Genomic DNA, 141426 nt, shown 5'->3' with positions numbered 1-141426 from the left:
CACTTTACCTTGCCTCCATCCTTTACCTGTGCATTGTAGCAATTAGCACTACCTTACATGTAGATATGCCGCGTACAACTTAAGTGCCAACATCTGGGCAGACAGACTGCAGTAATTGTTCCCGAAATGTTTATAGCAATAGCTGGGACACGTGAGGGTTACTGGAAGCGTTTTGTTTAGTTTAACCGTGACTCACTGATCTCTGTTTACCAACCATGACTTCATCCCGATCTGCTGAAGAAATTACCTCTGATTACATAAGGAGGACTGCGGCGCGACACTCTATCTACCGGACCTTTGTCGCGCTAACCATCAACCCTTCAATAATGGATGTGGGGGTCAGCGTGTGGGTGATGGTGTGTGTCTCTGAGAGGTGTGTGAAAAAGACACTGGGCATGCTGTCATTGTGTCAGTGTCAGCCCCACCGCCTCCCTCCCTCCCAGCACCTTTGTTTTGTCTTCATTCATCAGGCAACAAGTGACAAATTAAAATCGCCTTAGCAGAAAGTGTCATAGTCGAGTGTTGAGCTGCCATGAGCTGCCGGTACAGTTTAGATGGTAGCGATGAAGCAGAGACTGACGTCAAGGGAAAAGTAATAATACAATAATGTCCCAATGCATTATTAAGGGGTGTACACAGAGGAAGGGAGTAGCAGTGATGTGGCGACAAGACACCATAGAGTGTCAAAAAGTAGTGACGCAAAGTTTGCAGGTACCAAGTTGAATTAATGCATGTGATTGACGTATGACACAAGCATAGAGTTCCCCAAATGTTTACTGTGAGGAAATACCATTCACAGCTTTTGTCCCTACTGCCATGCTGACAGGGAGCTTGGAGCATTGTCTGAACCTTGATGGAGCAGCAGCTGCATTTCCTTTTCAAATATAGAGTGGTGATGTCAAAAAGAGTTAGCTCTCACCACACACTAACAATATTTTTGTGTTACGCTTCTTTCACTCAAATATTTGAGGTGGTAAACATATAAGAGGGCTACACAGGTAATCAGAGTCTAGAAGAAAAACTTCTAACTTTTCATCGTGAGTCTAACAATGGTAAAGGTGTGATACAACTGGTTTAGCTATGTTTTTTTTTTTTTTTTTTTTTTTGTGCCACGTGAATTAGATTCAAACATCCAGGTAGACTCCATCTGCTGATAATGATTCACATGATGTTGCCGAAAGCCCCAGAGCAGCTAGTAATCACAGCCTGGGTCAAGGTTACTTGGCTCAGATATGTTTCATGATTAAAAATTTGGAATGAAAATTGTTTCATTCCTAGACTGAGTACATCCATCTGCGGGTTTTGTTGGGGAGCCGTGCAGGAACTTTTTATGCTCGGATCCGGAACAAGATGAGTACCCTCGTCGCGAACATCTTCACTGTGTTAAGGAAAAAAAGATTATTATTCGATCTGAAGTTATTTTACAATATGAAAACGGTTAACAAGTGCAAAAAAGAAATCGAATTAATAAAAATAAATAATAAATGAATGTATTAACAAAACTCAAGTGTCTTAACAAGAAGTACAAGATTGTTTTAAAGTCTAAACCTGGCACCAAAGTCAAAGTCAGAACACTTCAACATCTTTTCTTCATTTTTCTTGGATGTGAACAAAAATGGCAAACAAAGTGGGAAAATTTGGCCAGTGATGCAGATCAGATTTTTATCTTATTCACTATGATCTCATGGCCGTGATATAGTCCAGGGATAGTACTTGAATATCAGATTGATACACTTTTCTTAAATTAACTTCTAAGTCATTTAAACATTACAAACTGTGTCGTATAAAGATTATTTTTCTGGGAAAACCAGAACTTGGGAAAAACAGAACACCGCTCTCAGGCGACCTTTGAACATTTTCTCAATTACATTTTTCAAGGAGAGTTGGCAGTTTCTTTTTCTGTTCTGTTCTCTGTAAATTCCCATCCTTACACATGTCTCCTGCAATGACAAGCACAAATTTCTCTTCTCTTGGTTTTCTCTCCCTCTGCACTTGTACTCCCATTTCTCTCCCTATCTCCCATAAACCTCCCCCAACTGCCCTAAACCACAAGGGGTTAATTAAAACTGATTAGGTCCACGGAGACCACACCTGCCTCTGACAGGTAAGGTATCAGGCTCACATGAGCAGTGTGTATGTGTGCATGTGTGTGACTCTGTGCGGATATGTGCTTAGCACATCAGTCTGTTATTCATCCCATTAGAACACGGTGATGGCTATCAGCGTGTGTGTGCTTTATACATATACATTTGTGTGTGGCTGTCAGTATCTAACTCTGCATTTGCATTTGGCGTTGATGGGTACATTTCATTTGGGTGAGTCCCGTCTTTGGAGAGCCACTCAAGAATCTCATGCTTGATGGCTGATTAGACTCTGCTCGCTGGAACCAATCGCTGCTTTGCTTTAACTTCACACCTGTCCATCACGTAGAGAGACACTGGAGGGGTATGCACAGTTTAGTCCTCATATCATCATCTTTACCATCGCTGAAGCTGCATACACAACACAAAGTATCATCAGTTCAAGCACCATTCCTGTTCACATGAATGCTGATGGAGCAAAAGCCTGCACACCTCAATGTTTGCAGTCAATGCATGAATGAAACAGTGACAAAGGCTGTCATCTCATGTGCATGTGCGTGTTTGAATGCGTGCATATTTGCTGGCAAGCGGCGTGTTTGTGTGTAGAGGCGAGAACTAGTGTTGTATAACAGCAGCTGGCAAGGGAGAAGTGCAACATGCATACACACACCCACGCACACACACACACACATACACACAGAGAACTCCCGCTGCTAAGTTGGCAAGTAGAACAGTCAAATTAGCCACTGGAGAACAAGACGAACCAAGACCTCCGCTGGGAAAAGGTAAAGGGGGAAAAAAAAGGCATAGAAGCTGGAGAAAGCGAGAGGGAGACTGACACAGAGATGAAGGGAGAGGAGAAAGAACAGCGGGTACATGATGGAGAGGACGGAGATGAGAGGCAGCAGCGCAGGGTGAAGGCACGACTGAGAGTTGTAAATGAGTTGAAGAAAATAAGAGGAAGACGAAAAAAGGGAGTGATAGTGTCGAGACCGATGCTGGATGGAAAATGTGTGTGAGAGTAAGGAAAATAAAGGGCTAGGGATGGTTGCTGTTTTAGAAGGTGATCTGTACACATAAAACTGTGAAGAGAAAAAGACACTTAGTCTTGGAAATACGATGTGGATAAATTTAAGAAATCTGTGGTTATGAGGCAAAAAATGAGATGAAAATATACTCAAGTAATTCCACACTTATGTAATGATTTGTGTGTATCACAGATTTAAGAGAATATCCACAGCTACCATCAGTGACAGCAGCATATTTTGCGACTAAACACAGGGTGAGAGCAAACAGTTTGTCCCTCATGGTCTAGTGTGCCCTTCATGGCCAATTAGTAGGCTAACCAAATGTAATCTTAATGTGACCTGCAATGCACCCTTGGGTCAGTCACTCTACTTTTAAATATGCAGCAGTGAATTGCATTACTCGTCCAAATGTCATCCAAATTGAGAATGACTTTGCATGACAAATCAATAAAAGGATCTCACAAGAATCTCAAGCACAACAACAATAAACCAGTGTTAAACAGTAGCATGCTAACTTTAGCCTAACTTCAGCTGGCCAGCAAGCTAGTTTGCTCAGCTAACGTCGCCTAAGCAAATGTAACGACTCATTTCTCACAACAATGTGACAAATTTCTGTTACAAACACAGAAATTAGTTGTTTATGCTTGTCTGGCTAATGTTAGCTGACCAACAGCTCGCTAGCTAGCTGTACTGTTGCCATTTAGAAGCCACCATGGCTAATGTTTAGCAAGCTAATGAGCGGAAATGCAAAAAATGCAAAGACATAACAAAAGAATGAGGCTGTTGGGAATATCAGCCTTTGTTCAGACAAATATTATTAACACTATCATGTTAAAAATTACAATACATTAACTTATCATTCACCTCCACCATTTCTTCAATAGCAGTGAATATGTCGCAACTGGTTCTGTAATTTTGACTTGTGAGGATGTGAATACCGTATATATCGTGGGTTTCTTTTGAACATTTCTCATTCCTGGGAAGTGTGTAGATACCGCACAGTGTCCCCCTTCTTCTTGTGAGTGACTTTGACATCTCAATACAAAATAATGTATTTAACAAATGACATGACTTTGAAAGGAAAAGTGATTGCTGTACTGGCAGACTTTATGTCTTCCTGAAACATATACAACTACCATCTCTGAACCAAATGAAAACAGTAGTGTGACTGACTACTGCTTTGTATAGTGAAAGTGTGCATTTGAAGTAAGTTAATGTGAGAGGCTAACACAAGCATCAGATGTATACACATAATTAGTATTTTTTATTTATCATATACTTTGTATCTGAGGTATATGAGGTGATTTTTGATTCATTTATTATTGTGAATCCAAAGGAAATTTCCATTTAGGACATTTTAGTATCTTCAGAATACACAGAGTTTCTTGTGCTCTTGATTTTGTAAAGAGTAAAACCAACTTTTTTTTTATCACTCCTTGTGCAACCAAACGCACATTGCTTCAGCATATCAAAGCTCAACAGACCCGACATTATTAGAGTCCTGAATTGACTGACAGTCACACAACTTCATATACAACGAGGCCCCACATAACACACACATTTCAAACATCAGATTTCTTTTTGTGTTCCAGTGAAAATACTGTCAGTTCAAATGGGTTTTGACTTACCCACAACGCATTAACTGGCTTATCTGGTTTTCACTGGCTCTATTGTCTTTTACGCTAACGCAAACTTGGCTGACCTAGACCTGTGACCATCTAGTTGTGTTAAATTGTCTAACACTTTCTCCAAACATTGCTGCCATGACCTACATATGATTCAGACCTAGGTTGAAAGACTGAGTCATAGGGCGAGATCTGTAAAAGGATGCTCGGGACAGTCTTGATGTGCTCTGTCTTTGATCCCAGAGAAACTAGGTTGTGTCTTTTCATCATTTGAATCCACACACTCACCCCATATAGGCCATGAGAGCATAGAGAAGCAAAGGAGGAGGCAGAACAGACAGGAATATTCTGTGTAATGAGTCGGGTTGAGCCTGAGCCAGATCTGGAGCAGACCCACGGCAGCTTTGTCCAGCTAATTATGCAGGGCTGCAGACAGCTCTGGCAGACAGAGGAGGAAGGCAAAAGAAGAGGAGACGGAATGAAAGAAGCGGAGAGAAACGAATGGAGAGAAGATAGAGATGGAGTAAGTGACACGTTTAGAGAACGCAGATGAAAGACGGGTGTGGGAGAAACAGAGAAGGTAGCAATGAGGGGGAGATGAGCACAAAGAGATGATGAGAGGGAGTGGGGGAGGGACGGAGCAGAGGGGGTGAGTTTTGTCCTTTGGCCGATGGTCAATTAGTGGTGGCGAGAGTAAAAGGCCACGGCGATCTGTGTCTGCGGCTGCAGAGAGCTCTCAGCTTGTTTACTCTTCTACTGAAGGAGACAGCTGGGGCACCTCCAACACCGAGGCTGGAGAACATCATTAAAGGAAAGATTAATGGGGAAAATATGAGATGAAATGTTTCTTGTATTTCGTTGGAATAAACTAAGAATTTTACACCTTTAGATATCTAGTGCTAAAAAGATCTACAGATGGTAGATCTACAGTTTTCTGAATCTACAGAAGATTCAGAAAACTATATTTGTCCCCGGGGGGCAATTTACGGCACAAGTGAGCAGCATGACGTGAAAGTACAAAACACTTTTAAGGAACAAAAAACAGAAAATTGAACAATACAAAGTATATACAAAAAAAGAAAAAATTATGCCATAAATGCATCAACTGTCCATGGAGGGTGTAAACATGACTATAAGAGTAAAGTGAATGAAGTGCAAATGTAAACAGGAATTACAAGGATTATATATCTACATGTTATTGCAGAGGTAGTATGGGTAATGAATATAATAAAAATTTTAAATAAATAAAAAATAAAAATAATTTTATTTGTGGCACCGTTGCAAAAGATACTTCAAACTAATGCTGCATTCAAGTGTTTCTCTCATGTGCCTGTTGACCGTGTCTGTGACGTAATCCCTTTACACGTTAACTGGTGAAACAAACACATTTGATTGGTTGACGCATCAGTGGGGCTACGTAAATACTCAGCTTTGATATGTAGCACATTACCCCCATCATGAAGCGATAGGTGTTGGGTGTTTTACGGGTCACATCGCCAGCTTCCACAGACAGTAAATTCTTGAATCCGTAAATCTGGTTGCCAGTGTGAATTGTGTTTAACTGCATAACAGCTTCTGGCATAGACAACACCTTCCGTCGGCAACGTCATTTGTTATCCATTTACCGTTAATCAAAGCTGATGTCTGCTGGAAAAGAGTCACAAAAGTTTTCTAAACTTTCAGTTTCTGGCTGTCCAAACCAAAGCACAATCTGGGAATTTTCTGACTAAATCAGATGCAACCCAGAGTTACTGAAAAACTGTTTTGAAGCTCAGTGTGGCGGCTCTGGCTGTCGCCATCTTGGCAGGGCCTGATTCTGCCTGAGCTGAAAAAGTTGGCCAAGAGGTGGATTTTGAGTGGAGCACATCAGTCTGTTACAGTTGACGTAATTGTGGAAATTACACGTAGAAAACAAAACCATGTTTGTGTTGTTGTTTGTTTGTATTTTGTACCGGACTGTGAGCATGTATAATTCTCCAGTAAAGTTTGGCATTTTGACACAGAGGTCTATGAGGTTTGACCCACTATTGAAGCCAGCCTCAAGTGGCCACTCAAGGAACTGTAGTTAGCAGTTAGCTAATTGTCATAAATGTCACGTACTGGAGTGGACGTAGCCTCCGAGACGTACATGTGTTATTATAGCAGCACTCTGGAGGAAAACTGATTACAGTAATCCTAGTTTCAGCAACTTTTTTAAGGGTTTAGATTTTTAAATCTGTTATTAATTAGTGTATGTTAAAACGAGGAGGATTAGGGAGAAAGCTTTTCAAGACCTAATGTTCCCCTAATTTACAAACACATTGTAAACGTGTGTAAAATGTAAGTAGATGATAAAGCGTGGGTTAAGTGTCAAGCGCTTGTCCACATTCCAGTTTTTTTTATTTCACTTTAGAGTCACACAATGAAAGAAAAGAAGAAGAGAAGCCCCCTTTTACTATTTTACTCTTGCGAGGGCCAGTTTACGCGTTCCTGGCCAATCTCTATTGAGGGACGCCTGATGTGGGCAGACGTACGGTTTGCAACGTCCCCTCTCCAAAATTCCTCCATTTGTCTGCGCCTCCAATAAGGACATGTAGTCTGGCCATTCTGTGTTTGTGTGTCTGGCTGGCGGGGTTGGCAAGCCGGCTGGCATGGGCTGGGCAAAAAGGGGTGTGGGTGTGTGGGCAGAATGCTAACTCGGTTTGATTGTTCAGCAGTGTCAATGGCATGTGAAAGCATCTGTGCATGTGTGTAGAAGGTGTTTTTGAGGACACCAAGGTGAAAATCTTCCAAGTAATATTCCAAGAAAGAAATCGCATTAAATTGATGTAAAAAGCACGCCCATGCACCTGCTGTAGACTTTGCAGCAAATGCAGCCCCAGTGTGCCGGTCTCATCTGCGGTTTTCTTGGAAGCTCGTCTACATTTAGTGGATGAAAGAAGCGAACACAAATGAGGTAATGACAAATAAACCTTCTCAAGCCTTTTCGGGAAGAGATGAAAGGATGATGTCAGTAGTCTGTGCGAGAGAATCTGTCCGGAAAAAGCAAAGGAAAAAGCAGACAAACACGTGATTGTGGATGGTGGAGTAAAAAAAGAAACCATCACATGGGAGTTTTTTGGGAAAAGGAGCGCATCTCATTAATCTGTACTTCATAAGTGTGTAAATATATCTAGATAAAACTTGAATGATGGCACGGCAGACCCGAACAGTTTATTTTTTTATCTTCGGCAAAGTGTGTGAATGTGTGTTCTAAGTTTATCCCAGCGATCAATTCTATGATCAGCTTGTTAGAGATACAGAACCCTCCTTCTATTCGGCGGCACAGCACACCTTCCATTTTCTCGATTTCCTGTCAGCAAACAAAGGGGAGACCTCCTTTGTCGGAGCTCCAGCTCCTCCGCGGCACCCCCTCCGTGCTTCCCTGTGATTAGGCTCAGAGCACATCGCACGGGGGGTGGGGGGCGTGAAATCATTTGTGGTTGTAATTATGGTCTCCCCTCTCCAGAGTAATCATGAGCTATTAAAAACCACCCTCAGCTCAGACCCCCAACAATGCCAGTTAACATCGACGGCCCTCCGGGAGCCTGTGGGGAAGAGGCTAACTACCTGCGTGTGTCAGTGCGTGGAAACACGATGAAAACACACGCTTTCAAATGAAACGCAAATGTTGGCAGGTACAAAAGTGTATTTAAATCAAAACAAACGGAGGCTCAGACAATAGATGCGTACAGGTAGATTCAACACACTTGAGAGGTTTCTGTGCTGGACAGTTAAGTCACACAGTATTAAGTTAAAATGGATTTTTAGGTCAAGGTATATATAGATCAGCCACAACATTAAAACCACTGACAGGAGAAGTAAATATCACTGACCATCTTGTGAAAATTCAATGTTCTCTTGGGAAACTTTTGGATCCGGCATTCATGTGGATGTTACTTAGACATGTAGCACCCACCCCATAGCAATGACACTCCTTGATGGCAGCAGCCATCCCCAGTAGGATGCAGCCTGACACAGGCACACACACAAAAACTGTTTAGGAACAACTCAAAAAACATGAAGAACAGCACAAGGTGTTGACCTGGCCTCCAAATTCACTAGATCCCAAACTGATCAAGTATCTGTGGGATGATCCACAGAGGCCCCTCCCCTCAACCCATAGGACCCAAAGGCCCCTACTAACAACATCCTGTAGCCAGACACTACAGGACACCCTCAGAAGGCCCATGTCCATTCTCTGATGAGTCACAACTGTTTTGGAGGCACAAGGGAGACCTACACAATATTAGGAAGGTGGTCATAATGTTATGCCTGATTGGTGTGATTGGTATAATGTTATTTCTGTCTACAACATATGAAGCATTTTTTTTCTTCGAGCTAGTATCCTGCATTACTACCAAACAGCAAAAAAAGAACTGGAGCACATTGCTGTTTGTTAAACGTCTACATTTCTCGCTTAAATACTGATTATGCGATATGAACCATCGCAGGAGACAGGGTCAGTTGCTCCCTCTCCTCCCCTCACTCCCCCGCCTCTCGCTGACAGTTTCATGGGCTTTGCGCGTCCCCTCGCAGCACCCTGGTTGGATGAACACAATCCCATTATCAGTGACAGTCAATTAAACATCTAAATGCCAAATTTTGAATACTTGATGCTGCGACACAGAGGGCAATTGAAGATCGTTGGCCGGAGACTGATTGCTCTGAGTGTGTTTGGAGGGGAAATATCAAAGTCGTCCACTGGCTGCAAAACCGGAGACACACAGGTGGCGAGCGAGACACAATCTGCTGTTGCTTCCGCTCCTGCTAGTTCAATCATGACAGTGTAATGTGCTGGAATGACTCAGGCAAAGGTCTCCCCGTCTGTGCATTTCTTTAAAATTACACCTCTTGTCATGGTTTGCCACCGCAGCTCAAGGAAAAAACGTATTCATTTTTGTTTGTGTCGCAAACAAGGAGTGGAAAAGGCAGAGAAAGGCAGAGAAGATATCAGCCACCCTTGGGTCTAGATGTGTGTTTGCATTGCTGAGAGAGAGAGCTCTAGTGAAAATGTCTGTCACATTTTACTGACACAGCAGGGAGAGAGAGAAAGGAGAAGAGGAACAGTGAGAGAGGAGGAGTGTTTATTCTCCCTCTCTTCCCTCCTCTACTCAGCCTTTTCCCTCCCTTTTTGTCCATTCGCCGGTGTGTTTGTGTGTGTGTGTGTGTGTTGGGGACACAGTCTCTGGCACACTTGAATCTTTTACTGATTACCTCACACACGTCACGTCTTTCTGGAGGGCTTTTAGCGGCGGAGGATTATCAGGCAGCCGGCTGCTTTTTAACCCTTTCCCTGCCCTCCGTGCTCCGGCCAGGCAGCTGATAAATGCCTCCATTATGTCTCCGTCCAAAAACGGCAATGTTTGTTTTTAGCTCGATAACAAATAAATGCAAGGCTATCGGGAGACATGAGACCTCTGTCTGTATGGATAGGCCACTGGATGCAGCTAGGGGAAACATGTTGTGTGTTTTACATTCATTATCTGTCTAAAACGATCAGCCACAACATTAAAACCACTGGCAGGAGAAGTAAATAACATTGGCCATCTTGTGACAATACAAAGTTCTGCTGGGAAACTTTTGGACCTGGTATTCATGTGGATGTTACTTAGACATGTACCACCCACCCAGACCAGACCAGGCACCCCCACCCCATAGACACTCCTTGATGGCAGCAGCCATCCCCAGCAGGATGCAGCCTGACACAGGCACACACACAAAAACGGTTTAGGAACAACTAAAAAAAAACATGAAGAACAGCACAAGGTGTTGACCTGGCCTCCAAATTCACTAGATCCCAAACTGATCAAGTATCGGTGGGATGATCCACAGAGGCCCCTCCCCCCAATCCATAGGACGCAAAGGTTGCCAGACACCACAGGACAATGCCCATTCTCTGATGAGCCACAACTGTTCCAAGGAGACCTACACAATATTAGGAAGGTGGTCATAATGTCGAGGCTGGTCAATGTATCTACAAAGTCGGAGAAAATGTACATAGTTAATATTTAATGTCATGTCCTTCATGCTGATTGTCAGTCAGTTTCTAGCCTTCATTTATAGAATAAAAGAATAAAAAATGACGGTCTATCATTCGACAGTGTCAGGCCTTTGGAGCTTGTCGACCCTTGTTTGTGGGGGGATGTTGAGCGTCCCGCACCGCTGCCTCAAGTCGCACCCCCAATGGAGCCTTTTTGGCTGTTGAAACAGCGGAGGAAGCAGTCAGTGAGATGGTGCACTTTGATCAGCCGATCAGCTTACTGAACTAATGCATGAGAAGGGGTGTGACAAAGAGGACAGCACAACCTGCGCTTCTCCTTTTTCATCTATGTCCAACCTGAGCATTCAAATACACGCAAGGACATGAACATCCAGAACGAATGAACTGATGACCAACTAACTGGCATCAGCAAGGAGAGGCCAGATTTGTACGAAGGTTTATCGCTCTTCCTAGCCTCCTAGCTAAAAGCGTCACCCCTTCTGATTGCCGATTACAGCCTACTGCCACCTGCTGGCATAAAGAGTTATTTAACGTGAAGTAAGTGCCAGCTGGCCATGTTCAAGTGCAACTTTTAGGTCCAGACACGGGAGATGTGTCGGGCCTTTGTAGCTCCTGTTCCTTTAAATATCTCTTTGAACAGACTATGTGGCCTTGCTTGGCTCAGTGTTTTATGTCATCGAGTTCAGATGACATTCGGTTTTTCTTTTCTTTCAGTTTGTGTGTGTTTGAAGATATTTTGGCAAAACCAGTGCCAGTTTTGGTGACCACAGCTCTTTGGAAGAACAGTGAAAGGACTGATAGATGTTTCTGTTAGGAACAGTGGCAGTGTAGTGGTAAGAATGGGAGAGTATGGAGCATTGTGTGGCTGGATTAATTAGAGGCAGGAGCACAGGGCCTCTCTTCTAGCTCACATGTGTGCCATCTCTAAGGTGGTCGTGTGTTTGTCTCCTCTCCCTCTCATGTTTTCCTCTGTTTTATGTGTGTGTCCTGCCCATCCTCTTCCATTCAAGCGCCCGTTTACCATGACAATAGCTGCCTGCCGAGACCCTCTCCCATGTATAGCCCGACCACCGCTGGCTACTGGCAGGGTCCCATTCACTGCCGCAACCAAACCCAGGCCATAAAGAGCCTGGCAGGGCCGACAAGGCCCCCCTGTAAACGGTCAACACCACACTTGTTGTGTCTGCCCGCTATACTACCTCGGGGAGGAGGCAGGGTGGTGGAGCTGTTGGGTTTATGTACTTGGTTTTGTCAGGGGGCGAGAGAGGAGGGGTTTGGTTTTATGTACCCAACAGTATAGAGCTGCCGTCTGAATGGACAGGAAAACTGTTAAGAACAAATTGTTCTGCATTTAACTTGAGAGGAGGAATAAAGGAAATAGAGGATGACCAGACTGTTTTAAGATCAGACAAGGTACCCTGTGTAACATATAGAGTGCTTAGGTTACAGGGCAACTCGTTGTGAATTTTGACAATGTGGCCATCTGGAATCATGCAAGAAAGTCGGCTAAAGTTAGCTAGTCCCTGCTCTGGTAGACAGTTTAACACAAACACAACACTCCTTTCACTGCCTTAAGCCATGTCTGCACTGAATTAGTGTTACATGTTGTGTGTGTGTCAAAGATAATAGTGCATGCTTTAACACACTGCATTTATTGATCTTAAATCAACACCACCTTTACTGATGTGATGAACACATCAATTCATCAATGAATAGAATCCAATACATCAAAATATGCCGGCGTTCATGTCATCGATATCATCACCCTTTGAGATTTTGCTCTTCTGATGGCTTTGAGTTAAGTTTTTCTGTGGATGTGTCTCCATGCTGTGTAAGGACTTCCTTGTCGAGCAAGAGAGGGACAGAAAAGACACAAAACTTCTTGAAAATGATTAAAAGCATAACCAAAATGATAAATTTGCACAGGACATCTCCAATCACAGCGCCTTTGTGTATGGAGAACTATGTAATTTTTACTCGTAAATTACAGACACGGCTGATTTGCACAGACAAATTCCACAATTATTACAAATTATTTAAGCTCCCCAGGTAACACTAGTCCAGTGACTTTACACAGTTGTATGACAAACTGAGACTTTTTTTTGACTTGTAATGTTGTAATGTTTTTTATTTAACAGCATATTATGTGTAAGTCATGGCAACTCTTGAGCTTGTGATCAGGACATAGCAAGTTGCCAACACAAAATGCTTGCCGTTCAAGCGGTAACATCAGCTGCAAGTTCTGAGAACACCGCTGCTAGGGACTGTCTAAAAGCTATCAAGACTAACAGTTCGGAAAGCTACAACAAATTTCCCAGCACAGAAGACAGGAAAACTCAAGACAACTAAATGTGCGTCATTTAACACTGACAATGTAAGTAAACCTGTCATAATTTCAGAACTCAGGAGGTGGATGTAAATATGAACATGGTAAACGTAACCTCATTTGAAGCTAGAAATATATTTAATTAAATAAGGTCCTGCATGAGAAGGGACAGTACTTCATTGGACAAGAATATTCTCTATTAGGATTTCAATCATCACCTGTCATGGGTAAGGCCTGAACCATAGGGTTGTTTTTACAAATGCACTCTTAAATGCTTTACGCTCTGAACAATAGAAAACTCTAAATCTATCCTGAGTGATATGAAATGCGCAATTTCATAACTGCAGTGATGACTACACGGCCAGCCATTTCCACTGATTCTGGAGGCGGTTCTGTCTTGTGCAGATGATTGCCAAATTATTAAAAAAAGCGCTGCCACAAAATGTTGCCCCCCTCTCCTTGACGATGCCTGGAGGTCAGATGGGTTAGCCGGCGACTCTAGCCTCTTTAAGCAGAAGCAACCCATGATTGGCCTCGTCTGAAGAGCTGTGTTCTCTCCAAAATCAGTAATTTAGTTGTGGGGCATTCACGACGTCTCCATTTGATTGGAGAAGTTGTGTTTTGTGTGTGTGTGTGTGAGTATGAATATGTGTATGGGTGTGTGTGTGTGTGTGTGTGTGCATGCCTCAGACCTTGGGAGGGCTGGCTGTGCAAGCCCCAACTTGCCCCGGCGATGCCACAAAGCCTGTCAGAAATGAAAGATGACGGCGGCACACAGCCAGGAAGCAAAGGAGGACGTTCACCAGTAATTCTTACGAGAACAAATACACACCCAACCGTAACACAAAACCTGTGATATATGATACGCTTGTTGTTATTTAGTTACAAAATTGGTGCTTTATCGCTCTAGTGCACAGAGAGGGCCACAAGGATTCAAAGAGCATGGCACCTATCTTACAGAAGAGCTGCATCCAACTGTTATTGACGCAGGTGACCCACAGTAAATAGATTGTAGGGGTAAATAAAACAGCTGGCACGACCCGGCTGTGTGTGTAGCAGAGTCTCTCCACCACACACAGGCAGAGCTAAAAAGAAACACGATAAAGCAAGAAAGCAAAGCAGAGTTTGCAGATGTCTACAGAGAAGAAATGAGAGGAAAGAGTTTGCTGTTGATTTAACCTTAATCTCTTTAAACGTATTGACAGAAGCCGTTGCCGTGATCTATTGGAGGCACGGGGTCGGAGTCTGGAATTTTCCACTGCGTTCTTTCACCCAGCAAACACAAGACCTTTCCTCCAATTCAGACACTTGACAGTAATTTCCTTCAGCTAGCGGAGGACGGTTAGTTGATTACAGAAGTCCGAGATCAATTTTAAACTCTTGATGACAAGGCGTTCACGCAAAGGAAGAAAACCAATCAATACTGTAGCCCATCAACAGCAGAATTTTCCGGCAAGTTTCTAAAATAGAAGGTAAGCGAGCAAATTGCACTCTCTGTGCAGCTTTGAAGATTTTGGTAATAAGGCTGATGATAGCGTTTCATCTGAGCTCATCTTATGGCATGCCGCGGCTTCCAAAAATATTCATGAGACGCTGATTTGGTTGTCAGACTGTATCTTGGATAGGGGAGGTTCTGATTTGTGCGCTGGAGAACTAATGATGACGAGACAGACGGGATGCTGAGACATTTCAAGAGCTAAAATTGGGATTGAGGTCGATTTGCATTGCGATCAGACAGGATGGATGCTAAGTCTTTGCATGAATATATTATATATATATATAACAGAGGCAAGCCTGCAGTATCTGATTCTACGTCATGGTTGTCTTTTTACAAGGAACACTGATGACAGCCATGCTTGGGTAAGTGGAACACCACGTTCCATTGAGATATGGTGATCAAAAAAGCTTGTGACTAGCATAAATTAGTGTTGAGATGGAGGTCGTTCTAAAGAAGTGTGCAAAAGTCCATGGTAAATATTGAAGCACATTGGCACCATGCTCAGAATGTACAAGGGATAACTGCGCACATTTTTAGACCTTAAGCAACTCTCACTGTTTCAATGGGTTGCACAAAAGTGTCACATCGTGCCTCCTTTCACCTTCACACAGCTACATGATCACAGCATGAGGTGAGTGCAAATGTCACATTGTCGGTTTCCGAAAGTTACACCAGGGAGTCTGTGGTTGACACTGTTGACACTGTTATCCAATGCCGGAAATGTGACGAGGAGGAGACCGAGTACCTCCAAGGCTATCCCTCCATCTGACATGCATTTTTCTTGGGACATACTGTAGATCCCCTTAGCAAACATGGTGTGTTAGCATGCTAACAATCACTAGTTAGCACTGAACATAAACAGAAGCTAAGTACCTAGTCACGAAGACCTGATGATGGCTCTAGAGATAAATTCAGGGCATGGTCAAAGTTGCTGGAATCCAGCATTTTGGGACCTGACATGCGGGCAACACATTTCATAATGTTCAATCTTGTAATTGTTGGGATACCTCTGTTTGGACCACAGAGGCAGACCAATGTTTTCCATTGGTATAGACAATAGCTAATGTCATATACCAGTGGAAGATATATATCCTCTCACTGTCTAAATCTCACTGCTGAACAGGTTGAGGTCCAGTAAATTACACAGGAGCCCATGTTACTTGTATTAAGTTAGAGATTCCACAAACAACAATGTTCTGTCTGGACCAAAGTAAACCAACTGCCCAGTGCACCTTTACCGTATCTGCACATCCTTCCCATCCAGCTATGCTGAGTCATAATGGCCCATTACACCTTCGCAACTGACTGGTAACAGCCAGCGGCCCCTCTTTGGCCCGGGCAGGCCCAGACTTGCCTTGTACAATGATTAGTCCTGCTTGTCTTACACGGGACACAATGGCCTCTTCCTCTCAGCTATGCATTGCTGTTGACCCATCGCTAACCGATTGGAACAAAATGAAACGAGGAGGGGGACCTAGACCGTTTTGTTAAGAACAATAAGACAAGTGCAATGTGGGAGAGCCACATTCCACTAATGACTATAATGACTGTGTACAACACTGGATATGTGACAGACTGTACTATTCTCTTTCATTTTACAATAAAAAAATAAAAAATAAAAAGTGTTTGCTTTAAAACTGGATATCTAGCTACTACTAAGTACTATAACTACTTAGCAATTGGTTTCCACTTAAAATGATAGTGTAGTATTATTTACTACATATAAGGAACTTAAAGACTGCTGTAAGTTTAATTTCTATATATTGCACTTTCTATTTCTATCTATAAGTTAACTGAGAAATAAAAAACTATTCACGGCATTATTTCATCGTCAACATATCCTCACTTTTGCATCCTACACAACACCAGCCAGACAATGCAGATACAGTTAAAGTATTACAACATGTTTCAAAGTGCAAATATAAAAATCTTTCTTGAAAGAAGACTGAGCCTGGTCTGCTCTATTATCATCAAGGATAGTAACACAAATTCTTGAAGATGGGACTGGCACACAGTGCATGAGAATGAAAAAAATGTATGAAAGGTTTTCTGGATTCACAGTGGGCCAAATGCCTTAATTTTGTTGTACCACAATGACAAATAAAGACATTCTACCCTGTGCAAAGTCCTTGGGCTCAATGACTGTCAGAAGTGCCTTTGCCTTGTTTGAGTGGTGTAAGCCTGGGAGAGTTAGTGTGAGGGTTAGGGTTAAGGGTAAGGGGTAAAGGGGTAAAGGGTTAGAGTTATAGTTGCTGTATCTGTTTGAACTGGCTTTTAATTGATCAGTTTCCTGTCATGTTGAGTTTATGGAAAAACATACCTTTTGTTTTGTCAATATTCAAACTGAGACATAACTAATCAAGCTAATCAAAGCTAATTGTTCTGGAAGCTTCATACATGCTAACTCTGCTGTGTTTACACAAGTGTATACCAATCTTGTCTCCTTAAAATTATGCTTTTATACAGTTTGTAACAACTACTAGTTTTCCCAGTAATGTTCAGATTCCATATAATAGCTGCTTAACGTTACAAATGGTTTGAAAAGATGGTTGTTTTTGATCAAAATGAAAATACATGTATATTTACATGTAGAATCATTATGAACTTTAACAGTTTGCATTGAGAGCAAACAATCTGTTGCTTTTTAGTTTTGAAAATAACTTTGGGGAGACAAGGCTGGTATAGAGTGTCAACAGTGTCGTAAGCAAATAATCTCACAACACTGTTGTGTAATCATTACAATGTAAAGTAAGTGCTCGGGGACCTAACACCGATCCTTGAGGTACACCATCTATATATTTCATGGCACTGGACAGTACATCGTTAACTCTTTTCGGTTTTGTGTTTGATATTCCCATCTTTTCTTCTTCTTTTTTTCTTCGGGGTCCCATGTGTGCTGCGTGAATATCAGATAACCCTTCCATGAAAATGAATCCGGTCAGACATAACCCACACAGAGGGGAGGGGAGGCGAGTAGGGGGATGGTCTCGTGCACTTACATACACAGAGCGTGCCAGAGAAAGAGAGAATTACTAACCATCAGAGAGATTCTGAGGGGGCACTGAGGGAAGGAGCATTGTTAGAGTGATCGCTAATGAGGTGTGTGCGTGTAGGTGCACCTGCGTGTGTGTGTGTGTGTAATTAGTGACTGTGAGCCAATGAGTGGAGGATAAGAGCAAGTCTTCAGGACGGCTGGAGGACACATGGTAGGAAAGAGGAGGATTGTCCTCTGGAGATGACAGTGAAATGTGTGTGTGTGTGCGCGCGTGTGTGTGTGTCTGTATGTGTGTGTGTGTCATTAGGGAGGGAGGAGGGTACTCAGGAAGTAAGTTATATTACTGTACTATATAAGATCCGGCTATTTCCCAAGGCCATCCCCTGTCTGATGCACAATCACCAAAGAGATGAGTGAAACACAATGATGCAAACTCCATAACAGCAAATTCAAAGAAAAGATCTTTGTTCAAAACTTGTGTGTTTCTAAGGATGACGTCTCCTAGCCACTTTTGAAAAGATTATAGTACATATAGTTTCTTTCACGGTGTCTAATTGGTCGCTGATTGTTCCAAGGTATAGGAAATGCAAATTTTCTGCAACTAAAGTGACAATAACCTGGAAGTTTAAGGTTTTGCTGCTCTACAGGATTTTAAAAAATCAATTCAAACATTTAGCGCACACATCTACTTGTTCCACACCTATTTACAATAACTAAAGTGTGAATGAAACATAATGCATCCACTAACCCTTTGGTCAGGTTTTGGACACCCATGTGATTTAGCAGCTTCCCATGTGGCTGCTAGAAAGTAAAGAAAACAAGCTACAACACAGTAATGGAGTATCTGATTGATTTACGCTAAACACAGTGAAAACACACACACACTCTGACAGGTGGAGGTTTTTTTCAGCGTCAGCCCAGGTGGTGTATAGGACCAAGTAAGGGTGAGGTGGAGGGGTGCTATAACATTACTCTTCATCAACTCTGCCATAGGTGGGATCATCAGACAGGTGTGTGCTAGGCCTGCCTCCCCATCCCCCACTTTTACTCTCTCTCACACACGTAAATACAACCACCCCCACCCACTTGGTTGGCCTCCTTCACCTGATGGCCAGGTTGCTGAGGAGTGTGTCTGTGTGTGGGTGTGTGTGTGTGTGTGTGTGTCTTGGCTGTTCCACGCACAATGAGGAGAGAGGGTCTGTCAGTGGCCACCTGTTGGCCAGCTGTCAGGGTCCCATTTCAGGGTCGCCTTTCCATGCAGACACAACAGCAGCTACATCTATCTGACTATCCATATATCCGACCATCTATCTATCTATCCATCTGATTACTTCTGTCTACAGTAAAAAACAGCCAGTGAAAGCCTGGGTTTAATTTACCCAAAACGACTAACCATTTAAAATGGTGGTGAGGAGCAGGAGGAGGAGGAGGAGGAGGAGGAGGAGGAGAGGAGCGGGGGTCTCGGGAGAATCTAAGTGTGTCTCGTTTGATGCTGATCAAATGCTCGTAGATACCATCCTCTTCATGTCACATTAGCATCTCTATAGGAGTCTTGATGAAGAGCTGAGGGGGTGCAGCAGTGGAGGAGAAAAAACAAATGATGAATGAGTGATGGAAATAAGGAGGCATGAAATGGACAGGAGGAGGTGGACGTGACAGGATAGAGTCGGATTGGAGACGGGATAAGTGTGGAGGTGTAGGGGGAGCGGAGGGCGGGGAGAGATGGGAGAGATAATTTCCTATAAGGAGTCTGCAGGGTATGGGGGTTGCAGTGAATGGGGTGGTGGAGGGTGGAGGGGGTGTTTAATGGCTTTGGTGCTGCCTCTATTAGGCCAAGCAGACACTAGATGACAAAATAAGATGAGTGCTGAACTGATTTTTTTTTTTTTTTTTGTCAGAATTTGTATGTTGGCAAGGTCATTAATTTGTCACTATTAGCTGCTCCATCGGCTCATAACATGAGAACAAAGAGGAGGAGGACAGATCATATTTGAATATGTAGTTTATCTGTGCTCTTAGGTATGAAACAAGTAATTTTAAGTCATCATCAGTGGCATTTGCATTATTTTTTAAGCTGATATAATCGATATTTGTCGCTTAAGGGTCAGTCATGATGGAAGACACACATAATTATTACCTCACGATAGAGTTCCTCTTCAAATCCAGCGAGCTATAGCTTCTTTCAGCTTCATCTTTATACTCTTACTGTTTTGATTGACTCCAACAGTTCTCATCGGGTCATTTCCAGCCGTTTTCCACAAACAAATCACGATAAAGATGATGACAGTACAAAATAAGTGAACACGTGACAACAAACCAAAGGATAGATTTGAAGCCCTGAGCTTGGCATCTTGGCAGCCACCATCTTGTTTTTTTCAAACCTATCCAGGTGATAGTGCTTCGTCAAACACAAGCTGCAGTAGCCATGCTCTAAATGAACATTATGCTGTACTGAAGAAGACTTTCAGCTACTAATTGAGATCATACACTCATCAGTCAAGAGAGAAGCAGGAATGTTTTCAAATAGTTTTCTTAACAATTAAACAGTTTTAACCAGTAGTGTCGCCCCCTGCTGGCCATTTGGAAGATGACGTTAATGGCTCTTTCGGCTTCTTTTTTCAGACTGGCCTCCACTAACCTCTACTTAACTGTTCAAACAAGAGACAGAAAAGGCTAGCAACCACTCCAACCACTTAGGCATTTCCCTAAGTGGTTGGAGAATTATCGGAATCATATCTTCTAACCAAAAATTCTTGTTTTTAACCCCCGAGGTGGAACAACTTCACTTTGATTCTGACCTTGTGAAATACCCTCAAATGAAACGGCCACTGTCGGTATTTACAACCTCTTAAGTAGAAGTTTTTGGCACTGTCCAAATTCACAAGTTGTTTAGTTCATGACTGAGACAAATGTTGATAGCCTCATTCTTTCGTTATACATTAGCATTTCCTACGTCAAGTTGCCTGGTCGTAGCCTTAGTGGCCTCTAGATGCCAACAGTTGCCTAGCAGTGTTGTTCTCAACACTTAAGGCTGATGTTACCACCTGAACACCAAGCATTTTGTGTACGTGACTTTCCATAACGTTGACAGTCAGCTTTTTGCTTGTGGTTTCTGGAAAGAGCAACGTAGGGGCACTCGTCCATCAGTGATATCATATTATGTCCAAAAAGATCATGGTGATGACAGAACCCCAAGGAATTACTGGACCCATAAATCTAAATTTACTTTAGATCATTTTTTTTTAATATTATTCAAAGTAACCCAGACTTTGTGCTAAGCTAAACTTCTGATTAATATTTACAGTGCAGACATAACAGTGGTAACAACAGCATCAGTGGTGTTTAAATCTCGCCAAGGGAGTCGATCATATTTTGCCAAATGAACCCAGGAATTTTCCCTTCGTCCCTCCTCTTGCTCTGCCGCCTCAGTCGGTACCCTTCCTGCAGCCTAGTCTTTTTAGGCCGTTCAGCTCACACATGAATGACAAAACCTCGAAAGGTCACTACAAACTTTTGGCGAATAATTCCTGACGTAAACCGGTGTGCAAAATGTCAAATTGTTTGATATTCAATAACATCAACTAGCCGCAGAAAAGGTCTCCATCATTCGCTCACTGTCTGCTTCAGTGAGTGTGAGGAGAAATTTGCCGTAACTGAACTTGGAAATGAACCTTCTCAGTTATACAGGCCTTTGAATTTTATAAGAATTAGATATATTATTATACAATCGTTATGTCCTTGGACATGTACTGTAACTCATTGTACTGCGTTATAAAATGGAAGGCCACAAATGATTATTACTAAATCACCTTCATGTATAAAAAGATTTTCTGCCGTATTGTGTAGGTAGATCAGTGTCGTGTGTGTTTGTGCTGTTTGGCCTCTCAGCTCCTCTCTAACATAAGTACACACTTATTTAGACTCAATTACAGACAAGACTTAATGAATGCCAGAGCAGTCACGTGCATGTCACGGGTTTGTGTGTGTGGCTGCAAATGTCACTGTGTGTGTGTGTGTGTGTGTGCTCAAAGTGAGAGGGAGGGACTCACTAGAATGAACAAACCCACCGGTTCAACACACAGAGAGCATCAGAGGCACCGGTAAGAGTTCTGCACACTAATAAACCTTCTGCTTGAATTAATGACATTCAAATCCCAAAGATCACCACAACAATGTCGCTGTAATTCAAGCTCAACACCTCCAGCATCAATCACACTGTTCAACAAGGTAGATATTGGTCTTGGGTTGCCATCTAGAGGCCCTTCCCAGAAACACAACAAACAGTCTCATTTGTGCTGAACTGTTCAACTTAAAGGCTCTTTTAGAGTACTGCGGGACATAGATGCCGTACCCTACGCACGTAGCCAACGCTGGTGTGAGCCATTTATACATGTGCCCTTGTCAGTCTGGCTCGCTCTGTAACAACGCCACCCAAACGCTAGTCGTCGCTGTGTCTTTTTTGCCGGTGGGGTTAATTTTTGTTTCCACTTCCTGCTTCACTTTCAACAACGACTGAAACTTTCACCGAAATTTCGCCGAAGACGAGTCATACAAATGTTTGCATCTCTCAGCCTCCTCAGTTAACCTTAAAGTGAACATGCTATACAGTAGTAGCACAGAATTGCATGACTAATAAGAGAGAAGAAATCAGAGGACAGGAGCTCGGTGCCTGAGAAAAGAAATGAGAGGATAGGAGCTCGGTGCGAGACGCGGTCTTCACTGCCATGGTGCGTAGTTACACTTCTGGGGAGGTGCATGTTAGCTACGACGCTAGGGGTCTGCGCAGGATCTGCACATGCTCGGCGCTGTCGCCGTAGCTTCTGCATCAATTTTAAAAGTCTAAACTGCCAATAACCTCTGCTTAACTGTCCAGTTACACCACAACAATTTTCAGTGTAAATCATGTGAAAATAAAGGCCAGTATACTGAGCAGGTAGTGAAAATTAACCACAAAAACAGACATCACCGTTAACACTTTTTTGTGTGGAAATGTTTCAGTGGCCGTCTAGTAGATTTGCATTTCAATAAATATCGTCTGATCCATCCAAAAACGAGGTGACAAAATTGTGATTGAGCCTCTAATTCGCACCCAAGAGTGAAATTCAAAAACACAGCTGCAGTTACCACTTATTGCCACAAGGGCTGCTAAAGAGAACAAAACGAAAATCTTATTGCTGGTTTAAAGGTGAGGTAGCTGTTTTTAAAAATAAATAAATAACACACATGCACACCATTTCTTAAATCAAACAGAGAATGGCTTTGTGGTCTATGCCATCTTTTGGTGAACTTCGGTCTCGTATACTCGATAGTTCAGACATTTTCAGACTAAGTTCTGAAGTGACTCTGAAGTACAGACAGGAGGACGAAGGACTGTAATTGAAACAGCAGTCCAGTGCATCCTCAATAAACATGTTAGGTAAGAACACATCCTGGCATTTGGCCGTGTGCATGCTGTGAACTGGAAGTACCCTTGCCGCTGTCCACACCACACAGCTGCTCCGAATGGCAGTGGAACGAGGCTTTGAAATAGCACTCCTGATGAGGACAGCAGTCTGATTGGTGGCACCGGGCCAATGGATGGAGATGGAAGGCGGGTCAAGGTAGGAACCAGGAAGTCGAGAACCAGACTTGATCACGAAGTTGTCCAAACTCAAAAGACTTAAAAACAGGCAAACTCCACATATGCAAAAATGCTCTTGGCCGTATCAATCGGTCTGTTAGCTAACAGGTGAGCTGCAATGTGCATACAGAGAGCAAGAAGAAAATAGGCAATTACTTACCAAAAATATCTGCATATAAAAATCCTTTAGCCTGCATTGTTGCCACTTAGGTCTAAGACTGATTTTAAACCAGCGCTACCTGAATCAGAATAATTAAAGATATTTTAAACTTGGAGGGGAACATTTTCATTGTAAATGTAATGATTTAATACCATAGACTTGTTTCAGGCAGAGATTTAGTCAATGTACAATCTAGTTTTAGGGTAAGTTCATGCTTCTGATTTAGAGATGGGTTAAATTTCTGACTTGTGGACAAATATTTATGAGGAATGATTCACAGTCACTGCTCTAGCCTGTATACGTGTTACTGTGAATGTATCCGTGGGTCAGCGGGTGTAGGGGCAAATGTCCCCTACGAGCAACAAGCAGGAAAAATGTATGCCTTGTGTTCACTGTCAGGTAGCTAAAACGCTACCGCCTTTAATAATATATATAAAAAAACACACACAAATTATGTAACAGCAATTCACAACGGAGCAGGTTAACAAATAGTTTTATGTACAGACATAACACACGGTGATCGTATAAAACAATCGATTTGTGCCTGAAGCGCTTTAAAGGCTGGGAGAGCCGCCGCGCACTGATGTAAAAACAAATCTGATCTGTGATTTGTCAGGTTGTGAAAAGCAGCTTGTTAAGGTCAGAGGCTGCTGACACATACATGGCACCAACGGACGAGATGTGTGTGGTTGTAAGTATCAATAAGGCACATTTAAGGATTTTAGTGCCTCATTTCTTGGCGAGTTTTAACTCGAAGGACATCCAGTAAAGGGACAAAAACGTTTTGAACATCAGTAGAAAAGTAAAAAAAAACAGAAGTCCTCTACTCCAGCACTGCGGCTGTGTCAGGTTGTAACTGTCCTTTTGGCCACTAGGTGGTGCTGTTCAGTCAGTTTTCCAAAAGAAGAGAGGTACAGTAAATCAGTTGACATCTCTTTGTAACCGTCTTCCGGTGTGACTGGTCATTGATTAGCCCAGCTAGAGATCAGTCACACGTAAATCAGTGATTTTCATTGTCTCTTTTGTTCTCATGCATGTGGATTATTTTAGTCAAATACATAATAGCATTTATTCATACTGCAGTCTCTTTACGTACCTGTCCAAAGAATATAAAATCCTAAAATGCTGCTTATTGTTCAGTCTCATTTTTTGACTTTGACTCCTTCAACGACCAGTTCAGAAACAGTCCAGCTGACGCTCCGAAGACTTAAGCTCAGGAGATGTGTGCGTTTAGGTCGTACTTCTCGCAGAACTTGTCCGTGATCGGGATGCAGGTGAGGTACTCGCACCACTCGCACTTCACGGGGTAGACGTAGAAGAGAACGGCCAGGGCGGCGAGCAGACCCAGGAAGACCAGCAGGAAGACACAGATCTGGACTCGCTTCCGGTACATGTCAGAACGCCCGAAGCTGGAGGAGGAAAACGCAACACTCGTGTTAATCACTTTATTAAGGAGGACTTTTTTAGCTCCGGAAAAACAGACATGTTGGAGGTGCAAGTTAACAGTGTTTTGATTCAATAAGCACATGTTAGTAGCTCCCAGACAGGGGTTACCTCAGTATCAACACACTGACAAATTGGAACCACTCCTTTAGTTCTACCTATCCAATGACAGAAACTCGTGGTTGCGATCTCTCCGTAAGCTGATCTAAGAGCACCGAAGATCTGAGAGGATCCGTTTTCTTCACCCACCTGATGTATGGCAGGAAGGCAAAGGACAAGAAGAATCCAGACACAAAACCACAGATGTGGGCAAAGTTGTCGATCCAGGGGAGCAGGCCAAAGGAGAATAAGAAGACTGAGATGGCCAGCAGCTTTGCGAACGCCCGCCACGGTCGCTCCAGGATCTGCCAGCTCTGAAACAGCTCCACGAACAGACAGGCCAGGATGCCAAACTGGCTGCCGGCAGGACCCACCTGAGAGGTAGATGAAAAAAAAAAGGGGACTGAACGTTGGTTCACACAGAGATAACAAAACTTGTAAAGAGCTGGCTTGTACCTCTGCTCTGTAAGGAAGGAAGATGGCGGAGGCCAAGTTGCCTGTGATGCCGCTCAGTATGTAGATGATGGAGATTCTCAGCCAGCCGGCCAGCTTCTCAATGTCTCTCAGCACCGTCATCTGGAACAGCACTGACACCAGGCAGTGTAGGATCCTGCAGACGCACGACACAGGGTCAGCAAAGTGCTTGAGGGCTGCTGTATATACTCAAGTCTTTTCTGAGATGGACACAAATTTACGTTACCCAGCATGAAGAAAGAGAGACAACCACAGCCTGGAAAACTGATCGGGGACCTCTGGGTTGAGGAAAGGCAGCAAACCACACACATCGTCCATGCAAGCCACCTGAAACAGAGTCGGGAGAATAAACAAGTCAGTGAAGATCCGCTGCCACCCTGTGGATGAACCGCAACAGTGCTTGTATTCAGTCCAAAGTGCTTTCACATCACGCTCCACAACGGGCTCCAGTGGCGCAATCGGTCAGCGCGCGGTACTTATAAGACAGTAACCTGCAGAGCAATGCCGAGGTTGTGAGTTCGAGCCTCACCTGGAGCAGTAATGTTTTAAAGGAGAGGAAAAGCAGAAGATTTGAGGACGCCTTACCTGTGAGCAGAGAGTAGCTTCCTCGTGGAAGTAGCCATGCATGAAGTTGCAGTATTCTCTGGAAGTGATTTCACATCTACAAGGCAACATGATTTATTGTCAGCAACTCCTTCAGGTGCTGATAAAGATTAAATTGAACGTATTTTGACTACATTAAGACAGTCAATGGCTCATTTATGAATAAAGATAGAGTAATACTACTGGTAACAGTTTCAGAAAAATCTAAACTAGCTAGTATAAAGGTTAACCAGTCTTCTCTCAGTGACATCGGTCCTCACCGTCCTTTGGTTCCGATGCAGCAGGGCCGGCCGGTGATGGTGCAGTCTATGTGAGGAAGGTTGGTGTGATTCCCAGAGTTGTACCGTGTACACACCTGCAGGGAAACCACAGGGAGAGTATTCCTTTAGTGAAAAACAAGGAGGTGGCTGTGCGCCTGAACTTCACCTGAAGAAAATTCCTCAACTTTACTACAATCTTCTCCTCAGCAGCCTGATTTTAGAAACACAGCCTTTACTATAACAGCACCCAGCAATCCTGCAGCGCTGGATTCTACAATACCGAGCAATAAATCACGCATTACTTTTCAGCTCATCAGTTCGAAGACTCACTGGAGGACTTAATGAGCATGCATGATACTTTGTCTTCTCATTCAGCCTCTAGATACACAGCTACTGAAAAGTAATCAATCATCCTATTCATTCTGTCAACACTGTCTCACATTTTATCTCATTTGTGGTAATCTAGGTCTGATAATTTCATCAGCAAAACTGTTAACATGTAAATGCACTTACTGGCCACTGGGTGATGTCGTCCGGCCACTCGTGAGGTGAAACTGAAGCTGGCTCCAGACAAATTCTGGTAGAATGTAGAAAAACTGACTGAGACTGAGCGACTGAGGCCCAACAATGCAGTCCACACTTGGAGAAACATTATGTCTGTTAACTATTTACAGGACTGGAGGGTACAGTAGACAACACTTGGGCGTTACCTCGGGTCCTGATGGCAGACTGAACCATACTGCCGCAGTTCACCATTCAAATGTGGAGCACTGGGGTGCTGAGGCCACTTCACCCACACTGCCAGGGTGCTCTGCAGCAGACGACAGACAGATTATTGTACATCCATTTTGATCGAGCAGTGACGGCTGAGACTGGTGATCCAGAAAAAATGCCTCAACATGCTCAATGTTACATTTCTACTCGTATCTACTACTATCAAGTTTACTAATTTCCCATTAGAGAAATTATGACATATTTTTGGAATTATAGCACAATTTGTTGAGAAACACCTTCAGCTAAGGCTCTATAAAGAATAATGTGTCTGAGGTCTATAAAATCGACACTGACCGAGCACTCCTCTTGCAAAGTCTGCAGGCAGCCGGAGCGATCGTTCCTCACACAGCAGCCCGATTCTCTCTCCTTCTCTCTCTTCTCCTGGATCAGTTTGTGGACCTCTTCGTCTTGACGCATGCAGGGGGAAAACTTGGCTCCTAGGTGAATCAGTGCTTCCTGCAGGACAGCAGTGACGGCATTAATACTTGGTGAAAAGAGCATGGGTGATTTTATTGTTGGTAGTCACCCCATAGCACAGACAGACGCTCACATAACCCGATCAGTGACACCAAACATTACTCTATAAGTCTGTTTGAAAAGAAATGGGATCTTTCAACCATTTATTCAATATTAAAAGACACTGGTTGAGGGGAAGTTGGGAGGAAACCCAATCAGGAGAACCCAGAATTCTCAACTAGTCTGCAACACCTCAAGAGGAACTAGGGCAGTCTGGAATAACATGACAGCCTGTTGACCCCGAGCCCCACCTCAGATAGGTGAAAATGGATTAGCATTCATTCTTTCAGCAAACATTCTCCTGCTCTTGGCGTATGAGTTTATACAGACATGTAGCAACATGGTTTCGAGGTACTAAACGCTCATTACTACCGATTAACACCCATTCATTCCCATTCACTCCAACTGGCACGTGTAAGAGCTGAACAAAGCAGCAGCACTAGATGGAAGATTAAAGATACTCACAGAGCTTGGGCCCACCCAGAAGTTCTGTTGTTGTACAAACTTGACATTTTCATAGACTCCCTTGTTCCTCAGCACCTCAATAAACAGGGGGAAAAAACATTATTCCAGAACTTGCTCACATCAAAGAAGCAGGCTGGCCATTATAAACCATTATAAAGAGTCAACAGTATACTTACAGAGTCTACAGTTTCATGCTGTGTGAAGCCCACAGGGGCAATACCATAGATAGTGACAGCCAGAATGGTAATGAGCAAATGGACAAATGTGATCCAGTAGGTAAAGAAAGGCCTGGAGAGGAGAGGAAGACAGTTTTATATTTAATTCATTGGGACATTTCATAAATGCTACGCATGCTTTTACGTCAGATGACCAGCTGCCTAACCTGTGATCGTCCATGTCTTCAATCTGCCTCTTGACGTAGCTGTCGATGCGCTTGCGGTACGTGCGGTTTGTGAGACGTCCGACTATGCCCAGCCCGTACGGCCTCTTCTCCCGGGCGAACAGCTTCTTAACGGGAACCACGATTCTTTGCCCCCGCTGTTGTTGGCTGCTGACACTCACTACTTCCTGTTTCAGGCGCACTTTTGGCTGCACCAGAGAGCCGTCTTTTGCCTTCCTCCATCCTCGCTCTAAAGGCCTGAATTGAGGCCAAGGGGGGGAAAGAAAGGCAATAAAAGAATGTGAGAGAATGATACACAACATTACGATTCAGCAAATAGTAACTAGAAAAAGTATTTGCAGTGATACACATGTTAATCTCCTTTCACATGTGCATATACACAACATAGTGCAAATATGAACCCACAGCATGAGATGGCTCCTCTCCAGTTCGTTCTTATCCAGCGCACTTCCTGGGAGCTCACTCTCATCCAGCTCTTCGAGGGCGGCCTCCGATGGTGTCTCAAAAACCTCGTCAGCGTAGGTCGACATCTCATCCTGCAGGCCGTCCTGCAAAGATGAAGTTAGAAGGAACGTGTGCAAATAAATAAACATCAAATATATGAATAGCGCACGCTCAGACCTCAAGAATAAACACCTCAGCTTACTGGACCTGGCTGTTTGGATCTGTTGGTTTCCTTTGCTTACCGGAAAATGTGTGTGGTTAAGCGAAATGGTTACCGTGAGCGACACGCTCTATCAGTCAAGTTGTGACGTTTTCTAAATATTTAACACGTTTCTGTATTTGTGCTTTTTGACACAAACAAACCCGTAAAAAAAAAAAGAAGCGGAAGGATTTATTTAACATTTATACACCGTGCATGAATTTAATGTTGTCACAGTGACTGAAAGGTATTCTTGAAAGCGGAACAGGTGCTCACTCTGGTGAAAAAGGAAGTGTCTAGATCATCGGGAAAATCCATGGTGTCGTCTTCAAAGAAGCTAGGAGGCATGAAACTCCGTCTGTGAGGTCGCCCGGCCGTGCTATCACCTAACGTCCGGCCCTAAAAAAACAATTACACATAAATGATTAATATTATTAGTAGTAGTATCATCAACAGCAGCCATAAAGGACAGAAGAGCAGGTATTTAAACTATAAAATGTGTCTTTATTCTGTTATTATTTCACTATTAATATTAATCAGCCTCTGCTTCATTGTTTACGTAGCATCAGTGCTGCGTGTGTGTGTTACTGGATTAGCTCTGCTCTTCTGGAATATTCTGACTGCAATCCTGCAGATAGCAGAGCATTCACTGTTTATTATCAAGGACCATCTGCTGGTGAAACTCCACCCAACGCACAAAAACAGATAATCTCACACTGAACAACTACACGTTACTCTAAATATGCTCGCAGCAAGTGGGCCACGCACAGGGAGTCCTCTGCACGCTAGTGTAAAATACTTGGCCCGAGTTTAATCCCCAGTATGATGAGCTCATCTCGTGTTTCACAAACATCACTGCGCACGTAAATGCACAGACGAACTCAGAACATGAAAAGTATAAGACATGGAGACTTCACAATATATTAAATGTACTTCTTCTTTGTCTATTAAAACACATTAATACAGTTAATGAGGAACGGTTTTCACATTATGTAGACATAAAAAGTAAATTATAGCTTAAAAACTACATAGGTGGCTGTGTTGCACATTCTGAGTTTGCAAGGCATTTGTATGTTTGTGTGTTTTTTAACTAAACACCTTCATTAGCGCTGCCGCAGCCTTGAGACTCATGACCGCCACAGACTCCCGCTTGCGTCGCCGCGGCAGCCGGTTGAGGGCGGAGCGGGAGCTGGAAAATGAGCAGAGGGACGCGGTGCCGGGTGTCATGGGAGTCTGCGGGACACTCAAGCCGTCCACCTCTTCCACCACACGGAAGGCGCGACCCCGGGCCAGGGGGTCTACGATCTGCACACAAACACACACACACACACAGCATGTACATGTCGGTTCGCCGCAGCAGCTTTTTGGGGTGCTCAGTCGTCAACAAGCAGGAGGGATGCACAAGAACTGAAACTAGGGTTAGATTGATGCAGGTATGAGTGGTAGAAATCTGCTGAACTACTAGTGTCACAACGGGAACCTGTCCAATAATCATCATGTGGGGCTTTATGCAAAAGTCAATGTAAATGTATTCTGACATTGTTTTAGTATTTTAGATCAAACTGAAAACTTTCATGAATTTGCATGCTACAGCTAAAACAGCTGCATATGTACGAAGACGAGCATTTAAGGGTGTGTGCTAACATGCAAAGAGTTCACAGGAAAAAAAGGCTCCTGACAAATCCATTTCAGATTTAGCAGTGAAAAGTCACTCATATTTTGAGATAATCTGGATTTCATTATAGGGCGTTGTGGCTTTGCTAGAGAGCTTTGTTTTAGAGAAACAATTTTGAAGACACACTTGTCATAAACTGGTGAGAAATGGAACACTGCATGCCTCAAACAACAAAGAGGTAAAAGCAAGCACCGAAGATCTGATGTTAAAAAGGACAAGAGCGGACAAATGAGGGAAATACTAAGAGAGGGAAAAGGTGCAAAACTGTCCCATCTACTTCTTTGTCCCTCTAACGTGCCCCTGGCGCTGGCCTACCCTCTGCATGCCATAGTGGCGGTGACTGGGGTGGAGGGGAGGGAGGTAGAGGGGAGGAGGGGTCTCAGTGCTGGCCAGGGAGAGATTGTCTTGGCTGTGTAGCTCCATCTCCCTCATCACCTGCGCCTTCAGACCCCCGTACAGATGGCTGCAGTGCTGCAGGCTCTTCCTCCTCCATCGCTGGGTGCTGTCGCTGTCCTTGCTCACCCCGAACCAGTCGGCCGTACCCCTGGAGAGAAGGCAGACTCTGGTTAGTGAAAAGGTCGCGTTCTGCCTGTCCGACTTAGGAGCGGTTCAATCAAGACACAGCAGGAAAAGCTCTGACGTAATCGATTAATCAATCGATTACGTCAGCCACCACAGCATTCTTGTTTGTTTCTGGGGAATGTGATGACACTGAGCAGTGATTACTGTGCTTTGACGAGTCCACAGTGAAATAGGTCATTATTTGACAGGATGAAGTGTGTATCCCTCTTTATTAACTCAACAGTATGCTCATCAGTTTATTGATAATTGCTGGTTGTTGGGGATTTCTGTTAACTGGGTCATTTCTTTACTGATGAAGTGTAAATAGAGGCTTTCAGCTTAGAAAACTTTACTAATTGTTGCCACCTTAAATATTGAACAGGTAGCCAAAGTCTATTGAGTATCTTTCAGAAGGTTAATAATCTGGATAGTACATCATTATCTACAAGGGACTGAACAAAGTCATCCTCACAAACGTCTGATTCATTTCTGGTATGTTTATTCGTCTCTGAAGTCTGTTTTCATGGACACTGATAAGTCAGCTTGTTGGCCTCGTCTCTGTCGAGAGAAAAGAAGCAGATGTAGTCTCATATTCCCGCAGCAGATGACCTGACACGGCAGTGTGTGCATTACATTTAAACTAATGTGTATCCAGGCCCTCCTTTCCAAGAAACAGTGCCTGCATGCCAGGCTGTGTGTTAACCGATCAGGAGAGGGAGGCCACACTCAGGAAACTGTTTACAGAGCGGAGTAATAAACACTAATCATCAAGAAAAACACCAGCTGGGGAAGCCTTTTAAGGCTGCGCAGGGGCAAGGTGGGGGGTGGCGCAGCCCCGATTGTTGTCCCTCCAGAAGGGAATGGCTTACAAGAGAACACCGGTTTAAGAAAACAGAAAAAAGACTGGATTCAGACCAGGAGATGTAAACAGATAGGAAAAGAAGGCGGAGAGGAGGACCTAATTTGGAATTATAAAATTGTACGCTTCCTTAAATACTGACAATGATCAAGCCCGCCACAACATCCACACTACCGAAAGTAAACATCGATTCAAACACTGGGCCGCGTTGCGAACACAGGCCAATTTCAAGCTGGATGACATTTGTTTGTTTAGATCAATGTGTATTTGTCTGTTTGTGCTCATGCACCAGCAACCATGCATGTCATATTCACCCACACAAAACTTAAATAAAACATTCAGGGCTGCCTCATGACAGCACAAAACAATCACACGCACCACAGACTAAAGCAGCGTGCGGCCACATGAAGCAGCTTCCCTATCCTGCAGGTAAGGCTGGTACGCATGAAGCAGCTGTCTGCTTTAAGGTAATTATGGGCGTACACCGCATTCTTGTCATCAGGGCGATGGGGCCGAGGGGCAAAGCATTGCACAATCTAAACAAATGCTGAACAAACAGAGAGGAGGACGAATTGACAAGAAGCGCCGCATGTATAGGACAGAGGTGGGACATAACAAAGCACATTCAGTCAAAAACTGTTCTTTAATACATTTTTTGCTTCACATAGACGCAGATTTACATTTAAACTTCGCTACATTATATAAAGCAAACATATTCTGTAACTCATACATACATTCATACATGTATAATAATATAAATAATATATACAGAAACTATTATTTTATAATTGAACTAAAGTAATTACTCAACATTTTGCTGCTGGCACCAGTATTTAATTATAAATGTAAGGAAATTTTACTTTTTAGGGAGATTTTTAACTTATTTTTACTGAAAGCAACGTTTCCGAGAGTTAAAAGTTAACACTGACACCATCTGCATATCTGTTATATTAATCTAGCCACAGTTTAGCTTAGCGCAAAGAATGGAAATTGCTAGCCTGGCTCTGTCTTAAGGGAAAAAAGCAGCTTTATGCACCTATAAATCTCATAAATACATCTTGTTAGTTTAATCTGGATTAATCTGGATTCAAACCAGCATCAAACCACTTCCAAACCCCAGTTTACTATCCTGCGTAATAAGATCAGTGTCGATATTCTCATTTAATTCTCATTCTCATCCCTGATTGGAAGCTAATAAGAAAGTTTTCCTTAAAAGAGCTGGCGGTCATATAAAGTGTAGTAAAACAGGACATATTCCACTATGTAAAACCTGCTCAACTAAATGCTATATTTTATCTACCAAAAGAATTTCCCTCCACCATCCAGAGTCCCTCAAGCTGGATCAGATGTTTTTACTCTGCACACTCACCTGTCCAGAGTGCTCCAGGAGGGGTTCAGGGTCAGGGTCATACCTGATTGGAACTACAGAGCTGAGTCGCCTCCATCACCAGCATCGCTGTCCCTGCTTACCCCCTGACTCGTAATAAACCCTGATCCGCCGGCTGCAAACTGATCCTCTGCGAATCACACATACAATGTTCCATAAGGGGATTTCCTGATATCCAGGCCAGCAGTGCCTCGCTGTTACGCAAAGAGAAGAGGATCAACACATGTCCAGACTCTGTTGATCAACCCCCCCCCCCCTCCCTCCCCCACGTCCCCTTCCCGCTCAGCGAGCTCCAGGTTAATCAAAGGTTGGAGGGAGGCAAGCTGGCGCTGATCCCCTCAGTGGGACAGCAATCTGATCTCTACGGTGAGCATCCTGATGTAAATAAAAAAAACAAACATCCGCAAACAACTTCCAGCTTTCTTCTAGCTAGACGTGCCCTCTGATCACACAAGAGAGTGGGAGGCAAATTTTTTTTTCCCCGAACTTGTGTCACCAGCACACAGTGGATGCGTGAGACAGTGCGTGACTGTGTCAGTGGCTCCAAGTATCCGTCCTCGCGAGTTCACATGAAAGGATGTGACCCACTAGTTAAAGAAGACAGCGGCTCTGGTCCTTGTCAAGCTGAACATCCCCCGTCTCTAGAAGCCAAACGATCACTATCAATGAGATTCTTCTCGCCGCTCTGTCCCGCTGCCTCGTTTTTGCAGGAGTGTGTGTAAACACCTTGTAACTCCCTCTAACACGCCAGCAATCCACAGGAAATGGGAGATTAGAAGGAGGACAGATCATCGTACACATTAGGAGTGAGGAGAGATGGAGGGAGGGCACTGGGACATGTCTGAACTTGACCCGCACATATGTACACACAAACATAGTGAAGTACCACAAAAGGTTTAGAGCGTAGTCAGAACCCCACCTTGCTTTGCAGTTGAGTTATTTGTGTCAGCAGCTGAAAGAAGCTTAACTGAGCGTGTGAACTTTTTAAACAACTGTTATCATGAGCCATCAGACAGACAAAATGGTAAATTATTACCCGTTTGACTCTGAGGCTCGATCTGTCACAATGAACAGCTCCTTAGCGTGAAAAATGACTCGTAAAGAGCATTCCTTTTGTCCTCCAGATCAACAAACATCAGGCCCGTCCTCCCAGACGCACCGCGAGCCAGCAACTCACAGCAAATCATATGCACCGACACAGGCTTTGTTTGAATAGTAAAGATTTATCCTGGATTTACGCTCTCTTTTTAGGAGGAAGAACCTCGGCTAACCTCCACGAGTCACAAACGCACACGAACTCAGTCAATCCCATAAAATCTCTCACAAACATCAAGCGCATGGATTCTGTTCCTCCACCGCAAACACACGTACAAAGCTAATAAACCATGGCAGGATAAAGTTAACACCTTAGGTTCTTCGAAGAGAGTGTCTTCTAGCCTCGGCTTCGTGTTCAAACACTGACGTGCAATGTAAAGCTGTTCGACGAGCTGCTTTGATGCGGGCTGACGCGCACAGATAGCCTGCGATGAGTAATTGCGTTACTTTGTCTGCCTCGAAGCATGTGAGTGAAACCGATACACCGCTCATACGCTTTCTTCGTGTGTCACAGACGAAGCGTCACAGCTGTGGCACAAAAGAGACTTAAAGGAGTCATGTGGTTTGTGCTAAAACTCAATACAGGCACCAGCGGGGGAAAGATGTGGTTAAATTTGTTATTTATCATCAGTCCTGTATGTGTCATGATGTGCACCTCGGGCAAAATACACTGTGTCATTAAATGTATTCACTTTTCCTCAACCTGTCTTGTGTATTTTTACTCCTGGTCATATCAAAGACTGGTTCTGTCTTGGATCTCGTCTTGATGCAGTAAACCCATTTTCTGCATCATCATTATGTTGACGTCTGCATCATGGCCATCTGGGAGTAGTAGTGAAAATAATACATTTAAGGGTACTGACACACCAAGCTGACGACAGCTAATCCTAAATCTTTTGTGTTTTAAATGACGAATAGAGACTACTGTCACCCACTGCTATGAAGAACTTATGCAGGTTTCTCACCATAATGCAACAACTTCCATTGTAAGACACTTTCAAACCAACTGCTGTCATCACCTCCCCCTCCTCTGCCTCTCCTGTACCTGATGATCTGTTTGGGTATAGACGAGCGCCGTCTGCTCAGTATTTTGGGCACGCAGGACCGCCTTCGGATGGTCGACACTCTCCTGGGGGCCCTCTGGCCCTTCGGGGGAACCGTGTTGACGCGCTCAAAGCGCACCCTTTTCTCGCTACGCACACATCAGCGTGAGAGGTCGGCGGAGGAGCGGTGAGGAAGAGCAGACGGTGAAAAGAGGCAAAGGCAAAGAAAAGGGAGGACAAGAGAGAGGAAGAAACAGTAAGATTAATTTGTGTTTAATCAGAAAGGAGGCTGCAGCTTTAATTAGTTTTGTTAGGGATTTATTAGCGCAGAGGAGCTAAAGTAGACAGTAGAAAAGAATTAGAAAGCATACGTGCAGAGGTTCATGGATTAGCAGCTGGAAAAAATCAGCAGGAGGGAACTTTTCATAAATGTGTCTCACACTATATGTGTGCGTGTCTAACCTCTTGATGGTCTGGGTGATGGAGGGCAGTCTATCCTGAGGAGGTCTGAGGTAGTTGTTGGAAGTTTCCAAGGCAGCCATGCAGGCCTGTGGGTTTTCCCCTGGCATGCTGACACTGCGCAGGCGTTTCACAGGCTGCAACACACACAAACACACAAACAGATGATACAGTAGACAAGTCAGAACTCTGCGAAGGATCACCGCCTTCCTCAGCAGATGGCGTGGCAGTTCAGCCGTCGTCATGCGATACAAGTTGTGTTTTTACCTGAGTGAGTGCTGGCCCGTCGTCTGGCGTCAGCTGGATGGTTGGGATGTCCAGTTTGAGCCATGGCGGCTTCTTCCTCTGGAGGCTGCTGTTCCTGATGCCCGGCTCATCCATGCTTGTTACCTCCCCCTATGCCTGCCAGCTGGACCGCACAAACAACAAGGAAATGGGTTGGTGGGACATTTCCAGATAGTCAAAAACCAGAAACTGAACAGCTTTGTTGAACGATTACAAGCACTGACAGCATGTGCATATAATTGACAGTAATCCATGTCTACTAACAAATGGCTTAGTCTACTAGTCTGCCAACAACCAAACCTGTCATACAAAATCTGTATATTGCATCCTATTGGCCCTCCAGTCCATTTGTCAATGCATACATGTTGGATAACTGTACATAATGTAAGTGTGTTGTGTTTAATCACCACTGAACTAACAGGACAGCAAAATTGCTTCCTAAATTTACCAATAATTGCACTTCAAGCAGGGCTCCACTGTTTTATAAATCTAATTTAATGTAGTCAGGAGGTAGATAATCCATCTTCATTTAACCTCAACTTCAGTGGAATCAATATGTGTAAAAAGCAAAAGTGCACTGCTGTCGGTTCGGTCTTCTACAACAACCCAACGTCAACCCCAAAAAATACTAATTCCAACTTGACTGATTACAGTGACGCTAAATACGACAATCTGATTAGATAAATGTATTCACATGCCTCAAAACATCAGTCAGACTAGATATTTTTGACATGCCCAAGTGAAGCGGCCAGTCTGCCAGAAATATAACAGAAGAAGATTTTTTTTGCCCCCAGACAACACTGAATTAATTCAGCAGAAGACGACGACCAAGATGGTTTTAAACTACGCTGCCCATATTGACTGTGGTTTTGCACATACTTCGACAACTCTCTCTGTTTCTGTCGCATCACCGTGTGGTGCAATCATGCATAGAAATATTGCATTTGTTCCAGTAAGGTCAACGTTTAGATCAGGGGCGTCTAACTCATTTTAGTTCAGGGGTGACGTACAACCCAGTTTGATCTCAAGACGCCAGACCAGTAACACAACAGCGTAATAACCTGGAAATAACAACAACACAATTTGTTTTAGTGCAAAGAAGAACCAGTAAATTAGGAGAATGTTTAAAAACAATGAAATTTCTTGAGAAAAATAAGTGCAATTTGAGCACATTGCTGTCTAGTACTGGGTCTCAGTGTTGTGTTCTGTCCACTTCTCTTACTAAAACAATGGAGAAATTAGGAATAGCAGTTATTTTCATTGAAAGATTGCCGTCTTCTATGTAATTTTCTCACTTTGCAAATTGATGCTGAGGTGCAGATTAGAGCATGAGGCAACCCTCTGACGTTTAGATGGTTCTTAGGTGGTAATATAACACCCAATCAAGCTGCTTGAAAATCCCTTATTGTGATTATTAGTGGAACACCTGTGTGAGTCAGTCTAATCAGACTGACTTAAACATTTAAAATCACCGTGCTCCAGGTGAGGCTCGAACTCACAACCTCGGCATCGCTCTGCTGGTCACTGTCTTATAAGTACCGCGCGCTGACCGATTGCGCCACTGGAGCTTCGGCAGCAGAAATGATGCTGTAGTATTTTGCAAGGGAATCAGTGCAGCTGGGCTGCAATACCACAAGATGGCAGCAGGCCTTTCAAAGGAGATGCTCTCACTCAGAGGGACACACATATGGTATACTATCCATGAACAGAAACAGGGTCGCTATTAGTCGATGCCGAGTGTGCTCCAGTTCTTTAGTTTAAGCGGTCTGAGTGCAGCAAGCCCACCACTAACAGAGAGAGCTTAATACACTGAACAACAGCTGAATGGAAAGTCTCCGCTCACAGTCTAGTTTAAGGGTTAACGAGATTTAAGTCATTTTGAGAGAGAAAGAGGCTTCCCTGTTTAATAGCGTCAGAGGAAGTGGTTTGGGAATAAATGAGACATCTCCTAATGTCTAGCCAGTGTTTTAAATATAGCCAGCAGCCGGTAGGGCATTTAGCTGCAGCAACAAAACAAACAGCCATCATTTCTTTTCACACAGACTTACGCACCTTAAGGATGCTGAGCTTCTCGGGTGAAGCTGCAACGCAAGGCATCTCTCTGCTGCTTAGTGTGTCACCGCTGTAACAACAGCACCTTATGCTTAGACTGACCAGTCTCCTCATGCTCGTGCAGAACGTGCAGCTTCCTATGGAATCGCTAATAAATCATAGCAATTCATCAAATCAGTGGGTCACTGATTTTAACCAGACAATTACTGAGGAAATAGCCTCTATATTTGGACTCTGCTGGCTGAAATAACAGTGGCCGCTGGCAACTAATTAAGCTTAAACTTCAGCTCCATTGTTTTGTTGAGAATGCCGCTTGAAAATTCTGCTTCCAATTAACCCTGCAAAAGAGACTCAAATACGCTCATACGCAGTGGTGTGCAGTCAGGTGAGGCAGGGTAGGCAGTGCCTCACCTAGGCTAATGAGAAAAAAGAAAAAGAAATAAAAATAATATTTTAAAATAAAAAAAAAAACTATAATTTTGTTTTGATTGTTGATTTATTGTTTTAAAATTAAAAAATGAAAACGTGAAATGTGTTGTTTTAACGGTATAAGGAATGCCACTACTCAGGAGAGCTTGTCTTCTAAGCTGGCCTATGTGAATACAGGAGGCTGAGGCAGACTCAACCTCTGCCTCTCTGCCCTGTGTGAAATGAACGCAAACAGTTTAGGAGGTTCGCGCATGCGTAGTCTGTTCTCACGCTGTCTTCAATGGGCTCCATTGAGGCACAACGCTTCTCTGCCTCCACAGTCCGAGTCGGCACATGTCGGGAATCTCGGCGGGAATCCCGACATGTGCCGAACCCCCCCAAGGTCTCGCGATGCTGTTGTCACCGCTGTGCAGTGTTTTCGGCTAGCGAAGGTGAGAAAATTTTCAACCTTGACTTTTGAGGGAAAAAAATTTTTTTTTAATGGGAAACCAACCCCTGAACTAAAGGATTTAATCCAGAGGAAGGGACATATAAATTTTGAGGACTTTCCAAACAGACTGGTATAAATTTTGTGCGCGCTATAATCCGCTGGTGTCAGTAATTAGCTACGTTTCTGACAGCGGCATTTGACTGACTTTGCAGTGGTTTTAATATTGACTTCTACATAATATATATTTTTGTATGCGATTTAAGCTCTGACTGATTCTGCCTACCCAGCCATGGACCTCACTGCACGTTACTGCTCATACGTCATGCTGACTCTTAATCTAAGATTGCACAATCGCTGTAGGAGGGAGGGGGTTTATGCAACAATCAGTTGCCTTTCGTTTATTACATCAAGATTTAAAATACGATCGGTGAATACATGCGTAAAGCTGGTCTATGTTAAAGACGTTTGACACACGTTTATTCCCAACATTAGTATTCCCTTTGTCATGTTATAGTTTGAGCCAAGTGGAAATCATTGTGCACAAGTGCAGGGACTATTACCGGATAATAGGACATCTGCATGCGGCTCTGCTGAGAAGTAATGAGCGACCACCAAAGAGGAGCTTCTGCAGCTCTCAGCTGTGAATCATTGTGTGATTCACGGCTGCGAGTGAAATTACAGCCTCTCATGCCATAAAGCCATTAGCCCAACAATAATGCCTTCCATCATACGGGGCGCCTGATTCCAAAACTTCTGGCCAAGCCTAACGAGCTGAAAGATAGTCAACGCCGGCAGCTGGAGGCCTTCTGTGTAACACTGACACAGACAGGAACCCCAGGAGTTGCCACACACACACAAACACACACACACACAGTTGCAGAACAATCATTTATCAAGTACAATCAGTTTGTGTTTGTTTTGCGCTACAGTTTAATCGTTCGGCCTTCTAGTTTATCCACTCAGAAAGGATTATTTTGATTGTGATCTTGAAAATTGATGCCACACAGCAGTGGCTACAGAGCAGGTGTGAGCTTGTGGCTCTCAGAAAAAGATGAGTGTTTGACCAAATGAAGCGTGAAATGACTCAGAGGAGTACGTGATTCCGTGTAGTTCAAAAACGCTTTAGGGCAGAAACGACACTCTGATTTCATTCCGGATAACTTTGTTCACATGATATTTATAGAACTAGCTACAAAAGGTTGGTCTAGCTAGCTCAGCACATTTTACCCTACAGACATATTGCATTTATATGTTTATTTATGCAGGCTGAACCCCTGAAAGGGTGAATCAGTGGTTTGAAAAGAGTGGTTTTAATTTTGTCCACAACCCGGAAGATAACATTTAATTCACAAAAACGTTGACAAAATTTTGACAAAACACTGATGTCCCTCTATTCGGCTTATAGCCTTGGCCACATGGAAGTTATTGTGCACAAATGAATAGACTATCACCGGAGAATGGGACATCTTAATGCCAGCTAACACTAGTCTGAGTATACAGTTGTGAAGGTTTGCAAGCTTTTATGTGGAGGCACTGATCTAAATGCTGAAGCCAGCAGTGTTTATGAGAAATGTTCGCTTAGTTTACCATAAATACTTAAGCGGCAAATAAACAGGAAGTCCAGCTGAGGCTAAGAATGTCTTTACTTTTAGAGCTGGGTCGTCGTAAATCGAAGAAGAGGCACATTTCTTTCTTTACGACGCCGGAGGTAAAGGAAAAGTCAGAGGATCAAGACAGGTCATTCATCCAAACGTTAACCCTTTCCACCCTGGAGGTTCCCTGCAGCAGGTAACATCTGTTAATCAAACACAACTATCTGTCCTGACAGTAACGAAGCTTTTACATGGAGGAGGTTTTTCAAGTGAACATATGAGAGAATATCCTAGAGGAGGTAAAGGGTTCATGTACAGCTCATGTGGTAAGCAGCTTTCAAACTTTACTCTCCCCAAGGGGAAACATGAATAAATACGTGTGCAGGTATGCAAATATAGATTCTTCAAAGCTACTCACAGAAAAATACGTACGTCAGTGACTGCTCAACATGAGACCACGAGGACCGCAGCAGATCAAAGTTCGCAGTCGGCAAAATGGCGTGGTTCCCAAAAGATGAAATCTAGTTCCCGCCACAACAATTGAAGAACTCATCGTCCTCAGATTTACTCTGCGTTTAGCACTAATAGTCAGATATTTATGTGCTAACACCCTGAACTAAGATTCTGATTTTAGCATTTAGCCTGAAGACTAGACAGCAGAAAGGTGCGACGATGTAACGAGATGCAACTAGTAGTGAGAATGCTGAATTTCAATCTGCATTTTGAGGACACATATGTGGACACAGCGTGCATAAACTTAACACACTCTTGGACCAGCGTCATGTTTTGGTATACGGCAAAACGTAAAACTAGAGATGATTTAAACAGCCTCGTCTTTGATTCCTTTTGCCTCTCAGCTGCCCGTGTCAGTGTTTTGGTCTCCTTGTGGTCACATGTGGAAGCCCGTGCGTTCTCTTACGGTCAGCGAGGATAAACACACCCCTGCAAATAGTAACCTTCTCTAGAACAATCCATAACCACATCCTTTGCTTATTCTGTAGCGGTGATACTCACTACTATGTGTTTGTGTGCACGGTGACACACACTCTCTGATGAACTCATGTAATATTAAGAATGAATACGCACGGCGAGCCCACGTACGCACAGAACGTAAACACTCACATGAAAGGCCCCACTTCAGCCTCCCACGTCAGAGTTTAGCGTGTGGCTAAAGATGACGTGATGTCCAAAATGAATCTCCTCTTTTTTCATCTTGCTTTCGACATGCAGCATCATTATCTCTCTCTCTCTTTTTTTTTTTTTTTCTCTAGTTGGGTTTTCATGACAGCAAGATTAGGGGCTGTAATCCCCGTGCTGCTGAATGCCACAGGACACTGCCCTGCTGTTCGGCCCCAGAGGCTCATACGATCCCTTGATTGGTCGGGGATGTTGCAGCGACGGTGTCATCAGCACCCAGCAGGAAGTGGTGTCACCGATATCGTGATATTCAATCTTAAAGAAGAAGAATATAATCCTTATATGAGTAGTCCAGCATGGAGCCTTCACATTTAAATGTCCTTTTTGATTTATCAGACAAAGATTAATTAGAAAATTTGAAAATTGCCCTGCTCATGTTCAAAGATCTCAGTTAGCCTTCTTCCTCTGGAGGCAGTAACACGCCATCTATGAAACTAATAATGTCAAAATAATAGCTACCTCAAAGGAAATATGACCTTCTGTGCAGCTTGTTGTGCCCATAGGGGACGGCAGCAGAACGCTGGTGTAATTGGATTCTCTTTACGTAGGGTGACATTTCCTGACGTGCCGAGACAGAATTAAACAAAGGCACCAACGCAAGACTTGTCCTGACATCGCTCCCTGATTCTAGTCTTTGAGGCCGAGGGGACCAGCCATTGTGGCATGGAATCTCACTGTAACTGCATGTCAGTAAGCTCTAATATTCAATGGATCTTCAATCTAAAGCAGCCCAAAACCTCATCTCTGCTCTGTCTCCTTCTATTCTCTAAATCCCCTTCCCCTCCCCCGCTCGTTCTTCTTATTCTTCTTTCTCTTTTCAATTTCTGCTTCACAATATGTGCCTTGTTTCTGTAAACACAAACAGAAGACTTTCATTTACTCAGCTATGTAACATTTAATACAGTTAGAATAATGGCTGGGGTTTTTGCATAGACAGTATCAGTATGTTTGGATGAAAGCTGCTATATAATTGTATTATTTTGCGTTGACAACATTAATCCTCAAAAGTCGATGTAAATCCCTGCAACTGCTCCAGGTGGCACAGGTAATTTCATCCTTGTTTGTATAATATTTGACCCCTGAAACGTGATGATGTGAACCACTAAAGTGCCAGACACGCTAGCAATAGTCATTCACAATATAGCTCAGCCTCTTTTCTGCTCTTACTTAACCAATCCATTTAGTCCTCCTGTCATTTTGCTCATCATTGTACACCATTTCATTCACTGAAGAGTTCCCGAAGAGGGGGTTACAGTTACAGTAAATGAGTGCAGTGTATAATCCAACATTTCTGTGTAACTGGTGGAGGTAGAGTAGAGCGCAGTATTAATCAAACAAAAACGCAAGGGAGTCTGGTGGGAAGTGTGGACAGGGCCAATGGAAGGAAGTGGGGGCGTGTCGTCCATATTTAGATACAGTCTATGGAGGACACCAGTACTACAACTTTCTGGGAAAGTATTCCCCACTTCAGTTGATAGGTTTAGTTGATTTTTTAATTGTCGAGCTTACACAGTGCACCTCTAAGCTCATATATGGGAGATACAGTACAGTATGTGCACCAACAACCCCTTTCTCACACTCTGTCTCATCACCCCTCTTTGTTGCGGAGCAATTTTTAATCAGACATGCTGAGTGAATGTTTCATTTTAAACTCTTCAGCCTGCTGTTCCCTCAAAAATCAACACTGCCAAGATGGCTTGTTAAATTTGCCAGTAGGACCAATTCTGAGCTTGATACATAAACAGCTTAGCTTCTACACACATTGAATCGTAGAAAACCTAAAGCTAAATCAGACCAGCACACTGCCACTGAACAACAGGAGCTGGACCACTATCAGCCAGGGTCAGTCCATAAAGCCTCAAACATACTGAAATTAATTTCCAAACACATTTACTTTTATTTGGACAATAAACAATATATTGACCTAAGAGTCCTGCTCTTTTCTTTCACTCTTCAAGTGGAAGGTGCTGTAAAACTGACAATTATCAGTGCGCTTCCAAGTTAATTGGTTGGGGACTCGGCTGCAGATTAATACTCAAACAGTCAGGTGGGTTTAGACTTTATTGTGGCAGCACTGCTCTGCTCTAATAGGCACTACTACCTTACCAACAGCACCGCTGGGCCCCTTTTAACTTTAGTGTTAATGCATTTTTTTTCAGGACATCGCTGTTTGAAATTATGCACTTGGGTATTGAACAACTGCTGCTTCAAGACCGAAAGTCTGCTAACTGTGGAGGCTGTAGTCTTGAACTAGTATTCATAAGCTCACTGCCTCGATGGATTCCCTGCAACGCTGCCTTTTAAAGCTTACTAATGATGGAATATCAATACAAATATAAAGCCTCTAAAAGGACTGTGTGTCCTATATATTCGCTGATGTAACAAAGCACGAGTAGGTCACAAAGATTAATTTTCATGCTATGGCCTTTAACCCCAACTTCCCCACACACACGAACACATGCGCATACACACGCGCGGGGCTTGCGTATGCTCCGAGCTCTCATCTGTGCCAGATGTTACAGTCACAACAACACAGTAGGTCATTTCCTTTCTGTTTGTAAAGTCCGGCCGATCTCTGCGCGTCTATTGCTGTAAGCTGCTGCTACCTGAACAAACAAACACTAATAACTGATGAAACATCTGCTGCAACAAAAGCAGCTTCTCAGTGAGTTAAACATTATCGGCCTTTTTCTCGCCTCGCCTTGGTCATCTTGAGTCCCATGCAGATAAACTCAATACCACATTAAATATTTTATCCTACTGACCACACCGGAAAGGGAGGATTTGCGAGAGTTAAGGGGCACGGCTGAAGTTTATCTCTACAGCGGCACATTATTGCTTCACTTCTACCTAAAGATTTATTTTTGCTTTTGTACTCTTCTGTTAGAGAGGAATATGTTCCTTTGAAACAGCAGTAGAAGGTGGGCAATTATGACTCAAACTATGGTGTGATGGACTTCAAGCAACCCAGAAAGCAAACTTTGTCGGCAGTTTTAAAATGCTTTTAACGGGGCTACCCTGATGCACCAAAGTCAAATAGGTAAATACGCCAATTTGCATGGAATGTGTTCTTCGCAATATTCGCATTCATCCCAAATGACGCTGGTTCCCGCTGCTAGGCATGCTGAAAATCCAAAAAAGACTGACTGCTAGCTTCAAACATGTGGGAAACTAATAAAAAATTGTAAAAATGAAACAGCTTTTCACGGCATGACAACCGCTGTGCTTGAGTATCTCAACCCAGAAACATCCGCTGTCTTTTCAACCTCAAAAACGCTGAGACGGCGGCAACAGTATTTGAACTATTTCAGTGAATTTTGTCTGATTCTTGGTTGATGGACAGTACACAGGAGCGGCAGTTGCATCATCTGTTGCTTTTAAAACAGGAACTCTTTGACTCTCTAGAGCAGATGCTAATGGGGAAGTAGAGCAAAACTACTTTCAGGTGCACACATACAGAACCTGTGCATACTGACCTAAACAAAACAACATTTACGTTACACTTTAAGTGAGTGTAGGCCGATAAAATAACCCAAATGCATAAAAACGTCTTCCAAAAGTCCTACAGGCCTTTAAACGTTACAGCAACACAGCCAGTGACTGTATGACACAACATTGTTTCAGTGCTAACGTCAATGTGTAGTGTCTGATTATGCTCCCGAGCTCACTGACCGACTCACAGCGGGGGTCTTAATGACTTGAAACCGTCTAAACACCGCTTTGAATGTCTGGCAGTGTCATCCTTTCATTTTGTTACCACAGGTCACACAAGAATGAGCAATTCCTTACTCATTCAGCCACTGCACTGCTTCACCTCGGCTCACATCAGCGTACATGGGCGTTGGCACGCGGCCACAGACTTTAAGACACAAACAAAACCGCACACGGAACCTAGACACACAGGAAGCTGCTACTTAAATCTACCATGTGTATATACGTTACTATGCCACCGTCAAATGTGGTACCTTGGAAAAATAACTACAAAATAAAAGAGACAAGCGGATTTACTTTGGAGATACATGCACAGTATATTTGTTGCTGTTTGTGTTCCCCAAAATAAAGACCACATTTACCACTGAACCCTTTTACCTCCTGTCTCAAAAAGGCCTTTGAGGCATAGAGTTTCCTTCCCACTCCCTAGCGATGCTTAGTTTTCTCATTGGAATGAAAGAAGTGAACGTTTTGAAAGTAATTTTTCCGTTTGCCTTTTCAATCTGAACGCCATCTGCCATCGGAGGAAATCTCAAGAGCTTCAAATCCATTTTAGTAGAAAACCAGTGCCCTCACCCTGATCTGTAAGGCAACCTCCCTCTGCGCCATAAAACAGCCCAGCAAACTCAAACACGATCCGGTGGCACACCCTGTAAAATGAATTACAGAAGCCACAAGTCTTTTCATGACATAGCAAAAGCTGCAGGCTACAGTAAGAATAAAATGCCATTTGGTATCATGCCATAATGGGTCAATGTGTGATATTTAGGTTGAGGCCAGACCTCATGTTGAGGGCACTGGTGCAGGCATAAACAAATAGTCAGCAACTCTTCACGATGATCAGGAAACTGCAGTCTTCTACGCTTCCATATCATTTTACTATAATTAGAAAGAACAAAGATAAGTGCTGCATCCAACCTGCCTCACAGCTCCTCTGTAGACTAGGAAATGCCTCACATTCTTGGAGGGAGAAGCACCCTGCAGCTCGTTTCACCCTATTCCGTTTTGCCTGCTACAGCATGACAAGCATGAGAACCGTGTCTGATTGGCATCAGTTGTGATATCCTCATCCTTGGTGGTTGTCATATCCTCAACCACAACACAGCAAATGCACCTGTCTCGAAATTTCTTTTTACTTTCTTAGTAACACAATTTCTAGGATAAGTGTCAATAATATAAACACTTTTCAAGTGACTGGCTTATGTTCCTGTGTCACCAATAGTGTTACTAAGGTAGTTTATTTAGTCATACAGTAGCATCAACATATGGGGATCCTTTGCAAAGCAATGAATGATGGACAATGAAAAGTACTACATACAGTATGAGATATTTACTACCGTACATGCTGTGCAAGTCTAAAATGTGATTAAATAATACTGTCTACATGTTAATATTTTGCAAAGAGCTGCCTAAAAAATACATACCTTCACAATGGAATATGAGTTCACTACTAGGGCATTAGGGTTAGTAAAAATGCCTAAATTTACAGCAGAAATAAAAATGTTTAGCAATATATATCCTCAGGTTCCCATTCAAATCCATTCCTTACACCTCACTTCTTCACTTCTGGCTCATATCTAAGATGGTGACAGCCAACTGCCAAGCTCAAGGCTTTAAAACAATAAATAATGTGAGAGACTGGTAAGCTTAAAACTAAAGCCGCTATGTCCATAACTAGATTAAAATCTTTTGAAATTTAATCTTTCAAGCAAAAATGAATATCTTTGGATAGTTGGTTGGACAATCCATAACATCCCCTTATCGGGCTACGGGAAATAAAGAAAGGAGGTTTCTTCTTATTATTATGATATTTTTTAAACCAAACAATATCGAAATATAGTAGAAGATCTATATATGTGCTTATTAAAATGCTTGTGAACTGAATGCAAAGCTTAAAGATGGTTTTCTTCCGTCTTCCTCCCTTAATAAACACAGTACAGCATAAAATCTCCTTAACTTCACAAAGATAAACAGAAGTACAGACGATCAGAGCAGGTCAGAGGTCAGTCTGAATGCTTCGTCTGCCTCTGAGCACTATCAGCTCCTTCTATACTCAGCAGCCCAAGGAGGAGAGATTTAATTGGCAACTCAAAACCAGAGCCCGAGCAGAGAGTTAAAATCCACAGCTACACTCCATGCACTCCTGGCTTTGCATAATCCACAAGTCTCAGATCTTCCTCGCTGTAAAAAAATGTCTCCTGTGAAAGTCATTAACAGATTAAAGGATTGGCATAGGCTACTGCTGTCAAGTGTTTCCTACTGTAGATTGACATGTGGCCCATGGGGAGGCAGCGTTTGAGTCTCGCAAGCCGGAACGGCACCTACACTGACATATTCAAACCTCAACCCAGTGCACATCACACCCACACGTTTCTTATAAAGCAGCCTGCACAGGAAGACAGCAAGACGTGTAGAGCAAAAAGGGAGCTGGCTGTCGTACAAAGTTAGCGTTGCTTATCGCACGTGGTGACATTAAAAACCATCCTCTGCGTGCATTCATTATGGTTAGGAAAGGTCTGCAAGGGCGTTTACGTGATAAAGCTGTGGCCACAAGCCACACAAACTTTCTCCTGTCTGAAGACGACCTGGTGTGTATCAAGGCAGAAAGAAGAACACAACAACAGATGGAAGGAGATAGGAAAAGGCAGAAAGGGAACTTTATGTCATGTTGGGAGAAGATGAAAGGACCAAAGAGAAAGAGGAGCCAAAAGAAAAACAGAAGGAAACTGCAGCAGGAGAGAGTAAACAGAGCGATAGTGTGCATGAGGAACAAACAGACTTCTACCTCACACATACACTGATGACATTTATGCGATTTGCATAATAGACTGGTGTTTCTGCTTGTTAAGCCATACTTCTGTTCATGTGGTGAGTGTGTGAGCTCCACGTACACACGTCTGTGTGGTACGCCAAACATCTGCATCGGTTTACCTGTTTCTGCCTCTGACTCATTGGGTAAGTTTAGTTTTGGTGCGTGAAAGTGAACAGAATCTTGCATTTCAGTCTTCTGTGCAGCTCTGGGAACGAACGTTCAGCTGTCTATAACCTGCATTCCACTGAGTTTTGGCCACTGGAGGTGCAACAAAAACAAGCAGTAAACACGTGAATTATCACCCTTTGCGTCGAAGCTTGTTAGGAAAGGGAGGGTTATGTACACACACAAACACAACATACTCTCTTTTTGGCCTTTTCAGTCTTACCGAAACAATGCTGAAGGACATGGAAATGCCCAATAGAACTGAAAAGGAACTGCAGGGTAAACTGCCAATTGCAATGGATTTGTCCTTCCACTTAACAGTCATTAGAGCCGTAGTTTGATTATAACGGCTTTAGGTTTTATGGCCCTGTTCAATAAGGACATTATATGAGTAAATAAATTCTGATTCATAACATTAAGCTATTAAGTTTAAACAGCCAACAACAAAAATGACCCGATGGCAAGTGGCAGGGACAAGCAAGAGTCGATTATGCCAGCGCTGCCATCCGTCCCAATGAAATGTTCCAACACCTCATGGCATATTCAGCTGCCAAAAAATGCCACTGCACAGAGAAGAACTGTTTTTCGGCTCCAGTGCCGGGTACAGAGGATTGTAGAGAGTTGTTTCAGCAGAAAGAACGTCTGGTTCTCATCTCAAACTCGGGTCTGTTATGAGGCGGGAGCTGGTGACAGGAGAAGCGTAAGACTGCAGGGTGATGTGAGAGAATATGATGAGGGGGGAAAGAAGACAGAAACGAAGAGAATCAGAAATCAAGAGTAGAAGGGACGGGAGATAAAGCAGAGAAGCACGGATTAATTGGCAGTAGCCTGAGTGTGGCCTTGTGTTCTATTTCACATCGCTTTACAGCCAGTGATCAGACACTCAACAGCAGATGGAAGGCATGAAACTCTTTACTTACACACCCAAGCACAGATTCTTCAGTAAGGCTTTGAGTCAAATCAGATTTTCCCTAACCAGGATGCTGATGTGAACAGCTTTTCCAGCCTTTAAAAACATAATTCTAGTAACTACAACGTGCTATGATTGTAGCAGTAGCGTTACTTAAGCTATTTACAACTTAAATTGAGCTGAAGAAGAATTTATATGAAGGTAGTGATGGTTAATTTAGAAACAGAAGCCACATTCAGGTTAGCTTAGCATAAAGAAGCCCCTTTTTGGCTTGCTAATGAGCTAAGATGCTGCGAGACAGAGCTAGAGTAGATGCTGGAGGTGTCAGCAACGACAAAACCTCCACAGGAAACTCAACTCCTTTGGAGTCAGCAAAGACATTCTACAGACTTTTTATTACAGTTTCATTGACAGCATCATTACTTCACTCACGTTAGCAGGTACGATCACCAAAGACCCCTCACACGTCCTCCACTCAACATTTGAGTGTCTCCCCTCCGGACGGCGGCTCCACTGCCCCGCCTGCAGAACTCAGAGGAGGACGCTGGTGCGAGCCATTTATACTTGTGCGTTCGTCAGTCTGGCTCGCTCTGTAACATCGCCACCCAAGCGTTAGTCGGTGCTGTGTCTTTTTTGCCAGTCTGGTTAATTTTTGTTTCTACTTCCTGCTTCACTCTCCACTTCCGGCTTCACTTTCAAAAATGGTGACTGAAACTTTCGGTGAAATTTCAGCAAAATTCGGCCGAGATTTCGCCGAACACAAGTCATACAAACGTCAGTATCTCCAAACCTTCTCAGTTAACCTTACCGATTCTTTATTGATCCAAAAGAATCAATTCAAAAAGCGCAATGTTTGAAAAAATTCAATCACATCAATCCACACCATCAATCACAGCTCTTGCGGTCTGCGTCGCCGCGCCGTGTAGTTACATTTCTGGGGAGGTGCAAGTCGGCTACGGCGCTAGGGTCTGCGAAGGCTTTGCATAGGTGCATTGTCACCGTAGCCTCTGCGTCAACTTAACGCAGAAGTATAAACCGCCTATTTCTCTCTCTCTCTCTCTCTGACTCTAGCACACACACACAAACATAGCACATTCACACCTCTAACCACACAAACAACAGACTCTTAGTTGAAAACTAACAACTAGCAGCCCAAAGACACTCCTCCACTGCGCAGTTCTATTTTTTGGTCCTTAAAAGTGTCTTGTACTTGCACGTCATGCTGCTAACTTGTGCCTTAACTTGCCCCCTGGGAGCAAATGAAGTTTTCTGAATCTGAATCTAACATTGCTAACATTACTAATTGAAAAAGAGGGATTATCAGCAGAAACGTTTTCCCATTAAACCAAAAATCAAGTGCCCTCTTTTGAGACAGATGAATAATAATATAACTATTATCACCTATTCTCAGTGCTAACATTGAGCACATCCCAAAATGGAGGCCATGTGTGCACCATACTTTGTTTTATTCGTTTCACTTTTAGTTGCTGCCAGATGAACACTAATCCGTACCAATAAAAGTGATATAGAAGAATAAAAGCAAGTTTACACATGTTTTTACTTCAGTTTTCTCTAGTCATTGGTACTGGCTCAAACAGGAATGAAGGTAATTAAAATTAAAACTTTGCCGCCACAGCTTCATTTGGATTTCATTCTTTACTCTCAGCATCAAGTAATTGAGGCCAAAGTGCCATTAAGTTACCGACGTCCTGAGAGGATTTAAGAGGAATTTTAATTTATGTTAGAGCTGCTAACAGATAAGACTCGAGAGTTTTGTCTGTATAATAATTACAGAGGCTTTACTTCACAAAGTAAGAACACTTCAACGGATGGGATGTTTGAACAGCCCGGTTAGTCATACAAGGGGATAGACGCAGCGCTCGAAAATAGGAGTGTGTCATTGCTGGAGTTCATGTTCAACCGTCTGGCTGGCTGCTCTAACAAACATTACTAATCTACTGTTCCAAGTACCATGTTTTACACAGGTCCTTCACCAGCGTAGCAATCGAATCAAAAGTGATCACAGTCCAAAGAATATGATGTGAATGTGTCAATGTGATATGTATTTACTACCGCACACTGAAAATAAAGCTAGCAATAAAATTCTGGAGAATGGATAACTGTGGGTCATCCACATGTTGACCACATCTGTAGCACTGGGAACACGATGGTCCAATGAGTCATGGGGAAACAATGTTCTAAACACCCTGGTGTTGAGCTGAGAACTCAGCATTAGTACTGTTACTATTATTATATCCAAAAAAAAGATGCAAAAAGGACAGAGTAAATGCTCCCTCATCCTAGAAAACACTAATTTGAAGCAGCAAATATAAGTGAGATAGAAATAACGTCACCATCAATATAATGAGGACACTTATGGAATATCTATGAGGACTGACCACATATTTTAATCGTTATTTTTCCTTTAGTATTCCAGCAAAGTATACCGTACATTGTAAAAACTAAAACATTATTCTGGTTTTTGCAGTTCATTTTTAGACAATGGCATATTCAGCAGACAATGATCAACGTTTCCACTAATTTGAAGATGTAATTCTGTCCCCTTCATGAATTTAATATGAATTTGCACTCTCTTTTCGGACTTAAGCCTAACCAAATCAATGCTGTTATTAAAAGGTCCCATAGAGCTGCAAGGGACAGCATAGTACAGACAGAGAACGGACACAGTAGGCAACTGGCTTTGATGAATGTAGTGAGGCATTTAGTAGCAGGAGAGTCGTACATTTCCTTCAGGAGTTGATGAAGGCCAAAGCAGAGGTAAAAGGGGAGTGAATGTTAGGCTTGCATTCATTTCCTGGATTGTAAAACAACACCAAACCGATCAGTAAAACAACTCAGACCTCATTAACTTAATAGCTGCCAGGGGAAGGGTAACCAACTCACTGTTATAAGATGTGCTGTTGATGTGAGACCAATCTGAGCATCGTACATTTGCCAATGTCAACAGCAGGATGCTGTTTATCATGACTGCTCAGTATTAATTATATATTAGATGGCTGGAAATACTTTATAATTAACTCTAAGGTTTTCAACCGTGTCAAGCTGTTATGCCAAAGCAGTGGTTTTTAGTGTAAATCCTGTCACTTGTGTATTGTTGTGCTAAACACTGGCATTAATGTAATGTAAGTCATCAAACCCCAATCTGCTGAAACTGTCACTGTCTGATAAATAACACAATGAAGAATAACAGACATGGAAAGAGACGGTTTGACGGGCAATACAAAAGACAAAGCAAGCAACTCAGCTGACCCTCATATGAAGCTGTTTTGTGTTAGCTGCCTGGTGACAGGAAGGTCACCGTCACAATAAGTGTCTCGTCAAGTGTGGGCTCGCCTGGAGACATGAATAGTCCTCCTCAGCAGCCATCCATCCCTCCCGCCAACCCTCCTTCCTGCCGTCCCTCCACACAGCCAGCAGATCCATGCTGCGAGCGCCAACACAACAGCTTCCTCTGTTGGCTGGCCTTGTATGAAAAGTTAATGGTAATTGCCCACAGATGCCACATTAGGGTAAGATAGCGGGGGGACAGAGAATTGGCTCTGAAAAGAATATTTAGAGGGGGGAAAAAACGGAGGTCCTAATTGTGGTTTCAAAGAAACAGAGAGGAGTTATTCAGGATCTTCACAGAGCAGTCTGAAGTCTCTCAGGAGAACTCTGGCCGGGGGACAGCGCTGTCATCAAACGGACACTGAAGAAGCGTTTGGAGTCCAGAATATGCCACAGAACAGGCAGATTAAAATTCCTTTTTGACAGAGTTTTGTATTCATCCGAGCTTTTTTTTTTTTACAAGTTGAAGATAAAGACGATCTGTTCCCACTGAGGGTTTTTTTTTTTTTTAACGCACAGTGAAAGAAATGTATACAGACATTATTTCTTCAATGCATGAGGTTGGAGTTATTCAATCATTTCCAAATTAACAGGGCTAAGTTTACATGGACAATCTTACCCTTAGGAGATTGAAATTTAATGGTTTACATTGATCTGATTAGATAAGCGTGTTTACACCCCCCAACGTATCCATCAGAATATAATCTAAACACGGTGGAACACTGAATATGGAAAGGAAGAGAAAAGAAGAAGTGTCAACTTTAGAGACAACGTTTTATCTACTGAGTAGAGGATGGACCAACGTTTTCAATGCCCACATCGATTCTGGCTTTTCAGACATGGACCACTCGTTGTCTTGCTACTTCCCCGTTTCTGTTCTTCCTGGAAAACTCCTAATTTCACCTGATGTTTACCCCACGTAGGGCAAACGTGCATAGAAATAATGCAGCCATTCCACCCATGGAGAAACAACCAAATCAAATCAAGGTTACACCCCCTCTCTGTATCTGACTGAAAATTCCTTGGGCCGTTCTTTGGTTCTGAGGTGGTTAAATGAGGCATTTTTATTCAGATTGGGCAGAATGATTAACTAATCTGAATAAACGAGTGCCATAGCTTGGGGCTATTTTTAATTGTGGGTCAACAGTTTGCGAATAAACACGGGACAGTTAGCTCAAGGTAAGGATTATAGGCTTGAAACTAGGTAGGTACATAAATACATGGTTAATCTACTGTTAAATGGGTTGGGTGAATAGATGAAATATCTAAGCAAAGTTAACCAGTACTAACATGGCAGATGTAAAGGTAATAATACTGTAGACTTCTATATAATGAAAAGTACTAAACAACACCCATCTGACATTTGCACATATATCTGCTGAACAGGAACAACCTGCTTTTTCCCATCTATACGTTGTCCATGGCGATTACACTGTTTCAGCTATTCACTCTGGAATATTTAATCGTGAACGCCTCTAGTATCAGCTGACGTGGTCAGAAGCAGCAAGCAGCTCTTCAAAGACCCGTCAGGAAATCTTTTCAGACAGCCTTTAAGGCAGCCAAATGTTTCACTGCATGACAGTACATCTGCCCATCATCCATCACCAACATCCATCCTGTGTTACTGTAATCCACTCCTGAACTTTCCATGACCCATGTGTCCATATTGTATTGCCAATGTACAGTCACTGATCCGTCCATTTAGCCCTCCGTAATCTATCAGATGTGCAGTGATTCTTTTAATTTATTTTATGCACCCACAATCCCAACAGCTGTCCACTTGGAAACAATGGAAAAACACGATATTAATGATGTATAACAAATCAAACTGGGTGTTGCGAAGCGGCTGAGTAGCTAGAAATGTAGATTTATGTCACGCTGGAGAGCAGTTATCGAGACAGGTATTGTTACTGTGCATTTGGCATGCATGAGCGATTTGGCAGAACAGGTGAATCTGATAAGCCCGTTCTGGTTTTGATTCAGCTTGTGTGGGAAAATGAGAGAGAAAAAAATTACAATACCGAGCATGACGCAGAGACAAAAAAGATTTGAGGAGACGCGGACATGGAGAAAGGATTAGAGAAATCCCTGTCCAGATCGCTGGGGATCAGCTCAAATTTTTATTATTTGGTTTTTCGGGTTGACATAGAGTAAAGCTGCAACTCCACAAGCGCAAAAGCCAGTGACCTCAGTTAGAAAGACAAACCTGCAACTCTGTGCAGACAGACCTGACACTCCCAATGTAGCTGCTGAAAGTCTGAATATCTCGCACTGACGGACATGTGAAGGCAGACGTCTGCAAAATCCACATAATAGGAGTCACTTATTGTTTCATAGCTGATGCTGCGTTCACGCAACGAGCAACTAAAGTTACAAAAAGGCTAATTCTTACACTGACACGTGTTCAAATGTTGCTCATTGACGCTGTTGGACACGGTCATTTTTAAAGTTATGAAAACAGCCCATGTGATTGGATGACACATCAGCACGTCATTGGAGCATTGTAAAAACCTAAATCTAGATTAACTTTAATATGTGTCACGCCCATCACAGTGACAAGTGTTTGGCTTCAGCCTGTTGTTCTTTCGCCGGTAGTGTGAACACAGCACGACAGCCGGTTGCTAGTGGAAGTTCAAGGTTCTGATTTTCTGGGTAAACCTCTTAAAGGGGAACTACCCACTATAATGTTCCATATAGTGGGAGTGACTGGGGCACCGAAACGCAGCCTCTAAATAACGCATTATCTGCCGCGAAACTCGTTCATTTCACCAATATTTTCTTATCGCATGCTAGTCCTATTCCCCGTTGAGTCTGGAGTTACCTGTTATCATCATCCGGGGTCTGTAGATTGACCTACAGACCCCGGATGATGTCCTCTGACCTGGAGGATGTCATCTCTGAGCGCCGCGGGCGTGGACGCCGTGTTCTTGTGGTGAACGTTTTGGGCCACTCTTTGCTTGCATCTTATGCCAATCGACTGCATCAGCCACTCCCATTGGTTGTTGCCTCAAAGTTGAGATTACTTCCTTTTGGTGCCCGCCCACTTCTGCTTTTTCCCTTATCATTGCTGCAACTTGCCGAATTTCAAAAACATTCCATGGTGACTTGTTGCCACATTGCTGCTAGTCCTGCGTGTACGCCCCTTAACTGTAGTAAAGGTGAGGCCAAAATCCCACACAGCATTGACATTCTTTAATTTTTGATGACTGTGTAAATACCTCAACAAGGATAAAGAAAAAAAGAAGCTATTCAAAAGCCTAAATGCTGTCAGGAGTACAATGGTCATGTGGCCCCAGTGCCAATAATGCTGGTGAAAAGGCATTATTTGAGTATGAATTATATGTATTGTTTCCTGTTTAAAGCAAAGGGCTTCAATAAGATTCCAGTACATTTTTTGACTTGCATATACTGCATGAAAGAACCAGTTGTCCGGTGGTAACAAGTAGTGGCATAAAACAAGGGAAAGATAAACAGCACAGCTTGTAGGCACTAGACAAGATCCACTTACGGGAAAACTGCCATGAAAAATGCATTGTGAAAATGCTGGAGGGCTGCTGTAAAAGCAAACCAGTTTTCCACCCCGGTGCACCCGGCGGAGGGCTCCGCATAAACATGAAGGTGCGTTTCACTACTGAGATCAGCGGCCCAGAAATAAACCTCCTATTGTCACCGCCGTTTCTCCGTCCAGCCTGTTCAAACACGCTCAGCGCCGCCGACCTCTGTGCGCCAGGCGAGATACTAAGAGATAGAAAAACACCTGTAAAATGCCACTGCGGTATCCAGCGCCTGCCATGCTAAGATGTGTAGGCGAGGTGACAGCTCACATCATATGAAACGCCTTCCAGGATGTTGTCAGCTTCCTGTTTAGAGCTGAGAGAATGTATTCAGATTGAAACTTGAAAGATTAATTTCTGGCACATGTAGATGTGGTTAATGGCTCATTTCACTTTTTTCAGTTATATTTTTAGGAACTAAAATGTTTTTTAATTAATTATTGGAGGCCTTTGTTTACATGCACAGTGGTGGCATTCATTTAATGATAGAGAATAGTTTTTGGCTATTATCAACACATGAGGAAATGCCACCCCTAGCTTATTACTGTTACAAACAATACATCAATTAATGTTTTTTTTTTTTTTTAATTCAGGGATATGGACAGACTAAAGTAAAGTAAAGCTAAACTGTAGTGCTGTAAATTTATTTCGCAGATGTGAAAAACAGTCTGAAAAGATCCCCGCTGCTCCAAAGAGAGAGGTGCATGCGTGCAAAAGAGAGAGCTGAGATATGCATCTTCCCTGATTTCTTTTTGCCACACTCCATTAACCATCTTGTCTTCGTGTTCTCTTGGGTCACAGGTTCAAACCCTGGCCACTAATCCGGTCTCCCTGACTAGGAAGTCTGCACTGCTGTTCCAGGTGTGTGTGTGTGCTCCTGCCATCTGGCCCAGAAGTCTGCTTCCTACCATCCCTCCAAACAGGAAGGCAAAACAAATCCTTGATGACACGGGTCAGTAGTTTAATTGTGTCTGTGGGATTTCTGGGCGGCCAGCGACTCAAACGGTCTCCCCTTCATCTCAACGGCAGCAGAGCCTGCAGCGCTTTGGAATCGATTTATCACTCCTGAAACCTGGGAGAGCGCTAGTGTGTGTATATATGTGTGTGTGTGCAACTTTGACTTGATTTACTTCAGCATTTTAGATTGTAACTCAGGCTCTTCTTCGTTGTCTCACATACCTCATTAGATGCATAATGATGAAGATCACCATATTTTGGCCTTTAAGTAACAGCAAGGTGAAGAAGTCTATCCTTATGCTTGTTTTTGTGAGGGTGTAACACAGTCAAAGAGTATTGCCTCACTTTTTCCTTCCAGTACATCTGTTTGACTCCTAAACCAGCAAGAGGAAACTAGAACACTTTAAGGCTTTGAAGACAGCCCAGATGTGTAAAGCTGCACCACCACCAGCGTGACCTTACACTGTCACCCGTGGGTCTGAGCTACGAGCTCGGGGAGACCCCACCCAGAGACCCCCGTGTGCTGCTGTCGAAAACCCCGCACCGTGCGAGAGACGCCGGTAGCCCCGTTCAAACGGCGAGGCGTCTACTCTCTGACAGCCGGAGTGACAAGCCGCCACGTCCGCCGCGACACGCAGCGTCTCCCCGCTTACCTTCAACCTGAAGTCCTGCGGCCCCGCACGGCACCGACGGCTCCACCGGTGAAACGCCACCGCCGGTCACTTCATTCAAGTTATCACCGCCTCATCGCGAGGGCACGAGGGAGAGTAGTTTCACCGTCAGGCGCGAGCTCCAGATGTTAGCGAGGGCGGTGCTCGCGTGCCATGCAGTTTTTTTTTTTTCAAACACCTGCCGGTTGAGAGCTCCGTTTTGAATCGAGCGCACCGGCTTCTCGCGTGGGCTCCGCTGCACACAGAGTTTCGGTTTAAGTCTCTCGCCCGGTCCGCCCACCCTGCAGCTGCTGCCGCCGCTGGATGACAGGACGCCGAGCGAGCCGACACACTGCTTGAGCGCCGGGCGACCCCACAGCGCCGCCCCGCGGGGATATCGAGCAACTACAGGCAGTGAGGACAACCTGTTATCTACTACAAGCTGCTGTAATTATCAGGTTTTACGTAACGGAGTTGCAGGCTGGTCAGACTGTTATGTAAGCTGTCATGTTCAGCATTAAACACTGATTATCAATTAAACAAGGCAATCTAATTGGGACAACTACAAATTAAAGTCACAGTTTAGTATTTAAGAGCATTTATATACTATAACTATACACTGACTCGCCTACGTGTCAGTATCTGAGCCAGCATAGACAAATGATGTACAGAAAGTGACATCAGCCAGGGCTCAGGCCTTTTGAATAAATTAACCAACTTATTTGATCGGTTACATGAGAATAAAACGAGACAAGTGCAGATTTCACTGTGTCCTCAGTTCATTCGTTTTACCTTTTACCTTTACCAGACGACAGTCATCCAGTACATCACTTGCCCCACCAGAGACAATAAAACCGTGGACCTGCTTTTTGCCAACAGCAAGGATGCGCTACCTGAAACTGTAAAAGATGTAAAGATGCCCAAACAATTACACAAGGCTAAAAAGAGCAATAAATGCCCATCACAGTTACCATTATTTATTCTGGCATATTCAGCATGTGTAAAACATGTTAGGATTTACACATAGTACTGAAACATATCTCAGAGCCTCAGGAGTGGTAATCTACTTTTAAGCTGCCCACACCTGCTTGCATTAAGAAGGGCAAACATGTCTAGGACCATTGGTCAGGGACAAACATGCTGACGACAACAAATCACTCGATTTCCTTAGAAATACGTGCGTTTTGCTTCATGTTAGCTCACTACTTTTACTGTGTCTGAATTAGTTGACACTAACCAGCAGCACATGAGCACACACTGCGGCATGAAAGTTTTTCTCAAGCATTACTCTAGACTAGGGTTAAAAAATAAGGTAAAGATATAAAATGTTAGGTCAGTTTGAATAAAATTAATTAAATAAATGCAAATCTATAAACATGCTCACGTTTTCTCACATTTGCTTAAAAAATTAGTTTATTCCACTCATTTCAGTTGCATTTTCTTTTTTTTAAAAAAAAGTCTTGCCATATGTGTCTGAGGGCAAAGGATCATTCTCAGTTCTGCTGATTTATTGCGACAGTCCCTGCAGGGCCGGCGTCCTGGATCTTCTTACCGTCCTCGCCCACCACAAAGCCCATCTGCGCGGTTTAATCTGACCACCATCTCTCATCACCGCCGCCACCGCGACATTCAGTCACTGCAACAATGCGGCCGTCATATTTGAAATGATGCTACGTGCACGTTTCAGCTCAGTGTGGTCCATGCAAGCCCGGCCAGGTGTTACTGGGTGCTGGAAGGATGCAGTCTCTCTTTTAGTGTCTTTTGGTTGTGGCTAAAAAGAAAGAAAAAAAGATAGATGGTATCAGTAATAGAAATGCTAAAATTCATGTTGCATGTAAGCTTCTGTTTGTGCTTGGATTTATACAAAAATGAGGGGGTAAGTCATAACACAAATACACAAATGAACTCTGGAGCACTTAGTTGGGAACCATTAATATTTACTTTTGGGAATGAGTAAAAAAAGGACACTCAATGCACTCATTTTGGCAGAACTGTGTTGTTTATCTGAGGAAGGATGCTGCCAAAATGGCTGCAAATAAAAACGCAATGCAATGTGTGCATACATACTTCGTGGTTTCATATTAGAATGTGTCACAATGAGAAAATGTACATTAAGCAGTGTTTGTTCAGGGTGCAGGGCTAGACTTGAGTTCTATATAGAGAAAAAAAAGAAAAGGAAAGCAGATTATTATTGAGCATTTCATCATATCACACGATGTGTTTCTCTCTCTGTGTGAGCAATTGTTGCTTCTGGAAAGCGTCTGGCTTTTGTGGACTGACCCTTCCACTGGCACTCACACAGATTTGTTTGCGCAAAGGCTGCCTTTTAAAATCTTGCTGATGCTTAAGAGCTGAACTTGAAACCAAATGAACTCATTACTGCTGTTTAATGCAGATGGTTCCATTTATATAATAGCATGCTTGAAAACTGGGGTCTCAGTGGGAGATTTCACCATCCTACATGCAGAGAGTACACAAGCCGTGAGATAACCGGATGAGCCATCGGCCAGGGAAGAATCTGACAAGTAAAGGTGCCCTCTAGAGGAGGAAGTGATAATTGGTGTTATTGTGAGCCCATCTCACAAGCATCCATTACATTCGGACCCTTACAAAAAAATAAATTAATATATTATATTATGGCATGGATCAGAAATCATCATTGGCTTATTTTGTAGTTTCTAATAGAGCAAATGCAAACTATTACATTATTTTTGCAAAGACTGGGCCATTTTTTTTCACTGTCCAACATTAGCTGTCACCGTGTACTGCATTAGAACATAAACTATATTAAAGTTAAATGTAACATAGGTGGTTCATTCATATCTCCTTTTCAAAGAAGGTGTTCCTTATATTGCTGGCAGTTCCTTTTGAGGACCGTATGGAACGAGACAAATGCGATGAAATTGTTTAAGTGCCGGGAGGTGGTGGATCGGCGCCAGAACAGAGGCAGGAAGGCCCATTGAAGTGGAGCGTAGACGCTTTGTTGGACGCTAACAGTGCAAGGTCTACTCCGCTTGGAAAAAACTGGAGCTGCAAAAAGGAAAGCCAACAAGTCCACAACGGAGGCTGCACAAGGGCTTCCAGATGGCCTTGGATCAGGGGGAGGGATCCGTGGGCCAGTGCTGCCGGGACACAAGGCAGGGTCTGATCAGCAATGGCTGGGTCGCCCCAGTGAGGGTATATGACGTGGAAACATCCATATAATATATGCTTAAGATAGCTGAACATTAACATAATAAATCTACCAACAATAATGATAGTGCTCATTTAGCAGGCCTTGTCTCAGAAATACACACAATTAGTTATATTAATCATATTTGTCACAAGTCATATTACGCTGCTTGACATAAAGCATCTCTCTCCACCCTAATTATATTCATTCAGCCCCTTGCTAATGAGTTAATCACTGTCTAAAACTTTAAATAAAATAACCAGTGAATGCACACACTACTGGTGTATTGACACTCGGAAATCCACATGTTTTATACCACGTTTTATACCGCTGATGTTTCAGTGACACTGACAAGAAGATGTAGCTCCATGGTCTTGGAGGAGCGTCCCCTCATCTCACTATGTACTGCACCTGCTATATATGGTTGAAATGACAATAAAAGCCTTTTTGACCTTTGACCTTTAAATAATGAATATCTGAAAATGCATGTCTTTCAGTAAGTGCAGGGGTGTCAAACTCATTTTAGTTCAGGGGCCACATACAGCCCAATTGAATCCCAAGTGAGCCGGACCAATAGCATAATAATAACCTGTAAATAATGACAACTCCTTGTTTTCCCCTTGTTTTAGTACAAAGAAGTACATCATTCATAATGTTTACATTTAATGGAGTATCCTTTTACAGAACATTTTATGAACAACCTGAAATTTCTTAAGAAAAATAAGTTCCATTTTGGCGATCCGCTATTTAGTGCTGTGCATTTAGGAAAAGGTGCCCATTTTATTGAAAAATTGCAGTTAATGTCTTTTGTGTAAGTTCATCCTGCGGGCCAGATTGGACCCTCTGGTGGGCCTGATTTTGGCCCACGTGCCCTATGTTTGACACCCCTGAGTTAGTGAGTGGACCAGCAGCTCAGCTTAGCCTGAAGACAAATTTTGTTCTAAAAATTTTATTGAAAAAAGAGAATTACGTGGAAAAGTGGAAAGTGATACCTCACTGCCTAATTTAATAAATGCATACCAATATTCTGTTGGAGAATTACACATTAAACATGTGTTGAAACGCTCCCTAAACCACTGGTGGGAGTGTTAAATCATGCACGTGGAGCAGGTGCACCAAACTGTCGGTGTGAGGACTTTAAAGGCGGCCTCCCCCCAGCTGGAGGCCTGCTAAAGAAATGTGCTGGCAAGTTTTCTGACAAATGGGCCTGAGCGGAGGGGACCGTCTCTGAGCTAGTGTGTTACTCCTAAAGAAAAGGAGTGGTGTGCTTGCGCTAAGATTCATTCATTCGTTGGTTTTAAATCATTCCATGTTGTTTCAGTATGGCTGGGGTCAAGACAAATTTGCAGGTACAGACATTTTTTAGGTTTATGAATGAAGGCAAAAATCTGTTTGCACGTCCTGTTTCTATTACTCTACGGTCAGACTGTGCAACTTCCGCTCATTTTGTCATGCTGTCAAAATCACATTTCAGCATCAATCCTCTGTCCAAGATCTGTTTGCCCTTGTTCCAATCCCTTGAGCCAATCATTTACCAATCCTTAAATTCATTACACTTTACCACCAGATTTTAGACTCAAGCTCACTTCTCATTTGTATCTAACCACCAAAATGCAAACTATTACGTCGATTCAACAGTTACTATTGCTATTTATTCTAATATTCTACATATCCTTTTAAATTATTCCACTTTCATCTCTCTTTGTACACTACTTTCGTTGCAGGCGTATGTGATTTCCACTCTTGACTTTAACTCGCTGTGCTGCTGCTGTGTCAAAATGAATTTTCCCTCCGGGGGGGATCAATGAAGGTGCACCTCGTCTTATCTCAGAAGCACACAAACATCTGCTCACATGCACCCTAAGGCAATTGTCTAAATTCTGTTAACTGCAACGGTCCTTGCTCTTTGTTGTGTCGCACGCCAAGTGGGAGTCGCATTACGTGCAGGACATACAGAGAGTTGCTTTGCTTTTGTAGAAACTGATTACAATGCATAGCTGCGTGAAAAAAAAAAAGCTTTCAGGGTAATCAGCTGGGGCAGGAAACAGAAAAGACATAACAATGTTCGTTGGGGACTTTAGGAGGTCTGCAGTCAGCTTCACTATAATGTTGATATATGATAATATGATTAATTTGGATTTTGTTTGGAAAGAATAGTAGCAGCTTACATGTTGAGTGGCCAGAGGAAAAATCATCAACATTTTGACTACACCTGTAGTTACTGCTAGTAAGAGAAAATCTGGTTTAATTCAAAAGGTCACAAATTTCTGAGGTTAGCAAAACAGACTATTGTCGTTTAAAAATGAAGTTAGATGGCAATTGGCATTTTTACATCGTTGGTTGGTTATTTTGCTGTGTGGATTGCAGCTTTCACGGATCACTGTGGTCGCTACTTTTTGTCCCAGTACTGCCTGTACAAACTGAAACTAAAAAATGAGTGTTTTAAGTCTGTTGCGGTATACACCAATCAGTCACAACAGAAGTAAATAACACTGACCATCTTGTGACAATACAATGTTCTGCTAGGAAACTTCGGACCTGGCATTCAGGTGGATGTTACTTTGACATGTACCACCCACCTAGACCAGACCAGGCACCCCCACCCCATAGCAATGACGCTCCTTGATGGTAGCATCCATCCCCAGCAGGATGCAGACTGACACAAGCACACACACAAAAACAGTTTAGGAACAACTGAAAAAAACATGAAGAACAGCACAAGGTGTTGACCTGGCCTCCAAATTCACTAGATCCCAAACTGATCAAGTATCTGTGGGATGATCCACAGAGGGCCTTCCCCTCAACCCACAGGACCCGAAGGCCCCCCACTAACAACATTCTGTTGTCAGACACCACAGGGCACCCTCAGAAGGCCCATGTCCATTCTCTGATCAGCCACAACAGCCTGATCAGTGTATATCATCAGCCAGAATTGTTTTAGAGGCACAAGGGAGACCTACACAATATTAGGAAGGTGGTCATAATGTTATGTCTGATTGGTGTGTACGTTCTGTAAGATTCTGGTGTTCTTCCAGGGCCTGCGTCTGGGTAGATAGCTGAAAGGAGTGAACAATGTGACCTCCAGTTGATAAGACGCATAAAACAGATCTACACTGTGTATTCTTTGCTCATTTGCCCCTCTCAGTGCTTGGTGCATTGTTTGTGCTGTGAGCGAGGCCATCCGCTGATGCTGAATTACATTAACAGTAATTCTGAACAGCACTATCCCAGATCAGCTTAATACTTGACTGTAAACATAGTGAGCGGCCGTCAAATCTTACGACGTATAGGCTATGCAGTCACTACTGATCATCTCCCGAGCTCGCCACAGCTCCTTGACCGGCAGCAACGTATGGAGCTGCAGATAGCAGCAGCTGAGACGCTTTATCTGCAAAAGCATCCTGCGTGTTCTGAATGTTGTTATTCATTTATCGTATTCATATACGTATTCATTGTATATGAACTTGGACTGGGAAGCCCTTGTGCAGGTACTGCACCTAAAGTGGACTATGCATAGCCAATCCATGTGTAATAAAGTGGCCATGGTCGGAAACCCCCCCACATAGGCTGCGCTGTGAGGTCGGCCACATTGATGACATGGGTAGAAATATTTAGTGTGACGCAAGTAAAGTAGCAGATAGTGCGGTGGCAGGGAGCCCCCACCCTGCCCTGGCTGCTGTCTGATAACCCAGAGGAGGGAAACAACACAACCGCTGAGACCTGAGCCGCTACACCACGTTTTCTCTGGAACAGCAGGAATTATTCTTTCATCTCTTTCTACTCTTCACTCCTTTCAGCATTGACGGCGTCGACGTGGGGGTAAAATGGTTGACTAAGTCACATCTTTATCGCCCGTGGTGAAGCTCTGACTCTGGATATTCAGCTGACTCTGCTATTCGGTCTGAAAGGCTGCAATGCTGTCAAAGGGGGAGAAAGAGCTAATTAATGAAATATGGGACAGGCTGACTCCTGTGGCCGAAGACATTGGGTCAGATGCGCTTAATAGGTAGGTTCATGCTCATACTGTGTAGCCTAGATTGTTGCACTGTCTTTGTAATAAACTGTCTCTCTGGACAATGTGTCTGTCACTTAAAACTGATGATGAGTGAATAGGAATTACTACTGGGTTGAATCCACTCAAGCATGGCTTAATGAAGTCTGGTGTGTGTCCATTAATGTTCATGAATGAAGATCTAGGCTCCAGCTGACCACCTAACTCTTAAAAACCTAACTCATTGACGAGTCCATTGATTAGTCCTTTAATCAAGAAGTTAATCTCAGTTTCAAATTTGATAGCTATAAAGTTTTGATACATGGTGGCACAATGGAAAGCATGTTGGTTCATCAAAGTGCTCAGTGTAGCCAAAGGTTCGGATGTGAGGATGAGGAGGATGAGAATTTCGTTGTACAGTGTTGTATAATGACAAATAAAGCACTTTACCTTCAGTATAACACACGTGCATCAATGGGACAGCAACCCGGATTTGTTCAAATTTCCCTCGTTTCCCTTCCCCTGCAGGATGTTCGCTTCTTATCCCGGCACCAAGACGTACTTTTCCCATCTAGACATCAGTCCTGGCTCCCCGCACCTGCTCTCTCATGGGAAGAAGATTGTCCTGGCCATTGTGGAGGGAGCCAAGGACATCAGCCAACTGACCGTCACCCTCGCCCCTCTGCAAACTTTTCACGCCTACCAGCTCCGGATAGACCCAGGGAACTTCAAGGTACCTGTACTAAACTAAAAACATGCAGTACATGTTTTCCATGCAGTATTCATATTCATTAGCACATATCTAAATTGTACAAAAGAAAGATTGCTTTCTTGTACTGCTTTTCATACTGTTTTCCTTAGTTTCCTTGTTTAGAGATGAACACATTTAGCGTTTTTCAAAAACTATTTCTCTTGTTCTGGTAATTTTTTACAGTCCAGATCAAATGGCCAGCTGAGTGTTTTTTGCTTCCACTGTAAAAACAGAGTTAGGGAGGCAGCCAATCAGAGCCCACTATGCTCTGATTGGTCAGGCTTCTCGCCTGATGACAGCTGGGATAGACTCCAGCCCCCCCGCGACCCTTCACAGGACAAGCTGTTACAGAAGATGAATGAATGAATGAATGAATGAATGAAGTTACACTGTACAAAAGTCAGTCTGAACGTATGGACGGACCCAAACGGTATCGAAGCACTACTAGCAACGAAGGCCGACTGTGACATGACCTGTGTCTGAACCAAAACATTGCAGACCACAAAGACTACAGCCAATATGAGACATGCACCAATTAGGCATAACATTATGACCACCTTCCTAATATTGTGTAGGTCTCCCTTGTGCCTCCAAAATGGTTGTGACTCATCAGAGAATGGACATGGGTCTTCTGAGGGTGTCCTGTGGTGTCTGGCAACAGAATGTTGTTAGTGGGGGTATTTGGGTCCTATAGGTTGAGGGGAGTGGCCTCTGTGGATCATCTTACAGATACTTGATCAGTTTGGGATCCAGCGAATTTGGAGGTCAGGTCAACACAATGTTTTGTGAGTTGTTCCTAAACCTTTTTTGTGTGTGTGCCTGTGCCTGTGGCTGTGGCTGCTGCCATCAAGGAGTGTCATTGCTATGGGGTGGGGGTGCCTGGTCTGGTCTAGGTGGGTGCTTTCTGTCTAAGTAACATCCACATGAATGCCAGGTCCAAAAGTTTCTCAGCAGAACATTGTATTGTCACAAGATGGTCAGTGTTATTCACTTCACCTGTCAGTGGTTTTAATGTTGGCTGATCGGTGTAATTCTTCGTACCAGCAGGTGGCAGCAGACGTTGGTATGTGTCATCCAAAAGAGGAAACAAGAAATGATTTTTGACATCTTTGTAACAAACATGACAATGACACATGTAAGAACACAGACACTGTATAACTTTGATCGACCTTGTATATTCCTGTCTGATAACACCAGACTGGTTTGTTTTAAGGAGTCAAAATCATTGTGTCTTTTTTTTCATGATTTTCAGTAAACATTTTCATTCTCTATTCTCATATTTCTTTGCCAATAACTTCTTTCTTTTTTTTCTTCCCCTGCAGCTGTTCTCACACTGTATGCTTGTCACCCTGGCCTGTTACTTGGGCGAAGACTTCACACCAGTCGCACACGCCGCAATGGACAAGTACCTGTCAGCGTTTGCAGCTGTGCTCGCCGAGAAATACAGATGAGACTCTGAGCCATGGTTTCCGGGAAGTACATGGAACATTTATGGCGCTGTGATTATGTTAATCTATATTTATATATATTTATATATATTTATGTATCCCCGTGACCCTTAACAGGAATAAGCGGGTACAGAAGATTAATGACTGAATGAATATATTTATGTATGTGAAATTGTTGTTATGATGTAATGGTTTGTAATAATAAAAAACGTGCAATTAGCATGTTCCCTTTTTGTGCTGTTTTGTTGCCGGATGACATCTTAAGGGACCAAACCCCAAAGTGATTTTGCATGTGTTATCCCACTGACTGCAAATATGTGCTAAAACAGATTATTTTCATATGTGAGACTGACATTTTAAACTATTAGTTAGACATTCGTCTCTTACCAGCTATAAAACTCCATAATATTGATAAATTTTAATAAAATCCGTGCATTTTGTGTGTCTGTATTACATAAAGTTAAACAAACATTAGAAGAAATGACTCATAATTTAACACTATTGAGTAGGAAGCTTTAGGGAGTGTTACAACTTGATGCCAAAATACATTTAAAATGAATTTTCTGATGATTGTGGGGTTGAAATAATCGTGGATTTTTGTGCCGATTTAAAAAAAAAAAAAAAGTTCTTAAGAGCTTAGACATAAAAAATCACTTGGATGTTCAAGAGGGTTAAGTTTGTTGTTCTAGAGCAGAATCTACCCTGCTGGACAGCACCAGAATAACAGCAAACCAGCCTGGGTGATATATGTGCAACAACAGCACCACCGTTTGGTAAGACGGTGGAATTGCAACAAGGTTTAAATTCTGTTTCCTACAAAGAATTATTTTATAATGTTTACATGTAAAATTAAACTCAGCGACAATGAGCTGTTCAAAATGTTTAGTTAATACATTGGCCTTGACGTGAGCCTGCTTTCTCAGCTGTTTCCGAGTCAAGATGATATGAAATCATAGAAATCTTTAGAAGAAGTTTGCGGTGAAAACATTTTCTCCAGTGCTGTTGCGGCTTAACGATTCATTTTGAACCCCTATTATTAGATACTGAACAGATATTACATTACATATATACTGTAGGCTAAACAACGGCACCCTGATGAAATCCTTGGACCCACTGTCAGAGCTAACTGGTGCAGCGGATCCTGGGTTCCTCCCGGTCTGGCCTCATGTGGCATGAGTATGCAGGCAGTTCCTGGAGGACGAAGGAACTGATGCCATTGACTGTCCCCTACGCATGCCTGACCTAAATCCAGTAGAACACATCTGGGACATTATGTTTCAGTCCATCTGACACCACCATGTTGCACCATCAGACGTCTCATTAGGAGCATGTCCCATGTTGTCGGGCATGCATACAAGCACGTGGGGGCCATACAGACTACTGAGTAGCATTTTGAGTTGATGCAATGAAATTCCAGGACCATGGACTAGTCTATTTCACTCTGATTATCTGTGTGTCTTTGAATTTAGCCCTCTGTAGGTTGATATATTGTATTTCCATTAAACAATTTGGCATCCTGTTGTTGCTGCATCGTATGGAGGCTATCTGTACCTTCCCGGGCTATCAGAGCACTATGAAGCAGCTGTCAGCCCCAGCCATAGCCTGGACAGACTTTCTGCTGGCTGCTGGTCCTCGTCCTGGAGGAGGGCTTCCGGTTGTCCTCGTCCTCCACTTCAACCAGAGAACTTCGGCAACTGCTCTGAGGTTCAGGTGTCCTGCAGCTTCACCTGAGGTAAATGAAACATGATAAAAAAAAAGAAAGGAAAGAAAGAAAGAAAAAAGAAAGCAGTTTATTTAGCAGCCTTTTATGATTTTTACAGCTTTAAACCAAAATGAACCAAAAACCAAAGGATGTAACTTAAATGTTAATCTAAATGGCATGAAATAGTTGTACTTCTGTGTATTTTAACTTTTTTTTTTTCAAAATTTTGGGACTTAAATGCAGCTTGTAACCACAGACTTTATACAAAGCTAATTCAAAAGCAAGACGTTTTATACAGATATAGTGTAGATTTGTTATACATTCATCTTGATTTACTCTAGAAGTTTATTTTGTTTGGTATTTAGATGCATTACCTGCATCTTCCTGTTGTCCTCCTGCTGTTTTAGTTTTTGCTTCTTGTGTTCTTTAGTTTCACCTGTCTCCTTTCCTGAATTGTACTCCTATGACTCTCACGACTCATGACATTCAATGCATGTAAACAGGAAACCACTCAATAGAAATAAAGGTGGGAGGATCCACTGCATCTTTTTATACACATATTTATTGATATTTACTTGTAATTCAAACTGTACTGTTTTTATCCTTGATGCTTTTTAGATTGTTCAGATATTATTGTTATTTTTTAGATTTATTATATGTTGAGTTTATTTTCCAATTTAGGTATAGTTTCTATTTTAAAGCAAGTAAATCTGTAAACTGGTGAATATGGAAGACGAATATGGATTTTTCCCTGTGCCTAAGTAATAGATTTCTATCTTTCTGATGAATAGCACTGAAATTAAAAGTGAATATGTTTGAAGTTTGGGGATCTTTTTCTCATTTCCTGCTAATTTACTGGTTCCAAACCATAGTTTGCTTATATTCCTCAGAGTTATCACAAAGCAATCAAATATAAGCTTTAGCTGAGCTACATACATAAGTGAGAAACTCAACTATTTCACGCTGCCAAGATTGGCGTTTCTTTACACCTACAATTTCACAACAGTTTGTGTTAATTTACCAAACCATATTCAAAGTATAATCGACAATAAATTTAAATAGATTCTGAGATATTCCTTCCTTCCAGCTTGCACATGTTTAAGCTAGGTTTAAATATAAGCCACTAAGAATAATAAATTAGAGAAAATACCTTCGAAGTTCTGCGAAGGCATCGAAATATTGCCACCTGCTGGATGTAACGAGTAGTTGCAGTTCCTCGGCAGTAACTGGTCTGGGTGTGATGATGACTGTGAAGAAGTAATCTCAAGCAGAATCAACCGGTTGGCCAGGGCGGGAACAAAAAGTCCTTAAAAAAGTGCGTTTCCTTTGCACTTGTAAGTAAAAGTTTGGATGCAACTTGTTTAAAACTTTGTTTGTTTGTTTTTTCTCTATCTTTTTGGCAGAACAATATGAGCAACGAATGAAAATATGAAAATAAATATTAAAGCTTAATTACACGAGGCCATGTAAACATTTCAGTGCATCTAAAGTATGAATTATTACTCAATTCTATATGTGTTATTTTACAGTCTGGATGTCTTCAGTTTGATTGGTTCATCAAATTATGACATTAAACATTGCAGAGAATATTATGTGTCTGAGAGTTCGTCATGTTTTTTTGTTGTTGTTGTTGTTTTTTGGGGGGTTTTTTTGTTTTTTTTTTTCATTTGGTCTGAATTAGGTCAGGGTTTTTGTTGTTCTCTCTAGTCTCAGCCGTTTTTTTTTTTTTTTTTGGTTTTTGGTTTTTAGGTCCGAGTTCTTATCTGTGTTTGAGCTGCAGCTCCAGATGGTCTGAAGTTGGGTGGTGGGTTCAAGCGTCAGTCGGAAAAACAAAACCTCGAGAGTTAAATCCGCTTTTCTTCCTGAGCTGACACCACATCACAATGAAATCATCAATAAGTATTATACAAATTGTTACTCCTCGGCCATAACCAAACCTCAGCCAGTGCATGGCTGTGCGTAAATACGCACGAATAAAACAAAACAAAACAAACAAACAAAAAAAACCAGCAGAAGATAAACAGAATTAAATAGCAAACTTTGCTTCAGTGGGCTTTTATTTCTTTATTGGGGAGACACGTTACACATGTTAACAGATCTCCTTCTGGCGTGGAGGCTGCACGGTTTAGTGGTACTGCCTTCCCAGGGCGGACACCACCACGGCCAGGAACTTCTGCCAGGCGGCCTGAGTGTCTGCGTTGAAAGAGTTACCCATCTTGGCGGCAATGACGATGGTCAGGCAGTCAGCCAGCAGCTGTAGGGTGAACAAAAGGAACAAACGTTACCTTTAATGTTATACAGTAACACCAGTGGTGCATTTGCCATCGCTGCTTTAAGGGTGTTTGCCTGTTTTCTGTTCTGCTGCATGTTTCCACTGTCTGATTTCGAGTTAAAGAAAAACGTGCAAACTTTACCCTGAAGTTGTCGGGGTCGACGTGCAGCTTCTCGGAGTGCAGGACGCTCAACTCGGAGTAAGTGGCCTTGATGTCGTCCATGTTCTTGACAGCCCTGTCCAGACCGTGCAGGATCTTGACACCGTGGGCGGCGATCATGGGGTTGGTCTTGATGGCATCGGCGTTGTAGAGGTTGCCGAAGGCGCCGAAGTACCTCTGGGTCCAGGGGTAAACGATCAGACACCTAGAGGAGAAGAGAAGAGACGGGTGAGTTGGCGTGGAGCCACCAGAGGAGAGGTGGAAGCATCATCTTGAAGCGAAGCGTTTCCGTACCTGCACAGAGCCTTGGCGCCGATGTCTTCATAGTCAAGGTTGGCAAAGATGCCGGTGATGATGGTGCGCTCCTGCTCGGTCCAGTCAACCATGGCTGCTTATGTTTTGTTCAGGCTTGAAAGAGAAAGCTGAATAGTTCCTCTGCTGGACCACAGTCTATTTAAACGTCCCAAAGCAACCCCCCGCCCTAGAGGAGAAGCCTGTGATAGGCTGTAGATGATGCGCCTTAGATAAACTGCAGACCTCTCCAGAACCTTCTGGAATACAGGCAGTGTTTTTTAATGGTTTGATTGTCTTGCAGACTTAAAGCAGTATAAAAATGAATTTTTCAGTGAAGTGAATATGAGCGAAGCCAAAGTTAATTAAAGCATTTGTGTATTTAGTGGGGACATTAGGATGAAAATGCAGAGTTAGAAAGCTCTGGGTGATGTTGTTCTGGAGGAAAATACTTAATTGAAGCTTTCAGTTCTCTCAGTTTGTAGAAAAACTAAAAAGGCCCACCTAGCTCACTTCAAATCAGATGCTGCAGTTGAATCATTTCAGAAATATTTTCATAAATAATTCATTAACAATTGTCAGAAAAGATCAGATAGGAACATTCTCTCATAGAAGAATCCAGTGCGAGCTGTGTGAGCAGCTGGAACTGCTCGTTTCCACCCTGTTAATCTTATTTAAGTTAAGTCTGTGAAGGTTCTCAGCCATCCAGGTTTCGAACTGAACTGAAGAAGCTACTCGGATGAGTGGTGAAACGTCTCCTCAAAAACCTCTACAAGTCCAATAGCCTTTTTAAAACCTTATTTAAGTTGAATTATTTATTGTTATCATTTCTTAATCTTTTTTCAGTTGCCTTTCAGACTTTCTAGGACAATAACTGAAGCCTTTTGACTGTGTTTCCTTGATGTGGTCCCGCAGAAATAATGGGACGCTATTAACGCCACTGCTTTGCCGTCGATAGACCAGAAACTGTTGATTACAAGACCGCAATTTACTCAGTATCTGTCATCTTGTTGCTAAAACTGTAAAGCATGTGCGTCAGCCTGAGAAACCCTGAATAAACAGCGCAATAATCCAGATCCAGACGGATAATCACACACCTTGCTCATAAAGCTGGAATAATTTTGTATTCAGACACAGTCCTTTTTTTTTATTCCTATTTATACACATCGGTTATAAGTTTGGAAGAGACTGATCAATAAATTTTTGAGAAGATATACAATTTATCCATCAAGAATAAATTACACTGTCACAATAATTTCACTAGAAGAGATAAAAATGTTTTATTCCAACTCTACGGGCAATATACCCAATTATGTATATTTAAAAAAGATATTGTTTAGTTAAATATAAAGTGGTTAAATGTGTAGATTTAAGAAAGTTCCAAAAAAAAATTGAAAAATCGAATATATTAAAGTATTATTTGATTTTATTAGAAATTGAAAACGCACTCATCATTTTTCTTTTTTTTTTTTCTTTTTTTTAATGTGTGTGTGTGTGTCCCATAGCGTTAAGTGTTTGTTATCTGCAAAACCACACTGGCCGTTATCTGCAGCAGCGCCCCCTCCACCCAGGGCCCCGGTGCTCAAATCTACATGTGTTTTGATTAAGAAAATTCTTGAGGTCGGCGATAAAGGCCCTCAGCGCTATTTTCTCCCCAAGATAGGAAATATATTAATGACGCGAGCCAGGAAACCAAATTAAAGAATTCAATCACTGATAAATCTTATAGGGCCTTCACGGCTGCAACATGATAACACTAGTTTTTTAAAGAAACGATTAATCGAGTGCATGAGACACAGAATGCGCGTGGATTCATCTAAGTATATATCTACATGACGTATATTATTATTTTTTAATGAAAACAAAAATTACAAAAAATTCAAATAAGCATAATTTGCCTTGGATATACACTGATCATGCAAGCATTTACATTATGACCGCCTTCCTAATATTGTGTAGGTCTCCCTTGTGCCTCCAAAATAGTTGTGACTCATCAGAGAATGGACATGGGCCTTCTGAGGGTGTCCTGTGGTGTCTGGTAACAGAATGTTGTTAGTGGGGGTATTTGGGTGCTATGGGTTGAGGGGAGGGGCCTCTGTGGATCGTCCCACAGATAGGCTACTTGATCAGTTTGGGATCTAGTGAATTTGGAGGCCAGGTCAACACCTTGTGCTGTTTTTCATGTTTTTTGAGTAGTTCCTAAACCGTTTTTGTGTGTGTCAGGCTGCATCCTGCTACCATCAAGGAGTGTCATTGCTACGGGGTGTGGGTGCCTGGTCTGGTCTAGGCGGGTGCTACATGACTAAGTAACATCCACATGAATGCCAGGTCCTAAAGTTTCGCAGCAGAACATTAAATTGTCACAAGATGGTCAATATTCACTTCTCCTGTCGGTGGTTTTAATGTTGTGGCTGATCGGTGTAAGTACAAACTCGTGAAATTAGTTGTTTGCATCTAAGGGAGCACACTTGGAGCAGTTCGGTGCATGCTCAAGGCACCTCAGCCATAGAGGGCATCAAACCAGTGACCTCACGCATTTGAAGCTGCACACAATGGACTGAATGCAAGTAAAGTCAACATAGTTCCTTTTGCTGGTCTGCATACATCGAAATAATGTGGGAATTAAAAAAAAAAAATATTCGAATACAGTCCTGCAGAAGGAGAACTTGAAGAAAGCCCCTGGACCCTGCCTCAGTTTGGCTGTTAATAGCTCCTACCAGCCTTCAGCCCATGAAAACAGTTTAATAACAAATGTGGATTTTAAATCCGAATGTCTTCTCGTGAAAATGCAGCTTTCACTGACTTTTAATTGGTTAACGTGGCAGAAAACCACCGAGGACTAAAACTGTATGAAGACAGTTTAAATTGCATATTATTTTAGTGAGACTGTGCGCAAGCAATTTGTTCTGTTTCTTCGATGATTGATTTTAACTACACACCTACATCTGGGGTCTCTGACGCTGGCTCTGATATGCCTCCGCAGGACTCCTGTGACCTGACATGTCCTCCCAACACCTCAGGTGACACTCCGCTTCACCTCGTACAAAATGCCAACTCATGTCGACGCCGTGCGTAAGCAGTCGTATTTTTGCCAACCGACGACCACGGTGCGACCGGCTGATAGGACCCCCTGCGCTGGCATCAGGCCACTTAGGTTTCTATCAGTCAAATTTGACGGGTCCATCTGTGTCAGTAGACGCGACTTGGCATCCGTTCCCGTGGGTGTGACTTTTGGGCCAACTGAATTTAAGCAGAAGTGGCTAACCTGGCATCACCATCAGACTCAGGGAGAGTGAAGGAGAGAGAACCAAACATGAGTTTAACCGAGAAAGACAAGGCTGCCGTCAAGGGGCTCTGGGCCAAAATCTCCAAGTCAGCAGATGCTATTGGTGCTGATGCTCTGGCCAGGTAAGGGATCAGTTATTTCTGTATAATATATATATTTTTAATATCAGAGGTATAACTTGTGTAGTTTATTTGGTTGAGAATCTCGGCTCCAACCTGCAGTATAAATATATATATGTGTATATATATATATATATATATATATATATATATATATATATATATATATATATATACATATATATAACTTCCTGTGGAGCGTCTAAAGATCCTCCTTTGCTCCAGGTGAGGCTGGAGCTCACAACTTCGGCTTCACTCCTCAGATTACTATTTTATAAGTACCGAGCGCTGACCCACGTCCACTAATTACCACCTGAATGGATTTTAACTTGACTGGTCATGTGTTTGACATTCAGCCAATCCCGCCGTGCCTCTTAACATCCTCTCCTTTTCCACGCAGGATGCTCTGCGTGTATCCCCAAACCAAAACCTACTTCGCCCACTGGGCCGACATGAGCCCCGGCTCTGCCCCAGTGAAGACCCACGCAAAGAAGGTGATGGGGGGAATCGCTCTGGGTGTGGCAAAGATCGACGACCTGACCGGCGGCTTGCTGGATCTGAGCGAGAAGCACGCCTTCCAGTTGAGGGTGGACCCGGCCAACTTTAAGGTGAGACGGGGCTCAGTGGCATCGTGTATCATCCGTGACCTCAGATTACCCTCTAGTAGTTCCTTTCCCCATGCACAGACTTCAGTAATACGACCCGTGCGCACTTTTACGCACCGCAAATTACGCATTTTGGATAACTTTGGTTAAATTAACAGTGGAATTTGTGTTGTATTTAAATTCATTGCTGGTGCACAAGATCTAACTTTGGGTCTGCTTAATTGCTCTGTCCGCAGATCCTGTCCCACTGCATCATGGTGGTGATCGCCGCTTTGTTCCCGGCTGATTTCACCCCGGAGGCCCACGTCTCCACGGATAAATTCCTGACCTGCCTGGCCCTGGCTCTCGCTGAGAGATACCGCTGAGCTGTCCGCAGTGTGCCACGCATGAGCATGGAACTCGTGGTGTGGGGAGAAAAAAATAATAATAATAATGAAATAAAGTGCACGCCGCCCAACATCGACCCCGCTGTGTCTCTGGTGTCTCGTGATGTGTTTAAATGCTTTCTACGTGCACGTGCCACTCACGTTGTAAAAGATCAGTGGAGCAGATGTTTCTATTTTGTCTTTATTTCACAAAAAAAGTACAGCAATTTTACAAGTTGACATGGAAGATTAAAAAGGGCAGCATCCAAAAAACACAACTTTATTGGTACCTGCAGGTAATAGTTAACGCGCTGCAGAGGCTCTCATGATTTCATAATGATCCGTAACTTATTATCACCGAGAATGAGCCTGAAACAGAGAGAGAGAGAGAGAGAGAGATGAGGGCGTCAGTACTCCTATTAATCCATTCATTCATCCAATTATTTATTCTCGCGTGACTTCTCCCACCTGACCAAAACAGCCGCCACCACACCTCCTCCGATGGGTCCGACCCAGTACACCCAGTGGTAGGTCCAGTAGTTGGTCATCACGGCTGGACCGAAAGCCCTGGCTGGATTCAGACAAGTCCCCGACACGCCTCCCCTGCTCCCACACAAAGATAACGCGTAATAATTAACTTAATGCGCGAGCTGTGGTTTAGCGGAGCAGTTCTGGGACCCCCTCTGAGTCCACGGCTTGTGAGCAAGCGCCAAAAACATACTCTCCACCCTGGGCACCTCACCTGGCTGCACACTGCTCCGAGTGCACTCACACGTTTGGGTTAAATGCAAAGAACAAATTATTAGTACGTGTGAAAGTACAGTCAAACGGAGCAGGAATCTTTCTGGTTACACCTCAGTTTATATGGTGGTAAAATCAGTTACAAAATTATGAAGATTAACAGTAACTTCTACTTTTCCTCTAAAATAAATGTAAATAACACATTTTTGGACACACACATTCATCACCATACTTCAAAAAACAATTTTTTGACTCCTACTTTTGGAAGGACTCACATTTTCAACGAAATAAATGTCAGTGGGGATCTGGCCTTTTATCTCACCCTGCCAGGATGTTGATGGTGACGGTGCAGCCCACCAGGAACGGGGCCAGTGGGGTTTTCGTCTTGCCGTTGACCGCCACCAGCAGCACCACCATGGTCACCAGGCAGGTCATGGCCACCTCCCCGAAGATGGCCTTGGGCACCTGGCTCTCCGACTTGAGGATGTCAAACGCTGCTCCCGTGGCGTTTTTGTATCTTTCCTCGGGGGTCATCATCTGTGAAACGTGGGAGGGCGGCGAACATTTGTGTCGATCGAACGCGTTTGTTTTTTACTAAATGCTCTGATCTCAGCTCACCTTGGCCATTCCAGCTCCTAGCACCCCTCCAATCAGCTGGCTGACGAGGTAGAGCCCCACCATCATCAGCTCCATGCCTCCACACAGGTAGATGCCAATAGTGAAGGGAGGGTTGAAATGGGATCCACTAGAAGGAAGGACACAAGCAGCAAAGACAAGTTTTGAAGTTGGATTTCTAAAGATGAGGAGACAAGGTTGTTTCCAAGCCCACAGTGAGTGTAGTCGGTAACTTTACCTGATTTTATCCATGACAGCCACCATCACTGCCACAGCCAGCCCGTGCACCAGGGCAGGCTGCAGCCGTCCAGTTCCAGGCACATCCTCGATGACCGACACACAGCCGATGAAAACGAAGAACATGGTCCCCACGATTTCAGCCAGGCAGGGCTGGATCATCGCCTCATATCTGTTGGGGGGTCTGGACACGGGGGGCTTCTTGCCCTTCTCCATCAGAGTACAATCCGTGCCCTCCATTTCCATTTTCTCTACTGACATTCTCTGCTGCTGCAGCACGCCTGAACCCGTCGGCTAGACTGAGTCAAGGGCACTAGCAGGAGGTGATTTATAATCGTCACCTGCAGTTGGTACACTGAACTCAGATTGCACCACAGGTCATAAAAGACCAAAGGTGAAGGATATTCGTTTTGTCAATACATAATCCCTACCCAAACTCAACCCAAGGTCTTTGACACTTCTTCAGCTGTGTCTGGCCTGATCAGGGTGTCCTCGGAGGAGGCGTCGAAGTGACCACGGTTAGATGCATCAGTCACATGTTCCAGGGGGTTAATGTGTCATTTAATCATCTTAAGCGTCAGCTTTGCTTTATTTGGATGCACATGCATGGAGTGTCTGACAGTAGCCTAGATAGATAAGATATATGGACTGCAGACTTTGTTAGTGTGCAGTGCTTTATTGTGTCCCAGCATTAACATTAGATTATTACTCTCTGACTACTTCTACATGTTGCACTGAAGTAAATACTGTAAGTGTACTTACCTTTAAAGTATGATTTTGAGACACTTGCAGATATTTCTACGTAATGCTGCTTTATGCTTCTACTCGACTCAAAAACATTGATTTTTTTTTTTTTTAACATGCATTTAACAGATACAGTGGCAATCAGATAAATATAATACCAGTGTCTGCTGACCTCTTTTGCTTGTGACCCCTCACAGGGGGCTTCGAGGAAAAAGTTATATTTCTGGCGTGACTCCGCCTGCTACCGAGGAGAACGGAGGAGGAAAAGAAATGTAGAAAGGTCAAGCACTTAAATGGAACAACGTAAGCACTTAAAGACTCCACACAGAAAGCACTTTTAGTTCCAATAAGGAGACGCCTCCCTTCTGAACTTTTCAGATCATTTTTATTTTTTTTTTTAATCTGTGGGATGATCCACAGACGACCCTCCCCTCAACCCATATGACCCAAAGGCCTCCACTAACAACATTCTGTTGCCAGACACCACAGGACACCCTCAGAAGGCCCATGTCCATTCTCTGATGAGTCACAACTGTTTTGGAGGCACAAGGGAGACCTACACAATACTAGGAAGGTGGTCATAATGTTATGCCTGTATAATGTATTTGTGTGCTGCTGATGCATCGGTATAATGATAATTTTGTTAAATAAAAAATGGTGCCATTCTTCTGCAGATCAGGATGCACATTTAGCTGAAACTCCTTCAGTGGTACCTTCACTGAGGTATCATTTTGAATGCAATGTATTGTTTTTGCATATATGTACATCTGCTTTCACCCAAGCAAAGGAGTTTGACGAGCGTAAACATTGTGACAATTCAGTGGTGGGATGTCAATTCTGAGTTTAGCTGTAAAATAAGAGTATGTTTGGACAAATCATATTAGCCAAGGGGAGCGAGGAATCAAAGTATCAGCAGTGTCAGTGGTGAATATGAGCGAGAGACAAACGGAAGACGAAAACTGAACAAAACCAGAAGGTGTAAATGTTCAGACAGAGAGAGAGAGAGAGAGAGAGAGAGAGGGAGGGAGAGAGAGAGCGATGAGCTGGTTAGAACCGGTTTATGTAATCTATGTGTGGAGGCCTGCACATTTACCCCCATATCAGCGTAATGACCTTCACCACCTCAACGAAAAAACCAGCTCATGAAGGGCTCTGACAAAATGATGCAACTCACACACTATGGCCTTTACTCAGTCTCATTTTAAGTGAACGTACAAAACCAAACGGTCCGGAAGGAGTTTTGAGGTGCTTGCACTGCTCGGTTTCAATCTAGATTAATCTGTAATAAAGACACGCCCCTGTAAATTATTGCTACATGAACAGATTTCAGTCTGAAACTATTTGAAGTGTTGTTCCTACACTGACAGTTTTTTTTAGGACCCAGTTAAAGAAAAAGATGTGCTTCAGGTGAGCCAGTCTGCAAATAAAGCCTTAGCCGGTGGAGAAAAACACACTGACCCGATAGTTTCAGTAATAACAAGCCAATAATGTATTACAATGCATATGTATATGTATGTATCATAATGCATAACACTATCTAAGGAGACATTTTTCTGCATTCTGGATGCTTTTTATACATTTGGATGATAATACTTCAAATCGAAAGGCAACATTTGTGCTTTGAGGTATGCTGCTTTTAATTTAATGACTTATTTAGCCATGTTATATTGGTTTGTGAGTTAATATGTTATCTGTCCGTATTGAAATGTGCGTCATTTTATTGTTTCTGCAGTGCTTGTTCATGCCTGCATGCGTGTGATCTTACATCCATAACCCGGCAAGTGTTGCACACAGGTGTAGGAGTTCTATTCTGCACTGTCGCACCGAGCGGACGGTTAAGTTGGAGAGGGTTGGCAGGGATCTGTCCTCATGACAACCTCCTTTTTTTGTTTCAGCATGCACGTGTAAAATTGTTTGCTATGTTAAGAAAGCTTTCAAGGTGCAAACTTGTGTCGCTTGGACTAGAGTGTGTCAGTTTATGACCATAGTCTGTCTTTATTGTCGGATGCAGTGGCCTGTTCTTGTCTAATCTTCATATAATAAACCATTAAAGAACTGTATTCCATTCAGGACTTTGACCGAAACGGCAAAATCAAAAGACTGTAGTAAATAAAGTAGATAAGAGGAACTGTGATCACTTGTATGCAAATGGAATTTATTATGAAGTATCTCTGGAGCTTTTCAAGTCTCGGTTATGAGTAGCTGTAACATAATTTAACACTTTATTAAATCTAAAAATAGAAAACTCCTTTGAGGGGGAGCCAGCAGTGACTGCTGACCCCACAAATAAATATGTTTGCCCACATTTTTAACAAATTTACATGTTACACCGTGATTGTTGAGTGACGCACGGACAGCTGGGATGCCCTCCGTCTGTTCTTCTTTAATCAATTAGACATTCACTTGAACACAACTCGAGTTTTCTGGTCACCCAGCAATAACCTGCAAGAGAGCGACAGTTCAGTCAGTAAGCGGGGTTCACAAGTCAATCCCAAGGCAGTAAGAAAAGAGGCTCCAGATATGAGGTGTGAAGAATCACTAAATGGCTAAGGAGGCTATTTGACTGTTAGAAGTAGCTCGTCTGAAATAATACGCAGGTAAAAGGTCTGAAGTCCAGTGGAAAAGGAGGAGGGACGCTGCTGTTGTTGTCAACAACTAAGACAGATCATTTTATCAGGTTTAAAGCACGCTCTTATCTATACACCTGTCTATCTACCTATGTTAGTCAGCTACATCGATGACCTTTCTGTGTTGTGTGTGTGTGACATTGAGCATTAAACTGGAAAGAGGCGATTCTTTATGTTTTGACCACTTTTCTGCTGAAAAATGAAAATTCCTCAGTGGGGCCCAGCTACATTTAACCTTCCATTGCATGGGTACCTAATAAAGCACGAGAGAAATATTCTAATGTGTGTTTCTTACATAGAAATATTAATATAATATAAAGCAGGGGTGGTTGGTAGATCATGTAATAGTGGGAAGTTCCATAAAATATAGTTTTTTTTTCTCTAGAAACACTGTTGTATTGGAAGAGACACAGGAGAAACCTAATCCGACTTACACCTTTTTAAATGCATAGTCCAGTGTTTATATAGTGAAATGAAGAGAAATCAAATTGTAGTTTGTAAAAAGGATTATCTTATCTTATCTTATCTTATGTCAATGATAACTTTGCAATTATCGTCACATACTATATGGACGATACCACTGTGCTTTCGCTACCTGTAAAGTTTCTACAATATATGATTTTCGAGGAAGAATTTATTGTTTACTGTCTGAAACTTGAACGAATGACAAAATATGAATAAAATGAATATTTTTCCCTTTTAAACGTAAGAAATACGTGCAAAGCTTGCCTCAGAGTAGCCTGCTCTATTGCTATGATCCTCAGTTACATTCCCTTCCATATTCACACATAGTTGCCACATCTCAACAAATAGATTTCATATAATTTTACTACAAAAAAAACAAACTAATGACTGGTTTAGATGATGAAAACTGAAAGTTAATTAACCCCAGGTAGCACTTCTATTTTTTATTTGAAGTGATTCTTCAGAAATATTGAAAAATGTGTCAATTTTCATGACTATATCGACGGCGTCGCATGAATGTAAACTAACATTCAGGTGTGGTTTTAATGTGCAAATGTTCCTTACACAGAACTCAAGAATTGTCTACCAACATGCTAACTACAGAGCTAGCTAGGAGTCATTCTTGCTAGATTCAAAGCTCCTCAGATTTTGACTTGTTGTGTTTTGTCAAATCATCTGACTATTGTTTTTAACTTCATGCCCTTTCCTAAGGTTTCCAAGGCAACTTCCTAGGTTTCCAAAGCAAAGGACCAATGTTTTTTGGTTTGTTGGGAAAACGTCAAAAAAATCCCTGAATCTCGAAATTGACACACACAACTACACACACCTGATGAAGCTGACGGTGAGCAGTGCACCACAGATTGGTCCGACCCAGTAGATCCAGTGATGGTTCCAGTGACTGGCGGCCACTGCAGGACCGAAGGCCCGGACAGGGTTCATACAAGCTCCAGACAGCATTCCTCTGAAACAACAGTCGGCACATTAACACCCCACTTCTCGTCATAAGTGTCAGCTAATGTCAACATGACACGTTGACACATACAAGCTGCTAAGGACTAGCATATCTAAGCATCTTAAGACCAACATTTACAGCTAGCTTAATGCTATAATAGCTAAATGCTATCTGTAAATGTCTGTAAAAGTATGAAAAAGACTTTCTATGCTGTCGCAGTGTCTGTATTTTTAATGTCCTGGCCTCGGCCCTGGTTGGGAAGGGGCGCAGTACAACATCATTTCTAGCAACACCCCCTGGTTCCTGTTGGAGCTCTTACCCGGCAAATATGTTGGCTGTCACGGTGAGGCCGATGCAGAAAGGAGCCCATGGTGTTCGAGTCTGGCTGTTGACGGCCACCATGCACACCACCGTGGTGAGGATCAGAGTTAACATCACTTCTGATAGTGTGGTTTTACCAAGATCGCTAGTTAAGCTGAAGGCACCCCCAAGGGACGAAGTGTATGAAGTAGAGGGATACACTGCCTTAAAGTAGAACAAGCAGAATATATAATTTATAAGATTAACTTGACTGGAATACATTTTCAAGCCAGCACAGCATGCCAGGAAATCAACTTTAAATTGACTTGATTAAGCGTTGCTAAAGATACCGGTTGTTTAGGGTTTTAAGTCAAAATCATGTGAACAGAAGTAACCATAGACAGTCACTGGTTCGATTTACTGCTGCAAGTGGAAAAATGTGACCACACAAAGAGAAAATTAGGAGATAAAATTACATTTTACCTTAATGCATCAAAATAAGACAGTATTCTGACTTAAGTCAACATTTAAAGAGATACGAGTCGAAGGCGTGAGATAACTGATCATGAAAAAAAATCAAAATGGAGAGAAAATTAGTGGAAAAAATTAAAATAAGTCACATTTTGGTGACAAAACAGACATTTTGAAATACTATATCTAGTAATTTGTTTTGACTTTTCGAGTATTTATTTCAGGAAGTTATACTTTTGATATTAACGCAACACTTTGGCTTAACAGGTAAAAATCTGGAGATTAATCAAAAAAATTAAACTTGCCTTACTAAGTTAACATCAGGAGGAAACAGATTAGCATTTTTTCTTGATTAAAAATTTGATACGGTAAGTGAAAAACAACTTTGCCAAAAGCTTTACCTGGAGTATTGTCTTTTTGTTTTTTTTTTAAACCATCTTTTATTTGGGCATTAATGGGCTTCCATACTTGTTTCTCACCTTTGTCAAAAAAGCACCAATTACGCTTCCAGCCATCTGGACCAGGACATATGGCAGGAGAAGAATCAGCTCCATCCCACCGCACATGTAGATGCTCATAGACACCACAGGGTTAAAGTGCCCCCCACTGCAATGAACATAATGAACTTTAACCCGTGTCTCTCTCATTCAAGGCTTTCTAAAAACACATGTGAACTCTGACTCAAACTTCATACACGTCTTTCGCTCTGCGTGTGATTTTGTGTCGAGAAGTAAGTGCAAACCATCACACGTCAGACTTTTCTAATATTGGAAAATGAATCTGATCAAAGAACATCAAGCATTTTAAAAACACACAGCAAAAGTGAACGTCGCCAGTCTTTACCTAATTTGCCCAAACACCTTGATCAGCACTCCCACCACCAGCCCATGTGCCAGAGCAGGCTGGATGAGACTCGCGTCCGTGTTCCCGATGACTGATGCACACCCCACGAACACAAACAGGCTCGTCCCAAACAGCTCGGCCAGGCAGGGCTGCACGTACTGCTCATACATGCTCCTCTTGTTGCTTGTGTTGCTCGTGGCTCTCTCTTCTGCTGTGCCCATTTCAGTAATCGTGAACACCTCTGTCTTGGTTTCTGGCCCTGACATATTGCCTTTAAAACTTGGTGCCCTGTAGTAGAGTTGTTCCTCTCGTGGACCGCAGTCTGCAATAAGTGGACTGATGAACGTACAGTTGTGTATATAAGCCACTCGGAGGATGATACGTGAGGGACACACGCACATCCACGTTTTGTGTTTTTTTTTTTTTTTTTTTGTTGCTCCCACGCCCCTCCTTCCTACAATTGTTTTGAACTCCCAAGATTGTTAATCATGGGGAGCTCATAAAACGTCAGGAGTTATTAAGTGTCAGAGAACATAACATACACACACTGATAAGGCTCTTCTATTACTCAACAGTACAACGGCAACACGGTGACATATGCATATGACAGACACTATTTCGTTGGACCACCTTTAGCTTTGATCACAGCACGCATCCGCTGTGGCATTATTTCAATAAGCTTCTCCAATGTCACAAGATTTATTTCCATCCAGTGTTGCATTCATTTTTCACCAAGATCTTGTATTGATGATGGGAGAGTCTGACCACTGTGCAAAGCCTTCTCCAGCACATCCTAAAGATTCTCAATGGGGTTAAGGTCTGGAGCCCCATGAATCCTGGCATTGTCATTTTGGAATATGCCCGTGCCATCAGGGAAGAAAAAATCCATTGATGGAATAACCTGGTCATTCAGTATATTCAGGTAGTCAGCTGACCTCATTCTTTGGACACATAATGTTGCTGAACCTAGACCTGAGCAACTGCAGCAACCCCAGATCATAGCACTGCCCCCACAGGCTTGTACAGTAGGCACTAGGCATGATGGGTGCATCACTTCATCTGCCTCTCTTCTTACCCTGATGCCCCCATCACTCTGGAACAGGGTAAATCTGGATTCATCAGACCACATGACCTTCTTCCATTGCTCCAGAGTCATGTCTTTATGCTCCGTAGCTAATTGAAGCCTTTTTTTCCAGTTAGCCTCACTGATTAGTGGTTTTCTTAAGGCTACACAGCTGTTCAGTCCCAATCCCTTGAGTTCCCTTCACATTGTACATGTGGAAATGCTCTTACTTTCACTATTAAACATAGCCCTGCTGTTGTTTTTCTTCGATTGGATTTCAATAAACGTTTAAGAGAGCTTCCTCGAAGATGATGGTTCCCCACCATCCTTCCAGTTTTTAATAATGCGTTGGACAGTTCTTAACAGAATTTTAGTAGTTTCTCCAATCTCCTTAGATGTTTTCTCTGCTTGATGCATGCCAATGATTTGACCCTTCTCAAACAGACTAACATCTTTTCCACGACCACGGGATGTGTCTTTCAACATGGTTGTTTAAGAAATGAGAAGCTACTCATCTTGTTGCCAGCTGAAACATAATCACCCATGCAGGAATTATCCAATAGGAGGCTCATACCTATTTGCTTATTTAAGTCCAGGTGGTGACTTTTTTTTTTTGGCCAGGAAGTGCATATAGCATTATGTATGGAATGTATTTATGTTTATACAGTATTAATATATATTGTATAAACATTATTCCTATCATCCATTAAGCACGTCCCAACGATATAATAGGCAGTAACTGGACATTTTGTCCTCAGAGGTGATGTTTTAGAAAAATGGGCAAGTGCAAGGGTTTGAGTGAGTTTGACAACGCTTCAACGGATCAGGGCCGTTTTGGCAGCAAAAGGGGGACAAACATAATGTTATGCCTGATCAGTATATAAGTGTAAACTCTCCATGTATACGTATTTGGTGTTTTAAATATTGACGCAGCCATTTGTTTTTGTGTGGTATACGTCCTTAATGGCTAAATATATTTCTGTACTTTAAACAGAAATTATTTGTGTAATTAAAAAAAAAAAGTCGTTAAACTGCGAATTTCGCCGTCAGACGAGGGTCATGTGATACTTTCATGCTTTTGTATGAGAAAAAACTTCCTTCTGTAATTAAACAGCGTTGGGATTCACAGAGTAATCTTCTGTGAGAAAGGCTCACGCTATCTATAAGCAGAGTGCATAGTCTACTATTACAACTATGTACACTGAAGAATATGCTCGTACTACTACAGTAAACATGTCCCTCCCACTTCAGATAACCCCATGACATTCTGATATAGTCCAATGTATTTTTATTATTATTATTATCATCATTTAACTGCACTGAATCAGCATTCATCAACAATAACAATAACAACAATAACTAGTCTGTCATGTTCTCTTTGCATGGGTCGAGAATGGAAAACATTTTACAGGCAAATCAATCTGTATGTAATGCATTTCTTGAAATTTGGCACTGCACGCATGTACATTGTGAAAGAAAACGAGTCTGATCAATAAATAAAATGAAAATGGCACATGGAAACCAAACAAGGGCAAACGCATTCTTAAAACGTCAAACCTTCTTTATTCTCCAACAAAGCTGAGCAGTTTGTCTTTTTAAGTGATTGTGTGCCTGTGAGCAAATTAATGAAACAAACGTGATCCGTTGGTATTTCAGAGTCAGTGTAATGACAAACCTGTTCACAGTTCTCCAGCGTAATCGCGTCTTATCTTCAACACGTACTGGGGTTACAAAGGACGCTCGTTAAATCGCATTCCGCTGATGTCTGGGCTTTTCACAGCAGAACAGCTCCCAGATGAGGACTGGATGGACAACAAGGGCTTCCTCTTTTCCAATGTCTCCTTACACAAACCATCTTCTACTGTTGACTTTGGCGCAAACACTTGAGAAGCATGTCCAACAGCGGAGCAGTCACGTACTCAAAATGCCAACTGTGACAGACCTGAGGAAACAGAACATGACCTGTTCTTGTAAATGACTGAAGCAGACATCAAACAGGGCGTATGGGTGGAAATTTAAAAAATTTAACACTTATGAGTAACACAAAATGGGAAGCAGTGTTGCGCAATTGTAGCCACAGAGAATCCTGGAATTGAGCAGTCCTAGCTTCGTCGGCATACCACAGATCATGTGTCCATTCATTTAAATGTATCATTAAGTGTGCATTACCTAGGTTGAGTTTATCCTTGGTGGCCCAGCAGATGCTGTAGTGTTGAAGAAGTTGCTGCAGCAGTTCCTTCTCATCCAGGAACTCCAGACTCTCAATTCTGCAAGAAATAAGTGCAGTATTTCAACGCAGAAGGTCTTCCTTATCAGAGGGAGGTTATAATACTAGGAATCATGTTACCAGTCCAATCAGAACAAGAATACCTCACGTAACTACCCCAGTCGGAACAAAATGGTCTGATCCGACCCGATAGTAAGGAATTTTAAATCGGATTGTTAATCGCTTTGATAATACATTCAATTAACACACCTGGGCAAAAAAAAGTCGCCACCTGGATTTAACTAAGCAAATAGGTACAAGCCTCCTATTGGATAATTACCGCATGGGTGATTATCTTTCAGCTGGCAACAAGTTTAACCCCAGTTTAACCCCAACTGATGTAATGAGTAGCTTCTCATTTCTTAAACAACCATGTCGAAAGACACATCCCGTGGTCGTGGAAAAGATGTTAGTCTGTTTGAGAAGGGTCAAATCATTGGCATGCATCAAGCAGAGAAAACATCTAAGGAGATTGAAGAAACTAATAAAATTGGGTTAAGAACTGTCCAACGCATTATTAAAAACTGGAAGGATAGAGGGGAACCATCGTCTAAGAGGAAGAAATGTGGCCGGAAAGAAATCCTGATTGATCGTGATCGGCGATCTCTTAAACATTTTGGTGTCATCAAATAGAAGAAAAACAACAGTAGAGTTCAGGACTATGTTTAATAGTGAAAGTAAGAGCATTTCCACATGTACGATGTGAAGGGAACTCAAGGGATTGGGAATGAACAGCGGTGTAGCCTTAAGAAAACCACTAATCAGTGAGACTAACTGGAAAAAAAGGCTTCAGTTTGCTAGGGAGCATCAAGCTTGGACTCTGGAGCAATGGAAGAAGGTCATGTGGTCTGATGAGTCCAGATTTACCCTGTTCCAGAGTGATGGGGGCATCAGGGTAAGAAGAGAGGCAGATGAAGTGATGCACCCATCACGCCTAGTGCCTACTGTACAAGCCTGTGGGGGCAGTGCTATGATCTGGGGTTGCTGCAGTTGGTCAGGTCTAGGTTCAGCAACATTATGTGTCCAAAGAATGACAGGGTTCCCACTCCTAACCTGAAATTATTTTCCAGGACTTTTCCAGGACATTTTCAGCTGCTACAGAGACTTTTTTTGCACTGTCGGGGAACATCTGTCCAAAAATTGCTGAGATGTCAGAGCTGGAATTGAATGAATAGTGTGACTTGACCATCTTGATTACCCAGGAATCTCTGCTTCAAACACAGCTTGACTTGTAAAAAATGCTAAGCTTCCTTGTGTTTCTGTACTATAGCCTTGTGCTGCATTTCCATGACTGACACTTTCAGTGGCTGTTTGTGGTTCTTTGTTGGTTGTACAGCTACTTCCCTCTCCTGTGTCTTTTGAAGTAGCCCCCCTCATAAAATCTTTAATTCGTCTCTCATTCTTTGATTGTCCAGCTGTCTTGGTGTGGCCTTGCCTTCGTGCGTGACTCTTTAAAGCTGACAAACCCATGTTGCCAACATCAGAAGACTTTCTACAAAACTTGCAGTATGCCCTTTGTATATCTCCTGACATCTCTCCGAGCCAGTCCCTGAACTGGGGGTCTTCCATCCACTCCCTTTTGAATTTGGAATGTCTTCCTGACATTGTCACTCACTCCGGTAATAAGAGGACAACACAAACATTTGAAACTGTCTATTACTGCCCATTTTTTGTTGTTTAACACCCCGGCCCCCCCCCCCCCCCCCCCACACACACACACACTGCACTTTATTTTCTCATCCCCAGCCACCCTATATCCATACCTGTGTAAATAATTTTGTCCTATTTTTATTTAATGTGTGCCTTAATATGCAATACTTTTTATTTAACATGTACCTCTATTTTATTCTATTTATTATTACATTATATGTAAGCCACGGGTCCAACAAATATTTTGTGATCCAGCATAATGACAATAAAGACTCTCTTGACTCTTGAATAAAGTCAAATTGACTGACTGATAGCTGTAATGCCAATTTAGCCATGTTAAATCACATTCATTTATGCTAACAGTGGAAATAAAAAATGCCAGCAGTTCAAATGAACATGTAATAGGGTAGGCTACTTTAAGTTTTCACTGCCTACTTTTCTAAGGCTGCCCCTATTCCCTGTAGTGTCTGTGCACATCTCACACTGTTGACTTTCAACTACTTTCTTTGGAAATTAACGATCTTAAGTTGAAATGAAATGAAAACTCGTTAATCTCTCTCATTTCTTCTCCCCATCTATCTGTGCACATACACAGTATTTTAATACAACAGAATTCCTAAAGTTGTTTTCATTCACTTATTTTCTGTCTCTATTGTCAGACAATAAAGCAAGGGTGAAATGCTGAGTGACACGTGGCCCATTAACCGTTAATTACCTCGAAGCTCCCGCTCTGTTGAAATCATAAATATGTTTAATCTCACTGCGGTGAACGACACGCCCACTAATAACTTTCCACTGCTCCTCCGCCTGTCACTCAATGGCAGTGGTGGACAGTAACGAAGTAAATTTACTTGAGTACTGTACTTAAGTACAGTTTTTGAGTATCTGTACTTTACTTGAGTATTATTTTTGGGGGATACTTTAACTTTTACTCCAATACATTTGAAGGACAAATATTGTACTTTTTACTCCACTACATTCCTGTTGATGCTCTCGTTACTCGCTACTTTTGAGCTTACGTCAGCTGATTATTTTTTTATTTAATTTTATTTTTTTCAAAATTCTGAGAAAATAAACTGTTTCTGCTGATTCGCTGATTCGCTACGTCATGCCGTACAATCCATACAATGCTAGAGAAACACCTGGAGAAACTCCCACCGAGCACCCGTGGCTTTATCACAAACCCATGCTTGAGATTTTTTCCACAAAAACCGATTTGTTTCAGTTTAAATGTTTGTTGTGCTTACCGCAAACAAATTATATCACGGCCTACAAGAACTCGTCTTCCAACCTGAAAAAGCACGTCGCGGTATGTAAAGTAGCTACTGACGTTAGCTAGCTTAATGTTTGTTAAATTGCTGATGAACATTTTAAACGTAATTGTATGAGCTTGGAGAGAGAGAGAGAGAGAGAGAGAGAGAGAGAGAGGGAGAGAAAGAGAGAGAGAGAGAGAGAGAAAGAGAGAGAGAACGAGAGAGAGAACGAGAGAGAGAGAGAGAGAGACTGTCTGCAAGAGAAAGAGAGGCTATGGATTGTAGAGTGGATTGTATAATGACAATGAAGCTACTTTCCTTTCCTGTATTTCCTGAAATACTTTTTGAATACTTTTACTTAAGTATTTTTTTAAGCAAATACTTTAGTACTTTACTTAAGTAAAATTTTGACTAAGCTACTTTTACTTGTATTGGAGTAATATTTGACAAGGAGTATCTGTACTTTTACTCAAGTACTGAAGGTGTGTACTCTGTCCACCTCTGCTCAATGGAGGACAGAGAGGAGCCTGTGGCCGCGGAAGAGAAAAACCTCACACTCGCCACGGACCAATACTAGCGACACTGGCACTTTTCAATTTACCGTAGTCCCGAGTTTTGTCTCTAGGCGCGGGGTCTGAAAAGTCGCTAAAGCCTGAAATTCTCTGCTAAAGCTCGCGACAAAATCAAATTTGATTTGCTGGTAGTGTCACGTGGGGGCGCTGCGCTGGCGAGAAGCAGAGAAGCCCTGTGCCGTATGTTGCCCAGAAGACATGCATGTGCATAACTTTTAACCCGTTTGCATTCGCTCACAAGGCAGGGGGAGGATAAATAATTTTCCAGGATAATTTAATAATTTCCAGGATATTTGACCTTTTTTCTCATTTTCCATATGTTTTCCATGAGTGGAAAATTGTTCAATTATTTTCCAGGTTCTCCAGGTTTTCCAGGACGCGTGGGAACCCTGTGAATGCAACACTGGATGGAACTAAATCTGGTGACATTGGAGAAGCTCATCGAAACAGCATGGTTATTAAAGGCCCTGATAACCATGCCTTTGCTTTCGACTAGGAGGCAGTTTTGAGGAGTTTCTGGGAAGGACATAAAGAACATAAGGCGGCAAAACAAAGGCAACTGGACACTTTGAACTAAGTGCTATGATTTCAGGTTAGTATCATGGCATTACGTCATATGAATTTCAGGTTGGCACCAGCCACAGATGTTCTTAATAACAATCTCAACGCTAAAACCTAAACTAACCAGTCATGCAGAACTGAAGAAGCCACCTGGATGAGTGGAGAAACGTCTTCAAGAAAACTCCTTAGTTTCTGCTTTATTTTCTTAGAGACTGGAAATCTCCCCTTGTAATGATGAACTTAACCTCAATGAGTATGGAGTGATTTTTAAGCACATACTCCTCTATCAAATGATGGTAACAACTTTCCAGCTAGCCTTAATGAGATACTAATGAGCTTTGGTTGGGATTGGGTGATGTTAATCTATATTACCTTGCCACATCATCTTGAGGGAGCATACTGTAGACCGTCATCATATCTAGGGCATCGGCATGCTCCCAGCCAGTCTTCAGAAACCGCTCCTTCTGCAAATGTTACATTACATTGTTTATAACACAGTAAATGGTATGATGTCTGGATCTTCTATAAAAAAAAAAACGAACTCAAAGGAATAACTGGCCACACAACTTAATGTTTTAATGTGTGTTTTTTAGCTTACCTGAGAGTCCAGAGATTGGCAGGCCTCTACACCTGCCAGGGTGCACTGGCGACGCTGCAGGTTTTCGATCATCACCTGGCCAAATCGATCACTCATGTTTACCTGGATGAACAGACAGTGTTGACGCCGTGAAGCCTGTTGTTCTCTTCAGAAATGTTAAACTATTGCTCAGCCTAAAGCACATATACCATTTCTTTTTCCCAAGATACACACTGAAGAGAATAAAATGCCTTAGTTCTTTTACATGTCTGAAAGCCACTGCATGTACTGTATAATGGTGAACATTTAAGAACCACCTAAAATCTGCAATAGTTGCTAGACTGTAACTGACAACCTGATTTTCACCTACTGAGAATATACACTGATCAGCCACAACATTAAAACCACTGACAGGAGAAGTAAATTACAGTGACCATCTTGTGATAATACAATGTTCTGCTGGGAAACGTTTGAAACTGGCATTCATGTGGATGTTACTTAGACATGTACCACCCATCTAGACCAGACCAGGCACCCCCACCCCACAGCAATGACACTCCTTGATGGCAGCAGCCTGACACAAGCACACACACAAATACGCTTTAGGAACAACTTAAAAACATGAAGAACAGCACAAGGTGTTGACCTGGGCCCGTATTCCTAAAGATTCTGGGAATCCTCTCAGAGAGCTCCTAACTTAGCCTAAAAATCCCTAGCTAGGAGTCTTAGCTTAGGAGTGATTCCAGAAAATTCTCAGAGAACTCTGAGCAAGGAATGGACAGAAACTCTTATCTTAGTGAGGAGGTGTGGTTGAACCCGTTGCTAGGTATGAGTCATCATTTCAAGAGGTGTGATTGGTTGATCCTAAAAGCTAGATAAAGATATACTTTTGGTGATAATTGGCCTAGAATGGACTTAATAATAGAATCTAATCTCTATGAAGACTGTGGAATATTATACATAAAAATAAATAAATAGTAAGCCATACTTACTATTTTATCCTACAAAATGTGTGAAAACTCCCACTTGCACAGTATTCACATGCTGATAGTTCTATTTATTTGCTTCCATTCATCTACCATGCTGGTCATTTTTCATCATTTGGTATTAACAAGGGTAAATTGGCTCAGCTTTCATCAATTTCTGTGATTGCTAACCGGCCTAGAAGAAGCAGTGTTGGTCAGCGTTCAAATCTTCCACAAACCGAACAGCAATGGAGAAGAAATGAAGTAGGAAACCCAACTGGACAGAGGAACGGTGTTTGCTTCTGGCTCAACTGGTCAATGAGAATAAAAGTGTTTTGAGACGTAGATTTGGCCTCAAGTCATCACTGCTGCATTGTTGCATTTTTGCATTTTTCCTGTTGCTAAATACCTCAGTGTTGTGATGACTTTCATTTCCGGTGATATTGCGATTGTAACAAGCTTGATTGTCATTCAGTGTTTGGAGAATATCTCTCCTGCCTCTTCTTTCAGCCATTTTCTCCTCTGCTTAATAAACTCCTAAGCCTCCTAAAAGTCCTCCTCCCTGCTCTTAACAGATCTCACCTTAGGAGCACTCTTAAGAGCTAAGATTCTTTAGGAATACCTTTTATCTTTACTAGGATCTACTACTAACTTTGAGAGGAAATTCTTAGAAAACATCATGATTCTAAGAATTTTCTTAGAATTTTGCCACTAGGAGCAAATCTTTAGGAATACGGCCAAATTCACTAGATCCCAAACTGATCAAGTATCTGTGGGATGATCCACAGAGACCCCTCCCCTCAACCCATAGGACCCAAAGGCCCCCACTAACAACATTCTGTTGCCAGACACCACAGGACACCCTCAGAAGGCCCATGTCTATTCTCTGATCAGTCACAACTGTTTTGAGGACAAGGGAGACCTACACAATATTAGGAAGGTGGTCATAATGCTATGCCTGTTCAGTGTATAAACAGAAATGCAAAGGCGTATTTATAATAAAATAAAATTGTACTGTACTATTCTTGCACCATTTACCTGTTCGTAGTTGATGAACATGGCCGTGTGAAAGGTTTCTGCTGCCCAGTGAACTAAGTTGGAAGACTGGGCCGGTGTCATATAGACCAGCACACACTCTGACAGGAGCAGCGTGGGTAACCTGGAGGCGAGAACTGCACATTCAACCACAACATTTTTGGACACACAATTGTGCTCTTAAGACTACTTACACTATCAAATCAAATAGATAAAGCAGACAGACACATTTTAAGTCCAGCCTTTTGTATTGGCAGACAGAAATAAATTCAGATATTTAAACTAAGCAGCCTTCTAAAAAAAGTCTTGTTCTTAGTCAAAGGTGCTCCCGAAAAACTTAGGTTAAAAAGTTTGAGCTACACGCTGTGGTCTGTTGACCTGAACTTCTGCCATAAAAACGTCCTATCACACCTGCGCCATCAGAAAATTCAGTTTTATCCACCACTAATTCTTCAATGCAGACAAACATTAGACATGGAGATCCACAAGGTTGAGTTCTAGGACCAATACTTTTCAAATTATACACAATTTCTTTCTGAAGTATTTATTTAACATGAGCTGGGTTGTGTTCAAGGTTTCTGACCATTAAAATTTAGTTCTTTCCTTGCCACTGTCGCCTGCTTGCTCTGTAAAGTGCCTTGAGACAATTTTGTCTGTAAATGGAGCATTATGAATAAAATTCTACTGAAATTTTAATTGAACCACTACTGCTAAAGAGATGCTCCAGCCAAAATTTGTTAAGTATCAATCACTTAGGAGGATTAAAAGGTAAATAAAACATATATCAATCTTCACAAAGAACTGCATTTAAGGCACAATAAATCCCAAAAGTTTCTAAATGGAATACATTTACCAAACCTCAAGTCTCATGCTACCACCCTCCATGAACTAGCAACGTTTTAGCAAAACTACAGAATGTCATATCATTCAAGTTTGCATGAAGTTTAGTGTTTGATACTCAACCCATACATTTTGGGTGTGGCATCCTTTCAAATCAGGCTGCAGATGGCAGGCATTCATATGCATTACAGCTGTTCAGGCTTTCTGTAGAGTGACTCTGTTATCTACAGCTACTTACAGTGAGAAAACAGAGATAAGCTCCAGTTCTTGGACTTCTACAGATGTGCTAAGAAAACAAATTACTATTGACGGAGCACAGTGCAGGCCTTATTTCATTGAAATAACACTGACCACAGGTTAACTTTCTTGAAAAGCTCAGCAGCTTAGCATGACTGACACAGAAAATGATCTTGACATGAAGCTCAACAGCGGATATCACGTACTCTGGGTTAAGCTGGAACTTCTTTAGTTTTTCATCTAAATTCGAGATGTCTCGGAGGTCTGCTCCAATGATACAGTAGCGATCTGAGTCAAGGCTGTGGGCATCTGAAGAAACACAGACAGACATTTCGAAAGAGCTTGTGACAAATGAAGAATATCTGGTGGTATTAACATCATGGTGATTAATGATAAGTGCAACTTTTGTTGAGTACCTAGCAGTAAGGAATCCGTTGAGTGAGTTTCGATGATGGGTTTGGACAGAGGAGGCTTTGTCCTAGTCAAAGAAAATAAGTTCATTACCAGTAATAATTAAAAAAGCATACTATTATAATTTATCTACATCTAATAGACATGTATAATTTAAACCATAACAAAACCATAACATCTATAGTAAAAATATGTTTCAGTTCTTCTACACCTGTCAATGCTGAGATCTCTCAGGCTCTGGCTCCCCCTACTGATCTCTACCCTACATTACCATACCAAAGCCAGAAGGTCAAACAAAAAAAAAAAAGGCACTTTTGCTGTTCAACATTGTTGCATATAGCTATAAATTAGAATATACTTGTCCTAAGTTAAAAAAATTGTATAGTGAAAAAGTGTCACACAATGAAAGCTACCAGAGCTGTCTTACTTTATATTGTGTATTTTCCTGGCCACAACTGTTGGAAAATCTACTTCGAAGAACTTCCGAGGCAAAAGGTTTCCATCCTATAACAAACACACCCTTGAGATCAGTGCATTGTGCATTGCAGTCAAATGAAGTGAACAACATACAAAAAGTCACTGCAGAATAATCTGGAACACATTTAGGCCACATAGCTGGCTGCAAGGTTGCAAACCTTTAGTCTCCAAAATGTGGTGTCCAGTCCCGCTCCCAGGTTGATAATTTGGCAGTCACACTTTGTTTTCCTTATAAATGCATCTAGGAGATGGTTCATTCCCTGAACGCGGGCATAGTATCCTGTGAAATCAGATAAGCAGGAGTCAGATAAGTAAATAAAACACACAGGCGTTTCATTTCTCGTAATACACTGATCGGCCACAAGCTTAAAACCACTGAAATGTGAAGTGACTAGTGGCGTAGCCAGACTCGATTAAGAACAGGAGTCTGACAACACGCCATTTAGATTTAATTATGGGGGCATGTAATACTCTGTGCAATGGTCTGCTGGTAAACCTTGGGTCAAGGCATTTGTGTGGATGTTATTTTCATACATACCACCTACCTGAGCACTGTGGCAAACCATTCACGTGACTTCATAAAGAATTTTAGATGTTCTCCAGTCACCAATAAACTACGCAATTACCTCTGCTTATGATTAACTTGCTACTCTGTGTGTGACATATAAATATACAAGATATGGTTGCTCTTATTAACAGGTACTGCTGAATGAAGTAGAAATGGCAGAATGCTTTAAAAGAGCAAATTGAACCACTTGCCTCTGTTGATTTCAGGGGCCTTCCGCTCTCCTACAGATCTCACAAAGTACTGGATATATGGATCCTTCCAGTAGCTTTTACTGGTCGCAAACCTAAAAACGTATTAGAAACTGTCAGAGAAGTGTCACAGCTATAATAACGCTCTATTAACCAAATTTGAAGATTAGTCACTTGAGGCGAAAGGCTGGTAATTAGAAAAAGAGTGACCAACATAGAGATTCATCTGGATCTTTGTCTGAGTTAGTGCTTAAATTGGTTGATTTACAGTCAGATCCACAATCTTCTTCTTTTCTTTTTTTTTTTTTTTTTAACATTAGAAAAGAATGATCATGAAAAAAAGGCCGCTCCTAATTTGAGGACAGTTTAATTAACATACACTGATCAGGCATAACATTATGACCACCTTCCTAATATTGCGTAGGTCTCCCTTGTCCCTCCAAAACGGCTGTGACTCATCAGAAAATGGACATGGGCCTTCTGAGGGTGTCCTGTGGTGTCTAGCAACAAGATGTTGTTAGTGGGGGACCTTTGGGTACTATGGGTTGAGGGAAGGGGCCTCTGTGGATCAGGCTGGTTCCAGCGCATCCCACAGACACTTGATCAGTTTGGGACCTAGTAAATTTGGGGGCCAGGTCAACACACTTATTTTATGTGTGTGTCTGTGTCAGGCTGCTGCCATTGAGGAGTATTATTGCTATGGGGTGGGGGTGACTGGACTGGTCTGGTCTAGGTGGGTGCTACATGTCTAAGTAACATCCACATGAATGCCAGGTCCAAAAGTTTCCCAGCAGAACATTGAATTGTCACAAGATGGTCAATGTTATTTACTTCACCTGTCAGTGGTTTTAATGTTATGCCTGATTGCTGTAGATACGATCTATATTTCAACATGTAACCAGCCTTCTGGGAGTGGACAGAGGCTGGTCAGAACAAAAACAGATAGATTTAAGAACAGCATATTGCCCTGTGCAGTAAAATGTGTAACTCCTAACTCCTCCTGTGTCTGTTATTGTTATTAAAATGTGTCTTTATTACATGTGCCTTTTTTATACAGCCAACCTCAGACCTGCTCAATGGGCTTCTTGTTTTAATCAATGACACTACACATCTATTATTTTGGCTTCACTTGTGAGGAGCCACCATGTCAGTCTATAAACAGTGTGTAACCTGAACGCATCTTCCTGTGTTAGTGGCCACAATTACAAACTCATATGTGAGATGTGGTCTCCTATTTCATTCTGACAAACTTTATTAGATTACATTTAGCCATGCCTTTAATGGTAGTTTGTTTCATGCAGCAACTCCTTTATTTTTCCCGTTGTCCTGACACAATGCATTTAAAGCCGAATGATTTTAACATTTAAATGTTTAACATCGCATCCTGCTGTTACCTTTTGCATGTGGTTGCGTCGTCACACGTCGCCCTCACTGCTTCATCGGCAGTATCCGAGTCTGTGAAGGGTTGCCGAGCTGCCATTAGTGATCCCTGCCTTTATGTGGTCAACATTGAAACTCTCGTCCACCTGCTTTCCCTTGGTTAGCTACTATTAGCTAGCTAGCTAGCTAGCATAGCAGGTGGGTTTATCTAAACAAACGGAAAAGAGGGACAAAAAAAACGGTGATCATATTCGAGCTGTTACAATCCTTGCAGAAAGTAGTCAAACTACGAGCTGGCGGCAAATAATGACTACCTAAGGAGGAAATAATATTGCTGAATCAAAATGTACGGAGCTAGAAATAAGTTGCCAGTTCCATCCGGAAATATATAACAAATACATCCGGGTCGTTTGGATTTCAAATTAAAAGCATTTAGAAACATCCCTTTTCCTCGCATAATTAATTCAGAAGCCTCTTAATACGAATGCGCAATCTCAGTAGTATCTTATTAGGAGAAATGTCAATCTTCAGGTATAATTTCCCACCACCTTGGAAATTAACCTGCGTGTTAAGGGGTTGCACTATTAGACTTTTAATCTGAAATCCAAACAGAGAGGTTTGTGTGTATACATTTACAACATCTGGGATATTGATCTGGTCAGTTAATCAGCAGAGGGGGTTGTTAATCAGTTTTATCCGCTTTGGTGTTAATAAAACTTCAAGGGCAACAATTTGATGTGATTAGTATCTCAGGTGTCTTCAAACTTGAGTCTGCCTATTTAAAGATTAGAAACAAAAATTATAGACAAGCATGTTAAAGGCTATAAAACCATTTGCGAGCAGCTTGGAGTTCCTGTGACTACAGTTGCTCATATTATTCAGACGTTTAACGTCCATAGGACTGTAGCCAACCTCCATGGATGTGGTTGCAAGAGGAATACTGATGGCATTTGAAGAGAAGAATAATACAAATGGCAACAGAGAACAGAACAACTTCCAAAGCGATTAGAGGTGAACTCCACGGTCAAGATACATCAGTGTCATATTATACCATGCGTCGCCATTTGAGCCCAAGTGGACCTCCTGGAGGAGGATTCAACTTCACACAACCTCCAACATTCAGTATTGGGTATGCTGCATGTCTTCAGTTTAAAAGCATGCGGGATCTTCTCAATATGAGCACATCAAAGCGTAGTTCAACATCCATATATTTTGGATGTAGACTTTATAGACTTTGACTTGGCTGTATCCCCACTGAAGGCCGAATGAAGTCCTGGAAGGTCCCAACTGGACAAACACTGAAGACTGCTTGGCATACGGAGAAGGGCCGAGGCTTGGCGACACCTTGTGCTTGGGCTGGATGGGTGGGAGGGTATTAGCAGTAGGCTCAGCTGATTATTCAGACATTTTCACATGTAGACCTGTAGAGCTGTTGGTATGTCAGGCCACATCACAAGACTCCACCTTAAAAAAGACTGAACAATGACACTGACTGTAAAGAAACCACAATCAAACAAACCCCATGCTCAACATGAAATACAAGCAAGACAGTCATATCTATATTTTCAATACCGGCAAATGTGTGCTAGACTTTAGGAATTACTTTTTGTAATAAAGGTACAAAGGCAAAAACTGCAAATATAAAGAGTTGTGAGTGTACACTTATTAATTAGTATGGGTGATCAGGTTATGAGCTGTGATATTTCTTATACTCTCCCTTTATCTCGCTCTGCCACTCCCTCTTTATCTCTCTCTATATCTCTCTTTGTCTCAATTGGCCTTTTTAAATCTGTGAAGTTGAATTTTTGTGTTACGAACTCTGTATTCAGCGTTTCTGTCTTTAGAATTTATTATGTAAATTCCTATAATCAAAGTTGCCCGAATCCATTTAAAAGGAGCTTAACTGAAAATTGGAGCGCCTTTGATGACTGAAGGTATATTGGCTTTTCTGATCCACTTTTGTTTGGACCAAAACCAGTATTGTACAAAGTATTAAGTATATATTTTTCTATTGCGTGTTTAAATGGACGAGGGTGACTTTGCATGATAAGGAAGTCAGTTTAATTTTAAAGCCATGATTATTACTGAATGAGTGATAAAATTAAAACCATGGGTAATTACCATCAATAAAATTAGAATTTCATAAAGACTCCACATTTTCCATTTTATATTAGCGCATATTGTTTGATGGCAAAACGTTGAAAAGTCTTCAGTGGTTATGCAGCCTCCCAAAAAAAATCTCATTGTTCACTATAAAATTGACACATTTCTAAAACACTTCTACATAAACCATTGCTGAATATTTGGTTTTATTTCAACATTTTTAGAGAGATTTAGATACAACTGTAGCGTTGTTGGTGTTCATTGGAGAATTAAAAGTATTTTAGATGTGTTTAATAAACCTAAATACTGCCGCCACAGGCTGAAAAAAAAAAAAAGATCAATAAGCTGGCCATGGTTCAGGATACACTGATCTGGGAGAGGCAGCGGGTCAGTCTACTGGATTTTTACACCATATCCCAAGAATCCCTTTCCTCTGACATTCACTCATTAGTCTGTGACTTCCAGGTCATGGATGAGATATCTGATCTGACAGACAGAGAGTGGCGGGTCAGATCAGGAAGTGTGATCTCAAGATACATGAGGCCACACAGTGCCAGGACATCCTTAACCTAAGACCCAGATTTGAGCTGTGCCTGGACCACGTATGTAAACATGGTTACAGTCAGAACTGCAGAAATCTTTAAGTGTCCTTGTGTTAAGTTGTTTCTTTGGTAGAAACATTTCATCCTTCACATCCTTTCTGTTCCCTTCCTCCAGCCCCACATCAGCCTCACAGCAGAAGAACAAGACCTGGGAAACATTGCAGCTGGACTGCACTCATCACTGAAATGCTTGCAGTAAGTCTGTCAGTTCACAGTCTCACCTCTTTGATTGGATCCTTGTCTTGCATTAAAATGAAATCATTTCTGTGTTTAAATAATTTCTAGGCAAGACACAGAGCTCACACACAGGCGCCTCTTAATTGTGGAGGACAAACTGGCCAAAAATGCTCAAGCTCTGGAGGCGGACCGGAATTGCCAGAGGATTTACCACAGTTTCCTGCCCGGCCTCGACACCAGGGTGGTCCTCGTCGACAAGACCAGGCTGTGTACGTCCAGCCCTCATGCCTACTTACAGTAGAGTGCCTTAGCGCTCTGCTGCCACCTGTGGCCTTTTCCATGTCGTGACCCATTAATAAAATACCTCACAGCAAACTTACATTTGTTTGAATCAGTATCTGTTTGTTTTCCGAATAATGGGGAATAAATGGTTTGTCTCTAAATAACTATAATATTGTATGTGCAATAGTGTACTTGAAACAACAAAACTGAATTAGATGTTGAACTAAATAAGATTAGATTAGATTAAACTTTATTGTCATTACACATGTACAGGTACAGAGCAACGAAATGCAGTTTAGCATCTAACCAGGAGTGCAATAGGCAGTAAGTGCACGTGGCATAAATAGTGTGGTATATAAGCAGTATGGTACAGGTTGTTTACAGCATATGGACAATATGCATATATACAGGAGAGTGAGCAGGATATACACAATGATTGAATGAGGTACTATGAACATATTATACATGGGTTTGTTTGTTAAATGTGAGTGTAGACTATAAACAGGAACTATAACTTTATTTACAATAAGGGAGATGGGCAGATGATAAATTAGGCGAAACAAGATATAGATAATTACAACAGTAAGCCGATTAGCATTTGCTAGGGTTCTTATTTTTAATATGCAATTTATATATTCTCAGCACGCCCTCATTAGTTCCCCTTGTAAAAATGGGGACTTTGGTAAAGGGAGTTTATAATGTAAAATGTACACCATATTGTTTTTTTTACAATTTCATTTTTCCAGTGCAAAAAAAGCTGGTGTTTTTTTCCTCCATTTTCCAACCATTTTGCCCTGGATCGTATGAACATATAGTCTGTCTATTTCATTCTGGAGTTGTATTCATTTTAATTTCTCATTTTCTGATCAATCATTTTTATTCAGCAGTTTTCAGGTTTTCCATAATTTCCATCTCCTTTAAATTGTTGGCCTTTTTGTTTTTGCTACGTTTAATAGCTATTTCTCTAATATTAAAGTACTCCCATTTTGCAATATTACTTTTTTTTTCTGAAAATGTTCTGTGCCATCAGTTTAACTGAATCTTGAAAGGTTTTGTCTTTAAGTAAATTATTATTTAGTTTCCAATATCCACGTAATTTATTATTATTTTATACACGTGGACTTAGTATTTGCAGTGGTCCAGCAACTTAACTAGTCTAACATAACACTTAAACCAACCTGATATCACCAGACCGTCCTCAAGAAAGTAAAGCAGGACAAATCATCCGAGTAATATTCAACCACTGTCTTTAATTGTCTCTGCTGCAACTCTTTTTCCATCGATGATCACATCAGGACCGCGCCAAGTAGTTTTCGTCCCCTCCTTGCGCGCTTTGTCAGCCAGTTTTTTCCAACATTGTTTCTCCCAATATGTCAAGTCTTCCGCGATTCGAAGCTTCTTCTCCTTCATCACAGGTGTGTTTAGTGAAGCTTTCCAGATTTTCTGTCTGAAGGTGTGCATAGTAAACTGAATTATCACCGGGCGTGGGCTCCTATATCTCTCTGGGGCGGCCGATTCGATGTACAGGGTCGACATAGCAGAGACATGTGGCCCAGATCTGACTTGAAGCCGGCACAGCTGGCGTTCAGTCTGCACTGGCATACGGCATGTGAACCGGACATGGCCCAGATGCGGCAAAGGCGGCACTGTCTTGACTCTGGCAGACAGATGTGGGGGGCGGGCCACTTGTGGAGTGTAGTATTCGGCCCACACAGGGTTATTTCTAGCTTTGTGGGGGCCCTAAGCGAGATGCTGTCTGGGGTATCCTCGGTCAGATTGCTTGAAATGTGGTCACTGTATATGATATGCCAACATACCAATTGTTAAGAAGGTCGGGGCTACTCTGCGGATGTTCCTCCAGGCACTGGAGAGAACCAACGTCTGGCAGTGGCAACAAATGTGGATCCAGGCCCATCTCGGCCTCATCAGTGGCTTTAATTCCCTGTAGGGTCTTGAAGACGATTTTCATCTGCTCCATGAGCATTTCTTGATTTGCCAAAATATTATGCAGGAGGGCTGTGGATAAAATGAGGAAGAAAGACAGATTCGACATGGCATTAAATACATGTTCAATCTAATGCAATCTACTAAAGTATATGGCACACAAGATAGTGTCACCATTCTTAAAGATGATCTGATAATCTATCTAATCTTAGCAGAGAAAACATGTGTCAATACTCACAAGTATGCAAGCTGGATGTCTGCTGTGTCTCACTGCTGGTGTGCCTAGGTGCATGGATCACAGGCTCAGGACTGCTGCGGCTGCTGGCATAGAGGTCACGGGTGCTGCGGCTGCTTGCATGGAGGTCACGGGTGCTGCGGCTGCTGGCATGGAGGTCACGGGTGCTGCGTGCATCCCTCATCCGGTCTTTATTCTGCTCATTTTCAATCAGTACATCAACTTTCTTTAATGCCCTTCTTCGGGCGTTGCCCCTTTCATTGTACATCCAAGTTTGTTTCATACCTTTGCTGAAGTTGACTGTGCATCAACCTGAAACAGACAAAGAATAGTCCAAATCACAAAATGATCCAATGTATAAAGACAATTTTTTAATTTATTATGAACAACGTGACACGTGTTTTGGCTTAGCTGTCAAAACATCATTCATTTTTATATCTATACCTACACAGACATTTTTATACTTTAACGTGGCTAGTCTGCTTTTCCCGCCACTCTGTACTACATGGCTACGCAGACCTCACAGTTAAAAACTGCATAGTACTGTGTAAACACAATTTGCTTGAAAATTCTTTATATAAACACTTCTTTGAAACAGAGGCAATGCAACACACTACAGCAACCGTGTTAACGTATTCACATTGAAATCAACCCTAACCCAAGTATCATTTTGTTTTCTTCCTTGCAACATTTCAGAAGTTTCCTTCAAATGTGATTAACGATTAGAGGGAAATACAGGTATTTGTTCCCTTTTCGCACAAATACTATTTTGATGTGATATTGATATTGGTTTAAGGGTTTGCTTCCTGCCAGAGGGACTGGAGAACAATTATTTTTTTATTTTTTTTTACTGATGTCCATAATTTTATGCGTACCACCAAGACCAGTAATGCCACTAACACAAATGGTTAAAAAAAAACGACTCATCTAAGGGGAGAGACCGGCGGCTGACTAAACCCCCAGTATGGGGTCTGATCAGCCCTGAGATGAAAGTGGAGATTTTTCTATCAGTGCTGATAAATCAGCTGCTGGCTTTCTCTTGCTCCCAGTACTCTTTTGTCTGCTGTAATAGTGGCCACGTCCTTCAAATGAGCCCAGGGACCTTGGCTGTTCATCTGGGTCATGTGATTGACCGACAGACTTTGCTTCGGTAAGAGTGTGTGTGTGTGTGTGTGTGTGTCGAGCCAGAGGGTAAATATATTGGTCATGCTTATTGTGTAGATATAGAGCAGCCTGTCCTGTCGGAAAAGATAGATACAAGGCAGATATGAGTGGCAGCACATTAAACCCCATGGACGCATCCTGGGAAAATAAAATCATCTTGCAGTAAACGTCTCAATCAAACAATCTCAAGGTCATAGCCAGTATAAAAATTCATGGTGCTCATTTATCCTGCACCTGTGCAGACATCTTATTCTTAAATGTTATTTAATGGAAGCAGGAGCACAAAATTCCTTCTGGTATTAGACTGAATAACATCAAGTATGCATGCAATTAAAAATTGGATTCCATCATGTTTTTTTTTTTTTTAATCAGTATGTACTGCAGACAGAGCGAGCAGTGCTCCCAAACAAAGCTGATTGAACAGTCGCACGCCTGAGTCTGAAGTGAGCTTGTCTCAAAGCCTGTGGGCAGGAAGCAAATAATTGCATATTTTAAAATATTCTTTGTATTAAATGGCTGACTCAAGGCTATAAGCCCTCTGTGGTGGTTGTGTGGAGCAGTTATAAGCCATCAGACAACAACGCGCGCACAGAGAACACACACGCGCCTGTGCAAACGTGACAGCTTCTGCCCATTCATTCTTGTGGTCGAGCCATTTAGGCATCCACCCATGAACAATACACACTCGGGCCTTTTCTGAAGCACAAGAACACATGGCTACTGTTACCTTTAGCATTTGGCATCTGTAGCATTAACAGAGCTGCATATTTGTTAACCCTCACTATAGGTCAACGTAACACAACACATTAATATGGAGGTTTAAAGGAAACGTCACACCAAGATTCTCTTGCTGGGAATTCACTAAAAAACAAAAGATTGGTTAAATACACTTATGGGCTTTCGTCCCTAGAACTAGATGAGAAGTCACTAAACTAAACCTGGCAAGCAATTAGCTTCATCTATCTTAAAAACTCTAGAGAAACACCTGACATACAAATTTAACAAGGGATTACATTGTCTTTGTTAATGTTAGTTAAGTCTTGATAAGAACTTTTCCATTTTTTTTTTTTTTTGCACTTGTGGATTAAGCTAAAGTCAGATTTCCCCCTACATACAGTCTTTATGCTAATCTGAGCTAATCGCATGCTCTAGTTTCATTTGTCCATAAACTGTATAAAAGAAGTGGATATGGCAATCATGGCTTAAGTCCCCATCGGTTTGTGGACTACCGTTTTGAAGCTTTGAGTTCTTGCCAGGGTGAAGCTGGAGATCCCTTACCATGCCACCATAAATCACAACTACGTAGAGGCTCGCCATATCATTCAAAAAGTACTGCACAGGGAATCATTTATTGTGCCTACCTTTCTTGTTTATTTGTTCTACACAGCCAACAGCACGTATCACTGCTTACTTAACTGTTATATTAGTAAATTATAATTTTAAGGGTTTCGGGCATGTAGTGTCTACTCATCCCCAGTTCTTCTCACCATCTTCCTTTTCTCCCAGTGTATGGGACTACTTTATTAATTGATATGGATGAATATCAAAATATGAAGCCCTAACCAAGTTGTGTAAACTGATCATGTTTTTACAAAAAAACAAAAAAAACAAAAAACACAGTTCTAAGAGCACAATAAACACAGCAAAAGTGGATCCAACAAAATTAGATTTATTTACATAAATTTATACAAAATCTGTATCTGGCCAACTGCTGGATAAAATAAAGGATAAATAATTTTACAACTTGACAATTAATTTCATATCCATTAATTTGTATAGTCATGTTAGATGTGAATCTAAAATGTGAAGAATGTGAAGTCTGATAATACATGTGTTCAATTTCGAATAATTTAGGTTATTTTTATTGGGGGGGTCAATTCGGATCTACACCCATGCTAGGTATGTACTGAATGTGTACAAACCGACATTAGATTACATGCGTTATTTCGGCTGCAGTCTGAGCGGAAGCAGTGCGACACTCGGCGTCAAGGGGAACGGTAGCGGAGAGTTATCTGGGCCAACGCGACCCACATGCCCATATTTGGAGTATCCGGTGTGGGCGGGGTCAGGCACAACCAACATGACGACATGCGACACGTGACGTCACGTGATGGCTTTGATGTTACTGATGACGTCACACAACATGTTAAGGTAACATGAGGTATTATATATCACATATATATATCTTCTGATAGCAGACTGTTAGCAGACTATAGCAATAGAGTGTTTGAACACAGGCGATAGACCCGCATACAACAATAATTTCACATCATCACAAATAATAATATTACAAAAATGAGCGGAAACGATCCCAACGTGCTCCGAGCTGAGCTCGAAAAATCAAGAGCAAGTGAGTGCCGGCTTATTAAAAAAGTAAGAGAACTGAATAAACAAGTTTTATCTCAAACTCGAGACACCTATGCACTTCAAAGAGAGCAAGTTCACGTTGCTCTGCTAAAAAAAGAAGCTGCAACCACTCAGTTGCAAATGGCAAATCTCCACAAAGAGTTGGAGATAGTCAAAAATGACCTGAAGGAATGTAAGACACAGAGTGCTTCTGAAAAGAAAAAGTTAGAGAACAAAAATAAGGTCCTGCAAAAGGAACGTCAGGAACTTCAGGACAAATGTGCGATTGAAAAGACGATGAAGAGACAGAAAGATAAAGACCTGGAAGGTTTTGGCACCTTGAAATTGGAACATAAAAAACTGACCTTGGAGAACCAGGCCTTGCAACATCAGGTACAAGACCTGATGGGCTACAAAAACTTCACGTCAAAAAGAATTGAAGACCTGGAAGAGGAGTTAAAGACGCAGAATAAGTTAAATGAGAAGGCAAATGAGGAACGTAAAAAGTTAGTCTTAAAGATTCATAAGTGCACTGACGAGATAGATGTATTGCGTTCTTTTAAAGCAAAACTTCTCTGCACACAGAATCGACTTCAGGAAATGACTGAGAGTTGTGAAAAAGCCCAACAACAAACTGAGAATGACAAAAAACAGATAAAGAAGTTGACAACAGATATTGGGAAGCTGAAAAGGAAGATTGACGAGCTGACACATTCCAAATTTGTAAAGGAATATGATGCCTCAAAACTAGTTAAAAATATGGAAGACATGAAACAGCTATTAGAAGATCAGAACAAATTAGTCAGAAAGCAGCGTGCTGAGATAGCATTATTGGAAAATGACGTAAGCAACAACAAGGATCTTAAATATATGCTTGAAAATAAGAAGGACGAACTGACACGGCACGTTATGATCACAGACCATGAGGTTATCAATCTGAAGAATGCTATCACAGAGTCCGAGAACAAACAAAGACAGCAGGCGATCAAAAAAGAGAACATCCAGTGTGAGAAAGACCTCGCCCTCCATAACCTGTTCAAGGCTCAGGAACAACTCAGCAGTTTCAAAGAAAAGATGTCTTCACTCACTACAGAAGTCACAAACCAAGGTTGTAAGCTCAAGCAGAAGAACGGAAAACTGGCCAAGCTTAAGTCAGAAAATTGCTCTCTGAAGGACCAACTGGAGGACGCGCATAAGCAGCAGGCGGAAACCAGGGCAAAGCAGGTGACCTTTGTGAAATCTTCATATAAAGACAATCAAGTGGTGGAGACAAAACTTGCCAATTCAGTAGAAGAGAAGAAAAAACTGAGGAACGAAATAGAACAGTACAAAGAGCAGGTAGTGCAGAAGCAAAGTATAATAGATCGACTGGAGGAAGCAAGGATCATACAAGACCAAGCACTTAACGGTAAAACAAGGGAAGCTGAGTTTCTCCAACGGGAGACAAAGATTCTTGAACAAAAACTTCATGTTTTGAACAAGAGAGTGATCCACAAATCAGCGCACAGGTTGTGGAAAGACAGAGCTTGGGCCAGGAGAAATCGTTTATCCTCTGTTAAGATCTTCCAAGAACTCTGGAGCCACTTGCCTAAAAGAAATACACAACTGCCACACGATCAAACTGGTAAGTACGAGCAACTGCTGAAGGAAAAAGACACAGAAATTGAGACACTGAAGACCAAGCTGGCTAGGCGGCCAGATGACGCAATACATAAGCTCTACAGGTGCCAGTGGGATAAGAGGGAACTTAACAAGCAGTTAATGGCAAAACAGGGACTCCTTACTGCTTATCAGACAAGTTATGAAGACGTGAAAGGAGACAACCAAAGGATGACACATGAGCTGAGGAAGTGCAATCTCGAGATGAAGAAGTCAGCCCCCCTTCCGCCTATTACTACAGAGAAGCAGGTGCACACTGAGAGCAAATCTGAGCAGTGTGAAGAGACGCAAGCAACATACAAAGTCCTCCCTCCCATCGGAAAGAAATCGGCACACACATCCCCATGCCCACGGAAGTGAGTGCCTTTCATGCCGAGGTAGGTTTCAAATTAGCCATCGTCAATTTTAGTGATTTGGATTTTAGGGTTAGGGTTTATTTGTGTTTAGTTACTTTTTTGTGTTTAGTTACTTTTAGTTCTGAGAGGTGGTTTACCCCGGGTACTCCGGTTCCACCTCTCATCATGTTTGCCAAAAAAATAAAAAATAAATAAATAAAAACAATTAAATATAAGTAAATAATTTTCTGTCTCATTTGTGCAAATTTTTCTCTTTCTTTTGCAAACCCTTTTTTTTATTTCTGATTCTTCTTGCTTTTTTTTCTCTTCCTCTGGTTTCTGCTGCCTGAGGTATTCGCTAAACCGGGGGTGTCAAACACATATTAGTTCGGCGGCCACATACAGCCTAATTTGATCTAAAGTGGGCCGGTCCAGTAAGATAATAGCATGATAACCTATGAGTCCATTTGTTTTAATGCAAAAAAGATCAAGTAAATTAGGAGAATGTTTCCATTTAACAAACTACCCTTCAAAAAAATGAAGGGTAGTTCCACTGTTTAATGAAAAATGAAAAAATAAGTGCAATTTGCTGTTTAGTCCTGGGTCTCTGTGTTGTGTTCTGTCCACTTCTCTTACTAAAACTGTGGACAAATTAGGCATAGCAGTTATTTTCATGAAAAAAGTCTTCATGCAAATTCATGCTGTGGGCCATATGTTTGACACATGTGCACAAAACATTTCATCAGACGAGACCATCTGCTTGTACTCTTATCTTTGTTGTTTCTTCCTGGACATTGACTCTGACGTTCTCTGCCTCCTTCCTACCACTTAGTGTGTCCAAATACATGCATTGTTATACCTACAATAAAATACGGTAAGATATGTTTCGAATAGTACGACCAACAGACACTCATCTTAGCAGTAAAAATCACCAAAGACCCCTCACACGTCCTCCACTCAGTATTCCGGTGGCTCCCCTCTGGACGACTGCTCCGCTGCCCCGCAGAACTCAGGGGAGAAAGGCCACCTTCGTCCCCAAAGCCATCCTTCCCATCTACTCCTCCCCCCACACACACTCCCTCTCTGTCTGACTCTTCTCCACCTCACACAACCATAGCACAGTCAGGAATGATCCACTGACACAACAGTCTAAAATAAACACAATGCCTCATATTTATAAATCACTTAAAAGACAAACCTTTGAAATATTCATTTAAATTATAAAACAGTAACACACTTCTAATTAGAGGCCTATAAAATACACACTAAACTTGAAAATGAATCCTAAGTAATGCCAAAATAATGTTAAGTGTCAAATATCTGAGAGACCACTGACACCGAGACTGACAGAGCACTGGCTCAACTTAAGATGCTCATGAAAACAACCAACCACAGATACATTTTGCACTGAATGCAGTCGTTTTGCACAGACTCCAGTCATGCACAATTGTCACTTTCCATATTTATATTACTTACTTGCCTATTTTTTATATTCAGTTAGCTAATTTTATTCTATTTTTATACTCTTACTTTTACTGTTTCTGCTTTGGTTTGGAGTGGTACCAGGGTAACTAATTTCGTTCCACCTCATGTACGAACATGTGTGTAATGACAATAAAACTCCTTGAATCCATCTAAGAGTTAGGAATCTCTTCATCATAGTTTGACAAACTAGGTGCCCCCAAACAACATCTCGCTTAGGGCCCCCACGAAGCTAGAAACGGCCCTGACAATAAAAATAATAATAATATGTATTCTGTCCTGGCAGTTGTGTCCGTTACAAAGCACTGACAGATAGCTAACGAGAATAAAATGAAGAGCGGGACTTTTCTTCCATGAAACTTTACTTGAACTAATTTCATTTCTTTTCCATCTCTCACTTTCCATTCAGATCCGTAAAACTACAAAGACATAAAAATACAGAAAGTCACTAAGTGACGCCTCTTTAAGCTGTCAGACATATTACATAAAAGTAAACGACAGTTATCAGATTTAACGATCTCATACATAACGGTATTTGGTTGCTAGGTTACTAGGTAGCAATATACAGAGTGGCCAGACATGTCATGCTAACACACAAGTATTCATTCATTAAAACAAACATTTTGTTACTTATTATCTTAGAAATGTTACGCTGTAACAGTTATGTAACTCTTTCATATCTTATTCATTTACTCCAAGGATCAAACGAGGAAACAGCTGTTGCACGCATCTCATCAAACGAGTAACTGACAGGCAACGGCTACGTTACGAAGGAATACATGTAGCGGTAGTACCGAATTCTAGCACCAGGTGTCACCATAGCAACATAAACATAACAGAAAAATAACATTTACACAGGAGTCAGAACAATATGAATAAATGGGTCTGGAGTCTGTCAGTTATGACCATGGCAGGACAGACTGTCCATTCACATGAGACATTAATTTTATATAGCCAACTTTCATGAAGCAAACACCAAAGCTGAGTTTATGACGGAAGAAATCCTATCCAGCTAGCTAACATTTATCCAGGGCTAGCTAGCTGGCTAGCAGGACAAATAAACAAACTTGCTAAACGGCGTTTCACCTCCACCTCTCCAGCCCACGTCACCAACAAATGCCTTATCTTTTGACCGTTTTTCTTCCTCCGTTTTCTTTTTCTTCAGTTTTCCGTGAAACCGAGATAACTTCTTTTTGATGCCACCACTGTATTTGTTTTGTTTAATATTCTCGCTAACGGGAATGATGAGTAGCTGTCATGCCCGTCACACCTGTCGGCGGCCCCCACTTCACTCACTTTGCGACAGTGCGGTCCAACGAATGTGGCGCAATATTGCCACAAAAACACCAACCACGGCTCATCATTGCAGTTTATTTTATTTATATCCTGACTTACATTTATTTTGAAGCATATAAAGGGATGTAACAAACACAGAGATAGCTACAGATAAAGACAGGACATTTTAATTCTCAGATGAGGATGAACATGCAGCTTTGGGGCCCCCTGGTGGCTTAGGGGCCCTAAACATTCGCCTCGTTCGCCTATAGCAAGAAACGGTTGTAAATATACAATCCCTGTAACTACTGTTTTCTGTTTACATTTGCACTTTTAGTCACTTTACTTGTACAGTCTGCACATTTTGGATAGTTACAACATTTATGGCATGGTAACTTGTATATACTTTGTATTTTGTCTTGTTTTATTTCTGTTTTTTTTTTTTTCTCCTTAAAATGTCTGTACTTGGACGTTAAGCCGCTGACTTGTGCCTTAAATTAAGTTTTCTGAATCTGAAATCTGAATCTTGTTGAGACATACATTTACTCAGTGAACACTGTGTTGCGCATAAGGGAATAACAGACGTTTATCATAAATTCACAGGGCTATGACTAATAGTTTGACTGAATAGTTTTGTTTCCCCTAATCACAGCCTTATCCTAATAGTAGGCTAACACAATCAACCTTCTGGGAGCTTGGCTGCTCACAAGGTTTCATAAATGTTCCCACAATCTTCCAGCCAAAGAGCCACAACCATTGACTGTATAACACGCCGGCTACGGCAAGCCGCGAGGGTCCGTTTAAAGCTTTCCGGGTTCGCTCTGTCAACAGCCACACAGAGCGCTGCTGCCTGCGGAGCAACGACGATGTCGGAGCAGGAGTCTCTGAGGTGCTCCAGCGCCCGGAACCGTGGAGGCGTGCAGAGGGTGGAAGGAAAACTTCGAGCCAGTGTAGAAAAGGGGGATTACTATGAAGCACACCAGATGTACAGGACTTTATTTTTTAGGTAAGGCTTCGTTTTATGTTCGTGGGTGCAGTTGTAATTGTCATTCGGCTTTGAGGCCTGCCTGTTCCAGATCATTCCGCTGTCAACCTTGCTTCCATACCTGCCCGTTTATGATTGGTCTGATGGCATCGCGGGCCCTCCCATTCGAACCGGTCCGTCTATTTCTTTGGACAGTCGTCATTTCGATCTCACCACGGTCTCGAAACGGGACTGCTAACTACGGCTAGTTAGCTAGCAGCAGCGCTAACACCAAGCTAACGATACCCGAAGTCGAGTTAGCTGGGCTGCTAATGTGAGACGGTCACACAGTCTGTGTCTCTTTGAACAATTTACATTTAACATGTAAATTTACAGACATTATCAGCCGCTGTCGTTTCCTGAACATGTTTGACGAACCACTCCAGCTGTGTTAGCATTTAGCCTGATAGCTACATTCTGCACCGCCGCAGCCTAGGTTCTTATGGATGCACATGTTTTTGTCTGTCATATTAATTTCGTAGAAACATGTAATAAATGTAAAGACATTTTCACAATCTGCTCAGATTTGGGTTATTCTTTTTTCTAGTGCCTAATTTCAGCCAGTACTATTTATATTAAATGCTTTGCCACCAAAACTCTTCTCCCAATTGATGAAAAGGCATCTCTATATCACTGTCATTACTACAGTTGTTTACTACTTCCTATTCTTTTTCATTGCTACCAGTCATAATTGCAATATTTTGACATCATACAAATACTCCAGCTCCACTCTACATTTGCTTTAAGTTTGCAGAAGAGGGGAAACAGAAATAATCCCGAGTCAGACAAGCAAATCATGCAAATCAAGCAGATAGTATTGCAGTATGTGTAATGCTGTTTCTCCTGTCCTCCCTCAGGTACATGTCGCAGGCAAAACATGCTGAGGCCAGGGAGCTGATGTACAACGGTGCTCTGCTCTTCTTCAGCTATAATCAGGTACCCGTAAAATGTTTTCTCACCAAACATTACTCATCATGTTCAAAAGTAGCTTTGAGACTGCACTTATTGTTTTCATTTTGCTGTAACATAGGGGTCATAATGAAACGGCTCATGTACAAAAAACTGACAATGACGTGTGTTTACCAAATAGCAAATAAAGTGGAAATAAAACTGCATTATTAAATTAACATAAATTATCGGGTTTCCATCCTTAATTTATTCTCACTGCACAGTTCATCCTGTGCACTAGTCAAAATGTTTGCTAAATGAACAGTCCTGCGACTCAAAAAGGAGGTAATTCAACTCTGATCATTTCGGAGGATGTAGTTTGTGCTACAATTAAACCGGCTTAGATTTAATGAAGGACAATTATATTAGAATGCATTTGTTTTTAGTAGTTTACAAATGAACTTGTAAGGCGAGTATAGTTACTAGGAATGTCCCAATCGGGACCGGGGTCGATCCAGATATATTTTAAATAATAGGGCTGGGCATAAGTCAAGCCCGATCTTTTGCCATAACCCTAAACCATGTCCCTGTAGTATCAAAACTTCTTGTTCTTCTGTTTAAATGGCCTTTAGCTAACGTTAGAGCTTCCAAAAACCACAGAAGAAGAACCAAAACCATGTGACTAAGCATGTCAGCAGTGTGGAATTACTTTACTCTTGAAATTAAAGTCAGTCAAACCGCAATTTGTGAATTGTGCAATGTCGATGTTTCCTGGGGTGGTAGTAGGAGATTGTAATTCAATACTACCAACTTGATTCGCCAGAGAACATAGATTTTCACCGTCTATTTGAGTTTCTGGACCAAAGGTACATTAGCTTTGACAGCCATATTTGCTGTACTTAATACACGGTCACATGGTGCACACGGTTCATATATGATCTGGCAGCATGCGAGGAGGATAAGAAAAGCCTTTATGAATCTCCAAGGGAGGAAATATAGTTTTATTTGATTGGGACTCAATATTAAACCATTGGTAAAAAAAAATTGAATGGGACACCCCTAGAAGTTACCACATGTTGCTTTCATGTGGAGGCAGCCAAGATATGGTCTTTCCACCCTGAGAGTTCACTCAGTTTTGTTCATTCTACCATAGATTTATTATGCCTATTCTGTCCTATTCACTCAATATTATCCGTGCGAGCACATAGATTGGGGGGAAAAATGTTGGTTGTATCTTGCTTTGCAGCAAAACAGTGCAGCAGATCTGTCCATGCTGGTGCTGGAGGTCCTGGAGAAATCTGAGACTAAAGTCGAAGAGGAAATATTAGGTAGGTGGCAAACCTTCATATACTCAATATTATTCATCCCCCAAATTGCCCCAGTAAAGCTGCATATTTTGTATTTGAAAGTTCCAGTATGTGTTGTCCTTTCACTGTGGGTTATGACAGTCACAACATAACATCAACCCTGATGTGTACCGACCAGTAAGGAACGCTTAAAATGTCAGTGTTTAAATTACAGCCTTTTATTCAAACAAATATAGCTTTAGAGAGAGAAGAATGATCCATGTTAACTTGTAGAGATGTTTCCAGTGTATGCACATTGTGAATTCATAATGTGAATTGTTTTAATGCAGTGAAGCATTAGTGGTACAGCTAAGTTGCAGTATGTGATAAAGTTTGCAGATCCACTACTGATTGGCCTTAATTCTGTACAGATTATCTTCTAATTCTGTATAATTAATTAATTAATAAGTGCTATATGAATATATTACAATTGTGTTCAAAGAAGGCTGCCTTTCAAATGAAGTGTAACATTGCATACTTTCTCTGATGTTTTTTTTTTTTTTTTATTAATTGTGGTTTTCACTCCTGTGTGTATGTGGAGCAGAAAGCCTGGCTAAGCTGTTCAGCCAGATGGACCAGAATTCTCCAGAGAGGGTAGCATTTGTGTCCAGAGCCTTGAAATGGTCCACAGGAGGGTCTGGCAAGCTGGGACACCCAAAACTACACCAGCTGCTGGCTGTCACCTTGTGGAAAGGTAACCAGTTAGTCGTTCAGTTTGTAGACGGTGGCAGCAAGTCATCTTCATTTACAGATTTTACTTTATATTTTAAAGTCGAGCTTTAGTGAGATCGATTTTAAGCATGCAATGAAGCATTATCTCAGGAGATCAAAATATTTACTGCTCTATACTCTACTGAAGGATAAGAACTAACACATGTGACTTGTTAATAGCTTTTATAAGATGTGAAGATAATCCTTTTATTTATCCCACGGTGAGATATCTTTTGCATTTCTGTGGTTTTGGAAATCACACACCGATTTGTTTTGTTTATTCCAAGTCCATAACCTTTACCTGCTTAAATGACAGAGAAACATTTATCACCCGTCCATTAAACTGCTTTTTAGTCAAATTCCGTTTGTGAATCTCAAATCCTTCCTCCAGTTTGGACATAAACACACATTCATTACATCCACTTCCCATTTCATTATGCACAGTCCTACAATAAATCTTAGCTTCATGAAAATTATGGCATTCGTAGCTTAAAATAAGTGAGAGGGCTGTTGATTCAACTGTGTTTTCATTTTGGAGGCTGTGGTTTGTAGTGCTATTGAACTGTATTACATTACAACTCTGTTTTAGTCAGTGGGCTAGGCTAAATAACAGAAACACTTAAGTGTCGAATTCAGTCCAGTTTAACATCACCACAAATGAGCTGTCCATGAACCAGAGGGTCAGTGGTTTGATCCTCGATACACGGACTACATGCCAAAGCGTCCTGTGTGTGTGTTTGTGTGTGTACGTACAGGTAGATGTGACACTGTGACTGTAAAGCGCTTTGAGTACCAATAGGTAGAAAAATGCTATTTAAATACAAGACTATTTGCCATTACAGTTGGATTACCATCTTTCTTTTGCTGTTTCAACATAAGATGAACATTATTAAAGGAAGATTAAATGCACGACTGTTAAATTGGAATGCATTCTTGTTTTTACTAGTGTACCTAACGAACTGGCAAGCGAGTGCATAATTGAAACATGTTCTGGCAAACCGCTAAAATAATAAATATGATGTCCGCGTCCAGTTATATATCGATCTAACCGTTTGTTCCCAGTCAGCTATGGGTGTCAGATAACAACCTGTCTGGTGTGCGTTGCTATTAATCTGGTCTTTAATGTGCATACTGCCTTGTTCCTGGGTGGATGTTGCAATCTTAAAAATTAAAACCTAAAATCTTTTGTCTGTTCAGAGCAAAACTATAGTGAGTCCCGTTACCACTTCCTACATTCGTCTGACGGGGAGGGCTGCGCACAGATGCTGGTGGAGTATTCGGCGTCACGAGGCTTCCGCAGTGAGGTCGACATGTTTGTGGCGCAGGCCGTCCTACAGTAAGTGAACCGCCACGACCGCTCTTTGAAACACTGACGTTAGCTGAGGACATCGTCACGCTGTAAAAGTTTCAAATCAAAGTGGTGCTCGTGTAGCCTTCTCCAGCATGTCAGCCAGCAGTCATGTGATTTTCTGTCTTTCTTTGAAGAGTCTTTGAACTCTCTGTTCTCACATTCTGACTTGTTTTATTCCCTGTTCCTCTCCTTCCGTGTTCATCCTCTGTCCCCAAACCCTCCAGGTTCCTCTGCTTAAAGAACAAAAACAGCGCTTCCGTGGTGTTCAGCACTTACACAGAGAAACACCCGTCCATAGAGAAGGGGCCTCCCTTCGTCCAGCCTCTACTAAACTTTATCTGGTTTCTGCTGCTGGCAGTGGATGGGTGAGGAGAGATGTAGTTATATCTTGGGCTTGACAGAAGAGCGTCTATAAATACCAGTAAACCGTTTGAGCAGACGAAAATAGATGAGGTGATGCATTTAAAGATTTTGTGTGTGTTTTCTCCAGGGGAAAATTAACAGTTTTCACAGTGTTATGTGAGCAATATCAGCCTTCCCTGAAGAGGGACCCCATGTATAATGAGGTGAGCGTTGAGATACGTGTTAATAATGTTTTCTATAATCTTCGCCCGTGATCTTTAATAATGCGATCACGTCATGTTTAGCCTGCATCGTTCTCGCATACCTTCACATTGCCATCTTGATGTTATGGTGGAATAGCTGATGATTCTAACATACACTGTTTACAACCTTGTCTCCCTGTCCTCCTCTCCCCGCTTCTCCTGGCATTTTATTGGCTCGTCAGTATCTCGACAGAATAGGACAGCTTTTCTTTGGCGTTCCACCCAAACAGTCCCCATCATACGGCGGCCTCCTAGGTGAGTACGCAAGGACATAGAGTGGACTAATTGATGCTGGGTGATGCAGTGTTTTGGAAGAAAATTATACCTAGTCTCTCCTACTTTGCACCTTTTCATAGACGTGTTGGCACAAGCAGAATCTGAATTAAAGGAACCAAACAAAAGATGTTTGTATTCAAACAATGCAGTTATGACTCATGTGACTAACCTGAACAACTGACTTTTTAATTCAGGATATAAATCGAACAAACATAAACCACAAAACCCTCCCTTACTAGTTTGCAGTAGATGAGAACATACATCCGAGCAGCCACAACATTATAACCGACAGGTCATAATCACACATGATTATCAAGGCCTTATCTCATTATCATGGCACCTGTCAGTGTGTGGGAAATATTATTATATTATATCAAAACCGGTTCAAGGAAGGGAAAGCTCATTGACGCTTGCAGGGAGCAGCTGAACCATGTGGTCTGATCCAACAGACAAGGAACAGTGGCCCTTATCCTCTTCTGTGGGTTTTTTTGTGTGTCGATTGCACCATTTTATGTTCTTCATAAAAAATATCAGTGCCACGTTTCATCCGACAGGAAATCTGCTGAACAGCCTGATGGGCTCGGGTGAGGAGGATGACGGGGCCGAAGAAGCCCAGGAGGACAGTAGCCCCATAGAACTAGACTGAGCCTGCAGCCCAGGAGAGAACGAGAACGAACAAACTAACGCAAACAAGAGGAAGACCGCCCGCCTCCCTTCTTCACCTCCACAACGGGGTCAGGGCGAGGCGCTGGTCCCTGTTTTCAGAGGCGTGCTGTTTCACAAAACTCCCCCCCTCCATTATCCTAAACCATTCTGTCCAAAATCAGAACAAGTATCTGTCCACCAAAACATCCCTGTCAGCACTGCCTGGACGGACCGCGCCAAACTACAAACTCTACCCTTGTTGAATTATTGTAAGACTATATCGTTTTATTTTAATCATCACTTTTGTTGGTTTGGGACTCTTGCCCTTTGCGATCTTTAAACCAAGGTAACAATTTGTTCTCGCCCCCCCCTGAAAACCTGCTACCAGGAGGTCAGTATATGTGGAGTCTCTCGGTGGGGAGGACAGCATCACAAGCATAACCCTGTCTTCGTGATGCTGGTCACAACATTATAAGAACTCACTACATTTTTCCAGCTGTTTCAGTTCATCAGGCAGCCACGCGGAGCTCGGTCAGAGCCGTGGTGTAGCTGCTGCCAGTCAACGACTTATTCCGTTAAGTCTCTTCTTTCAGTAGTAAATTAAATTGTACTTTTAGCCAAGGCCATGTTTCAGCCTCTCATCCATAGTTCCATGGACTTATATAAAGACATCAGAGTGTTTAAGTTATTATCACATCATGTTGCACCTTAAATCTCAAACAAACCCTTTTGTAGTGAAGATTGCGGTGTCTTTTCTGTTCAGTTAAACTACTGCAAGCGCACAAACTGCAACAGGCCGACTCTTTAACGTGCGCTTGCTGAGCTGCAGCCTCTGAGCTCATGTACATCTCCCCCGGAGGAATTGTGTGTGTGTGTGTGGGTAGGGGATGGGTCTAGATTTGGGTTTTTGTCACACTCGCAAGAAAATCCCAATTCTGGCAATGACGAGAGTCTGCAAGGGGATCTTAACGAGAGGAGAGAACACTTCACACTGTGGAAATGTCTGTTGCATGTATTCATTTGCTAATACTGAAACCCACTGCTTACCTTTTTCTGAGTTACTACCCCCCCCTCCTTGTCTGTTTTTGGTTCCTCCTGGAGGCAGCTCGGTAGGAAAGCATCAGCTCAGCCAGTGCATAATAAGGATCACAGTTCACACGATAGCTGCTGTTCATCAGTGTTAGATTCATTTGCCCTAAGAACACAGCTTTCTTTTGTTGGCTCCCATTGTTCATCCCTAACGTCCGTATGTCCTCGTAGTGACATCTGATCAGTTCAGGTCTTGCAACTTTCTGAAAATCCATATTATCTTAAAATGTGATCAGTCCCCCTATGAAATTAAAAATTGTCATTAAATACCAGGAAACTAGGATTGTCCAGAGGTCTTCCAGTGTAGAGTAATGATTATTACTTCTTTTTTTTTTGTATTTTTTTTTTTTAATGATCAGAGTTGATCTATGGAAGCCGTAGGTGGCCGATTAATTAATAAATAATAAAGAATAAAAGTCGGAAATATAAACAGCCAAGTGAGCCAGTGGAGTGAAATTTAAACACGGACCAATACACTGAAACAGGCTTCGGTAAATTAGTTAAAACTCAACACATATTTTGGAGTTTCTGCTTCCACATATTTTAGCATTTACAAATTCAAGATTATAATTAGCTGTTTCGATCATTTTGATTCATTTAAATCTTTTCCTTGTGATTCATTACTTACACGTCATTTATCTAATGTCGGCCATTCTGGTATTCCGTAGTTTCGCAGGGCTGCAGAAGAAGAGATTGAACTTAGTCAGCGTGCGCATGTTCTGCTGTAGTAACATCTAGCCAATCTAATGTTGGTGTTGAAGAGTTAAACGCTGCGCTCTTTAAAAACTGGGGGATAATCACTTCTTTGAAGATTCAAGTTAACTGTTGCTAGTCACGAACAGATCCAGCAGGCTTTTGTTAAACCACAGAGGTTGACCATCTAACGGGAAATTCAGGCCAAAGGGTTTCTCAGCGATGGAACACACTTTTCCAACATTTGGTTGGATAACGTCAGAGACCATGTCCCGGTATCTAAGTTGCAGTTTCTTAAGTATTACAGTGTCCTGGATGTGACAATGTCAGCAGCTGAAACGTGTCGGAGGGAGAAATGAAACTTGAGATATTTTTTTTTTTTGTTAAAGTCATTTTTGTCCTGAGTGTGTGACCAAAAGCCTACCATTTTGTGTGTCAGTGAATGTCATCACAGCTGTTTGCTTTTGTTTTCGATGATTTTGTCCTTTGAGAACTAAAGCGGAGTGTTTGGCTTTTCAACAGTTCACTAAATAAACTACAGTTAAGAAGAGTTTGAGAATGTCAAACAGCTTCCTCTGCAGTTTGTTTTACTACACAATGCAGTGTATTTCAAACACTGGTACTTGGTTCAGTAATCATAAATACTGTAGACATTTTAAACGCACTGTACATACTATACATTGATCAGGCATAACATTATGACCAGGAGAGGTAAAAAAACACTGACCATCTTGTGACGATACAATGTTCTTCTGTGAAACTTTTGGACCTGGCATTCATGTGAAGACATGTAGTACCCACCTAAACCAGACCAGGCACCCCCACCCCATAGCAATGAGCAGGATGCAGCCTGACACAGATACACACAGAAACAGTTTAGGAACAACTAAAACAAAAAACATGAAGAACAGCCCAAACCAATCAAGTATCTGTGGGATGATCCACAGAGGCCCCTCCCCTCAACCCATAGGACCCTAAGGCCCCCACTGACAACGTTCTGCTACCAGACACCACGGGACACCCTCAGAAGGCCCATGTCCATTCTCTGATGAGTCACAACTGTTTTGGAGGCACAAGGGAGACCTACACAATATTAGGAAGGTGGTCATAATGTTACGCCAGATCGGCGTATAAGCAAACCACCACTATACTACATCATTAATGTGGCTGTGAGGCTCAAGCTTATCTTAAAGAGAACAGATGCTCTGCTACTGATATCAACATGTGTAGGGTCTCAGCGCGAGCAGGACTTGTTTTGAGTTCCTGCGAGGTACAGTCGAAATGAATGAGGATATTCGCTATAGACTAAAAACATTATTTGTACAAGGCTGTAAATATGTTCACTTCTGTTGTATAAGAACATAGAGGTGTACTGGCATGGACTCCCTTTAGGAGCCAGCTCCCAGTGGCTATTTGAGGAATTGCGCTTTTTTTCTACAACTTCATTTTTCTACTTACACAGAAACATGAAGGCATTTCTTCTGGTTAGTTCTGTTTATTTATTTACACATTTAATGGGTACAATTTTTCTTGGAGGACTTTTACAAAGGGTGAGGCAGGTGTTCAGGTGCGGGACTGCAGTGACAGCCTTTGGACTGTATCCGACAGGTACGCCATGTCGGGCTGCTGAGCCTGATGTTTGATGAACTCCAGAGTCCGAACCTGTAGCAGACACCAAGAGACAAGAACCATGTATGCATTCACAGAAAGTATAGTTAAACTTCAACAACAGCAGGAAAAAACAGGCCTGCCTGTGAAATGGATGAGGCCGTGATATGAACCAAGTACAGGTTAAAACAAATATGGGCATAGCTACAAGAGAGACCTGTAGAATGTAAACTTACAGAGATACGAGTCTCACAATATCCATGTTTGTGGCTGAGGTTCCACAGGTTGACGGCCAGCTGGTTCAACTTGTTGTTTCTCAGATCACCGTGAGCCAGAAGGACACCAAACATGGAGAAGGCTAAAGCACCTTGGCGGCGCATGCTCTGCTGCTGCAAAAAAGAAAAAATGGGGAAAAACTGTGATATACAGAACTGGATGAGCTTTGTCTAATGTGTACCTGAATGCACCATGACAAACGGAGTCATGCAGGTCACAGTGAGGTGTTTCTCTCTAGCCTCACCTCATCCCGACCGAGCACCTTCAGATGGTCCAAGATCTGTCCAATCAGAGTCTCACACAGCTTGTTGATCTCGGATAGAAACTTGGGGTCTCCCCCGTATAGAGTCTCGTTGGAGTCCACTGAAACCAGGACACAGACAGAAGATCAGTCAAATGATAAAATGACACGAGCGGGAGGTGAACCGCAGCATCGTTCGACATTAGCATTAATTAAATTATTCAAGGGTAATCCCTAAAGGAGGAGTTGGCAGTCCTGTTTAATGAAATTCAGGAAAGTTCACTGTGTGTGTTATTACCTTTAGGGATCGAGTAGAAATAGGTTTCCTGACTCATGGCGGCCAGCAGGGGCAGAGCGCTGATGTAAACCCGCACCTTTGCGTCGCTGCTGTCCTCCCAAGTGTAATCCTGGACCATGTTGAGCAGGCCGCGGACTAAGTAGAGCACGCCGTGCTCCGGATGGTCCTGTAAACACAAGCAGGTCTGTCAAACCGTGGCAGGTAACGGGTCTAGTGCATCTCCACCTTCTTGTACTTTGGAGCTGATGAGAGGGAATGCTGAGCGTTACCGGGACAACCAGCAGCGTTGCCAAGAAGTTGTTGATGAAGTCCAGGAGGAAGCTCTCAGAAGAACGAAGCTTCCCCTCCACGTTGATGGAGCGAGGAACCTCCGGAAGAATACTGACGGCTGCCTTGAAGAAAGCATCGGCTGAGAGAGAGGAACGTGAGAAAGACGGATTAAAGGTTGAAGATACAGGGAGGAAGGGCAGGGACAACAGAAACATAAAGGTTAAAGATAAGGGAAAGGTGGTGGAGTACAAAAAGAAACATGTCGACGAAAGAAAATGATGAGAGGAAGAAGGAGAAAGGGTTTCGAGAGAAAAAAAGGTTTGAACACAAAATACTTCAAGTACAAAGACTGAAGTGCAGCAGCTGCTTACCCTGGGAGAGACACTGGTTGGCCAACGCAACCTGGCCAGACAACAGATAGAGGCTGAGACGACTGAAGATGCTGCTGAGGGACGGGATTGTGATGAAAGTGTAGGCAGCGCACGCCTGGAGGAGACATACAAATCCATCAAGTGGCAGCAATGTACTGTGCATTCATGCACATGTCCACCTCTCACAAGTCACAAGTACGGGCGCTTGAACAAATTAAAGTGACTTCCCGACTCAGGAAGTCAGAACAACTGAAGCTTGTGAATGCAGGAAAACTGTTTGCTGACTGCAACAGTTTCGAGTACAGTGGTTTTCCTGAAAACTGGACCTTATCCGGTACCGAGGTCTGGACCGGATTATCTAGTAATGTGAGGTGTTCACAGATCCAGTCTGGAAACATTTGCAGAATCACTTAAATATCATCCATGTAACATCTATATGAATGCCAGGTCCAAAAGTTTCCTAGCAACACATTGTATTGTCACAAGATGGTCATTCACTCCTCCCGTCAGTGGTTTTAATATTGTGGCTGATCGGTGTAAGTGGCTCCTTTTTCCACAAAACCTGGTTTCCTGGCGCTGCATGGGTCTCTTCCTGCAGGAATGCACGGTGTGCTGAGCTGACTGCGTGAGCTGACTCACCCGGACAAAAGCAGCAGTTTTTCTGGAGTGATTCCCTCTCATCACCCTCCTGGTCTCCATGGCCAGCTGATTCACCGTCTGGACATGGCAAAGGTTATATAAGAACACGAAGCCGGTGTCTGTGTGCACTGATATCAAACCACAGAATACAAACAGAGACTGACGTGAATGAGCTGCACCAGCACCGGCTCCAGGTTACAGAAGGTGGATCTGGCCTCCACGCAGAAACTCAGCTGCTGCTCAAAGTCACGACCAAAGGAAACCTGACCGGAGTAACAGACAGAAAAAAAAAATGTTTCATCTTTTTCTGAAAAAAGAAAATGTAACACAGTGGTTTGTGTAAGACAGGGGTGTCAATCAGCAGCTGAAAACAGTCCCCAACAACTACACAATCCACTTCCATTTAACTTGTATGTGCTAAAGGCTACAATGCCCAGTAGAGTAAAGAAATCACATTTTAAAAGAATTAAACTATATGTTTTGAAGCGTTTTTAGGGATTTACATCTTCAAGGAGCCAAGGGGTAAGTATGTGCAAGCCGCAAGGCGGCATCACACTCGGCCTAGGTTGCCGGTGGCTCTTTGACGTGTGTCTGCACGTTTAAAGCCACAGATAAATGTCTGAAGAGTCTCACCATGCGGATGAAGCCGATGATCAGCAGAGCCAAAGATCTTTTCTCATCCTCAAGAGTAAGAGCGCTGCAAGGCAAAAGGCAGAGGGGTTACCAGGTGAAAACTGAGCCAGATGAAACACAATTAACAGAACTCAGATTATGAAGGAAATTGAGCATTCTAAAGTAGATAAAGTAAGAAAGCCCTTTCCTGACAAAGACCAGCAAGAGTGGGACCTTCACAGATGTGCAAGTTACTATGTGACCAGTGATGAGAACAACCCCCATACCATCATGGACACTGGATGGTCCCTGACTACCACTGTCTGCATATCCAGAACACTCGTATATCATTCAGGGATAATGATGTGCTGATACCAAGCTCAGAGGATGTGGGGTCCTTGATTTCCAAAGCATCAAGTTTGGCGTCATCAGACGACAGAGCAGATTTCCACCTGACCTCAGTCCACCTTAAATGAGCTTGAACTCAGAGAAAGGATTTATGGACTATTATTATTGTTTAGTTTTTCATTCATTCATTTTCTATACCCGGTTATTCCTGTTAAGGGTCGCGGGGTCTGCTGGAGCCTATCCCAGCTGTCATCGGGCGAGAGGCGGGGTACACCCTGGACAGGTCGCCAGTCCATCGCAGGGCAAACACAGAGAGACAGACAACCATTCACACTCACATGCACACCTATGGCCAATTTAGAATCACCAATTAACCTAACCAGCATGTCATTGGATGGTGGGAGGAAGCCGGAGTACCCGGAGAGAACCCACGCAGACACAGGGAGAACATGCAAACTCCACACAGAAAGGCCAGCCGGCCCATGGATTCGAACTATTACGGTTTTTATTTTATTTATTTTTTTCTTTGCATGGTAGAGTTTTAACTTGTATTTATGGACACAGAGATGAAGCATTTGTTTTCAAAAGTGTTCCTGAGTCCATGCAGTGATTTTTACTACAGAATCAGGTCTGTTTTTAACGGCCTTGGACATCGTGGCGACACAACATCGGTTTTCGGTTTGTTCTTTGGGTACAGAAATCTGTCACAGTCCCAATTTTATGTGGAGAAATGTTATTCTTAAGTTGGTGAACTGTATTCCAGAGCTGTTGTTGGACAATAAATGCAGTATGTTTTATATTTGGACGTTATGCCTCTAAGTCAAGAGCAGCTTTGGGGCCATGAGGTCTCAGCTTTGCATCCCCCTCTGTCTATTTGCGGAGGTGCCTGGAGCAAGCGGCAACTCCTCAAAGAGCTCCTCAGGTGATGCACAGGTGGCAACCCATGGCTCTTGGTAAATGGATGGGTTAAATCCAGACAAAGAATATTCAATATCCATATAGTAAATAAAAAATAAATAAGATACTGAATGCTGTTCCTGAATGCGAGTGATGCTCACTAGAGGGCAGTAGAGCCCAGGTTGAATCAGTGTCAGGCAACGGGAGTGGAGCCCCACAGCACACACAGTTTCGAAGGGACAGATTAGAGCGGCAAGCTTAGTGGATACCTATCGCAGTCTAACATTACGACCACCTAGTTCCAGTGCATCCCACAGATACTTGATCAGGTTGGGATCTAGTGAATTTGGAGGCCAGGGGCCGTATTCCTAAAGATTCTTAGCACAAAGAGTTGCTCCTAGTGGCCAAATTCTAAGAAAATCCTTAGAATCATGATGTTTTCTAAGAGTTTTCCCTCAAAGTTAAGAGTAGCTCCTAGTAAAGATAAAAGGTATTCCTAAAGAATCTTAGCTCTTAAGAGTGCTCCTAAGGTGAGATCTGTTAAGAGCAGGGAGGAGGACTTTTAGGAGCCTTAGGAGTTTCTTAAGCAGAGGAGAAAATGGCTGAATGAAGAGGCAGGAGAGATATTCTCCAAACACTGAATGACAATCAAGCTTGTTACAATCGCAATATCACCGGAAGTAAAAGTCATCACAACACTGAGGTATTTAGCAACAGGAAAAATGCAAAAATGCAACAATGCAGCAGTGATGGGTTGGGTTTCCTCCACTGCTGTTCGGTTTGTGGAAGATTTGAATGCCAACCAATACTGCTTCTTCTAGGCCGGTTAGCAATCACAGAAATTGATGAAAGCTGAGCCACTTTACCCTCGTTAATACCAAATGGATGAAGGGTATTAGATAGAACTATCAGCATGTGAATACTGTGGTAGTGGGAGTTTTCACACATTTTGTAGGATAATTTTTAAGTATAGCGTACTATTTATTTATTTTTATGTAAAATATTATTTATAATTCCACAGTCTTCATAGAGATTAGATTCTATTATTAAGTCCATTCTAGGCCAATTATCACCAAAAGTGTATTTTTATCTAGCTTTTAGGATTAACCAATCACACCTCTTGAAATGATGACTCATACCTAGCTACAGGGTTAACCACACCTCCTCACTAAGATAAGACTTTCTGTCCATTCCTTGCTCAGAGTTCTCTGAGAATTTCTGGAATCACTCCTAAGATAAGACTCCTAGCTAGGAATTTTTAGGCTAAGTTAGGAGCTCTCTGAGAGGATTCTCAGAATCTTTAGGAATACGGGCCCTGTTTTTCTTGTTCTTTGGCTGCATCCTGCTGGGGATGGCTGCTGCCATCAAGGAGTGTCATTACTATGGGATGGGGGTGCCTGGTCTAGTCTAGGTGGGTGGTACATGTCTAAGTAACATCCACATGAATGCCAGGTCCAAAAGCTTCCCAGCAGAATTGTCACAAGATGGTCAGTGTTATTCACTTCTCTTGTCAGTGGTTTTAATGCTGTGGCTGATCGGCGTATGTAATGTCCTACTTGACAGAGTCGTGCATGGTCTTGCAGATGTGCAGCATGGCGTTGAGGATGACCGGGTCTCTGGTGAGCTCCACTTGATGTCTGCATCAAACGCAAACAAGGAAATCTGTAAGAAGGTGTCACTTTTCTGTTTTTGTCTGTCACAAAGCAAATAATTCTCACGGCCTCTTACTTGATGAAGACCTCCATGATGGATTTGCAGACTTCCACCCTCACGCTGTCCTTCTGAAACATGTCCAGGAACGGCAGGAAACGCTCCTGAGGAGAACAGAAGTGAAAAACTATGGATCTGTGGGGAGGAGGGGATTCTGTAACTGCTTTCAGCTTTCCCTCCGTTTCAGCACGCATTTCAAACTGCTCACCATGGAGAAGAGGACGGAGAAGTCGTGGAAGTAGGTGAGGATCTTCCTGATGACTGACTGAAGCTACACGCAGAACACAAACAAAACAATCACTACAGAGCCGATGGAAAGAGGGTGGATAGTAAATCATCCCTTCCGCCAACCTGAGAGTAGGCGTCCTCGAACGCTCGGTCAGGGGTCATGTGTTTGATGATGTCGGCCAGAACCGTGTTGACCTCCCGTTTCTGAGAGTCAAAGAGTCCAAAAGTGTGAGACAGAGCTGACAAAAGTGACGCGGTTCCAAATAATATAGACGGTCCATACTCACTGTAAAGTGTCTGCACGTGAACTCCACCCAGATTTCAGCGCAGTTGACGTAATCCTGAAAACCACAGTTAGATGTTGAGTAATAATCTGGAGCATTTTTACTGGAGTGACAGCGTTTGTGAAAGCTAGTGCCGGCGCTACTGAACCTGAGGGCTGCGGACTTTGGTGATGACCTTCCAGGCTTCGTTCAGGATGGTCAGCCTCTCGGATTCAGGAGGATCTGCGCTAGCCAGACTGCGACCCAGAGATCCAAACAACAGATGCTGGAGAGGAGACGACAGGCGAACGTTCATACTCCAACCGCATTTGGGCTGTGATGAAAAAAGTAAACTTGACTAACCTTTGGGAAGCCGGACTCGTCGCAGTCTTTGATCATGCCGATGAAGTCGCTAGCTCTGGCTGCAACAAACTCCGGCCTGAAGGCTCTCATAACTGAATTCAGCAGCAAGGCACTGTGGGAAACAAGAACACGGTCAGAAGGACATCTTTTCTTTTTCCATCAGCTCCACAAACATCTAAGGCCTGTTCAGACCTTGCATTAAGATCCGATCTGGGGTATCCAATTTAATTTGCCTAATATTTTGTACCTAAAGTAATTAAATAATTACTTCAAATGCCACCACATTAAAATCACATTTACATTCTTATTTTGCAGCTAACCGCACTCACTTGTTTCCCATCGTCTTGCATCTCTCCATCATCTCAGTGAGCAGAGGCTGAAACACAAACAGACAACAACGCACTGAGTTTGGAAGGATTTGACCGAACTCCACTGAAACGAGCAAAATCTTTAATCTGTTTAACAGCTTCGGTCTAAACACGGTAAGTAGACACCTCTGGAGCTCTGTAGGCGATGCACTGCAGGATCCAGTTGATGGCGGGAGAGTAGAGGGTCAGGTACTCGGGCACCTCCACCCTCTGCACGACCAGCTGGTTCTGGACGCTCTCGCCGCCGATCTGCCGGAAGGTGCGGAGCAGGTCGAAGAAGTTGCGGTTCAGGGTGTCTTTCAGGTGGGGTGCCACCTCCATGCCCACCTAGATTTCAAAATAAAAGTTTAATTCAGGTCAGGTCAGCTCAGCGGGGGGACGGGAGGGAAAGACAAAGAGCACACAAGTAACAGTAACAGGCCGGGAAAATGGTTTTGGTTCATTTAATCATTCGTGACAACTGTACAAGGGGCAAATCTTTATTTAGCTCTTAAAAAGTCTGCATAATTAAAGGTATGGCTGCTTTGAGTGACAGGTGGTTGCCCTCACAGGTCGCTAGCAGTCAGCTAGGGCGTGTCAAACCCAAGGTGGCCACAACCACCACACTAAGGCCCAAAACCGTTTTTCAAGAAGCCTACAGGTGACGTCACAGAAGGTTCATCAATCCTTATACAAAGTCAATGGCCTCACCCTGCAGAGATAAGCCCTGGCATACGCAGCCACCAAAGGATCTCCAATCCCTCTGACCATAGCCGTCAACCGTGGGAGGGTTTCCTGAATGCCGCTGTGGAAGGAGGAGGGACAGAAGGAGGCAGAAAGCAAAAATATTTAGCAGGATCCGTTGTTACAAACACATCAGAATCAGCAAACCGGCTCTAATCAAGTTTTCTGAGGATGCCAAATATTTAATTCCAGTTCACGAAGATGTGTCGTATCATGAAAGTCTTATAATTCCTCAGTAATGCAATGCAATAACTAAAAGCTATTTCACACAATATTTCTGAGTATTAAAGCTAAAGCTTCATGAATCCCAAAGAGAGATCGGGGTGGAAACTCTGGCGAATCACACTCACGATTTGTTGAGGAAGCGGTTGCACTTGAGGATGGCAGCTTCGACATATCTGTGCCGTGAGGTTAAAGAGTCAGATTTACATGTGAATTACAACTTTTGGAAACCACAGTCAACTAAATGTTGCAACCAGATCCAACAACGGAAGAGTAAATAAAGCTATATGAGTCAGTAAGTTGTGTGATGGTGTGAAGGATACAGTCTGGGCAGGAGCTCTCGGATGGAAGCGATCTTGAAGAACCAGTTGAGGCACGTCTCCTTGGCGGTGTCGTTCACATCTTCAACCGTGAAGGATTCTGCGGAGGAAAAAAGAACAATCACAGTGAATGAATGAATCAAATAAATCAGTATTCACAGGACGAGCTGAATGTGGATGATGCACCCATACCTGGTAAGGGTCGTGGATCAGAACACATGGTCCAGATTCTGTCATACACCAGACGGCCTACAAACAAGTAAGACCATGGTCAGATAACTGGCTTCGTTTTTTCACACAAGGAATGAACAGAAGGGAATCGTGGGCTCGTAACGCACCAAAGGTGTCGAGGATGTCAGTGATGAGGACAAACTTGCTGGGGTAGAACTGGATCACTGAGGTGTCGGACAGAAGCTTAGAGCACTGGAACACAAACCGCACGGATTTATCAATCAGCATTTATATATCAATTGCTGTCTTCAAGAAAGGTACATCTGTCTTTTCTCCTGGGGATCTGAGTTTCGGATTACCTGGATGACGATCTTCAGGGCTTTGACCTTCTGATCGGAGGCCCAGGCCTCCTTCAGGGACTGATTCAGCTCCTCGATGCGGTTGGCATAATCCTGCTGGGAGAGGTTCAGGAGCTCTCTCTGGGAACCCTGAACACACACACAAACAAGTCGGTCCAAACATCTTGACATCATACTATTATGATACTATATATATACATCATACTATTGGGGATCTCCAAGAGAAGGTATTAAAAAACAGCAGTTTTTTCCTACTGCTTTTCAAACTGAAACACTTAAATCCGTTCTCTGTAAGACTTCCCTTACATATCCCAGTTTGAACTGAACACTGACACCTACTCATTCAGTCAAGATGCAATCCCATTAGCAGACAGCGCTTACGAAGGCAGACACACACACATACATTATGTGAAAGCCAACCCACCTCCTCCAGATCATCCAGCTCCTCCAGGCGAGTGCGAACTTTCTCTGAAACAGCCGATGACCCTGGACTGGGAGCTTTCCCTGGTGAAGACAGACAGGTTAATTTGCTTTCAGCCAAAGTGAGTCAGCCGGTTTCAGTGTTGTGGACCATCGGTGTAAATACAGACTTGTACGTCTCTTACCTCTCTCGGAGCCCATGAAGAGATTCTGTGAAGACAATGAAACTTAAGTGTGCAGGTCTTAGAAAGTGTTGAGAAGAAGTTAAATGCAGCTCGACCAGGTTTTAAATTTGATCAGCAAATGTCTTTTTATAGACAGTAACAGTAGTTAGAAGTGTTGATTTTAGACAAACAAATCTCTCCATCCAACCATCCGTCAATGTTTGTAGTGTTTTAAGTCATCTACTGATGTAATTGTGAAACAGGAACTGAACTGCATTAATTAAAAAGGTCTGAAATGAATTACATAGTCGCTGCAGAAACCCTGATTACAGAACAATTGGGTCTTTGATGTTAATATGGAGGGCGACTCACAATGGAGAGTTTTTCGGTGGTGGTGAACCGAGCCAGGATTTCCCCTCGCTTCGATGACCAGGGTTCAAAGTCTGGTCCCACTGCCTCATCCTCTTTCTCTTTCCTCTTCCGTCCCAGGTCCTGGAACCGCAACATATTTTTTTACTTTTATATATAAAGTCTTATAACTCTCTCCATTTCTGTCAAACTGGAATATGATTATAATGTTGTTTTTTTTTCACAAGGCTGCCAGCAGCCAATTATTCAAATTTAACTTTTTGTCTGAAATGTGACGTCTGCACTGACCCCTGTGGAGCTGCTATGTGGCATGGCTGGAGGCTCGGTGGCCGAGGCCGCGGCAAACATGGACAGGGGGTCGGTGCCATCCAGCATGGAGCTAAGCGGGTCCGGGGGTACAGAGGAAGAGGAAGACGAGGAGGAGGAGGTGCTGCCTTTACGGGCTCCCCGGCGGGTCTTCGTATCGGTCACCTGGATGGAGAGGAAAGGGTCAAAAACTATTGTAGGTCTGTGCTCATTTAATACATTTTTGTTTTCCGATTTTTCACCACTATTGGCCACTTGATGTTGCAAATTATACACGTTTTCAAAATGTGCTTTTTGTTAGTTTATTCTAGAAAGAAATGGATGTTAACTAGAGCAGAATATGCCGGGGGACAGCTGTAGAGTCAAGATAGAGGAAGAAAGGGAGGAGGTTTATGAAGTGGATTTGTGAGCTGATAGTGAAGCAGCTGAACGGCAGCGGGACACCAGATACCATGATCGGCTTGAGGGGGTGGTAGTCTCCAAACTCGACCGGCGCCGCCTCTGGACGACACCTCTGCAGCTCGGCGTCATAGTTGCGCCCACGGGAACGCCTGGTTACACAAGAGACAGACAGGAACGTGAACTCTCGTTTATTTTTATCTTTACAATTTATGTGCAATCCACTTGTTCTGCACAGAAACAGGAGCTCGGAGGCGGACGTCATCGTGTGAGGCATATTCCAGCTCATGAAAGAAATTTCATCGCTGTAGGGACTTCCAGCATGTGTTTAAATGTGTTTTACAATGCTGAAATACATCTGGAAACAGAATTAGTGCAAGTATTACTTATAAGACAAATGCAGCTCTGCACATAAATGTTTTTATTTAATAAGAAGACATACAATCGAATAAAATAAGCCACGAAGCAACTGTATCTTCATTTATTACTTGTAATGACAATCACTCCTTGAAAACATTTAACTTTGCAGGCTATTTTGTTATAGTTGTGACACTATAGTTCAGTTAAACCTGGATATGACAGAGCTACTTAACCTGTGTAGTAATTTTGACACATATGCTTTGCAAGACTACAACAAATCCACAGCTAAGGAGCACACAGCCTTTATAAGACTGCAAAATCATCATGTTGCTTTTACTTCGTAATATTAACCTGCAGAAACAAAGTTCACATTTCATTTAGGACGCTAACTTGTAATTACACACCTATTTGCGCCGTCTTTATGTTCTCAAAAGTCGCACATTATCGACAGATAAATGAACTGACAGACTTATGTCGATAATTCAGTGATTTTATAGTGATAAAAAAAGGCATCTTACCACTGCACCGCAGCCATTTTTCTACATCATATGACACATCAGGACTTCCTGGTTAGCCAAAACTGGCTAAAACGCAGTTTTTATTTTGAAACGGGGTGTTTGTTAAATAGCTTTTCGTTAAAACATAAAGAGTTGTTATCGCAGTTTTCAAACGAGGTGTCGTTTTAGCATTTGAGACTGCGAAAACCTGATTTCAAAGCTATTTTAACGGTGTGAAATTCCAACACACGACTTCATTACCCAGGATACATCGCGCGGTTTCATACGTCGCCTGCTTCCACCACAGATGAGTCAAAACAGTTGAGGTGCCACTGGAATAATAATTCGAGCGCTGAGCTATTTTTTTTACAAGACGAAACCGATATCTAAGGGTTTGTTGATCATTTTCGCTGTGGAAGCTGTTGGCCCCCACTGACACATTTGTGTTGTAAATGTACACAAAACGTTTGGCTGTCAGATTAACACAAGAGACGCGCTAGTTTGCTTTAAATTAAGGAAGCATCTTTTTAATAAACGATCTTCGTGAGCTTCACAGCTCGGTCTGCAGTGCAGCAGTCAGTCAGTTACGGCTCACGATTTAGCCTAAACATGACCTGACCGTGGGGTTGCAGGCTCGTCCGCCCATTTCTCCTAACCAGGTAAAGTATGACCCCTGTCACCTTTGCCCTCTGTGCTGTCTGGACTAAAAAAAAAAACAGCTTTTAACGTTCAGGCTTTAAGGCGGACACCGGCCGGCAGCTAGCTGTTAGCTAGCTAACATTAAAGCATGACTTGTTGTAGCTACTGAGAGGAAAGCTTTCATAGCGGCTGTTATGGTGTTTCTACTCAGTCGTTTAGAGACATTCAAATGTCTTTCATTCTCTGGGTGACATTTTGCAGCGAATGACATTGATCACTAGGAATTACATTCAGATATGAATGTTTTTTGACTCATTTCTCATCAACATCCTGTCAGTCAAGCTATAAGGGAAGGTATTGGGTAAAATTAATAATGACCAGATGGTAGCATCTTGGGGTTATACTCACGAAGATAAATGTAGGTAAAATAAAATACATGGTTTATTATTGTTTTATGATGTATTAGCTTTTTCTATCTGTAAAAAAGTTAAGAAATAGAAATCAAAACGTGTATGGTTGTAAATGTCTAGACATATTGATGCATATAGTTTCCCCCCAAGCCTGAGGTATAGTCCTCAGATGTTTGGTTTGTCTACTCTAGATCCTAAAGATATTCAATTGACAGTTAATAAAACAAGAGGAGAAGCAAAAAATAAATAAAAAATAAATCACAGGAGATGTTGGACTAAAATAGTTTTAATATCTTTGTTGCTGACGGACCAATTGTTTCATTGAACCGTTGTGGCTCTGCACCATCCTGCAGACACCTCAGCAGGTCTGTGAGGGAGAAGTGATCAAATCGGGTGGAAATTCTTCTGATGGGTTTCACGCTTCAGTCGGTTTAAAGTGCCAAACGTCACAAATAAGTGATCAGAGACAGAAAAATCAATCATTTCAAGTCTGGAGCGGCTTGTGATTTATATGCAGCTGAAAGGACAAGAGAGGAAGAGACTTTAATCCCTTTTATTGCCGCAGTCCAGCAGCCAAACTGTCAATACACTATGTACACACAGTAAATGCCCACTAATTACTGGATGTATCCGGCAACAAAGGTCACAATCGTTAAATTAGCCCAAGTGTCTGAAATTGTGACATTGCAAACGCCCATTGTCCATTTTGACTTATGACTTTAAACAGACAAAAATCCAAATAGTTACTCTGTTACGTGACAAGAACAGCACAGATGTATAACGAGCTGTAATATTCAATAAACGAGTGAAACACTGCTGCGAGTGTCCCCTCAGTTGTGAAAATCGGCAGACACGTCCTCCTCCTCCTCCTCTTCCTCCTCCTCCGTGACTGAGACGGCGCAGAGGACGAAGTAAAGCTTATTACTGTGAGACACTAAGGCAGTGATCTTGCTTTATTCTAAGACCAGATTTAGGGCAGCGGGTTGCCATAGTGACTGTGTGCCACTCTGTCTGCCAGGTACGTAACAAGGAGATTAATATTGTGCCATCCAACGCCACGTCGGACGGTAGCGCCATGTGTCCTCACGGGGTGCCGAGGTTTTCGTGTCTCTTTTCCGTCACGTCGTTGCGTAACCCAGGCATAAATTAAACATGTTTGGTCCGACCATCAGCCACATTACCTGGTGCCTGTGTTTTCCCTCTCTGCCTTGACTCTGCTACAAACAGATCACGCAGTCCTAATATGTTAGATTGTGAATTAAAATACAGAGTAGGGAGGTGAGAGGACTCGTTTGTGTGGAAGCCCATTTCTTTCAGGAAGAATGAAAAGGAACATGAAAGCATGTTGTATGTCAGAATTATGAGACAAATATTGAATCAAGCGCCGGTTTTGAACACGGTAGTTACTCAGCTGCGGCCAAACAACTGAGGAAGAAAGTGGTCCATTTAGTTTTAGAGTGGGCTATTTTTGGTGGAAATGTCATGCTTATTCAATATGACTCAACCACGTAGAGTACTCCTACCTGTTTAAGCTCCACGGCTCCTATAGCCCAGTGCACATACTGGCGAGCTAAATCAGCTGTTGCTGGAATTATTTGAGTTATTCAACTAGCAACGAACTAGACTGCCTTCATAATGGCAGCTTAAAACGTCTTGTGGACCTTCCACCTCTACCTGATTGCTTTCTTGAACCCACCCCAGACACATCTAAACCATGGCCAGAATGGAAAGCCTCAAAGCAGCATTTTGTTTGGCTTTAACGCTGCTGTGTGTGATAGAAACCAAACCAGTTTTGTGGCCCACAGTAAACAAACTGTAGATTTGAAAACATCTCTAGTGTCCCACAACTTATTATCTAACTCCTGAGTGTGTCACACACAGAGCTGAAATGATGTGACCTGAAACTGAACTGGAAGCGGTGAGGATATCGCATGCCATTTGTTTTAGTCCCGTTTCAACTAAATGTGGCCTGTGCTTAAAGACAGACGAGTCCGCCACCCATGGGATTCTTGAGGAGCAGTTTTGAAGCTCGGTGCGGTGGTGCCCAAGTCCCACATAATTCAAAAACGGGCAAAGGGATGTGGGTGGAGGCGAGGCGGCCGGTTAATGCCGAAGCAGACGGCTAGAAATCTGCGAGGGCACCCACCAGTCACTCAAAGTGGACACACCCCTTCTTTAATCTTTAAGTTTTGATGTGATTAAAAAAAGTTACCAAAAACATTTGCCCCCTATACCGTTGTCGTGAACGGCAAACGGGCATTTTAACGCAGAGTTCCATAGGCATTGACTTCCTATAGGAGCCACCCTCAAGTGGTCATTTGAGGAACTGCAGCTTTGGTTGTTTTCTTCACTTCTCAACCCTGGACGTTGCCGTTTGGTTGCGGCATCTCCCGTGTGATTTGTTGCTCTTCTTTGTTTTTAGTAACATAGAACAGCACATCGGTTGGCATCTAAAAAATAGTGTCATATTAGAATTTACCAAGCTTCTAAGGTTTAAGGTTTTTCATTGTTTTCATACATAAACATCAAATTATTACTATTGGAATGGACAGACTGGGCTGTCGATGTTCACAAGTTAAAATGAGCATTTTTAGTATCTTTTGATAAGTGGTAGACCAAATGATTAAATAGAATGTTATAAAAAAAAAAAAAAATGTGTAGTAGTAACTTGTCTATGGGGAGAGGATCATTATTCACTGGCAAAAACAGGACTCCATACATGTGCAGAGTAATTTCACTAATGTTGAATTAATGTGGTCTTGATTTATTAATGAGCCTTTTAATGAAGAAAGAGGAGAAATCCTGTGTGGTCATGTTTAGCCTCGACAGGTGACGTACTTGCCACGTTTTTTTTTCATAAATTTGTAATATGCAGAACAAAATATTAACCCAGTATCAACCTGATTCACCACTGGCCATCACAGTTGCAGTAAATAGTGAAGAAAGACGGCAGCTTGTTGCCTGGCCCTGATCAGCAGCCCTCATTATTTATGCCATCCTCTTTTGGAGAAGCCGAAGTCTTATCTGTTGTAACCAATACTCACTTTCATGAAATGATGCCTCGGGATCAGGTAGCCGCTTTATTTCCTTCGTAAGACATTCACCCCTTTGCATTTCCCTCTTACAGGGTTACCACTCTGCGTCTCCTCTGCTCCTTTCTGAGAGGTTTCTGGTGTGTTGATCTGGATTTGCTTTGAATTATTTACGAGGAGAAGTTTGTTTGTGTGGTCTGGTGGGCGTGGCTCATTACCTGATAGTCCCTGTCCTTGTTTGCTTTGACGGACACATGTCGCAGAAGGGACGCTGTCACCGGACTTGGATGACCACAGTGCTTTCTAGCAATGAAAGTCAATACGTGCAGCCTCTTACGTTGTACCGAATCTCACTAGCCTTCCTGTTGGTTCATTTTTCAAATTCACCGAGAGCTCTGACTTCTGAGGGAGGTCGCAGCGACAATGGAAACCCCAGCGGTCGTCAGGCTGCGCTACGAGGAGCTTCTGTTTTACGCGGCCTGCGTTAGTCACTGCTGGTGCGTGTGTCTCTGTGTTTGCGTGTGTCTGGAGGGCAGAGTGTGCAGGAGAGGAGCAGGCAGCGGCGGCGGTGGCATGCGTATGGGCAGCAGCTGGAGGTGGCAGCTCTCTCGGGCCATGCGTCTGTCGCTGCGCTGGTGCCGGCCGTGGCGCCTGCAGAGGGGAGGCCGAGGCGGGGAGAGCAAACCGAGGATCAGCGGCAGGTTGCTGGAGCTGTGGAGCTACAGCAAGCTGCTTCTCCGGTCGCTGTACTACAACAGTCTCAGCAACTCGGACACCCTGCTGGACTGTGTGTTCGAGCCCGTCTACTGGATTGTGGACAACGTGACCCGCTGGTTTGGAGTGGTGAGTTCTCCACTCCACACCTTCATGTCTTCTCTCCTCACTGCTTCCCTCACCCTCTCTCTTTTCCCCCCGACTCTCGTCAGGTGTTTGTCTGTCTTGTGATCCTGCTGACGTCCTCAGTGGTGGTCATCGTCTACCTGTTTGTCCTGCCCACAATCATCAGCACTTACGCTGTGCACTGGATTGTCTGGCACCTCGGCTGCGGCCACTGGCTGCTCATCATGGTGGTCTTCCACTACTACAAGGCCACCACCACCTCCCCTGGGCATCCACCTAAGGTACCCAGACTCCACATGAGCTGACATGCAGCATCAAGAAGAGTCTAACTGATGATGACAAATGTCAGCTAACAATGTGTTTTTTTAATCTGGTTAAACTTTATCACTTGTCCTTGTCTAATAAATAAATTCTGACTGTTTCAGGATAAAATTCATATCCCGTCTGTGTCCATCTGTAAGAAATGCATCACTCCAAAACCGCCAAGGACGCACCACTGTAGCATCTGCGACATGTAAGACCATCAGATCGAGTAGAGAATTGGTGATCAGTGTCAGTTTATTGTCGCTTTAATCCGTCATGGTGATATGTTTCCTTTCATTTACAGATGTGTTTTGAAGATGGACCACCACTGTCGTATCCTTCTAACCAGCAGCACCCTAAAACCCAAAGGAGAACGCATGACAATGAGTTGTATTTGGTTCACTTGCCAAGTGTTGTGTGTCTTCTGATGTTCCACTTGTCGACCATATTGAACTGAACACGTGTCCAGCCTGGTTGAACAACTGCGTGGGCCATTTCAACCACCGCTACTTCTTCTCCTTCTGCCTCTTCATGACCCTCGGCTGCATCTACTGCAGCATCAGCAGCAAGAACCTGTTTCTGGACGCCTACGATGCGATCGAGGTGACGCTTGATTTTTAACTCTAATCGGCAGTATCTTTGGTTAGAGGTTGCTTTTCTTTCACCCGAAACCCAACTCACCGTTCCAGTTCGGTTCAGACGCACTGTATCTGGACTCGGTCTCTCCGTCCACTTGTTTTGTTTAGTAGCATCTGTCAGACGTAGTAAGAAGGCAAAATTTGAGCCCGGGTAGCAAATGACAAACGAAACGGGACACCGGAAAGCGATCTTCTGATTAAGACTTTCGCAGCCAGCGCTCCAGCTGGTAAACAAACAACTCTAGGCTTGCCGTACCAATTAGGCTTAATGCTTCGAAGACGTCGGTGTCCAGAGATCACTGTGTAGTTCAACAGCAAACAGGCTCGGGCATGTTAAACTTGTAACTTATACCCATATTGTGTGCAGTCTTCCCACCCTGAGCCAAAATTACCTGGGAAGCCAGTGAGCTGAGATTATCTTCTGTCCCCTGCAGAGTTACTACCAGACCCCTGCTCCTGACTACACCTTCAGAGAAACTGCTGCTCATAAGAGTATCGTCTTCCTGTGGGTGCTGACCAGGTGAGCGACCCTCTACCACCCGTGTCCCAGTTTCAGAGAGTTAACATCATCTCACAGACTTGTGGTGCCCCTCCTGCAGCTCAGTGGCAGTAGCTCTGGGAGGACTCACCCTGTGGCACGCCATTCTCATCAGCAGAGGAGAGACCAGCGTCGAGCGGCACATCAACCGCAAAGAGGCCAGAAGGCTGAGGGACAAGGGCAAGGTGCGTACAGGGGAGAAATCGGGGTGCCCGTGTAGTTTACGTCAACATACATGAGCTATCTGTTGACGTTTCTCCTTCTCTGATGCAGGTGTTCAGAAATCCTTATCATCAGGGGAATATGAAGAACTGGAAGTTACTGTTTGGTGTAGAGGAAACGAGGTGAGTTCAGCCGCTGATTCAGACCTTGGAGTTGACGGAAGTAGTGACAAACATTACGACTGTGGAGGCCACTATCGGTCTGATTGAGGGGCGACGACTGAGCAGGTCCGTCCCAGGCTGGTCCAGGTTGTCGTTCTCATGAAGACTTATTTAAACATTCAGTTGCAGATGTCCTTCATGTTTTCAGCCACATTTCATTTTTTTTTTCTTGTGTTCCTCAGTCACTGGTTCACACGGGTCCTCTTACCCTCCAGCCATCTTCCCAGTGGAGACGGCATGATGTGGGACTATATCTTCACCAGGAGAGACCCCATGGCCATCTGACCTTCAGCCTTTTTTTTTTTTATTATTATTATTAATTGTATCCAAAACTTCAAACTTGCATTAATACCACAGAGCAGCATGGCTGACGTGTGGCTCATCTGTGCAGCGAGCGAGACCCTCCTGCTCCGCCTGTTTGGGTCTGCTGCTGCAATCATTTGAGGATATAGAAGGCTTGTAGTTAAAGAAATCCAGAGCTCTTTGTTTTAGTTGGCACCTTCACCTTCTCAGCCTTGTACAGGAGGCCTAACCTGTGACTGGTTTGATTTGCACGTGCTGCTGGTCAGCTCCCAGACTTCAGAGAAGACAGGGCAAAGACCTGCCGTGCATTTGTTTGATGGAAAATCTTGCGGCGGCAAAAGAACCAGTTCCTTGCGAGGGAGAAAGAATTGGAAGTATGAGGCTGAACTCGTGGGCGCAGCGCATTAAAGGTGCTACGCGTTGCATTTTCAAACGTCACACTGCATCATCGCATTGTAAACTGACACTGCAGTGTGATGGATAGCTGCCCTGAAACTCTGCTTGTTTCTTCATGCAGCGTTTTCTGTTTCTGCTCTTGCGAGATCTGTAGCCAGAGGCGTTGTCTGGTTTTCCGTCCAGTGCTCGTAAATGCGATTTCTCAAGAAGGCCTGGAGGGAATTTCTTGAAATTTGGCACAAACCATCCAAGTCCAGTCCAACTACCTTTGGACTCCAGGATGAACAGAACCACCTGCTCCTCTGGTAGTCCACCATCGGTTTAGGAGATACTGAGCTCCAGGCGATTGTTGGGGCGCCATGTGACGAAGCTCTCCTTCTCAAAGTAATTATGTTTGTTACTAGAAAATTACACATGGATGTTTATTGCAACGGTTGTTGTTGTTGAAGGAACAAAACCTGGTGTTCATACAGTCATGTATTTTATTTTCTATTTGGCTTGGACCCC

At 42.6% G+C, this 141426-nt stretch overlaps 10 protein-coding genes across 16 annotated transcripts; 4 read left to right on the top strand and 6 right to left on the bottom strand.

Annotated features, from left to right (window-relative positions):
- Positions 1-23832: 23832 nt before the first annotated feature.
- rhbdf1b (rhomboid 5 homolog 1b) lies at positions 23833-58771 on the bottom strand. 4 transcript variants are annotated; one of them, XM_084567576.1, is made up of 19 exons: positions 58207-58771; positions 36379-36520; positions 36115-36248; positions 31143-31251; positions 30131-30337; positions 29309-29431; positions 28795-28937; positions 28372-28626; positions 28166-28277; positions 27990-28064; positions 27303-27464; positions 26945-27045; positions 26748-26811; positions 26235-26329; positions 25957-26032; positions 25598-25698; positions 25354-25507; positions 25048-25271; positions 23833-24764 (listed from the first exon to the last, which is right to left on the bottom strand). In XM_084567576.1, the coding sequence occupies exons 2-19, from the start codon at positions 36490-36492 to the stop codon at positions 24569-24571; spliced, it is 2445 nt and encodes an 814-aa protein (XP_084423702.1). In that variant the 5' UTR covers positions 36493-36520; positions 58207-58771; the 3' UTR covers positions 23833-24568. The 4 variants fall into 4 exon arrangements, with proteins under 4 accessions (XP_084423702.1, XP_084423701.1, XP_084423704.1 ...); XM_084567575.1 differs by having other exon boundaries at positions 31023-31251; positions 58207-58770; XM_084567578.1 differs by lacking the exons at positions 36115-36248; positions 36379-36520; positions 58207-58771 and adding an exon at positions 34921-35199 and having other exon boundaries at positions 31023-31251.
- A 6277-nt stretch (positions 58772-65048) lies between these two features.
- On the top strand, positions 65049-67787 carry hbae4 (hemoglobin alpha embryonic-4). The gene is made up of 3 exons (XM_084567234.1): positions 65049-65381; positions 65895-66099; positions 67440-67787. Exons 1-3 carry the CDS (start codon positions 65290-65292, stop codon positions 67566-67568), a joined length of 426 nt encoding a protein of 141 aa, XP_084423360.1. The 5' UTR covers positions 65049-65289; the 3' UTR covers positions 67569-67787.
- A 3547-nt stretch (positions 67788-71334) lies between these two features.
- On the bottom strand, positions 71335-72124 carry hbbe2 (hemoglobin beta embryonic-2). The gene is made up of 3 exons (XM_084566950.1): positions 71994-72124; positions 71682-71904; positions 71335-71521 (listed from the first exon to the last, which is right to left on the bottom strand). Exons 1-3 carry the CDS (start codon positions 72083-72085, stop codon positions 71393-71395), a joined length of 444 nt encoding a protein of 147 aa, XP_084423076.1. The 5' UTR covers positions 72086-72124; the 3' UTR covers positions 71335-71392.
- A 3115-nt stretch (positions 72125-75239) lies between these two features.
- On the top strand, positions 75240-76453 carry hbae5 (hemoglobin, alpha embryonic 5). Its single transcript, XM_084568259.1, has 3 exons — positions 75240-75398; positions 75796-76003; positions 76237-76453. Exons 1-3 carry the CDS (start codon positions 75304-75306, stop codon positions 76363-76365), a joined length of 432 nt encoding a protein of 143 aa, XP_084424385.1. The 5' UTR covers positions 75240-75303; the 3' UTR covers positions 76366-76453.
- Positions 76454-76688: 235 nt separating this feature from the next.
- On the bottom strand, positions 76689-78219 carry aqp8a.2 (aquaporin 8a, tandem duplicate 2; the record flags this gene model as incomplete). The annotated part of the gene is made up of 5 exons (XM_084568202.1): positions 76689-76734; positions 76834-76968; positions 77429-77643; positions 77725-77851; positions 77960-78219. 5 exons carry the CDS (start codon positions 78217-78219, stop codon positions 76689-76691), a joined length of 783 nt encoding a protein of 260 aa, XP_084424328.1.
- Positions 78220-80831: 2612 nt separating this feature from the next.
- On the bottom strand, positions 80832-85489 carry aqp8a.1 (aquaporin 8a, tandem duplicate 1). The gene is made up of 5 exons (XM_084568203.1): positions 84361-85489; positions 83997-84123; positions 83066-83271; positions 82621-82755; positions 80832-81144 (listed from the first exon to the last, which is right to left on the bottom strand). The coding sequence occupies exons 1-5, from the start codon at positions 84759-84761 to the stop codon at positions 81102-81104; spliced, it is 912 nt and encodes a 303-aa protein (XP_084424329.1). The 5' UTR covers positions 84762-85489; the 3' UTR covers positions 80832-81101.
- An 898-nt stretch (positions 85490-86387) lies between these two features.
- lcmt1 (leucine carboxyl methyltransferase 1) lies at positions 86388-98874 on the bottom strand. Its single transcript, XM_084567935.1, has 11 exons — positions 98418-98874; positions 97027-97118; positions 96426-96547; positions 96218-96294; positions 95796-95857; positions 95586-95688; positions 94306-94426; positions 92324-92425; positions 92098-92189; positions 87593-87690; positions 86388-87365 (listed from the first exon to the last, which is right to left on the bottom strand). Exons 1-11 carry the CDS (start codon positions 98501-98503, stop codon positions 87343-87345), a joined length of 978 nt encoding a protein of 325 aa, XP_084424061.1. The 5' UTR covers positions 98504-98874; the 3' UTR covers positions 86388-87342.
- A 13946-nt stretch (positions 98875-112820) lies between these two features.
- On the top strand, positions 112821-121201 carry get4 (guided entry of tail-anchored proteins factor 4). The gene is made up of 9 exons (XM_084567466.1): positions 112821-113013; positions 113889-113967; positions 115166-115247; positions 115810-115959; positions 117174-117312; positions 117552-117692; positions 117818-117893; positions 118115-118187; positions 118763-121201. Exons 1-9 carry the CDS (start codon positions 112874-112876, stop codon positions 118852-118854), a joined length of 972 nt encoding a protein of 323 aa, XP_084423592.1. The 5' UTR covers positions 112821-112873; the 3' UTR covers positions 118855-121201.
- An 870-nt stretch (positions 121202-122071) lies between these two features.
- Positions 122072-133595, bottom strand: vps35l (VPS35 endosomal protein sorting factor like). Of its 3 annotated transcripts, none has more exons than XM_084566986.1 (30): positions 133459-133595; positions 132633-132732; positions 132164-132346; positions 131879-131998; positions 131528-131552; positions 131347-131426; positions 130923-131051; positions 130731-130815; positions 130585-130641; positions 130396-130492; positions 130201-130248; positions 129818-129911; positions 129254-129454; positions 129089-129135; positions 128760-128871; positions 128566-128682; positions 128421-128474; positions 128257-128337; positions 128114-128176; positions 127924-128009; positions 127752-127832; positions 124972-125035; positions 124503-124601; positions 124339-124416; positions 123700-123814; positions 123328-123467; positions 123059-123224; positions 122764-122882; positions 122480-122632; positions 122072-122297 (listed from the first exon to the last, which is right to left on the bottom strand). In XM_084566986.1, exons 1-30 carry the CDS (start codon positions 133473-133475, stop codon positions 122199-122201), a joined length of 2910 nt encoding a protein of 969 aa, XP_084423112.1. In that variant the 5' UTR covers positions 133476-133595; the 3' UTR covers positions 122072-122198. The 3 variants fall into 3 exon arrangements, with proteins under 3 accessions (XP_084423112.1, XP_084423113.1, XP_084423111.1); XM_084566987.1 differs by lacking the exon at positions 133459-133595 and adding an exon at positions 133345-133401; XM_084566985.1 differs by lacking the exon at positions 133459-133595 and having other exon boundaries at positions 132633-133267.
- A 393-nt stretch (positions 133596-133988) lies between these two features.
- On the top strand, positions 133989-140543 carry zdhhc16b (zDHHC palmitoyltransferase 16b). Of its 2 annotated transcripts, XM_084566989.1 has the most exons (10): positions 133989-134096; positions 138055-138361; positions 138445-138639; positions 138784-138872; positions 138966-138994; positions 139131-139264; positions 139734-139819; positions 139899-140022; positions 140111-140181; positions 140403-140543. In XM_084566989.1, exons 2-10 carry the CDS (start codon positions 138092-138094, stop codon positions 140503-140505), a joined length of 1101 nt encoding a protein of 366 aa, XP_084423115.1. In that variant the 5' UTR covers positions 133989-134096; positions 138055-138091; the 3' UTR covers positions 140506-140543. The 2 variants fall into 2 exon arrangements, with proteins under 2 accessions (XP_084423115.1, XP_084423114.1); XM_084566988.1 differs by lacking the exon at positions 133989-134096 and having other exon boundaries at positions 137917-138361.
- Positions 140544-141426: the final 883 nt, after the last annotated feature.

The sequence above is a fragment of the Chelon labrosus genome, assembly GCF_963514085.1.
Source record: "Chelon labrosus genome assembly, chromosome: 19".
NCBI classification, from domain to species: Eukaryota; Metazoa; Chordata; class Actinopteri; order Mugiliformes; family Mugilidae; genus Chelon; species Chelon labrosus.
Note: the sequence above shows the minus strand (reverse complement) of the source record. Positions and strands in the feature narration are given on the sequence as shown.

Coding starts and splice junctions, on each gene's coding strand:
- rhbdf1b (XM_084567575.1), bottom strand. CDS start 36,492: ATGGATGAGCCGGGCATCAGGAACAGCAGCCTCCAGAGGAAGAAGCCG. Junction 28,938..29,308: donor ACACTTCCTTTTTCACCAGA/GTGAGCACCTGT, acceptor TCATCTTTGCAG/GACGGCCTGCAGGATGAGAT. Junction 28,065..28,165: donor AGCATGAAACTGTAGACTCT/GTAAGTATACTG, acceptor CTGTTTATTGAG/GTGCTGAGGAACAAGGGAGT.
- hbae4 (XM_084567234.1), top strand. CDS start 65,290: ATGCTGTCAAAGGGGGAGAAAGAGCTAATTAATGAAATATGGGACAGG. Junction 65,382..65,894: donor GGGTCAGATGCGCTTAATAG/GTAGGTTCATGC, acceptor CTTCCCCTGCAG/GATGTTCGCTTCTTATCCCG. Junction 66,100..67,439: donor TAGACCCAGGGAACTTCAAG/GTACCTGTACTA, acceptor CTTCCCCTGCAG/CTGTTCTCACACTGTATGCT.
- hbbe2 (XM_084566950.1), bottom strand. CDS start 72,085: ATGGTTGACTGGACCGAGCAGGAGCGCACCATCATCACCGGCATCTTT. Junction 71,905..71,993: donor GGCGCCAAGGCTCTGTGCAG/GTACGGAAACGC, acceptor CTTCTCCTCTAG/GTGTCTGATCGTTTACCCCT. Junction 71,522..71,681: donor TCGACCCCGACAACTTCAGG/GTAAAGTTTGCA, acceptor TTCACCCTACAG/CTGCTGGCTGACTGCCTGAC.
- hbae5 (XM_084568259.1), top strand. CDS start 75,304: ATGAGTTTAACCGAGAAAGACAAGGCTGCCGTCAAGGGGCTCTGGGCC. Junction 75,399..75,795: donor GGTGCTGATGCTCTGGCCAG/GTAAGGGATCAG, acceptor TTTTCCACGCAG/GATGCTCTGCGTGTATCCCC. Junction 76,004..76,236: donor TGGACCCGGCCAACTTTAAG/GTGAGACGGGGC, acceptor CTCTGTCCGCAG/ATCCTGTCCCACTGCATCAT.
- aqp8a.1 (XM_084568203.1), bottom strand. CDS start 84,761: ATGTGCGTGTGTCCCTCACGTATCATCCTCCGAGTGGCTTATATACAC. Junction 84,124..84,360: donor AAGGTGTTTGGGCAAATTAG/GTAAAGACTGGC, acceptor TGTTCATTGCAG/TGGGGGGCACTTTAACCCTG. Junction 81,145..82,620: donor CTCACCGTCAGCTTCATCAG/GTGTGTGTAGTT, acceptor GCTCTCTTGCAG/GTTATTGCTGGGTGACCAGA.
- lcmt1 (XM_084567935.1), bottom strand. CDS start 98,503: ATGGCAGCTCGGCAACCCTTCACAGACTCGGATACTGCCGATGAAGCA. Junction 97,119..98,417: donor GACGCAACCACATGCAAAAG/GTAACAGCAGGA, acceptor ATACGTTTTTAG/GTTTGCGACCAGTAAAAGCT. Junction 87,691..92,097: donor CCTCAAGATGATGTGGCAAG/GTAATATAGATT, acceptor TATTTCTTGCAG/AATTGAGAGTCTGGAGTTCC.
- get4 (XM_084567466.1), top strand. CDS start 112,874: ATGTCGGAGCAGGAGTCTCTGAGGTGCTCCAGCGCCCGGAACCGTGGA. Junction 115,248..115,809: donor AGTCGAAGAGGAAATATTAG/GTAGGTGGCAAA, acceptor TATGTGGAGCAG/AAAGCCTGGCTAAGCTGTTC. Junction 117,313..117,551: donor GTGGCGCAGGCCGTCCTACA/GTAAGTGAACCG, acceptor CAAACCCTCCAG/GTTCCTCTGCTTAAAGAACA.
- vps35l (XM_084566985.1), bottom strand. CDS start 132,869: ATGAGCTGGAATATGCCTCACACGATGACGTCCGCCTCCGAGCTCCTG. Junction 131,052..131,346: donor AGCTGGATGATCTGGAGGAG/GTGGGTTGGCTT, acceptor GTGTGTGTTCAG/GGTTCCCAGAGAGAGCTCCT. Junction 128,872..129,088: donor TGCAAGACGATGGGAAACAA/GTGAGTGCGGTT, acceptor TGTTTCCCACAG/TGCCTTGCTGCTGAATTCAG.
- zdhhc16b (XM_084566988.1), top strand. CDS start 137,942: ATGGAAACCCCAGCGGTCGTCAGGCTGCGCTACGAGGAGCTTCTGTTT. Junction 138,995..139,130: donor GAAGATGGACCACCACTGTC/GTATCCTTCTAA, acceptor ACACGTGTCCAG/CCTGGTTGAACAACTGCGTG. Junction 140,023..140,110: donor GGCTGAGGGACAAGGGCAAG/GTGCGTACAGGG, acceptor TCTCTGATGCAG/GTGTTCAGAAATCCTTATCA.